The sequence below is a fragment of the Coregonus lavaretus genome, assembly GCF_964263955.1.
Source record: "Coregonus lavaretus genome assembly, chromosome: 1".
NCBI lineage: Eukaryota > Metazoa > Chordata > Actinopteri > Salmoniformes > Salmonidae > Coregonus > Coregonus lavaretus.
Genome location: NC_139988.1, coordinates 32,005,168 through 32,149,346, shown reverse-complemented (window position 1 = coordinate 32,149,346; position 144,179 = coordinate 32,005,168). Strand labels below are relative to the sequence as shown.

Sequence of the window (144,179 nt, the reverse complement as noted above, 5' to 3'; positions counted from 1 at the left end):
CTGGCCTGACCCAGCCCAAAGACAAGAAGAAGAACATTGATCACGTTTACTCCTTTGATTTTTGTCCCTTTTAGTATTGTATACTGTTGTACAGTGCCTTGTAGGCTGTATACTGTACAATGGACAAATTGTATGGCCCTGAACATTGTGCTTTCCATTTGTTAACAGTACTGACTGCACAATAGATTTTGACTGGTTGCAGGTTCATATCAACAAAGAACAAGAATTATAGTATCACAGAGACAAAGGACAAGTTTGTGAGATGCAGGGTACAGTACTGTAAAAATAGGGGTACAAGGAGGAGGAAGAACAAAAAACAAAATTGCAAAGAGCAAAGCAGAGTAGTAATTTCTGATCAATTTTGAGCTACTATGATAGAACATGTTTTCGTTCATCAAAAGACAATGACGGAAAAATATGAAATTTGTTTTGAGATTAAAAATGTACTTCTCCCTGAGAACTGTATGTTTTGATCAATGTGTTTCCTATTTTTCGGTGTATTGTTTACTGACTGCTTGAGAGTGTATATCATTTTGATCACTTTGTTTATGATTTGAGAGCAGTGTTTGATTTTGAACACAGGTAAAACAGTTTTGAGGCGAATGTTTCATTTTGCGAGTGGAGTCAGAGGTTTTGTAAATAGTGCTTGAAGATGAGGTTTTGTGTTTAATGTTTTCAGGAAATGGATCAAGGTTTCAGAAATTGTGTTTTAGCAATTGTGAAAAACTGTAAACCACGGACTAACACTGAGGGAGGCTGGACTGAGAGTACAGCCTAACCTAAGCAGGTACACGGTGGCATCAATAGTTCTGACATTTCGTCAAGAGCACAGGTGAGAAACTTTCTTCTGTCAACAGAATATCCATAGCTTACTGCATGTACTATATCAACAGTTTTGGAATCTATTCCTGTATCATTTTACAGTAAGCTACATGTATTTTGTTTGGCCAACATAGGATTGAACGTCGAGAACACCAAGGAGGGAGGGGCCCCATATTCACACAGGAGCAAGAGAGAGAGATCATAAACCTTGTTTTGGCCAATAATGCAATCAGACTTAGAGAAATTCAAGCCCATATTGTCAATGATCACCGAATTTTCAATAATGAATCACTACTCTTGACGGGTCTGACCTAGAGTATGTGGACAACTACAAATACCTAGGTGTCTGGTTAGACTGTAAACTCTCCTTCCAGACTCACATTAAGAATCTCAAATCAAAAGTTAAATCTAGAATCGGCTTCCTATTTCGCAACAAAGCCTCCTTCACTCATGCTGCCAAACATGCCCTCGTAAAACTGACTATCCTACCGATCTTTGACTTCGGCGATGTCATTTACAAAATAGCCTCCAACACTCTACTCAGCAAATTGGATGTAGTCTATCACAGTGCCATCCGTTTTGTCACCAAAGCCCCATATACTACCCACCACTGTGACCTGTACGCTCTTGTTGGCTGGTCCTCACTACATATTCGTCGCCAAACCCACTGGCTCCAGGCCATCTATAAATCACTGCTAGGCAAATCCCCGCCTTATTTTAGTTCATTGGTCACCATAGCAACACCCACCCGTAGTATGCGCTCCAGCAGGTATATCTCACTGGTCATCCCCAAAGCCAACACCTCCTTTGGCCGCCATTCCTTCCAGTTCTCTGCTGCCAATGACTGGAACGAATTGCAAAAATCTCTGAAGCTGGAGACTCTTATCTCCCTCACTAACTTTAAGCATCAGTTGTCAGAGCACCTTACCGATCACTGCACCTGTACACAGCCCATCTGAAATTAGCCCACCCAACTACCTCATCCCCATATTGTTATTTATTTTGCCCATTTGCACCCCAGTATCTCTATTTGCACATCATCTCTTGCACATCTATCATTCCAGTGTTAATACTAATTGTAATTATTTTGCACTATAGCCTATTTATTGCCTTACCTCCATAACTTGCTACATGTGCACACACTGTATATATATTTTCTGTTGTATTTTTGACTTTATGTTTTGTTTTATGTAACTCTGTGTTGTAATTTTTATCGCACTGCTTTGCTTTATCTTGGCCAGGTCGCAGTTGTAATTGAGAACTTGTTCTCAACTGGCTTACCTGGTTAAATAAAGGTTAAATAAAATAAAAAAATTAAATGTCCAACAGGTCTCTCTGTCACCAATAGCCCATATCCTTAAAAAACATCAAGTTCTGATGAAACAACTGTATAAAGTGCCATTTGAAATAAATTCTGACAGGCTGAAAGGCCTGCGGCGTGAATATGTGGTGGTATGTTTTATTCACTGACTGTGGTATTGTGTACTGCACACATAACCTTTTTACTGTACATGTAATTTTACTGTTTAGCAGACCTACAGTAAATTGATCTACACAATGTGAGAATTCAGAGAGTTTTGCAAATGGATGCGGAGGAAGTCCCGCATGAGTTTATATACATTGATGAGGCTGGATTTAACCTGACAACAGTGAGAAGAAGGGGAAGAAACATCATTGGCCACAGGGCTATTGTCAATGTACCAGGGCAACATGGGGGTAACATTACCCTTTGTGCTGCCATTACACAGAATGGGGTCCTCCACCGCCATGCCAACTTGGGTGCTTACAACACTGACCTCATTCTTAAATGAGGCCCTGGTCTAGAGTAGTGCACTATATAGGGAATAGGCGGCAGGTATCTTAGTTGGTTAAGAGCGTTGTGCCAGTAACCGAAAGGTCGCTGGTTCTAATCCCCGAGCCGACTAGGTGAGAAATCTGTCTGTGCCCTTGAGCAAGGCACTTAACCCTAATTGCTCCTGTAAGTCGCTCTGGATAAGAGCGTCTGCTAAATGACTAAAATGTAAATGTAAAATTACACAATATTATCACAGCAGCAAACCAAAGGGACCAGATGCAATACATTGTTGTCTGGGACAATGTAGCTTTCCATCGTTCTGCTCTGGTCCAAAACTGGTTTCATCAACACCCACAATTTACAGTTCAATACCTTCCACCATACTCCCCCTTCCTAAGCCCCATCGAGGAGTTCTTCTCAGCATGGCAGTGGAAGGTTTATGATCTACGGCCCTATGTCCAGATGGCCCTCATTCAAGCTATGGTGGAAGCATGTGATCAAATTGAAGCAGCATCCATACAAGGGTGGATTCGTCACTCCAAAAGATTCTTCCCACGTTGCCTTGCAAATGAAAATATAGCCTATAATGTTGACGAGGCCCTGTGGCCAGATCCAGCTAGGCGGAGAGATGTTTAGGTTATTTTTCTTTTTTATTCGGTACTGAACTGGATATGTAATTTATGTTACAGTATTACTGTAAGCTTACAGTACAATGGTACGTTCAGTAATACTGTATGAAAACTGAAAAATGTTTTGTTATGAATGTTTTGTTGAAATGTTCAGTATTGACTGACTTTAGTACATGAAAAGAAATACATATTTTCATTAGTCTGCACAATTGGTGTCATGTGGTGTTGGTGAATTTATTTTTACACTTTCTCTGTGTAAATGCTAAAAGTGTTTTAGGTTGAGCTCAGGAGTGTTTAACTGATTCAAACAGAATCAGACCATATAATGGTTGGGTTTATGTTATGACAACAAAATAAGGTTTTTATAAGACATTGTATAGTTTTGACAAAAGTGTTCCATTTTGCAAATGATCTGAGGTGTTGTGCTATTTTGGTGTAGTGTTGTGCTAATTGTGTGAAGGGGTTTGAAAAACCGGGCCCTGTTTTCAAAATTGTGCTTAAGCAATTAAAAAAACACTGTCATACAAATAACTGATAAATGTGGAAGTTCAACAACTCAAATCCCTCATTCATGTCTTTTACTTTGTTTTAACCCATGCAGTCATGATTTTGGACTGCAACCCGAACCTCTCCCCTCTCTTTTGGTTTAACCGTACGCCTCAGTGATTCCATGCCTCATTTTTACAAGAAACAAGCTATTTCATCTGCTGTGTTAACATTCCAGGTTAATGCAGGCTAGGTGTAGGGTCCTCCACTCACTCTCGTCTCATTAAAACATACAAAAGTTCTATGGAAGAAGAACTTAACAAATACCTTGCACTGAGGGAATAGGGATGTGTACTGTCTGTATGTAATTGGGTGTGTGAATCACACACTCAGCCATGCCATCATCAGTACAATTGGTGCTGCGGGGCCCAGATCCTCTGCCTGCCTGTTATCTGTTACAGGCAACCACATGGCAGGGTATCAGTGGCTTGCTCTACGGTCCACCCGACTGCCCTATAGGATCACAGGCCAGAGTCAGAACAAACTACTGCCTCTCTTTAGTCTTGAGCCCATGCCCATGATTCAATTATGTATGTACTGTCAAACAAATACATTTGAATTACAGTATGAGACCAGAGTGTGTGCATTTCAAGAGTGTGTATCTTAATGCAGATGTGTGTACATTATACAGTATATACTTCTGAGTTGCGTAAGTGTGTGTTAATGTGTGTGTGTGTGTGTGTATCTGTGTGGTGCTTTTAATCATCTCTCCACCTCTGTAGCCTGGAGGTACACACTGTTCCATTTCTCTGACTGCCTTCTGTCCTCCACCAAACAGGATTGGTCCGTGAGATAACTCTGCAGGCCTGAATCTGTCTCACTGGAACAGCTTTGACGCATTTACCCCCATCCTCCCCTCCCTTCCCCCTTTCCCTCCATCCTTTTCCACTCACCCTCCCCACCTCCAGGACCAACTTCAGCCAGAGTTTGCAAAAACGCATCTGCAACGGCTCACTAAACATTTCCATAGCTCTGCTTCTGGTACTCAGGGAGGGGTTGGGCTCAAAACGCTGCTGTGAGAAGATAAATGAATGTTTACATGAAGACCTACAAAATATAACAGATACTGCTGTATATAATGCTAATTAAACACGCTCATTAGAGTACTTTACAAATTACAAAATCAATAGTCTTTGAATACAGAAATGACTAGGACGGTCCTGTACATTTAGGAGAAGTGAATGAGATGCTTCATATTCTGATATTGTCCTAATATGAATGGCAGAGATGATGCAGCATCGGAGAGGCAGCAGAAAGGTTATTCATGTGGATGTAAAATCATAAAGAAACAGTGGTAAAATGCTTAAATGCCCTGGCGGCAGAGTTTCGCAGATTTACTGCTGCAAAGTTCGCTAGCTGCCCCTGAGTCATGAGTCGCGTGTGAATTAACACATTAACTGCAGCCTTGTTAGAATGTGGATGAAGACTTTGTCACTCTATACACTTCAGTGATGCTTAAACCTTGTGAACTCAACAACAACAAAATACCACACGCAAAGTGTAGCCTTTGAGAAAAGAGACACTCCTTATTGTTGCGTTTAGAGTAACAGAAATAATCAAGGCATGGCACACAGGATTGCTAGCATCACCTCAATAGAAATATGTTACATTTCTCTGAGGCAAAACTCTCTGAAAACAATTGTAATCTCTTATCGGTTGCCTTTGAAATGTTAACTGGTTGGTGTATTGCTGTGCCGCTATAGTGTTTGTACAGGGATTTTCGGCTGCTTTGTGGCTGAGCCTGGGTAAATGCTGACAGGTGTAGGCTCTAAACTGACAGACAGGCTCAACTCATCTGTGTGGGAAGGGTAACCGTTCTCTGGGGTGCCCCCCCTTACTTGGCATGCTCCAACTCAGAGGTTCCCCCACTTATAAGTGAAATACGGTTGGACAGAGAAAGAAAGCTTTGCTGATGCACAGTGGCTTCTCCAGTTTGTTGAGGATAGAAGATGTAACTCCATCAAATAGTCCAACATTTCGAGACTACAATATACTGTATCCACTCTACATATCTGCTGCCCGTCTGCTGACTCATTGTGTGACTGAGCGTGACTTGTTATGTTCGTTCATCACATACACTTTACCATGGCAGGACATGTGTGCTTTGTCCCTGGCTCTAATGTAGGTCAGGGATTTGTATTGGGAGAGAATCAGTATAACTACATGAACAAACAATGAAAGTGTGTACAGTGACTCTGTTGGCCAATTCAAGTGAATGTAGTTATCGTAGCCTGTCATACCGACCACTTTCTCTTATTAATTGACAATTGACATACTAAACCATCCTTGAAGATCGGACCTAAAGCTGGTCGAGGGTTGGAATACTGCATTAAGTAGGCCCTAAGGGAGGAAGCAATAAACAAACAATGAATGACAGACCATATATTCCAGTCAGATTATGAGGTAGTATCCACTTATCTCTCTTTCGTGTTCTAGTATGTCCTCAAACCTGGATTCCCTGCTTTCCTGAAAGACTGACAGCTATAAATGGGGTTGGGCTCGGCTGCATTGCCCACATTTCCTCTGATCATTGTTGTTTTGACATCAGACAGCTGCGTTGGATCCTGGGGATAATTGACATTTACATTTTTACATTTTAGTCATTTAGCAGACGCTCTTATCCAGAGCGACTTACAGTTAGTGACCATATGTGCAATTACGACGCGTTTCCCAGTCCATTTCTGAATGTCAAACACTGAGGCGCCTCACAGCAGGACAGACACCCTGCTGCGTCCACTTCAAATGAAATGTAAATTTCCTGTTCTACTATGGAGAAACATTATGCAATTCTGCTGATGAGCATTTACTCTAAATGTGTATTTTGTTCATCGACTAGCTACTTGCTTCTCTCTTAACGACATTGGGTGGCAACACCCATGGCAACATGCATGGCGAGATCTCATAATGATGATAATGTGCTCTTCTTTCAGCCATAAAATGATAAATGAGCACTAGAGAAAATATGCACGGAGATTGCCATACATACTTTGTTCAAGACAATCTGATCAATCAGGAAAATGATAAATTTATACCTATACTATAGCTGGTTGATTGCCTGAATGTGTGAGCATGTGTGAGTTTGAGCACGTGTGTGAGTGTGTGAGTGGGTGGAAGTGTGTAAAAATCTGAGAGTGCGACAATTGTATGTGTGTGTGTGCTGTGTATGTGTGTGTGTGTGCACAGGCTTACGCGCATGCATGTAGGCATACTGTATGTGCACATGCATATGCACGTGTGTGTACAGAATGAGTGTGTGTGTGTGTGATTCAATCTGTATGTGAGGTCTCTGAGCAGGCACTCAGTGCTGGCTGGAAGGATTAAGCTTGCTCCTGAGAAACTGCATACAGTAAAGCCCTTAAAGGGAATAATTCTGCTGTGGACAACATGCCCTGCCTGCTAATCAAGGCAAGGGGCTCCACGGAACCTACAGACAGGCTGAGCGCCAAGCCTCCCTGAGATTCCCTCGCCATCTGCTCATGGCCACCATACCTCTACTCACCAGCCCCTCACCTCTCCGCATTGCGGGTGGCCCTCACCACCCTCATCTGTTTGATGGATGGGGAGGGGCGGATGGCTGGAAGGAGGGAGTAGTGAGATGGTATTGCACTTCTCTCTCTTCCTTAGTCCAATCGTCTCCCTAATCAGATTCATCTGCAGGAGGAATGCAATTTGTGTTATTATGGGGTTCTTAATCACTTGGCTGCTATACACACAGAAAGCCAAATACATGCTGAAACACACAGACCAGAGTATACAGTGTATTCGGAAAGTATTTTCCACATTTTGTTACGTTAAAGCCTTATTCTGAAATTGATTGAATTGTTTTTTTCCCTCATCAATCTACACACAATACCCCATAAAGACAAAGTGAAAACAGGTTTTTAGAATATTTAGCTAAGTTTTACATAAGTATTCAGACATTTGCTATGAGACTCGAAATTGAGGTCAGGTGCATCCTGTTTCCATTGATCATCCTTGAGATGTTTCTACAACTTGATTGGAGTCCACCTGTGGTCAATTCAATTGATTGGACATGATTTGGAAACGCACACACCTGTCTACACAAGGTCTCACAGTTGACAGTGCATGTCAGAGCAAAAACCAAGCCATGAGGTCGAAGGAATTGTCCGTAGAGCGCCAAGACAGGATTGTGTCAAGGCACAATCTGGGGAACGGTACCAAAACATTTCTGCAGCATTGAAGGTCCCCAAGAACACAGTGGCCTCCGTCTTCTTAAATGGAAGAAGTTTGGAACCATCAAGACTTTCCTAGAGCTGGCCACCCGGCCAAACTAAGCAATCAGGGGAGAAGGGCCTTGGTCAGGGAGGTGACCAAGAACCCAGTGGTCACTGAGACAGAGCTCCAGAGTTCCTCTGTGGAGATGGGAGAATCTTCCAGAAGGACAACCATCTCTGCATCATTCCACCAATCAGGCCTTTATGGTAGAGAGGCCAGACGGAAGCCACTCCTCAGTGCTAGCTGTGCCACTAGAGATCCTGGTTCGAATCCAGGCTCTGTCGTAGCTAGCCGTGACCGGGAGACCCATGGGGCGGCGCACAATTGGCCCAGGGTAGGGGAGGGAATGGCCGGCAGGGATGTAGCTCAGTTGGTAGAGCATGGCGTTTGCAATGCCAGGGTTGTGGGTTCGATTCCCACGGGGGGCCAGTAAAAAAAAATAAAAAATTATGCACTCACTAACTGTAAGTCGCTCTGGATAAGAGCGTCTGCTAAATAACTAAAATGTAATGAGAAACAAGATTTTTTAGTGTGATGAAACCAAGATTGAAGTCTTTGGCTTGAATGCCAAGTGGCACATCTGGAGGAATCCTGGCACCATTCTTATGGTGAAGCATGGTGGTGGCAGCATCATGCTGTGTGGATGTTTTTCATAAGCAGTTACTGGGAGACTAGTCAGGATCGAGGGAAAGATGAACGGAGCAAAGTACAGAGATCCTTGATGAAAACCTGCTCTAGAGTGCTCAGGATCTCAGACTGGGGGCGACGGTTCACCTTCCAACAGGACAACGACCCTAAGCACACAGCCAAGACAACGCAGGAGTGGCTTCGGGACAAGTCTCTGAATGTCCTTGAGTGGCCCAGCCAGAGCCCAGACTTGAACCCGATCGAACATCTCTGGAGAGAACTGAAAATAGCTGTGCAGCAATGGTCCCCATCCAACCTGACAGAGCTTGAGAGGATCTGCAGAGAAGAATTGGAGAGACTCCCCAAATAAAGGTGTGCCAAGCTTGTAGCGTCAGACCCAAGAATACTTGAGGTTGTAATCGCTGCCAAAGGTGCTCCAACAAAGTATTGAGTATAGGGTCTGAATACTTATGTAAATGTGATATTTCCATTTGCAAAAAATCTAAAAACCAGTTTTTGCTTTGTCATTGTGGGGTATTGTGTGTAGATGAGTAAAAACATGTTTTAAATAAATGTTAGAATAATGCTGTAACATAACAAAATGTGGAAAAAGACTAGGGGTCTTTTGGTATTTGGTATTTTATTAGGATCCCCATTAGCTACTGCAAAAGCAGCAGCTACTCTTCCTGGGATCCACACGAAACATTACATAAACAGACCATTAATAGGCAAGAACAGCTCAAGTACAGAGCTACATCAATAGCCACACGTAGACTACATATCAATACATACACACAAACTATCTAGGTCATATAGACAAGAGGCGTTGTGCTGTGAGGTGTTGCTTTATCTGTTTTTTGAAACCAGGTTTGCTGTTCAGTTGAGCAATATGAGATGGAACGGAGTTCCATGCAATAATGGCTATATAATACTGTATGCTTTCTTGAATTTGTTCTGGATTTGGAGAGTATGAAAAGACCCCTGGTGGCATGTCTGGTGTGGTAAGAGTGTGTGTGAGAGCTGTGTGAAAGTTGACTATGAAAACAATTTGGGATTTTCAACACAATGTTTCTTATAAAAAGAAGTGATGTAGTTAGTCTCTCCTCAACTCTTAGCCAAGAGAGACTGGCATTTATAGTATTTATATCAGCCCTCTGATTACAATGAAGGGCAAGACATGTCGCTCTGTTCTAGGCCAGCTGCAGCTTAACTAGGTCTTTCCTTGCAGCACTCGACCACACGACTGGACAATAATCAAGATAAGACAAAACTAGAGCCTGCAGGACTTGCTTTTTGGAATGTGGTGTCAAAAAAGCAGAGCATCTCTTTATTACGGACAGACCTCTCCCCGTCTTTACAACCATTGAATCTATATGTTTTGACCATGACAGTTTACAATCTAAGGTAACACCAAGTAATTTAGTCTCCTCAACTTGTTCAATAGCCACACCATTCATTACCAGATTCAGCTGAGGTCTAGAATTTAGGGAATGATTTGTCTGAATACTTTCCGAATGCACTGTACATGCGGAGGCAAAAGTACTCACACACAAACACACTCACACACACTCGTGCACGCACCCACACACAGGAACAGTTGATGAACAAGTCAGGCCCAACACGCTGACGATGTGTAAATCTCCTTCCTCCCTGGTGAGTCAGAGGAGATGAGAGTAGAGGGACTGTTGCCAGGATAGTTTACACCCCCCATTCTCCTATTGAAAGAGCAACAGCTGCGTATCAGCCATAACCAAATCGATAGGCGCAAAATGATCATCATTTGCACCGGAGCATGCTGAGTGGTGGTAATCAATGGCAGCTCCCCTGGATTGCAGTGATGAGACCTGGGCTCTCACAGAGCTGCTGTAAAACCACAGGATCCCAATCACAACTCACTGACCAGCTCACAGTAAACCAGACGCAGCCAACATAACCTATACACAGCAAGGCAATAGACTTACTGCTGGTTCACAATGGCTGGCCCAAGAAAAGACACTACACAGGTTTACAGATCTATACTGAACAAAAATATAAACGCAACATGCAACAATTTCAACGATTTTACTGAGTTACAGTTCATGTAAGGAAATCAGTCAATTGAAATAAATTCATTAGGCCCTAATCTAAGGCCTCATGTAGCTCAGTTGGTAGAGCATGGCGCTTGCAACGCCAGGGTTGTGGGTTCGATTCCCATGGGGGGCCAGTATGAAAAATGTATGCACTCACTAACTGTAAGTCGCTCTGGATAAGAGTGTCTGCTAAATGACTAAAATGTAATCTATTGATTTCACATGACTGGGCAGGGGTGCAGCCATGTGTGGGCCTAGAAGAGCATAGGCCCACCTGTTTGGGAGCCAGGCCCAGCCAATCAGAATGAGTTTTTCCCCACAAAATGGCTTTATTACAGACAGAAATACTCCTCAGTTTCATCAGCTGTCTGGGTGGCTGGTCTCAGACGATCCCACAGGTGAAGAAGCCAGATGTGGAGGTCCTGGGCTGGCGTGGTTACACGTGGTCTGCGGTTGTGAGGCCGGTTGGACGTACTGCCACATTTCTGTGATCTTTTATTTCAGCTGAAGAAACATGGGACCAACACTTTACATGTTGCGTTTATATTTTTGTTCAGTATAGAAATAACCTTAAATTCCGAACAGCTGGGCATCAACAGATCCTGATGTACGAAAATAGCAAAGGTTGACCCCCCTGAACAAGCAGACGGTTATTTGCAGATTATTTCCTGAAAGGATTGAATAATCTTGTGTTTTTGTATATGAAAGAGTTATCCTTCTGGTACTGAGGGAGGGGTGGAGCTCTAAACGTTTCTGCAAGAAGATAAATTAATGTTTACATAAAGACTCACAATCTATAACAGATACTGCAATATATAATGCTCATTAAACATTCTCATTACCGTATTTTACAAATAATTACAAAATCAATAGTCTTTGAATACCAGTGGTGGAAATATTGACCAAATTGTCATACTTGAGTAAAAGTAAAGATACCTTAATCTGTCCCTCGACACAATCCTGTCTCGGAGCTCTACGGACAATTCCTTTGACCTGATGGCTTGGTTTTTGCTCTGACATGCACAGTCAACTGTGGAACCTTTAATAGACAGGCGTGTGCCTTTCGAAATCATGTCCAATCAATTGAATTTACCACAGGTGGAGCCCAGTCAAGTTGTAGAAACATCTCAAGGATGATCAATGGAAACAGGATGCATCTGAGCTCAATTTCGAGTCTCATCGCAAAGGGTCTAAATATTTCTATAAATAAGGTATTTCTGTTTTTGCTTTGTCATTATGGGGTGTTTTGTGTAGATTGCTGAGGATTATTATTTTTTTAAATCCATTTTAGAATAAAGCTGTAACATAACAAATTGTGGAAAAAGTCAAGGGGTTCCGAAGGCCCTTTATGTTCTCTTGATAAGTGTGTGAATTGGACCATTTTCTTGTCCTTCTAAGTATTCAAAATGTAAAGAGTACTTTTGGGTGTCAGGGGGAAAAAAAGTACATTATTTTCTTTACGAATGTAGTGAAGTAATGTCCAAAAATCTAATAGTAAAGTAAAGTACAGATACCCCCAAAAACTACTTAAGTAGTACTTTAAAGTATTTTTTCTTAAGTACTTTACACCAATGTTGAATACAGAAATTACTAGGACAGTCCTGTTCATTTAGGAGAAGTGAATGAGATATTTTATATTCTGATATTATCCTAATATGAATGGCAGAGAGTTGATGCAGCATCGGAGAGGCACCAGGAAGGTTATTCATGTGGATGTAAAATCATAAAGAAACAGTGGTGAAATGCTTAAATGCCCTGGCAGGAGAGTGTTGCAGATTTTCCACTGCAAAGTTCTCTAGCTGCCCCTGAGAGTCGCGTGTGAATTAGCACATGTTAACTGCAGCCTTGTTTGAATGTGGATGAGGACTGTGTCACTCTACCCTTCAGTGATGCTTAAACCTTGTGAACTCAGAAAAAAAAGACCACACCAACAGCCTATCACTCAAAGTGTAGCCTTTGAGAAAAGAGACACTCCTTCCTCCCAGTCCCTGCCCTAGTAAGGACCAACACGAAGGGTCTCGAAACAGACACTGTCACTCACTCCGTAAACTTTGTCATGAAATCACGTTTAGAGTAACAGAAATGAAATATTCAAAGCATGGCACACAGGATTACTAGCATCACCTCAATAGAAAGATGTTGAATTTCTTCTGAGGCAAAGCTCTCTCAAAACAAGCATAATCTCTTATCATTTGCCTTTGAAATGTTAACTGGCTGGTGAATCTGCAAATAACCTTCTACTTGTTCAGGGGGGTCGACCTTTGCTATTTTCGTACATAAGGATCTGTTGATGCCCAGTTGTTCAGAATATAAGGTTATTTGTGTGTTTTGTGTAGGCTCCCTTGTGGGATTACTGTTGTTGTTTTAATTTTCATTTGGATTTAGTGCCAGATTCAGTTCTGAATTATACCGATCTGTGGAGACGTCTTACCACACATGGGCTCTCTACACACAAAGGGAACTCAAGACTTCTTACTCCAGTGTAACTAAAGCTACGGAAGTAGACTGTAAGTGGCTGTGTTTGAATTATTTACACAGGGGGAAAGTGTGTTTAGTGTGGTTACGTGGGGAAGGCCTGGGAAATGTGATCAATTTGGGGCTTCCTCTGTCTGAAGCGTTGGGCAGGGTAAGTGAGGGCAGGTTGATAAAGGGACCATGGGGGCACAAGGGTACATGTGGGGCATTGAGACACTGTGCATGTGAGGATATTTGGTATATGGAGACACAGACAGGACAGCTGTGCTTGGTTAGTGTTGAGGCAACCCACATGGGAGTTCTTTATTCATGCCCTTAACATTTACATTGGAGGCCATAACATTAACCCTTTCAGAAGTAGAGGAGGACATTTGGCTGGAATACACTGCCATTGTTTTAGGGGTCAATTACGTATGTATAAATGTGGGGGATGGAAAGAGCTGACGGAAGAGTCACATACTGAGGATGAAAAGAGCTGATGGATGATTGTGTGCACCTCCCATGCCTTCATGCAATCATGCAAAAGTGATCTTTGCAGTCAAGGTGTCTGTTCTTCAGTCAAGTGGAAAATGCTTCACATTAAGGTCTTTCCAATAAACACTGAGGAAAGAGAGAGAGTCACCAGCCAGGTAAGAATCTTGATCGTTATCAGGGGAACCCCCATGCTGACAGAGCATGGATCAAACGTCTTCCTGAAACTCTCTCCCTCTAATTTTACACACGAGTAGGTTTTTCCTCAAGAGCATTGAGTCGAGAAAATACGATTAATTGTCAATGGACTAGTAATGGTACACAACAGAGCTGGGTTTTGGCATACAGACCTGACTTGTGACATATCACCCCTTGGGGGCACAGGTCCAATTAAGATTGTTCCACAGCAATGAACCCAGAACAGAATGGATGGTGGAGAACAGTCACGTCTTCCTGGCACGGAACAAAGAACACTCCACATTATAAGAATACACTTCCCTTTTCATGCACAAACCCATTCATTTTCCATATTGTATTCTAGAGCACTTAAAACAAGTTGTTTCATACACAGAAAAACTGAGAACAAAATAACAGTATATTTTCATTGAAGAAGTAAATCGTTTTTTGTGCATTCATTGGATTTATAAAGAAAGTGTTTTTATTTTATAAAGTGTTTATCTGAAAGTTGTGTGGTAGAAGCAATAAACATATGATGAACTTCAAAATGGGTCAAAATAATTGGGGGAGAGAGTATAATAAAGTAAAATGATGCTGTGCATTGAAATGTGAAGGCAACCGCCATTGTGGAGGAGTCTCAATTTGTAGCTCAGAGGCAGGAGCCTCCCGATTGATTAAATGTTTCATTAAAGTCACTCAGGCAAGTCCTGTGTCAATGCAACTGAAATTGACTTGTAAAACTGCTGTGAGAAGTAAAGAGTAAACATGGTAGTACACGGACACCAGCCGCCGCTGGCAGACAGGCAGACTGGTAGACTGAGGTGCACTATGAGGTCACTGAGGGCTCAAGCCTCAAGGCAGCCATTTTACAACATGTTTGCTGGCAAACAGTATGAAATACTGGTTGTGAGATGACATTCAATAAAGGGTATGAGTATCTGTGAGTGATAGGCTACTGCATACTCTGATTTGTGTGACAGTTCTTAGAGAAAGAGTGTGTATTCACTGATTGCAAAAAGAACAACATAAGTGCCTAATGAACATCACATGGACTGTATTAGATAACATTAATTTGTAGTATAAGTTCAGGTTTACTCTGAGCTCTAGATGAGTGTTTTCAGCTAAATGTACCCAAACTGTCTCAAAAACATTCTAACCGCCATATAGACATGTAAATCCATGTGGCTATTAGTTGAGAATGAGGCAGAGAAGATCTAACTTTACCCTATCCTTTAGGGAGCCTGACTTTGACATCAGTCTACCAAACTCTTTAAGGGCTTAGCAGTTTTATTTCCCAGAGCCTCGCCTCACTGTGCTTCTTCCACTCTGAGCAACCCAACTAGGCTGTTTCCTAGTTGACTAGAGCGTGTTTATACACAGGCATTCTGCTTCACTACTTACATTAAGAGTTTCTGAGAGCGCACTAGTGGCATTTGAAATGAACTGCGCTGATTTGATATTTATGACAAGCCAAGGTTGAGCAGAAAATAAGACCGACGAGGGCCCTATTAATGTACGCCCACTGAGACGCTAACCCTGCCAACTAAATAATGCCGCTCACTTTGTGATTTTAAATCTAATCTCATTCTCTTGATTGGCACATAAACACCTTATGCTTTATTTTTTAAAGAGACCTGAGCTAATACACAAGCGGGAGCTGATACGGCGACACGAAGCCTAGCATCCTGCTGCATATTCTAGACACCCGTTGATCATTCTGCCTTAGAAATAACGCTGTCAACGGAGAGAGAAAGACAGAGAGCGAGAGAGAGAGAGGAAAACAATATCACATTTTGGAGTCAAACATACAAGCAGTGCAGATTCTATAAACAAGTTAGGTTTAAAGGAAAAATGTGATTGCACGACTTCTTCATCCTTCTGATCATGCAAATTGGACTGTAATGGATTCAATTCCATTTGATGCTTCTCTCCTGGTAGCACATATGCCTGTCCTCTCAGTAATTGGAAAATTACTTTGTTTTGGGTACGTACACAGTGCAATCACAACAAACAGACAGGCAAAAAATAACGTAATTCTACAGCACTGATTCCCTGATGCTATCCTCAGTTTTTGCATATTTCTCTGGCCGTGCAGACTAAAATGAAAATAACATATTTTCCCAGTTAAACTGGTCGGAATAAGTGCAAGTTCAATAAACTGTGAAATAACCATCCTCTGTTTGATCAAATCAATCAATCACAGTGCTTTTAATGTCTTCATTTCCTATGTTTCACATGCTTCACATGTCATCTGCTCAGCCTACCTATTAGTCTACCTGCACTGGAGACATGAGGAACATACTGAAGTAGTCTTCTGCCCTCTACTGATTTAATCATTTCCACTCCTCCTTAGAAAAACTTTCCAGCAGAGCAGCACCACACACCTACTGAAAGCAAGTGAGGCAAAGACCAGACCAACAGAAAAGCACCTCCTGAACCCAACAGACGAAATAAAATAAAATCAAGAACCCATTACATTATGCAGAAACATTGTAGTCAATATTTAAACTTTCAAATGGATACTTTTTTTCTCTGTGCAATCAGTCAAGTGTATACTCAGTCTTAGCAGTAGATAAATGACAAAAGGAAAATAGAGGACTCTCCTTGTGGGTGATTACCTCAACAATGGAGGTTAGTGTGAAAGCATTGCTGTAGTGTTCTCACTGTGAGCTTTAACAGAAATGGGAGACATCTGGAATCTGGGACTTCATTAACATGCTAGCTGCATATTTCATAGTTGGCATGTTGAAAACGTCATATTGTAAGTTAAATATGCAATTTTAGTTTTGGGGAGAGTGGTTGCACTTGAGCAGTAACATTTGCAGTAGAGGTTGTAGTAGGCAATTGAAACATATTTCAATATGTTGCTTGTTAGGTGACTTTAGAATGCAAACCATATTGGATTTAATTGGTTCCTGTGTAAATCATAAGGTGACAGAAAACAAATAGATGAAGGTAGACAACATAGACAGATACTGTAGACAGAAAGTATTCTCAAAAGGGTTATTTTTAGAACATTTAAAGTTGACAACTCATAGACATAACCACAGACAGTTAGCAGCCTACAGAATATCACTTTCAATAGAGAAATGGTTCTCTGCAAGTTCCCTCATTCTTGGCACTTCTATTATCATCATCATCAGTTGGTGTGTCATTACCCTCTGATGGCCTAATTACTGTGGAAGAGGACTGTTGATGGAGCCTCTAACCCACCTTTGGTGAAGCTGTCAATGCTGCGGAAAAATATGATTGCAAGTGGCGGAATAAAACAGTGTTTACCCCACCATGCATTGGCAAACAGGTTTTTGATGGATGACACTGTTTACCATCTGAGGTTAGAGTTCCAGAGAGAGATAGAGATAGCGAGAGGCAGAGAGAGAGGCAGAGAGAGAGAGAGAGAGGTAGAGAGAGAGAGAGAGAGAGAGAGAGAGAGAGAGAGAGAGAGAGAGGGGCGAGGCTATTGCAGATGATTATTCTTTACTTCACGGAAACTTTTTAAACAAAAATTAAAAGACAAAGTCATCCATCCTCTCTGGCTGTGCGGTGGAGCAGCTTACCTCCCTTTTCAATCTTCGGCTGGACGTTTTCCAAATACACACAAACACAAACGTGCATGCGTACATACGCATGCACGTACACACGCATGCACACAAACTGAAACCCAAAGGAGGACGAGTAGTAGTGAAACTGAACCTATCAATTGGAAGCAAGGTTATTATAATAAACTAAAACTGAAACTAAAACGGAAACTTGGTAAACTGAAATAAAATAATTAACAAACCCATTTGAAAAACTGAAACTATACTGAAACTATTATCTTTGACTCCAAAACGAACTAAAATAAAATAAAAACCATCATGAGTTATGTTCAGGTTTAGTTTTTTTCTCACAACTTTGGGCAAAAATGTAACTGGGTTTTCAATCTGTCGGGTAAATGCTGCCAGGAGATGGCAATGTTTCAAGTAGTTTCTGGCAATGTATCAATGCTCCAGCTTTAACACCAAAGATACTACAAACTAAAATATCCAGAAACTGCCTCTCCAATAGAAATCCTTGATCAAGCTTGTAGACTATGTCATGGCGACGTTAACTAGCTAAGCTCATGCGCAGAAACCTGTCATTGGGTCTAACGGTCGTCTTGCGCCGAACTGCGTATGTGCAGGCCATCAAATCAAAGGCACTCATTTGATATAAAGTTGTTTTTGACGAAAATGTAAACGTGTCAGTTTGTCACTTTCACAAGGTTGGAGGTGAATAAGTATACCAGAGCCAGCTTTTGGAAAAAATTGTCAAGGTTCCTGTCTGTGTAAGTGGCCATTCCCTCTCTCCCTTGGCCATCTTATGCGACAAAGGAAACGCCCACTTACACAGAGAGGAACCTTGACCATTTTTTTCAATGTTAAATGGCTTTTATGCAACATCTTCATTATCCAAACTTTTTGGCCGACATCCTCCCCAGACCTTGTGTCGTTGCTGCCTAGCTTACGATGCTCCAAGGTCTGGGATATCCGAGACAACATCACTATCACTAGCTATCACTAGCTAACAGAGAAAAAATCAGATAGGTCGCTAACTTGATTCTTCTTATTTGTACTACTAAAGTTAAAAAGCATTGTATTGGTGTGAACATTGGCGAGAGAGAGAGTTTCCTTCCACCATATTTTCTGCGCTATTCCTTTTTAATCCAAGTCACATTGAGATTGACTTTATAATTTAAACCTAACCTATGATCTGACACATCACTTTATGCGTTTCTGATCTCCCAGTGGCAAGATGTGACATCCGCCCTCAAAAACTATACAACACAAATGCCTCCTAGCCTCCCACGCATGCTTTCTGTCCCTAACAATAAAACAAAAATTGAAACTAAATAATATAAAAACGAAACAGAAATATTTTTTTATAGAAATCAAGCAAATCAGGTCTGAAAACGAACTGAAACTAAACTGAAATTCAAATAAAAATCGAAAAACTAATAGAAATAAAAACTAATATAAAAACACAAAACTATAATAACCTTGATTGGAAGTTATTGAGAAGGTGATTTACATTGACGTCATCATAGCTCTCTTAAAACAAGGGCTCACTTCTGGATTCTTCTTGCACAGGAGCTTCTTCATGACTGAAAAGAGACGAAGCATAGCGTGGAGACACACTGCAATAATGCACAACCTGACATACACACACACACATACACACACACACGCACACACAAACACACATTCATCTCCCTGCCTTGGAGCCATATCCAAGAATATTATAGTTTATACATTTATTATTTTAGCTTTGTCACCTGCCTTTATCCCTCTGTATCTGTGTCTCAGGGGGCCTGGGGGGTTGGGGTGGTAATCAGGGGTCATGCTGTATGTGTGAACCCAGCCTCCACTAATAAGATCCTCGCAGTGAGCCTGGGATTTATTCTGGCTTTGTAATGCATTGGTCTATATGCTCGCAGTAATGTGCAATCTAAACTACTGTCCAGTTTCATTGACTTGATGTTGCCATGTTCCTCAGCTACGACAATGTACACAGAGGGTAAGGACCATTAAAGAACAGAGACATTTTGAAATGCTGTAATCTTTGTGTATTACACAACTGAAGAACCAAGGAGCAGTTTTCTGTGGCTATGTGACATCTTGCCATTATCATGCTATAGTGAACATGCAACTGCAGCACTGCTCCAAGGTGAAATTATTCCATTCGAGCAATTTTAGGAAAAATCTGGTCAAATGGAGGATAGAAAAAGTTAACAATGGGAGCATGTCGTCTTTAGAATGTGTGTCTTGAAAGCGGCGTAAGGAAAATTGATGTGAAAGTAGGCTAGCCACTGTCACAGCCCTATAGGTTTCAGCATAACAGCATTAAGACAGAAATTATATTTTTAACACGTAGCTCTAATGATGAGTAAGTGCAGTGCATGTGCTAGCTGTAATGAGTTGGGGATCAGGCCTGGGTAATGGATGTTTTGGGTAATTACCAATTAATCTGAATGAGCAATTGTGTTTCAATGACTGACGTTTTATAAATATGTAGGAAGGCAAATTAACAATGGTGTATGAATAATAGATGTCTTACGTAACTGTAAAGTGCTCAGTAGGCAGAAATATTTACTAATCTATCCAATTAACACAGGGTAAAGTGGACAGTAAGGCTGCGTGTTCACATCAGATCTTTTCACATCAGATCTTTTTCACAGCTGTTCTGACTGGTCAAAAGACCAATTAGTGAAAAAAAATATATCAGATTCTAAGATTCTATCTCCCTACAAATCTGTGTCACAGGTCTGGCAGTGGTAATGAAGGCTTTTTCTCTTCCTCCTGTATCTGACACTGCTCACTGCTCAGAGCCTGCAGCCGACTCCTTTCTTGTGAGCGGGTAGCTTTTATCAAAATGATGACTTTAGGTTTGCAGGACTTGTTTTCGCTCACTTTCTCAGATATTCCCTGAGACCATTTTATATTAGATCATACCTGCACTGCTCTAAGGTGCTAGGGGATATTCTGAGGGCTGCTCTAAATGTTCTTATACTGTAGGTCACTGATAGAAGACACAGCATAGGTATTCGATAATGTGTGTGTGTGTGTGTGTGTGTGTATGTGTGTATGTGTGTGTGTGTGTGTGTGTGTGTGTGTGTGTGTGTGTGTGTGTGTGTGTGTGTGTGTGTGTGTGTGTGTGTGTGTGTGTGTGTGTGTGTGTGTGTGTGTGTGTGTGTGTGTGTGTGTGTGTGTGTGTGTGTGTGTGTGTATGCGTGTGTCCTAATGTCAACAACAACAAATATCACACTAATTGCTCTCATATTGTTTGCGTTAATTATTTACTTTCCCAACAAACGGAATATATTAACATAGAGCAGATTAATGTGCATTTTTTACATAGTCATAAATCACAATTCTGATGGAACAGAACAGAAAGATGAACAAGACATATAGTCTAGGTTATATAAGTTACTAAAGCCGCATGCTAAATGGGTTGTTGTCATTTTGACGTTGCATTACGTTGGCTTTACTTTCTCCCACAATGAAAAAGCCCTTTTTACAGCCAGGCTATACTAACATGAAATCGCCTGTGTCTGAACGAGTGAGCGAGCGATTGACTTTATTCATTGTGATGAGACTAACAGATAGGGAAGATCCATTGCGCTCTGTCTCTGTGCTGGCTTGGTGTGCAAGGTAGCCTAGTGCTCAAGAGCGTTGGGCCTGTAACCGAAAGGTCGCTGGTTCAAAAAGTATGCCATTCTGCCCTTGAGCAAGGCAGTTAACCCCCAACAACAACTGCTCCCCGGGCGCCGATGACGTGGACGTCAATTAAGGCAGCCCCCCGCACCTCTCTGATTCAGAGGAGTTGGGTTAAATGCAGAAGACACATTTCGGTTGAATGCATTCAGTTGTGCAGCTGAAGGTATCCCCCTTCCCTTTCCCAATAGCAGCTATAAAAGGACTAGATATGTGCTTGCCTTATCAATGCATTAGCTGCAGAGGGTGAAAATTGTATAGGAGTGAGTCTCAAAGCCCTTATCTGGTGAAAACAGAGCTTTTAAGTCCATGTAAGTGAGGCCATCATCTCTAATCTAGGTGCCACTAAAACAAAGGTAATGAATGTGCATGTGTGCGTAGGCATGGCCATATCTCCTCATGTACTCCGCAGAGGGAAAGGATAAATGTCAAGTGCCTCTAAAGCACAGGGTAAGGCATCAGAGTAATGACGCTTCAGCTGATGAGTATGTCAGTATGACATGTGGCTGGAAAATAGCGTTGATTTCGAATATGTCTGATGCTTTTCCAGGAACTATTCTATATTCAGCAAGAACAGACAATCCTACTCCTCTAACAATACTGGGCTGCTTAGTATTTGAAATTAATGTTGTTATTATTCACTCATGCTGTTGGCCATCTGAAATTGTCTCCCCTGTTTCTGCAGTGACAGTCAGAGAGAGAGAGAGAGAGAGAGAGAGAGAGAGAGAGAGAGAGAGAGAGACAGACAGAGAGAGAAAGAGAGAGAGATAGAGAGAGAGAGAAAGGGAGAGAGAGAGAGAGAGAGAGAGAGAGAGAGAGAGAGAGAGAGAGAGAGAGAGAGAGGAATAAATGATTTTTCTTTGTTTGTTTTCTGGTGCTCTGATTTAGCCTAGCTAAATCCCAGGGATTTTGGTCCAGAGACAAGAGAGAGTGTCACCCGGTTGTCAGACCGTGGGATGGAGCCAAGGGATGAAAGGAAGGATATGAGGGACAGAGATTTTTAAGGCACAGAAAGAGTCAACACAGATCAAAAATTCAAAGAACCCAATAGATTCGCTTGCTGAATTATGTATAGCTGTGCTGCGATCACTTACTATGTAGAGTCTTACCATACCTCATCACCTCAGTCCTTGTGGTGTATAGCTCAGACCTAACCTTAGCATGCAGGCAGCATAGTACAGATACTGAGGTACAGATAACCACTTTATCATGCATTCTGCTGCTTTTAGCTCAACTTTAGATCAGAGTTAACCTTAGCGTAGACTGCAGTAGCCTAAAGCTGACACTAAACAGCCAACAGTAGCTGTGTCATGAGCCTCTCACTCCACCGGGTTACCACCTTAATTTTCTTCCACTCTGCTCACCACTCTCTCTACTCAGCCTAACTAGCTCCACCTGTCCCTGCTCTGCTCTGCTCTAATTACTCTGCCAGCTGCGCTGCATTACCCACTACCTCTCCCAGTATTTAAGGCCCTGTCTTTCAGCTCTCCGGTGTCAGATCGTCTGCAAAGCTCACACCCGGAACCTGTTTGCTCGCGCTTCTGGCTCACCCTGGTTTTGTGACCCCGGACCTGCCTGATTTTTGGATACTCTTCTGCCCCAGGAGATCCAGACCTGCTTCTGCCATTACGACTCCTGACTACTCTTCAATCCCGGTAACTCTGACCAGCCTTCTGCCTTGCTACTACGTATTTTGGATTTCCCTTGAACTGTACTGCTGCCTTGTTTCATTCCGCCCTGTTGTGTCTGTGTCTCCCCCCCCCAGGACTTCTGGACCACCCACCACCGGCTTCATAGGACGCATCGCTGCCACTGGGGGGGGCACAGACCCAGCACATTGGACGGGATCCCTGTTACCCCTGGAGCCTTCATTCACTCCCTACTTCCCTTTTCCCTTAAGTTTTAATAAACTTTCTGGTGTGACGCAATTGTGGTCCTCTGGTCGTCTGTCTGAACCGTGACAGTACGATCTGACCATTATGGACTCAGCGCACACTTTCCCCGACATGGAAACCGATGAGCATGAGCAGCAGTTCCAGCAGCAGCAACAACAACTCGCCATGATCATTCAACTCCTCACCAACCTTACCCCAGCCAGTCTGCCCACCAGCCCTGCCCCCGAGTTACCTGCCCCGGTCATTGCAGCCGCTGCTCCGGAACCCAAGATTGGAAACCCCGAGCGGTTCAACGGCGATTCAACCCAGGTCCGGCCATTCCTGACTAGCTGCCGACTTCAGTTCTCCTTGCAGCCAAGGACCTTCGCCACGGAGGGGGCTAAAGTTGGGTATGCCATCACTCACCTGACGGGCCGAGCTCGACTCTGGGGAACAGCAGAGTTCGAACGTCAAACCCCCGCATGTGCAACCTTCGACCTGTTTGCTGAGGAGATGCTGAAGGTGTTTGACCTGGATTCACCAACCGCAGAGGCGTCTCGTGAACTGTTCAGTATTCGACAAGGCAGACGTACAGTCGCAGACCATTCCATCGACTTCCGAACCCTGGCTAGACGAAGTTCTTGGAACACACCATCGTTGGTGGACGCGTTCTTCCATAGTTTGGCTGACTATATCAAGGACGAGTTGGTCTCCCATGAACTGCCTTCCACTCTTGATGAAGCCATCGCACTGACTGTCAGGATCGACAGAAGGATACAGACCCGTCGTCGTGAGAGGGGGCGCCAAGGTCCACCTACTACCGGCATTCGGAGAGATCCGACTGGGCTCCTGTCATCTACTGCCACTCACCCAGGTCAGCTTGATCAGTCTGAGCCTATGGAGATTGGGCGAGCCTCTCTCACTCCTGCAGAGCGCCAGCGCCGCTTCACCTCAAACCTCTGCCTCTATTGTGGAGGTGATGGACATCGTGTGGTAACCTGCCCTTTAAAGGGCCGAAGCTCACCGGGCATAGGGGGAGTCCGGTTGAGTTCAATGACCATCCAGTCCTCCGACCGCAAACCCCTGCTGCAAGTTCACCTCCGCCTCTCTGACTCAACTCACACCCTGGCTGCTCTGGTGGATTCTGGCGCCGAAGCCAACATAATGGACATCAAGCTGGCACGCCAACTGGGACTGGAGAACCTCCGTTTGACACCTCCTATTCCTGCCCGGGCACTGGACGGACACTTACTCGGATCGGTCACTCATGTCACGGCCCCGGTCTCGATGGGTCTGTCCGGAAACCATCAAGAAACTATCCAGTTTCACCTGCTCCCCTCTCCAGGCCAACCCCTCATCCTGGGTTACCCATGGCTCCGCCGGCACAACCCTCAGCTCGACTGGGTGACCGGGGTGATCAGGGAGTGGGGAGAGGACTGCCACCGAACCTGCCTGCTTGCTGCCGCACTACCCCCTCGGCCAGTACCTACTAACTCCGCTCCTGACCTCTCCAATGTCCCAGAATGCTACCATGGTCTCAGAGAGGTGTTTAACAAAGCAAGAGCCACATCTCTGCCCCCTCACCGACCGTACGACTGTGCCATCGACCTCCTCCCTGGAACAGCCCCTCCAAAGGGTCGTCTTTATTCGTTGTCTGCTCCTGAAAGAAAGTCCATGGAGGACTACATCAATGGCTCTCTGTCCGCAGGATTAATCCGTTCATCTTCATCTCCTGCTGGTGCTGGCTTCTTCTTTGTGGGGAAGAAGGACGGATCTCTTCGCCCCTGCATCGACTACAGGGGACTCAACGACATCACAGTGAAAAACCGTTACCCTCTGCCTCTGCTCACCTCTGCCTTTGAGTTGCTCCAGGGAGCCACTGTTTTTACCAAGTTGGATCTCAGAAACGCTTACCACCTAGTGCGGATCCGGGAGGGAGATGAATGGAAAACCGCATTCAATACACCAACAGGCCACTACGAGTATCTGGTTATGCCTTTTGGCCTCACCAATGCTCCTGCTGTGTTCCAGGCTCTAGTGAATGATGTACTGCGGGACATGTTAAACAAGTTTGTCTTCGTTTACCTGGATGACATCTTAATCTACTCCAGAAACCTGTCTGAACACACCCGCCATGTCCAGCAAGTCCTTCATCGTCTTCTGGAGAATTCCCTCTACGCCAAGGCAGAGAAATGTGAGTTTCACGTCAAGACAGTGGCCTTCCTGGGGTACATAGTGGCAGAGGGAAGTATCCAAATGGATCCTGCCAAAGTATCAGCAGTCACTTCATGGCCAGTTCCGGAGAACAGAAAGAAGCTGCAACAGTTTCTGGGGTTTGCTAACTTCTATAGAAAGTTTATCCGGAACTACAGTACCGTTGCTGCCCCTCTCACTGCTCTAACCAGCACCAAGCAACCCTTCACCTGGACCCCAGCAGCCGACAAAGCCTTCAGTACCCTCAAGGTGAGGTTCACCTCCGCTCCCATCCTCCAGATGCCTGATGTGGACCGGCAATTCATTGTGGAGGTGGACGCCTCGGATGTGGGAGTTGGTGCTGTGATTTCTCAGTGGGCTGCGGAGGATAGGAAGCTCCATCCCTGTGCCTTTTTCTCACGTCGGTTGTCCCCCTCTGAGTGCAATTACGACATAGGGAACCGTGAGCTGCTGGCTGTGAAGCTTGCCTTGGAGGAGTGGCGTCACTGGCTGGAGGGGTCCACCATTCCATTTCTCGTTTGGACCGATCATAAGAACTTGGAGTACATCCGCACGGCCAAACGGTTGAACTCCAGGCAGTCCCGCTGGGCCCTGTTCTTCACCAGGTTTAATTTCACTCTGTCATACCGGCCTGGATCACGCAACACCAAGCCAGACGCCCTCTCCCGTCAATTCCAGAAGGATGACACCCCCTCCAAGGACCCTGTGTCGATTCTGCCAAGTCCCTGCATCGTTGCAGCTCTGACCTGGGCTGTTGAGGAACAGGTGCTGGAGGCTCTCCGTAACCAGCCAGGTCCCAGCACTTGCCCAGCTGACCGCCTTTTTGTCCCCGAAGACCTGAGGTCCCAGGTCGTTCAGTGGGGACATGACTCCCGCCTAGCTTGTCACCCTGGCTCCACCCGCACTTACAACCTGCTCGCCCAGAGGTTCTGGTGGCCCTCTCTGAGGAAGGATGTACGGGAATTCGTCCAAGCCTGCCCCATCTGCAACCAACACAAGTCGTCCTGCCAGCCCCCAGCCGGATTGCTGCAGCCCCTGCCTGTGCCCAGACGTCCCTGGTCTCACATCGCCCTTGACTTTGTCACGGGGCTGCCCCCTTCAAGTGGCATGACCGTCATTCTCACCATAGTTGACCGTTTCAGCAAGATGGCACACTTCATTCCCCTCCCCAAGCTCCCAACCGCCAAGGAGACCGCCCAGGTGGTCCTGGAACACGTCTTCCGGATCCACGGACTGCCAAGGGATGTAGTTTCTGACCGTGGTCCACAATTCTCCTCCGCTTTTTGGAAGGAGTTCTGTCACCTGCTGGGAGCCACAGTCAGTCTGACTTCCGGATTCCATCCCCAATCCAATGGGCAGTCAGAGCGGGCTAATCAGGAGCTCGAGAAGGCACTGCGATGCATGACTTCACGCAACCCCCACTCCTGGTCGCAGCAATTGACATGGGTGGAGTACGCACACAATTCTCTGACCTGCTCTGCCATCGGTATGTCCCCTTTCCAATGTGTTTATGGATACCAGCCTCCTCTATTTGCCAGCCAGGAAGAGGAGGTTACTTGCCCATCTGCACTTGCTTTTGCCCGTCGATGTCGCCGCACCTGGTCACAAGCCCGAGCCACACTCCTCAGATCCGTTGCCAGCTACACTACCGGGGCCAACCGTCGGAGAATTCCTGCTCCCACCTACCATGTTGGTCAAAGGGTGTGGTTGTCATCGAAGAACCTGCCACTCAGGGTGGAGTCGCAGAAGCTGGCACCTCGGTTCATTGGCCCATTCCCTATCATAAGAGTGATTAGCCCAACTGCTGTCCGGCTCCAACTGCCTAATTCCCTGAGGGTGCACCCCACTTTCCATGTGTCTAAGATTAAGCCCATCCATGAGAGTCCGCTGGTCCCTGCTGCGCCTTGTCCTCCTCCTCCACGGCTCGTCGATGGTGGTCTGGTTTACACCGTCCGCCGCCTGCTTCGGTCCAGACGGAGGGGTAGGGGTCTCCAGTACCTCATTGACTGGGAGGGCTATGGACCTGAGGAAAGGACCTGGGTGCCAGCTAGTCGGATTGTGGATAGGACTCTCATCACCGCTTTCCACCAACGGCATCCTGATCAACCTGCAATCCGTAGGGGCCGCCCCAGAGGGGTCCCTAACCGTCCTGCCCGCTCGGCTTCCTGTCCTGTGCCTGATCCTGTCTCGGGACCTGTCCCATCTCCCGACCACAGCCCTCCGGCTTCCTCCGAGGATGAGGACGTTCACTCGGACCGTTCGGAGGAGTTCTAGCCCTCCTCCGGCTCCCCTCCTCCCGCCCGGCGTGGTGTTGCTCTTGGGACTTCTGGGGCCGTCCCTTGGGGGGGGGGGTTCTGTCATGAGCCTCTCACTCCACCGGGTTACCACCTTAATTTTCTTCCACTCTGCTCACCACTCTCTCTACTCAGCCTAACTAGCTCCACCTGTCCCTGCTCTGCTCTGCTCTAATTACTCTGCCAGCTGCGCTGCATTACCCACTACCTCTCCCAGTATTTAAGGCCCTGTCTTTCAGCTCTCCGGTGTCAGATCGTCTGCAAAGCTCACACCCGGAACCTGTTTGCTCGCGCTTCTGGCTCACCCTGGTTTTGTGACCCCGGACCTGCCTGATTTTTGGATACTCTTCTGCCCCAGGAGATCCAGACCTGCTTCTGCCATTACGACTCCTGACTACTCTTCAATCCCGGTAACTCTGACCAGCCTTCTGCCTTGCTACTACGTATTTTGGATTTCCCTTGAACTGTACTGCTGCCTTGTTTCATTCCGCCCTGTTGTGTCTGTGTCTCCCCCCCCCAGGACTTCTGGACCACCCACCACCGGCTTCATAGGACGCATCGCTGCCACTGGGGGGGGCACAGACCCAGCACATTGGACGGGATCCCTGTTACCCCTGGAGCCTTCATTCACTCCCTACTTCCCTTTTCCCTTAAGTTTTAATAAACTTTCTGGTGTGACGCAATTGTGGTCCTCTGGTCGTCTGTCTGAACCGTGACAGTACGATCTGACCATTATGGACTCAGCGCACACTTTCCCCGACATGGAAACCGATGAGCATGAGCAGCAGTTCCAGCAGCAGCAACAACAACTCGCCATGATCATTCAACTCCTCACCAACCTTACCCCAGCCAGTCTGCCCACCAGCCCTGCCCCCGAGTTACCTGCCCCGGTCATTGCAGCCGCTGCTCCGGAACCCAAGATTGGAAACCCCGAGCGGTTCAACGGCGATTCAACCCAGGTCCGGCCATTCCTGACTAGCTGCCGACTTCAGTTCTCCTTGCAGCCAAGGACCTTCGCCACGGAGGGGGCTAAAGTTGGGTATGCCATCACTCACCTGACGGGCCGAGCTCGACTCTGGGGAACAGCAGAGTTCGAACGTCAAACCCCCGCATGTGCAACCTTCGACCTGTTTGCTGAGGAGATGCTGAAGGTGTTTGACCTGGATTCACCAACCGCAGAGGCGTCTCGTGAACTGTTCAGTATTCGACAAGGCAGACGTACAGTCGCAGACCATTCCATCGACTTCCGAACCCTGGCTAGACGAAGTTCTTGGAACACACCATCGTTGGTGGACGCGTTCTTCCATAGTTTGGCTGACTATATCAAGGACGAGTTGGTCTCCCATGAACTGCCTTCCACTCTTGATGAAGCCATCGCACTGACTGTCAGGATCGACAGAAGGATACAGACCCGTCGTCGTGAGAGGGGGCGCCAAGGTCCACCTACTACCGGCATTCGGAGAGATCCGACTGGGCTCCTGTCATCTACTGCCACTCACCCAGGTCAGCTTGATCAGTCTGAGCCTATGGAGATTGGGCGAGCCTCTCTCACTCCTGCAGAGCGCCAGCGCCGCTTCACCTCAAACCTCTGCCTCTATTGTGGAGGTGATGGACATCGTGTGGTAACCTGCCCTTTAAAGGGCCGAAGCTCACCGGGCATAGGGGGAGTCCGGTTGAGTTCAATGACCATCCAGTCCTCCGACCGCAAACCCCTGCTGCAAGTTCACCTCCGCCTCTCTGACTCAACTCACACCCTGGCTGCTCTGGTGGATTCTGGCGCCGAAGCCAACATAATGGACATCAAGCTGGCACGCCAACTGGGACTGGAGAACCTCCGTTTGACACCTCCTATTCCTGCCCGGGCACTGGACGGACACTTACTCGGATCGGTCACTCATGTCACGGCCCCGGTCTCGATGGGTCTGTCCGGAAACCATCAAGAAACTATCCAGTTTCACCTGCTCCCCTCTCCAGGCCAACCCCTCATCCTGGGTTACCCATGGCTCCGCCGGCACAACCCTCAGCTCGACTGGGTGACCGGGGTGATCAGGGAGTGGGGAGAGGACTGCCACCGAACCTGCCTGCTTGCTGCCGCACTACCCCCTCGGCCAGTACCTACTAACTCCGCTCCTGACCTCTCCAATGTCCCAGAATGCTACCATGGTCTCAGAGAGGTGTTTAACAAAGCAAGAGCCACATCTCTGCCCCCTCACCGACCGTACGACTGTGCCATCGACCTCCTCCCTGGAACAGCCCCTCCAAAGGGTCGTCTTTATTCGTTGTCTGCTCCTGAAAGAAAGTCCATGGAGGACTACATCAATGGCTCTCTGTCCGCAGGATTAATCCGTTCATCTTCATCTCCTGCTGGTGCTGGCTTCTTCTTTGTGGGGAAGAAGGACGGATCTCTTCGCCCCTGCATCGACTACAGGGGACTCAACGACATCACAGTGAAAAACCGTTACCCTCTGCCTCTGCTCACCTCTGCCTTTGAGTTGCTCCAGGGAGCCACTGTTTTTACCAAGTTGGATCTCAGAAACGCTTACCACCTAGTGCGGATCCGGGAGGGAGATGAATGGAAAACCGCATTCAATACACCAACAGGCCACTACGAGTATCTGGTTATGCCTTTTGGCCTCACCAATGCTCCTGCTGTGTTCCAGGCTCTAGTGAATGATGTACTGCGGGACATGTTAAACAAGTTTGTCTTCGTTTACCTGGATGACATCTTAATCTACTCCAGAAACCTGTCTGAACACACCCGCCATGTCCAGCAAGTCCTTCATCGTCTTCTGGAGAATTCCCTCTACGCCAAGGCAGAGAAATGTGAGTTTCACGTCAAGACAGTGGCCTTCCTGGGGTACATAGTGGCAGAGGGAAGTATCCAAATGGATCCTGCCAAAGTATCAGCAGTCACTTCATGGCCAGTTCCGGAGAACAGAAAGAAGCTGCAACAGTTTCTGGGGTTTGCTAACTTCTATAGAAAGTTTATCCGGAACTACAGTACCGTTGCTGCCCCTCTCACTGCTCTAACCAGCACCAAGCAACCCTTCACCTGGACCCCAGCAGCCGACAAAGCCTTCAGTACCCTCAAGGTGAGGTTCACCTCCGCTCCCATCCTCCAGATGCCTGATGTGGACCGGCAATTCATTGTGGAGGTGGACGCCTCGGATGTGGGAGTTGGTGCTGTGATTTCTCAGTGGGCTGCGGAGGATAGGAAGCTCCATCCCTGTGCCTTTTTCTCACGTCGGTTGTCCCCCTCTGAGTGCAATTACGACATAGGGAACCGTGAGCTGCTGGCTGTGAAGCTTGCCTTGGAGGAGTGGCGTCACTGGCTGGAGGGGTCCACCATTCCATTTCTCGTTTGGACCGATCATAAGAACTTGGAGTACATCCGCACGGCCAAACGGTTGAACTCCAGGCAGTCCCGCTGGGCCCTGTTCTTCACCAGGTTTAATTTCACTCTGTCATACCGGCCTGGATCACGCAACACCAAGCCAGACGCCCTCTCCCGTCAATTCCAGAAGGATGACACCCCCTCCAAGGACCCTGTGTCGATTCTGCCAAGTCCCTGCATCGTTGCAGCTCTGACCTGGGCTGTTGAGGAACAGGTGCTGGAGGCTCTCCGTAACCAGCCAGGTCCCAGCACTTGCCCAGCTGACCGCCTTTTTGTCCCCGAAGACCTGAGGTCCCAGGTCGTTCAGTGGGGACATGACTCCCGCCTAGCTTGTCACCCTGGCTCCACCCGCACTTACAACCTGCTCGCCCAGAGGTTCTGGTGGCCCTCTCTGAGGAAGGATGTACGGGAATTCGTCCAAGCCTGCCCCATCTGCAACCAACACAAGTCGTCCTGCCAGCCCCCAGCCGGATTGCTGCAGCCCCTGCCTGTGCCCAGACGTCCCTGGTCTCACATCGCCCTTGACTTTGTCACGGGGCTGCCCCCTTCAAGTGGCATGACCGTCATTCTCACCATAGTTGACCGTTTCAGCAAGATGGCACACTTCATTCCCCTCCCCAAGCTCCCAACCGCCAAGGAGACCGCCCAGGTGGTCCTGGAACACGTCTTCCGGATCCACGGACTGCCAAGGGATGTAGTTTCTGACCGTGGTCCACAATTCTCCTCCGCTTTTTGGAAGGAGTTCTGTCACCTGCTGGGAGCCACAGTCAGTCTGACTTCCGGATTCCATCCCCAATCCAATGGGCAGTCAGAGCGGGCTAATCAGGAGCTCGAGAAGGCACTGCGATGCATGACTTCACGCAACCCCCACTCCTGGTCGCAGCAATTGACATGGGTGGAGTACGCACACAATTCTCTGACCTGCTCTGCCATCGGTATGTCCCCTTTCCAATGTGTTTATGGATACCAGCCTCCTCTATTTGCCAGCCAGGAAGAGGAGGTTACTTGCCCATCTGCACTTGCTTTTGCCCGTCGATGTCGCCGCACCTGGTCACAAGCCCGAGCCACACTCCTCAGATCCGTTGCCAGCTACACTACCGGGGCCAACCGTCGGAGAATTCCTGCTCCCACCTACCATGTTGGTCAAAGGGTGTGGTTGTCATCGAAGAACCTGCCACTCAGGGTGGAGTCGCAGAAGCTGGCACCTCGGTTCATTGGCCCATTCCCTATCATAAGAGTGATTAGCCCAACTGCTGTCCGGCTCCAACTGCCTAATTCCCTGAGGGTGCACCCCACTTTCCATGTGTCTAAGATTAAGCCCATCCATGAGAGTCCGCTGGTCCCTGCTGCGCCTTGTCCTCCTCCTCCACGGCTCGTCGATGGTGGTCTGGTTTACACCGTCCGCCGCCTGCTTCGGTCCAGACGGAGGGGTAGGGGTCTCCAGTACCTCATTGACTGGGAGGGCTATGGACCTGAGGAAAGGACCTGGGTGCCAGCTAGTCGGATTGTGGATAGGACTCTCATCACCGCTTTCCACCAACGGCATCCTGATCAACCTGCAATCCGTAGGGGCCGCCCCAGAGGGGTCCCTAACCGTCCTGCCCGCTCGGCTTCCTGTCCTGTGCCTGATCCTGTCTCGGGACCTGTCCCATCTCCCGACCACAGCCCTCCGGCTTCCTCCGAGGATGAGGACGTTCACTCGGACCGTTCGGAGGAGTTCTAGCCCTCCTCCGGCTCCCCTCCTCCCGCCCGGCGTGGTGTTGCTCTTGGGACTTCTGGGGCCGTCCCTTGGGGGGGGGGTTCTGTCATGAGCCTCTCACTCCACCGGGTTACCACCTTAATTTTCTTCCACTCTGCTCACCACTCTCTCTACTCAGCCTAACTAGCTCCACCTGTCCCTGCTCTGCTCTGCTCTAATTACTCTGCCAGCTGCGCTGCATTACCCACTACCTCTCCCAGTATTTAAGGCCCTGTCTTTCAGCTCTCCGGTGTCAGATCGTCTGCAAAGCTCACACCCGGAACCTGTTTGCTCGCGCTTCTGGCTCACCCTGGTTTTGTGACCCCGGACCTGCCTGATTTTTGGATACTCTTCTGCCCCAGGAGATCCAGACCTGCTTCTGCCATTACGACTCCTGACTACTCTTCAATCCCGGTAACTCTGACCAGCCTTCTGCCTTGCTACTACGTATTTTGGATTTCCCTTGAACTGTACTGCTGCCTTGTTTCATTCCGCCCTGTTGTGTCTGTGTCTCCCCCCCCCAGGACTTCTGGACCACCCACCACCGGCTTCATAGGACGCATCGCTGCCACTGGGGGGGGCACAGACCCAGCACATTGGACGGGATCCCTGTTACCCCTGGAGCCTTCATTCACTCCCTACTTCCCTTTTCCCTTAAGTTTTAATAAACTTTCTGGTGTGACGCAATTGTGGTCCTCTGGTCGTCTGTCTGAACCGTGACAAGCTGAGTGTAATTGTAGTGTACAGCTTTGGCTCAAAGCTAACAGCTATGTCACATGAAGCCATAGTTGAGGGTTAATCTAACTACAGCGTACAGCTTTAGCCTCTAGCTCAGAGAAAACTTTAACTGAAGCATTTAGCTTACTCTTGCAGATGCATCCATTTACTTAGCATTTTAACAGCTAGGACTTTGTTGCACAATAGGACCGTTAAGCATTAGCAAGGGACTAAGGGGAGAAAACAGTCAAGTTGCAGCAAAGAAAGGAGGGTTTTATGTAGCTTGACAACACTAGATAATCCTTACTCTTGAGTTAGGCCTACCGCTGTTGGCTATGATGGAGGCTGAAGGCCCATTCTCAAACATCCCTCTAAACAATCATCATAAGATTGCAGTCTGGAGTTGGATGGCCTCCACAGACAGAGAAAAAGGTTGCAGGGCCTTTAAAATGTTATGAAAGTAAAACTGTACCAAGCAACTGAAAACTCATCCCATGAAAAATAAATACAAGTTATGCTGTATATTAATTTGTCTTCTCAACCCAGAGAATGACACAGGGACCAAAGTATTGGTTGTTGATTTAAAACAAGACAAAGGTCAAAAACATTCTCAACTAGTGTACAGGTAGGGCCTAAATGTCACGGGCACGCACCCATTGTCCCTTGGAAATGCTGCCAATACATTCCCGTATTGTTATCTCGCGTAGTCACGTGTAATTCAAGTTAGGCGTTCTAGACAGTGCGTCCCTTTCTCATGCGCCACTTTGGGATAATCCATTCTGAAATGTTAGTGACATAACATTTTGTGCTATGCATTATACTATTACCATTATATTTGTTTTTCTGTTAAATAAATGTTTATTGTATCTCCTTTTGAAGTATCTTTTTGTTTCATATGAGGATCCACCTGTCATTGGTATTGGTCACACTCCATGAAGACTACATTGCAAACGTTCTATTGCATCAACCAATGGACGAATGCCACGTCATCGACTGTGTACTCCAAAACCAACTAACTAGGCTACCTGAATTGGTCCGTTAATGTTATTCTTAATAAACTAGAAACATAAATCATAGGAATTAAAAATTAATAAAAGTGCAAAATAAAAGTTATCCCCCAGAGAATATCACTCAGGTGCACAGATGCATCAAATTGGTATAGGTATTGGTTGTTGATATTTAAAAAACAAAGATAAAACCTTTTTCAACTACATAGATCATACAGTATGATCGCATTAGCATGAGAAAGCAGCATGGAGCATTGTAATGACTCACTTAAGTGAAAGTGCCCTCGAAGCCGGTGTTTGGAGGATATATTGGCACGGGTGTTGTTAGGCCCGAGACAAAGTCGGTTTATACAAATCTCCGCTGTTGAAAATGAAATGTTAGTCTAAAAGAAATGTGAGATAATGTCTAGATGCTTTTTATAGTGGAGATCAAGTTTATAAATTGCTTGGCTGGGCTGATGAGACAGTGGATTGCGCAGTCAGATGGAACAGAGTAAATAGGCATTTCAACGTCATAGATTTAGGCGGTGGTAACTTGTGGAATAGACACCGGCTGGAATGCGGTCTTAACTAATCAGCATTCAGGATTAGACCCACCATTGTATAATGATGGGTAAGTCATCTCAAGCATACAATCCAGAGCCACATTATTTAGTACTAATACTGATGGGTTAAATTGAAGAGGAACCAGGTGAGACTGATCTCCTCCACAAGTGAAAATTGAATAGATGTATACAAAATGAATATGGAACTCATTTCAAAGACACTTCAAATATCTATAAAAGACCAATACCCCTTCAGTGACATGAAGAATTGATAAGTAACACTGGTCCTGTTCTTCAGAGCCCATTAGAAGCCACCTGTGTAGGAGTAAAGATCAAGCTGAGTGTCTTCAGCCTGGTAGCCTGGGGATCATGAAGTCCTCTTGGTCTAATTTCCAGCAGACTGATTGTGTGGCTGACAGTTGTGTTTGTGGCTGGAGGCAGTAGGGGGTCACTCTTGTGGACTGTACCATCCCAACCCCTGCCCTCAGAAGTGAGGCAGTCCTACCGGCTCCATCAACCACGGAGCAAAAACAAATTATCCTTCCAGCTGACCCCCAGTCCTAACCCCGCCATCTATGAAACAAAAAGTGTGTATGTGTGTGTGTATGTGTGTGAATGTGTGTGTGTGTGTGTGTGTGTCCTTCCCTTATCCCTACAACCTAGACATGAGTATCTCACCTTATTTGTGATAATTACAATGAAATTGGTGTCTATCAAATCATCCATGTATGGTGTTCTATGGTGTTCAATGACAATTAAATAGCCCAGTTAATTGCTCTAGAAGTCACCATTTACACATTTCTTTGTGCCTCATTCATGGATGACAAAACCCATCGTTAACCCTACTGTTTATATGTGTTTTGCTGATAATTTAACATCCTCTTAGAGGGCCTGATAGCACCTTTAGTCAGCCTCTCGTTTATTTCACACCATTGAGCCGCTGTAATCCAGGCTGGACACAGCGACAGTCCTCCATCCTCTCATTACCGTAATGGCAGACACTGCTTTGATCGAGAGAGAGAGAGGCTCCTGCAGAATCCAATGATTTTCCTTTGATTTAAAAGCCTTCCGCTGTCCTCAGATCAGTCAGCCATGCCGAGGCCCATGTCCTTGGTGACGGGTTTGATGGCTATAGTTTTTCTCTCTCTTTCTTTTTTAGCCTGACAGCTTGTTTTTTGTGTAGATGAATGCATTTTATAGAGGAAATAAATAGCTGCCAGGCTTCATAGCTCTCACATTAGCGTATATAGGCCCATTCAGAGAGAGAAGCTCCATCTGTAACTGTCCTCTTCTACTGCTCCCAAACCATTAATGGTTGCAGCTTGATTTATGTCAGCAGCCAAGGATAATTAAAAACGACATGTTAGGCTATATGAATCACTACATGGATAAATGATCACACAGCTTTTTGTACAGTATTGATTACACCATGCCTTGACCACATTCATCTCAACACAATATGATAATCAGTCTTTGTGGATAAGAGGTGACCATTATTCATATTTTAAAGATATGTGGATGTGTAAAATGAGTGTGTGTTTGTGTGTGTGCACTTGAGATAGAAAAGGAGAGGGGGCAATGGTATGAGTCATTAGTGGGCTCTTGTAGTGTCATTTCACATGCTCCAGTGGACCCTGGAAGCCTGATCTGTAACACACACATGCAGTTAGATGTGAGGGGACACTAGTCTGTTAATGAGTAGATGTAATGATGCTGGATATAGCAAGGCTTTTCTGATCTGGTCCTGAGGGTCCCTGGGTTTAGCAGCAGATGGTCTCTCCAAGCCTCAACACTCTCTAGGGATGTGTATGTGATTACTGTGCTGCAGCTTATCACCTAAACCACAGTCAATACCTGCTGTACTATCAATCAATCAGAGAGAACAGACAGACATATCATGCCGTGAACTCTGGCCCTGACCGGTATGTGTGTGCAAGTATGCAGGTATGCTGGTATGCGTGTGTGTGAGTCTGGCAGGGGGGTGGGAGGCAGGTGATATGTGACTCACCCCATTCCCATGACACAAACATTCCCATGACACACACACCATACAATCTCACTCCTCATAACTAATTCAGTGTAACGACTAGACAAGAGCTGTTTTATTTTCAACACACCATCCTTATTTGCTACTCACACACATGCGGACTCTCTCTCTCTCTCTCTCACACACACATAATTGAAATACATAAACAATTGAAAAACATAAACAATGGATAACACTTGCAAGTTGCAGCCAAGAACCCACATGAAGACAAATGACAGAGAAAGACAGATCGCCTGCAGACAGAGTTAGAACATCTTAGTCATACATCTATCAGCATCTCCTTAATGGACAAGTTTGTTATGACTAGATGATATTTAAAAAATAAAAAGCTCACCATGTTTATTACAAGCAACACAATGTCAACAACGTGTTCGAAGTCATAGGCTACATAATATCAGAGCATCATCACAGACATAATAAATGACTACTCACACAGTTCACAAACAGTCAGTCAGCGGCTCTCTAAGGCTGCGTTCACAGTCAGCCCAATTCTGATATTTTTTGCATTAATTGGTCTTTTGACCAATCACATCAGATCATTTTCAGAGCTGATCTGATTGGTAAAAGACCAATTAGTGAAAAAAGATCAGAATTAGGCTGCCTGTATGAACGCAGCCTTACTCTCCAAGGCTAATTGTTAACTGAGTTAACCCAGCCCATTTTTTATCTCATTTTGAATTATTAACCTGCTTGAATTATTCAACAGGAATAATAAGTCCTGAACGCACACTAATTAATAATTGAGTGACAATAATTTAAAAGCACATTTTCTGGGGAACGGTATAGCTTGATGCCTGGCAGTGTATAAATAGGACATTTTAGAGCAGGGTTCCCCACTGGCGGCCCACAGGCCGAATTCGGGCCTTGGGTGGTTTCATTAGACCCCCATATATATTTCTTTATTTTTATTGTTGGACAAGAAAGACTGCAAAAACACCAGGAAATCAGCTCCAAGTGAATCTTAATTTAGGATATCTGTTCCCAAGTATTCCCACGCATAATAGAGAGACACGTGATAGTATACAAATGTAAGCAAGATTTGAAATTATGTTTTAGTCAAATATTATATCTGTTTGGGTGTCACGATCGTTGAGAGACGGGTCAGACCAAGGTGCAGCGTGAAAAGCGTACATGTTTATTAAACTCAATAAACAAAACAAGAAACAACGTAACGAGAAGTCCTCAGGCTATACACATACAAGCCTAACACAGAACAAGATCCCACAACATAGGTAGGCAACATGGCTGCCTAAGTATGATCCCCAATCAGAGACAACGATCGACAGCTGCCTCTGATTGGGAACCACACCCGGCCAACATAGATCTACAATATCTAGATCTACACATAGAAATTCACACCCTGACCAAACCAACTAAAGAAAACCGGGCTCTCAAGGCCAGGGCGTGACACCCAACTTATTGTGGGAAGCTTGTGGAAGGCTACCCGAAACGTTTGACCCAAGTTAAACTATTTAAAGGCAATGCTACCAAATACTAATTGAGTGTATGTAAACTTCTGACCCACTGGGAATGTGATGAAAGAAATAAAAGCTGAAATAAATCATTCTCTCTACTATTATTCTGACATTTCACATTCTCAAAATAAAATGGTGATCCTAACTGACCTAAGACAGGGAATTTTTACTAGGATTAAATGTCAGGAATTGTGAAAAACTGAGTTTAAATATATTTGGCTAAGGTGTATGTAAACTTCCGACTTCAACTGTATGTCCGCGTCCACTGCCCATACTACTGGCGCCACAATGCAGGAGGCCGGGAGTATGGGGGTGTTGTCTATGGGCCTCTCCTCTGTGTCGTACAGTCGTGAAAGTGCATCTGCCTTCACGTTCTTTCTACCCGGTATATAGGACAGTGTAAAATCAAACCGGGTGAAGAACAGGACCCACCTGGCCTGGTGAGGGTTCAGCTGCCCGGATGTACTCCAGGTTACGGTGGTCAGTCCAGACGAGGAAAGGGTGAGGAGCCAGTGCCTCAACACGGTCAGGGCTCTGACAACAGCTAACAGCTCCCGATCACCAACATCGTAGTTCTGCTCCGCCGGGCTGAGCTTCTTGGAGAAGAAGGCACAGGGGTGGAGCTTGGGTGGCATGCTCGAGCGTTGAGACAGGACAGTGCCTATCCCTACCTCGGACGCATCCACCTCCACTACGAATGGTAATGATGGATCAGTATGGACCAGTACCGGGGCTGAGGTGAACAGAGCCCTTAGGTTACTGAAAGTCCTGTCAGGCTCAGCAGACCAGCGGAGCCGGGACGGCCCACCCTTCAACAGAGAGGTAATGGGAGCTGCGACCTTGCCAAAGCCCCGGATAAACATCTGATTGTAGTTGGCAAAGCCAATACCTCCTTTACCGCTGCACCTCCTTTACCGTGGTTGGAGTCGGCCAATTACGCACAGCTGAAATGCGAGCTCCCTCCATCTCCACACCTGAGGTGTTGATGTGGTATCCGAGGAAAGAGGCGGACTGTTGGAAAAACAGATACTTTTCTGCCTTGACATATTGGTCATGTTCCAACAGTCGGCCCAGCACTTTGCGAACCAGGGACACATGCACGGTGCACGTGGCGGAATACACCAGAATGTCATCGATGTAGACCACTATACCGCGACCAAGCATGTCCCAAAACACCTCGTTCACAAAGGACTGGAAGACTGATGGAGCATTCATCAAACCGTACGGCGTTACCAGGTGTTCGTAATGCCCCGTGGTTGTGCTGAATGCTGTCTTCCACTCGTCCCCCTCTTGGTCATGCACCAGGTTGTGCGACAACAATGCTTGAGGAAGATAAACACTTTTTCCTCAGGATTATAATGGAATTAATAATTAATGGACAGTCATGGAGAAATTCCGGAATGCTTTTAGCTTGCAGTTACAGATGCAGCTTTTCAGAAGTAATGCATGGGAGACACGTAGCGGTGCGTGTGTAAAATCGCTGGGGAATAGGCCTAAAAAAGCCATGTTACAATCTATGTGTTGTGATTATTGCGTTGTTTGCTCTGTAACCTGTTAATTCAGGCGCACTGGAAACAACAAGGCACACGGGTGAAATATCCCGGCGATACAAAATACAAAGAGCTCCACCGAGCTAATCTAAACTCCACAATAAACAATCACACACAAAGACAAGGGGGCCGAGGGAACACTTATACAGGTACTGATGAGGGGATCTGAAGCATGTGTGTGTAATAAACAAGACAAAACAAATGGAATGATGAGATGAGGAGCGGCAGTGACTAGAAGGCTCCCGAGTGCCGCAGCGGTCTAAGGCACTGCATCTCAGTGCTTGAGGCGTCACTACAAACCCCCTGGTTCGATTCCAGGCTGTATCACAACCGGCCGTGATTGGGAGTCCCGTAGGGCGGCGCACAATTGACACAGCGTCGTCCGGGTTTGGCCGGTGTAGGCTGTCGTTGTAAATAAGAATTTGTTCTTAACTGACTTGCCTAGTTACTTGCTTAGCAACCTCTGTCCAGTGAAGTCCACAAAGCATATTACTTGTACAGTAACAGACAGTTACATGACCTACAGCATGGTCAAGCAAGTTAATGTTTCCGACATTTTTGGACAACTAAACAAGTATTGATTGAGAACCAGTTGCAAAGAAAACAGGAGCTGCCACCACTATTCCAGCATCATGAAATCACCTCTGCTTAGTCTAATACAGTGACAACGAAAAGATACCAAAAACAATTTAGTCCAATCAACGTAAGCTAAATATGATGTGGCATTCCATGGTTCTGATTTCTGTGTGCATGTGTGTGTGTGTGTGTGTGTATGTGCGCGTTCGTGCAAGTAGAAAAACATGTTGACTCACCCTACTTGTAGAGAAACGCCAATGCCATCCTCCTCTCTTTCATGTTGATGAAACGGTCTGTCACTCATACGGTACATACATACATTACACGCTTTTTATTTTTTGTTGTCATAGGCTACCTGGCTAAAATGCTTGCTCTATAGCCTAACTTCCATTCATGGGCAACATTATCTAGTTAACATTAGCCTTCTACATCTAGCTACATATTAAAAATCCATCCTCTCAGGCCAGGGGCACAACAATGTTTGAATTAATGGTTGGATCAGAATCAGCGTTATAATCATTGACCAGTACAGAGAATTAAGTAAAACCACAAGTCCAAATCCCTATCTCCATCCACAGCTAATTTAGGAAAGGGCCAATTTTAGCTAGCTGGTTAGCTAGCCACCGGAGGACAACAACACAACTAGATGCAACAATTCAAGTCTTTCTGTCAATGACGTATGCTCTCAATGGGATTTGATAGGAGTGAAACCAAATCCAAGCTGGCATCCCTTGACACTTTTTTTTGGTGTGCCAGGACCATTCGAAGTTCCTGAGCTCGCTCAGTTTAGCTCAACGCTGATTGGCACATTTTCTATACTTTTTTTTTGTCAAGGGAGGCCAGATGCTCGCTGGCTTCCCTTGCCTTCAATGCTACGGATGGCAACAAAGTCATACTAGTTTGGACCAGACAGCAGATTCAAAATATAGTATTTGTTTCTCCCCAGAAAGTGATCCAGGCTAGAATATGTTTTGATTTTGATTTTGTTTCCTAAAAAATAAGGTTCAGGCGAGGTTGAGAGTGTCACGCCCTGGCTCTGGGGACACTGTTATGTTGAGCCAGGGTGTGTAGTTCTATGTTTGTATTTCTATGTTGGCCTGAGTGACTCCCAATCAGAGGCAACGAGTGTCAGCTGGTGCTGGTTGTCTCTGATTGGGAGCCATATTTAAACTGTGTCTTTCCCTTTGTGGTTGTGGGTTTTTGTTCGTATTTGGTTTGTGTAAAACCGTAGACATCACGTTATCGTCTGTTGTTTTGATCGTGTGATCATTCGTTAAATAAATATGTTCACCCTCAACGCTGCGCTTTGGTCCTCCTCCTTAGACGACCGTGACAAAAAAAAACACCAGAACTGGACCAAGCAGCCTAGTGAGGAGCAGAAAGGGTGGACTTGGGAGCAATGGAGGAAGAGCTTCGACTGGGTCAAGCCTATTGAGGAGCTGAATAGCGGGAGTTGGAGGCAGAAGAGCGAGAGTTGGGCGAGGACTATAGAGGCCTGGCCCACGGGGAGGAGAGACCCCCAGAAAATTTTTAGGGGGGGCTCACGACGTCGGGGCAGCAGGAGGCCGCGATAGAGCGGTCCAGCGGGTTGGCAGAGGAGGCCGCCAAGTTACGGGAGTCACTGGTCACCAGGGGGAAGGAGGATGTAGAGGCACGGCGAGAGGTACTGGCGTGTGTTGCCAGTCCGGTCCGGCCTGTTCCTGATCCCCACGTAGGGCCAGTGGTGTGTGTTCCCAGTACGGTCCGGCCTGTTCCTGCCACTAGCACCAAGTCAGTGGTGCGTTTCATCAGCCCGGCGCGGCCCGTTCCTGCTCCCCGCACCAAGTCAGGGGTGCGCGTCGTCAGCCCGGTCCGGCCCATTCCTGCTCCCCGCACCAAGTCAGTGGTGCGTTTCGTCAGCCCAGCTCGGCCCGTTCCTGCTCCCCGCACCAAGTCAGTGGTGCGCTTCGTCAGCCCGGTCCGGCCCGCTCCTGCTCCCCGCACCAAGTCAGTGGTGCGTTTCGTCAGCCCAGCTCGGCCCGTTCCTGCTCCCCGCACCAAGTCAGTGGTGCGCTTCGTCAGCCCGGTCCGGCCCGCTCCTGCTCCCCGCACCAAGTCAGTGGTGCGTTTCGTCAGCCCGGCGCGGCCCGTTCCTGCTTCCCGCACCAAGTCAGTGGTGCGCTTCGTCAGCCCGGTCCGGCCCGCTCCAGCTCCCCGCACCAAGTCAGTGGTGCGTTTCGTCAGCCCGGCGCGGCCCGCGCCTGTTCTCCACACCAAGCCAGTGGTGGGCGTCGTCAGTCCGGCACGGCCCGTGCCTGTTCCACTGGTGCCTGGTTCGGCACTGGTCAGATGTTTTACGCCGGAGCTAGAGCAATCTGCTCCATCAGTGTGCAGTCCAGCTCCGGCCAGCGGGGCCAGACCGGACCAGGGGTACTTTGGGGGGTTGGAGAGGGAGTGGGGATCAGGCCCGGAGCCGGATCCGCCGCCAAGGCGGAGTGCCCACCCGGTCCCTCCCCTGTGGTATTTAGTTGGCGCGGTCGGAGTCCGCGCCTTTAGTGGGGGGTACTGTCACGCCCTGGCTCTGGGGACACTGTTATGTTGAGCCAGGGTGTGTAGTTCTATGTTTGTATTTCTATGTTGGCCTGAGTGACTCCCAATCAGAGGCAACGTGTGTCAGCTGGTGCTGGTTGTCTCTGATTGGGAGCCATATTTAAACTGTGTCTTTCCCTTTGTGGTTGTGGGTTTTTGTTCGTATTTGGTTTGTGTAAAACCGTAGACATCACGTTATCGTCTGTTGTTTTGATCGTGTGATCATTCGTTAAATAAATATGTTCACCCTCAACGCTGCGCTTTGGTCCTCCTCCTTAGACGACCGTGACAGAGAGGAGCTGATCCTAGATATTAACTCCCCCTGGAGCAGGTACTACTGTTGAGTTCATCACCATTTAGCCATGTCCAAGAGCTACGACATGCTACTGTTTTGTTAGACTTCAGTGCGGCTTTTGACATTATCGATCATAGTCTGCTGATGGAAAAACGTATGTGTTATTGCTTTACACCCCCTGCTATATTGTGGATAAAGAGTTACCTGTCTAACAGAACACAGAGGGTGTTCTTTAATGGAAGCCTCTCCAACATAATCCAGGTAGAATCAGGAATTCCCCAGGGCAGCTGTCTAGGCCCCTTACTTCTTTAAATCTTTACTAATGATATGCCATTGGTCTTGAGTAAAGCCAGTGTGTCTATGTATGCGGATGACTCAACACTATACACTTCAGCTACTACAGCAAGTGAAATCACTGCAACATTTAACAAAGAGCTACAGTTAGTTTCAGAATGGGTGGCAAGGAATAAGTTAGTCCTAAATATTTCAAAAAGTAAAAGCATTATATTTGGGACAAATCATTCACTAAACCCTAAACCTTAACTAAATCTTGTAATAAATAATGTGGAAATTGAGCAAGTTGAGGTGACTAAACTGCTAAACATGTTGATACAACAGTAGCTAAGATGGGGAGAAGTCTGTCCATAATAAAGCGCTGCTCTGCCTTTTTAACAACACTATCAACAAGGCAGGTCTTACATGCTCTAGTTTTGTCACACCTGGACTACTGTTCAGCCATGTGGTCAGGTGCCACAAAGAGAGACCTCAGAAAATTACCATAGGCTCAGAACAGGGCAGCACGGCTGGCCCTTAAATGTACACGGAGAGCTAACATTAATAATATGCATGTAAATCTCTCATGGCTCAAAGTGGAGGAGAGATTAACTTCATCACTACTTGTTTTTGTAAGAAGTGTTGACATACTGAATGCACCAAGGTATCTGTTTTAACTACTAGCACACAGCTCGTACACCCATGCATACCCCATAAGACATGCCTCCAAAGATCTCTTCACAATCCCCAAATCGAGAACAGACTATGGGAGGCGCACAGTACTATATAGAGCCATGGCTACATGGAACTCTATTCCACATCAGGTAACTGATTCAAGCAGTAGAATCAGATTTAAAAAACAGATAAAAATACACCTTATGGAACAGCGGGGACTGTGAAGAGACACACACATTCACATGATAAGACACGCACTGTACACACACGTACACATGGATGTTGTATTGTAAATATGTGATAGTGGAGTAGTGGCCTGAGGGAACACACTAAAGGTATTGGGTAAAGTGTTATGAAATGTCATGTCATGTCATTTTAAAAATGGTATATAACTGCATTAATGTTGCTGGACCCCAGGAAGAGTAGCTGCTGCCTTGGCAGGAACTAATGGGGATCCCTAATAAAATACTAAAATACAAATAGTGTTCCACCCTTAGGCCCATGTGATATCATCATTCATGGCCCAGGACATGCAGACTGACTGGCCTGTGCCGATGGAAAGATGAGAGAGAGAAGAGAGGAGTGAGAGAGAGAGAGAGAGAGAGAGAGAGAGAGAGAGAGAGAGAGAGAGAGAGAGAGAGAGAGAGAGAGAGAGAGAGAGAGAGGAAGAAGAAGGGAGAGAGAGACTGCAAAATCTATGCAGAGAAGTGTGGAGAAACATGTCATCATTAATTCATTTCTCCTTTAATAACTTGTGAATGTGTAAAGTGAATGCATAAGTTAGCACATCTTACTTCTCCCTCTTAAGGCTGAGTTTTTCAATTTGCATCTGTCTTTTTCATGTGTTCCCATGTGTCATGTTAGCCGTGTTTTCTCTGAAGCCCAATCTTTCAGCTCAGGGAGATGCCAGGGAACGTTTCACTGAAAACCCACACAACAATGCGTAGAAATTAGTACCAAGGCTTTTAAAACAGCTAATGTGTCAGGTCAGGGAAAAGGTCAACGTTAAAGGCTACTTTGCACTTGCTAATGTAACCGCAGACCAAGTAGATCACATGACCTCCATCCTCCTCTTCCTGGCCAGTGATGATGACTTCACGGTACGGTTGCTCTATGTTGCAGTTGTTGCTCGCCAGGAGAGCTGTTCCATTTCATTACACCCGCAGTCCCTTAATTCATCCAGCCCATTAGAGCCATGTCCTTTCAATTCAGCCATTTGAGAAGAGCCATACTTATTCAATAAAACCATGACTGTGGCTTCTGCTTGTCTATGCCAAAGTCAAACCCAGTCTACTCAGGAATTAATATACCTGCATAAACAGATTAAAATTGAGGCACATGTCCTTTAGTTCAGAGGTAAAAGTGAATCATTGCTTGACCTATAATGCCTGTTTGTCCCATCAACGTTGACTGTGCCCAGACATCAATTAATATTTGATGCTGTATATAGGTTTGAATGGATTGTTTGTGTATGTGGATTTTAACTGTATCTGTATCTGCTCTCTCTGGCTCTTCGTGTCTGTTTTCCTCTCTGTATTCATATGTTTTTTCTCCCAAGACTCTATGTACAGTATATCTATGTATGTCTGAGTGTTACTTGTCCCAGGTCTAACAGAGTCGATCTGTATCCATCCTCTCTGTGTGTCTCTATACCAGCCTTTATCTCTGGGCCTCTATGTATCCCTTTTGTCCATGGCTCACTTCAAGTCTGTCTGTGTCTGGTTGTTTGCTCTCTCTGGGTGTCCGTATGTCTGTATCTGCTCTCTCTGGGTGTCCGTATGTCTGTATCTGCTCTCTCTGGGTGTCCGTATGTCTGTATCTGCTCTCTCTGGGTGTCTGTATGTCTGTATCTGCTCTCTCTGAAACTTTCTTTGTATCTGTCTGTTCCTCCTCTACCTCGCTCTGGGTTTTATCTCTGTAGGTCACCTCTGCTCCTGTTCCATTCATCTCCAGTTAGTCTGCTGTCGTTTCTGATCCTCCTCCTGTTGTTCCAACAGCTCCGGTCACCTTCCTCCTAACAACACACTTACGTTCCTTCCTGTCAATCCCTAACCCGCTCATTCCCTCTTTCCCCCTCTCTCAATTTCAACCTTTCATTCCCTCTACTCGTCTCTTTTTCTCATTTCCTCTCCATCACCTTCTCTCATGTCACCTTTCCTCCCAACCTCCTACGTACCTGTTCTGACTGTATGTCTCATTCTGCCCCACAGTGCAGGAATGTTCAATTGAATATATTACTGATATGAAGAATCATTCTGGTCCATTAAGTTTTTTCTCTATCTCAGTCAATCCCTCCGATGATGTGATTCATCAGACACTGTCGCTCTCATCTGATGAAATATTGAAGCCATTTAGAATATGCTTAATACATGCAAAACAATCAACCCCTCTTATTCCCCATCTTCCTTCGTAATGAACACTGTGTTGCTGAACAGCAGGGCTCTCCAACCCTGTTCCTGGAGAGCTGCCCTCCTGTAGGTTTTCGCTTCAACTCTAGTTGTAACAACCCTGATTCATATTATCAACCAGCTAATAATTAGAATCAGGTACGCTAGATTATGGTTGGAGCGGAAACCTACAGGACAGTAGCTCTCCAGGAAAAGGGTTGGAGAGCCCTGCTCTATGGGATCTCACTCTTTTGGAAAGGCCAAAGTCTGCCTCCAACTTTGCTCACTTCAATTAATATTACATCTCTTTTCACAATTAATATTTAATCTGACATAGAGTTGGTTCAATTATTCATCAGCCATGTGTGATTTTCTTTGAACTTTTTAGTGTTAAATTATGAAGAAATGAGACTACAAACTTTTACAAAATCTATGACGAAGGCTAAGAGGCAGACACTTAAGCTTTAATTTAAAAAAGTGATATGAGCAAGAGCAGTGTGTGTGTTTCTCTTTTCTTTGAAGTAATCGCATTGTTCCCAGACCTGCAACTAGATAACTCAGATGTGAGAGTGCTTTTTAGATTTTTTTATTATGAAAAAATCTAAAAGAAGAGCTATTTTAATGCATTCTGTTATGGTTAATATGCCAATGAGGCGTTCACATGCTGTTGGAGTTATCGGAAGTTCGGAGTTCCAACTGGGAAGTTTCACTTGAATGACCCTCCAAGTTATAATTATAAGTGGGAAACTTAGATAAGTAGGTTTTTCCCGAGTTGCACCAATTCACCGCTAACCTTTCACGTTTTCATCCAAAAGATGAAAGGAAATCCTAATTTGACAATTACAAACTTATCAGTGTGGATAATGTGTAGAAATGTTGACCACATTGTCAATATTAAAGTATCTGTCCAGTGAAAATCTCATTTTTAAAAGCTCACATTCTGTTTGCTCATACCCAAATAATGTTGTTGACTCGTCCTTTACTTGTAGTTGCGGCCAAAGCAACAATTAGAGAAAATACTCAGTAAAACCCCATCTCAAACTTGTATTTGAAAAAACCATTTCAAAAAATTCTTGAGATTTGCTTGAAACATGACATCATCCTCTTTGGCCAAGACAGGCACATCTGTAATTTGTTGAATGTCCAGCAGCTTTTTCCTTTTCCCCCCCAAATTCTCTGGTGGGAAGAAGGAGGTATTGCGCACAGCACACAAGCTAGCTAGCTAGCAAGCAATCCACAGCTGGTGTTAGCAAAAAGGACAAAGCCTATACAACTATCTTGCCAGCCATGTCTATTTCAAATTATGTGGTTTGTAGTTAAAAATTGGATGTCAAGTGGAAACCTAGTTACCTAGGTAGCAGCAGTTAGCTAGCTAGCTTAGCTGCTAGTGAACATGACTAGCTAGCTAGTTAGCTAGCTAACAACTAAAATGGAATAGTGACAATAATGTGAAATAATCAGTCTGTATTTCTTGCTGTTATAGTAAAGTGCCCTAGTAGTTCTATCGTGCATTTCCAAATCCTGAATCCATTCATACTATTTGACTTGGTTTGCTGCAGCCTGAGGAAAAGGCAAGCCTGTCGGGCAGTTCGGCAGTGACTCTGCCGAGAGAGGATGTATACGGACTTGCCTGGTGCCCAAATTGATGACATACACTACCAGTCAAAAGTTTGGACACATACTCATTCAAGGGTTTTTCTTTATTTTTACTATTTTTTACATTGTAGAATAATAGTGAAGACATCAAAACTGTAGTAACCAAAAAAGTGTTAAACAAATCAAAATATATTTAATATTTGAGATTCTTCAAATAGCCACCCTTTGCCTTGATGACAGCTTTGCACATTCTTGGCATTCTCTCAACCAGCTTCATGAGGTAGTCACCTGGAATGCATTTCGATTAACAGGTGTGCCTTCTTAAAAGTTAATTAGTGGAATTACTTTCTTTCTTAATGTGTTTGAGCAAATCAGTTGTGTTGTGACAAGGTGGGGGGGGGGGGGGGGGGTATACAGAAGATAGCCCTTGTCACGCCCTGGCTCTGGGGACTCTCGTATGTTGAGCCAGGGTGTTAGTTTCTATGTTTTTGTGTTCTAGGTTGTGTTGCTTCTAGTTTGGTATTTCTATGTTGGCCAGGGTGGTTCCCAATCAGAGACGGCTGTAGCTCGTTGTCTTTGATTGGGAGCCATACTTAGGTAGCCGTTTGGCATTTGTTTAATGTGGTATCTTGTTCCGTATGGTTTGTCTTGTAACCAAGGACTTCACGTTTCGTATCGTTTGTCGTTTTGTTCGTGTGGTGACTCTAAAATAAAGTATGTTCACATTCCACGCTGCGCATTGGTCCTCTCTTCCCGACGATCGTGACAGAAGATACCACCACGACTGGGTCAAGCAGCGTGAAGAGGAGAGAGGTTGGAATTGGGAGCAGTGGAGTGAGAGTTGGGCGAGAACCATGGAGGCCTGGTCCACGGGGGAGAGACAAGCCCAGAACATTTTTAGGGGGGGGCTCACGCCGTGGATGACGGGGCAGCAGGAGTACGGGATAGAGTGGTTCAGAGGGTTGGCAGAGGAGGCCGCCAGGTTACGGGAGTTACTGGACACCAGGGGGAAGGAGAATGTAGAGGCACGGCGAGAGGTACTGGGGTGTGTTGCCAGTCCGGTCCGGCCCGTTCCTGATCCCTGCGTAGGGCCAGTGGCGTGTGTCCCCAGTACGGTCCGGCCTGTTCCTGTCTCTCGCACCGAGCCTGTGGTGCGCGTCGCCAGCCCGGTTCGGCCTGTTCCTGCCCCTCGCACCAAGCCAGTGGTGCGCGTCGCCAGCCCGGTTCGGTCTGTTCCTGCCCCTCGCACCAAGCCAGTGGTGCGCGTCGCCAGCCCGGTCCGGCCCGTTCCTGCTCCCCGCACTAAACCTGTGGTGCGCGTCGTCAGCCCGGTCCGGCCCGTTCCTGCTTCCCGCACCAAGCCAGTGGTGCGCGTCATCAGCCCGGCCCGGTCTGTTCCTGATCCCTGCACCAAGCCAGTGGTGCGCGTCGCCAGCCCGGTCCGGCCTGTTCCTGATCCCCGCACCAAGCCAGTGGTGCGCGTCATCTGTCCGGCACAGCCCGTGCCTGTTCCACCGGTGCCTGGTCCGGCACCGGTCAGCTGCTCCACTCCGGAGCTAGAGCAACCGCTCCACCAGTATTCAGTCCAGCTCCGGCCAGCAGGGCCAGACCGGACCAGGGGCGCTTTGGGGGGTTAGAGAGGGAGTGGGTGTCATGCCCGGAACCGGATCCGCCGCCGAGGCGGAGTGCCCACCCGGTCCCTCCCCTGTTGTGTTTGGTTGGCGCGGTCGGAGTCTGCGCCTTTGGGGGGGGGTACTGTCACGCCCTGGCTCTGGGGACTCTCGTATGTTGAGCCAGGGTGTTAGTTTCTATGTTTTTGTGTTCTAGGTTGTGTTGCTTCTAGTTTGGTATTTCTATGTTGGCCAGGGTGGTTCCCAATCAGAGACGGCTGTAGCTCGTTGTCTCTGATTGGGAGCCATACTTAGGTAGCCGTTTGGCATTTGTTTAATGTGGTATCTTGTTCCGTATGGTTTGTCTTGTAACCAAGGACTTCACGTTTCGTATCGTTTGTCGTTTTGTTCGTGTGGTGACTCTAAAATAAAGTATGTTCACATTCCACGCTGCGCATTGGTCCTCTCTTCCCGACGATCGTGACAGAAGATACCACCACGACTGGGTCAAGCAGCGTGAAGAGGAGAGAGGTTGGAATTGGGAGCAGTGGAGTGAGAGTTGGGCGAGAACCATGGAGGCCTGGTCCACGGGGGAGAGACAAGCCCAGAACATTTTTAGGGGGGGGCTCACGCCGTGGATGACGGGGCAGCATGAGTACGGGATAGAGTGGTTCAGAGAGTTGGCAGAGGAGGCCGCCAGGTTACGGGAGTTACTGGACACCAGGGGGAAGGAGAATGTAGAGGCACGGCGAGAGGTACTGGGGTGTGTTGCCAGTCCGGTCCGGCCCGTTCCTGATCCCTGCGTAGGGCCAGTGGCGTGTGTCCCCAGTACGGTCCGGCCTGTTCCTGTCTCTCGCACCGAGCCTGTGGTGCGCGTCGCCAGCCCGGTTCGGCCTGTTCCTGCCCCTCGCACCAAGCCAGTGGTGCGCGTCGCCAGCCCGGTTCGGTCTGTTCCTGCCCCTCGCACCAAGCCAGTGGTGCGCGTCGCCAGCCCGGTCCGGCCCGTTCCTGCTCCCCGCACTAAACCTGTGGTGCGCGTCGTCAGCCCGGTCCGGCCCGTTCCTGCTTCCCGCACCAAGCCAGTGGTGCGCGTCATCAGCCCGGCCCGGTCTGTTCCTGATCCCTGCACCAAGCCAGTGGTGCGCGTCGCCAGCCCGGTCCGGCCTGTTCCTGATCCCCGCACCAAGCCAGTGGTGCGCGTCATCTGTCCGGCACAGCCCGTGCCTGTTCCACCGGTGCCTGGTCCGGCACCGGTCAGCTGCTCCACTCCGGAGCTAGAGCAACCGCTCCACCAGTATTCAGTCCAGCTCCGGCCAGCAGGGCCAGACCGGACCAGGGGCGCTTTGGGGGGTTAGAGAGGGAGTGGGTGTCATGCCCGGAACCGGATCCGCCGCCGAGGCGGAGTGCCCACCCGGTCCCTCCCCTGTTGTGTTTGGTTGGCGCGGTCGGAGTCTGCGCCTTTGGGGGGGGGTACTGTCACGCCCTGGCTCTGGGGACTCTCGTATGTTGAGCCAGGGTGTTAGTTTCTATGTTTTTGTGTTCTAGGTTGTGTTGCTTCTAGTTTGGTATTTCTATGTTGGCCAGGGTGGTTCCCAATCAGAGACAGCTGTAGCTCGTTGTCTCTGATTGGGAGCCATACTTAGGTAGCCGTTTGGCATTTGTTTAATGTGGTATCTTGTTCCGTATGGTTTGTCTTGTAACCAAGGACTTCACGTTTCGTATCGTTTGTCGTTTTGTTCGTGTGGTGACTCTAAAATAAAGTATGTTCACATTCCACGCTGCGCATTGGTCCACTTCCTCCAGCGAACGTGACAGCCCTATTTGGTAAAAGACCAAGTCCATATGATGGCAAGAACAGCTCAAATAAGCAAAGAGAAACGACAGTCCATCATTACTTTAAGACATGAAGGTCAGTCAATACGTAAAATGTCAAGAACTTTGAATGTTTCTTCAAGTGCATTCGCAAAAACCATGAAGCGCTATGATGAAACTGGCTCTCACGAGGAACACCACAGGAATGGAAGACCCAGAGTTACCTCTGCTGCAGAGGATAAGTTCATTAGAGTTACCAGCCTCAGAAAATGCAGCCCAAATAAATGCTTCACAGAGTTCAAGTCACAGACACATCTCTACATCAACTGTTCAGAGGGGACTGTGTGAATCAGGCCTTCATGGTCGAATTTCTGCAAAGAAACCACTACTAAAGGACACCAATAAGAAGAAGAGACCTGCTTGGGCCAAGAAACACGAGCAATGGACATTAGACCGGTGGAAATGTGTCCTTTGGTCTGGAGTCCAAATTTGAGATTTTTGGTTCCAACTGCCGTATCTTTGTGAGACGGGGTGTGGGTGAACGGATAATCTCCGCATATGTAGTTCCCACTGTAAAGCATGGAGGAGGAGGTGTTATGGTGTGGGGGTGCTTTGCTGGTAACACTGTCTGTGATTTATTTAGAATTCAAGGCAAACTTAACCAGCATGGCTAGCACAGCATTCTGCAGCGATACGCCATCCCATCTGGTTTGGGCTTAGTGGGACTATCATTTGTTTTTCAACAGGACAATGGCCCAACACATCTCCAGGATGTGTAAGAGTGATGGAGTGCTGCATCAGATGACCTGGCCTGCACAATCCCCCGACCTCAACCCAATTGAGATGGTTTGGGATGAGTCGGATGGCAGAGTGAAAGAAAAGCAGCCAACAAGCGCTAAGCATATGTGGGAATCCTTCAAGACTGTTAGAAAAGCATTCCAGGTGAAGCTGATTGAGAGAATGCCAAGAGTGTGCAAAGCTGTCATCAAGACAAAGGGTGGCTATTTGAAAATATATTTTTATTTGTTTAACACTTTTTTGATTACTACATGATTCCATATGTGTTATTTCATAGTTTTGATGTCTTCACTATTATTCTACAATGTAGAAAATAGTAAAAATAAAGAAAAACCCTTGAATGAGTAGGTGTGTCCAAACTTTTGACTGGTACTGTATGTCACGCAGCTGAGAGTCAAGAGGAGACGAAAGGATTCAGTTCAGTCAGTTTTCCTGATAAGCCCTTCCAGCTAACTAGTTTATGCATGTGGCTAGAAACTTTAACGAGAATGTGAAAGTTGTCTGCTGAAGTTAGGACTTCAGAGACTGTTCAGAATCATTCCGTTTTTATCTGAGTAATTGTTCCGTTTTTTTACTGCCATAGGCCTAGTTGTACATTTTATCTGAGTAATTGTTCTGTTTTTTTACTGCCATTGGCTTGGTTGTACATTTCTGGTGAAAATGCTACAATAAATGTGCTTTAACTGTCACCTTGGCCTGATATTGGCTACACTAGCTAGCTACTTCCCTCTGCTTACGATACAGCAGTGCTCAGCAAGCGGGAGCGAAAGACACTGTGCCCTATGTTGTTGTGTTGCCGGCTTGCAGCACATACTCTCCCTGTTGAGCAGTAGACTGTATCATGGTGACATCCAGATGGTTACTATCAATATTACAAGTTATTTCTCATGTAGGCTGCAATCTTACTCAAAATAAAAATCAAGTGGGATGGAACAAATTGGCCAGGTTAGCTACCTCTGGCGACATGTGATACAGCTGCCAGGTGGGAAGCAACTGCTGCCCAGTGGAAACAACTCACGTCAGCAAGCACCTTGATACAACATGGTTGCACTGGTCATTTGCACCGGCTTGTTGTAACATTAGCTAATTGGCATGTCACGGTGACATCCAGATGGTGAACAATAATACACGTTTTTTCTCCCTCTGCCATCCATTCATCTCCTCTCGATTCTCAGCTGCGCATCATACTGTACATCATCAATTTGGGCACCAGGTGTGTCCGTATAGCCTCTCTGCCCCCACGTGGGAACACATTTTAATATCCAAGTGTATGCTCATCTCATTGGCTGAGCAAATCAGCTGTTTTTTTATTCAAACTACTCTGTTGTTACGTAACAGGCCAAGCAGGGGCACAGATAAAAGCTGCTTTTAACATCCTTAATTATAATTTTTTTACATTTGATTCATATTGTAATACATTTTAGGTAATATCTCATAGAAATCTGGAACATCGGACAGATATTTTAAGCAAGCTAACTTTATTGTTCCAACTTCAAAAGCACTTGAACACAATCATGTCGGACTTATGACTTCCTTTTTTATTTATTTTTTTATTTTTACCCCCTTTTTCTCCCCAATTTCATGATTACGATCTTGTCTCATCGCTGCAACTCCCCAACGGGCTCGGGAGAGGCGAAGGTCGAGTCATATGTCATCCGAAACATGACCCGCCAAACCGCGTTTCTCAACACCCGCCCGCTTAACCCGGAAGCCAGCTGCACCAATGTGTCGGAGGAAACACTGCTCAACCGAAGACCGAAGTCAGCCTGAAGGCGCCCGGCACCGAACAAGGAGTCGCTAGAGTGCTGCACCAATGTGTCGGAGGAAACACCGCTCAACCGAAGACCGAAGTCAGCCTGCAGGAGCCCGGCCCACCACAAGGAGTTGCTAGAGTGCGATGAGCCAAGTAAAGCCCCCCCGGCCAAACCCTCCCCTAACCCGGATGACTCTGGGCCAATTGTGCACCGCCCTATGGGACTCCCAGTCACGGCTGGAAATGACACAGCCTGGAATGACACAGCCACAGCCTGATGCTTTCTTCAGCACTAATATTTGTAATGGCTGTTTCAGGCACGTCAAAACAATCAGAGGAAATGGCCAGAGGACATGCCAATACTTTGTTTCATGTTTTGCCAAGCCCTAAAGTGACAGCCTTCAATTTCATTATGGCTGGATATCACTTTAGTTAAATGTACTTTGTGTTTCCAGCTTACAAAGTACACAGACTCATTTTCCTCCAAATGGAACGGGAGACACTGAGTTGGTAAGTCTCTTTGGCCCAGAAAAGTGATTATTTCATATCAATAATCTTAAATAAAATCTCTAGCTAAATGGCTAGGGAGCGATTTCACTGAAGAGATAAACAGCATATGCCTGGGAAGATATCAAGGCCAACAGGAAGTTCAAATCATAAATCATTATTTCAAACATGAGACTCCACCTGGTTGAAATAGATTATCTCTATGCATGAGGAGCAAGTCAATACACCAAAAGCATATACAAGCCCCTATTATAATCTGCTTTCTTACAATGGTCTCGCCATTTTCCCCTAAATAAAAACCCTTTTGGATCGAAAGGTTCCCATAATTGGTAGGTTCTGTTCAGTGAGTCTCCTGAGGGGTAGCAAAAGGTTGGATCCCTGGGGTCTCTCTCTCTTTCTCTCTCTCCCTCTCTACTTCCCTCCACCCCTCTCTCTCTCTCTTTCCCTTCCTCCCCTCCTTCCCACTCTTTCCTCAGTAGCTACCAGAGTCAGTGGCTTGGTCCAGAGCTGAGTGGCGCAGTGGTCTAAGGCACTGCTTTGCAGTGCTAACTGTGCCACTAGAGATCCTGGTTCGAATCCAGGCTCTGTCGCAGCCGGCCGCGACCGGGAGACTCATGGACGGCGCACAATTGGCCCAGCGTCGTCCAGGGTAGGGGAGGGAATGGCCGGCAGGGATGTAGCTCAGTTGATAGAGCATGGCGTTTGCAACGCCAGGGTTGTGGGTTCGATTCCCACGGGGGGCCAGTATAAAAAAAAAAAAAAAAAAATGTATTCACTAACTGTAAGTCGCTCTGGATAAGAGCGTCTGCTAAAATGACTAAAATGTAAATGTAAAAATGTAAAAGGCACATATCGATCCCGGTCAGGTTATGCCCAGAGTGGCCTCACTAAATCAGACTTCTCCAGGTGGCTTTGGAGATTACAGGCTGACAATGTGAGGGCTGGAGGCTTGCTCCCCATCAACACCTTCTTCAGGAATAGCCTGGCCTGGACAGTAGACTCTGGATAGGAGGGATGGTGACTCTGTGTGTATGGATATACTGTACCTGTCTGTCTGTCTGCCTGTCTGTCTGTGTGCATGGATGTGCTAATGTAATATTTCAAAACTGGTTTTACCTCACCTCTTTTAGTCAGTCTTTTTGTGAAGGAGACCTCTGAGTATGTAACTTTTCTTGATATCCGTAGCAGTTACCCCGCTTCCTTTCATTGTCACTCCTTTGATTGCAATGTAGAAAAGCAATATAATGCTGTGACAATTACACTGAATAACATACAATCGCGAATCACACTGTGGATATTTTACCCGCCTCGCCACACGTCAATTACAGCTGAGCCATCCGGCGGGAGTGATGGGTGACCCGCCGCACACAAATCCACTTCCTGTGGCTGAGGCCCCAGCCGGTAGCCTGAGGAAGGGTAATTATACAGAGCAGGGTGAATAGAGAGTGATTATGGAAGTGTCTATCACAGACCAGGAGGAAAGGCCTGGAGAACTGACGAAAAATAGCATGCAGCTCTAAACTGGACTAAAGCATGAAGTGGCCACCACTCTAGTCCCCCAGGCCTGCTGGGCCAGACAGAGAAGGTGAAGTGATAGACTTGTCCCTCTTGTAAGAGAAGAGTCATTACAATGTCAATACAGTGTCATTACAGTCATGTGTCATTGCACAGTGATATTGCCAATGTTTCAGCACATATTTGAATGGATATGGTTAATTATTTTGCTCCAAAAAAATCTAAGTAGCGATATGTCACACTTGATTAACATAAAAAGATCATCTGTGGTGTAAAAATAGCATGCAGCTCTAAACAACAATTATAGTTTCTGAGGTGGAAGTTGGGAGAGTTATATTTGGGAGTTGTGGTGAGGGAGGCCCCGCTCTCTCCTTTCCCAGATGTTTAGTTCATTTCATTCCGATCTCCTCTGCATTATTGTAGCCATCTGCTGCAGCCTGTCAACTATGCCTCTGCCTATCCCTGTTCTCTCCTCTCCGCACAGGCTACACAAACGCCTCACACCGCGTGGCTGCTGCCTCTCTAACCTGGTGGTCCCTGCACGCACCACCCACGTGGAGTTCCAGGTCTCAGGCAGCCTCTGGAACTGCCGTTCTGCTGCCAACAAGGCAGAATTCATCTCAGCCTATGCTACCCTCCAGTCCCTCGACTTCTTGGTGCTGACGGAAACATGGATTACCACTGAAAACACTGCTACTCCTACTGCTCTCTCCTCGTCTGACCATGTGTTCTCGCATACGCAAGAGCATCTGGTCAGCGGGGTGGTGGCACAGGAATCCTCATTTCTCCCAAGTGGACATTCTCAATTTTTCCCCTGACCCATCTGTATATCTCCTCATTTGAATTCCATGCTGTCACAGTCACTAGCCCATTTAAGCTTAATATCCTTGTCATCTATCGCCCTCCAGGTTCCCTTGGAGAGTTCATCAATGAGCTTGACGCCTTGATAAGTTCCTTTCCTGAGGATGGCTCACCCCTCACAGTTCTGGGGGATTTCAACCTCCCTACGTCTACATTTGACTCATTTCTCTCTGCCTCCTTCTTTCCACTCCTCTCCTCTTTTGACCTCACCCTCTCACCGTCCCCCCCTACTCACAAGGCAGGCAATACGCTTGACCTCATCTTTACTAGATGCTGTTGTTCTACTAATCTCACTGCAACTCCCCTCCATGTCTCCGACCACTACTTTGTATCCTTTTCTCTCTCCCTCTCCTCCAACACTACTCACTCTGCCCCTACACAGATGGTAATGCGCCGTCGCAACCTTCGCTCTCTCTCTCCCGCTACTCTCTCCTCTTCCATCCTATCATCTCTTCCCTCTGCTCAATCCTTCTCCCTCCAATCTCCTGATTCTGCCTCCTCAACCCTACTCTCCTCCCTTTCTGCATCCTTTGACTCTCTATGTCCCCTATCCTCCCGGCCGGCTCGGTCCTCCCCTCCAGCTCCGTGGCTTGATGACTCATTGCGAGCTCACAGAACAGAGCTCCGGGCAGCTGAGCGGAAATGGAAGAAAACTAGACTCCCTGCGGACCTGGCATCTTTTCACTCCCTCCTCTCTACATTTTCTTCATCTGTTTCTGCTGCTAAGGCCACTTTCTACCACTCTAAATTCCAAGCATCTGCCTCTAACCCTAGGAAGCTCTTTGCCACATTCTCCTCCCTGCTGAATCCTCCCCCCCCCCCCTCCTCCTCCCTCTCTGTGGATGACTTCGTCAACCATTTTGAAAAGAAGGCTGACGACATCCGATCCTCGTTTGTTAAGTCAAATGACACTGCTGGTCCTGCTCACACTGCCCTACCCTATGCTTTGACTTCTTTCTCCCCTCTCTCTCCAGATAAAATCTTGCGACTTGTGACGGCAGGCCACCCAACAACCTGCCCGCTTGACCCTATCCCCTCCTCTCTTCTCCAGACCATCTCCGGTGACCTTCTCCCTTACCTCACCTCGCTGATCAACTCATCCTTGACCGCTGGCTATGTCCCTTCCGTCTTCAAGAGAGAGAGAGTTGCACCCCTTCTCAAAAAACCAACACTCGATCCCTCTGATGTCAACAACTACAGACCAGTATCCCTTCTTTCTTTTCTCTCCAAAACTATTGAGCGTGCCGTCTTTAGCCAACTCTCTTGCTATCTCTCTCAGAATGACCTTCTTGATCCAAACCAGTCAGGTTTCAAAACTGGTCATTCAACTGAGACTGCTCTTCTCTGTGTCACGGAGGCTCTCCGCACTGCTAAAGCTAACTCTCTCTCCTCTGCTCTTGTCCTTCTAGACCTGCCTGCTGCCTTTGATACTGTGAACCATCAGATCCTCCTCTCCACCCTCTCCGAGCTGGGCATCTCCGGCGCGGCTCACTCTTGGATTGCGTCCTACCTGACCGGTCGCTCCTACCAAGTGGCGTGGCGAGAAGCTGTCTCCGCACCACGTGCTCTCACCACTGGTGTCCCCCAGGGCTCAGTTCTAGGCCCTCTCCTATTCTCGCTATACACCAAGTCACTTGGCTCTGTCATATCCTCACATGGCCTCTCCTATCATTGCTACGCTGACGACACACAACTAATCTTCTCCTTTCCCCCTTCTGATAACCAGGTGGCGAATCGCATCTCTGCATGTCTGGCAGACATATCAGTATGGATGACGGATCACCACCTCAAGCTGAACCTTGGCAAGACGGAGCTGCTCTTCCTCCCGGGGAAGGACTGCCTGTTCCATGATCTCGCCATCACGGTTGACAACTCCGTTGTGTCCTCCTCCCAGAGTGCGAAGAGCCTTGGCGTGACCCTGGACAACACCCTGTCATTCTCCGCTAACATCAAGGCGGTGACCCGATCCTGTAGGTTCATGCTCCACAACGTTCGGAGAGTACGACCCTGCCTTATACAGGAAGCGGCACAGGTCCTAATCCAGGCACTTGTCATCTCCCGTCTGGATTACTGCAACTCGCTGTTGGCTGGGCTCCCTGCCTGTGCCATTAAACCCCTACAACTCATCCAGAATGCCGCAGCCCGTCTGGTGTTCAACCTTCCCAAGTTCTCTCACGTCACCCCGCTCCTCCGCACACTCCACTGGCTCCCAGTTGAAGCTCGCATCTGCTACAAGACCATGGTGCTTGCCTACAGAGCTGTGAGGGGAACGGCACCTCCATATTTTTAAAAAAACGAAACATTAAAAAAGATTTAAATAAAAATATATAAAAAAACATGGTAAAGTTGTTATCCCACTGGCTATAAGGTGAATGCACCTATTTGTAAGTCGCTCTGGATAAGAGCGTCTGCTAAATGACGTAAATGTAAATGAGTAAGTCAGTATAATTGGCAGTGGAAAGTCACCTAAATAAAGCACAGATGGGCGGGAGTTTGAGAAACATAGAACTACAGTATTTGTTCCTTTAGATTCTTAATGCATTATGCTTATGTAACACCTGCATCAATAGGATAAGACATAGCTCTCCTGGCTCCTACACTGCCCCATACGAGTGCTGTAGCTTCACTCAGGTCTGTAATGACTCACATTCACACTTAGAAAGGCTGTAAATTATGCAGAATTGCCTCAGAGTCTTTTGTAATCAAGCTCCCAGTAAGAGCAGATAATGGTGGAACCTGAAGGATTTTCATCACATGTACTACGTAATTGCCTTATTCGAACCCTGTAGATTTTATAATTAATTTTAAGGGGGAAAAGCTTGAACTCTCCTTGTTTCACTGACAGTGGGAGAGGAACCTTCCAGAATCTTAATTTGTTTCCTGTCATATTCCCGTACAATTGCAGAAGCCTGGGTCTGGGGATGCACTGAGGCTTATCCTGTTGAACAGCAGTTTATCATGCTGATAGAGCTGTGTTGAGTTGTATTCGCATCCCCAGGTTCCTTTCCTGAGCTTTCACTCTTTCTCTTTGTCCAACAGCAGGCAAGGTAGGTAGGCAGATAAATTGTAAAAACGCCAACAAGAAAATGCACATACATAAATTCACATTTCCATGCTCAGTGGATCACCGATAAGAGAGACAAGAGCTGTAACAGGATATTCTGGCTTAGAGGACATTTTTATTTTCACATTTCACTTCTTGCCTACTGCAGGTGTTAGAAGTCTCATTAAATGCTGAAACTGTTTGTAATTAGAACACACAGTGGCAAGAAGCATAGCAGGAGCCATGCTCTTTGAGTTGAACCTGTGAATAAGGGCGTAGGAGCCGGGGGGGACATGCCCCCCCCACCCCAATGTTAGAAGCAGGTAAAATGGTCCCTTTACCCCAATAAAATACAAATAAAAAAAACGATTTAAAACCCATGAAGTGAGGAATTTTTGTATAGAGGTCAATGAGAGTGTCGAATTTGTTCAACAAAAAATGTAATTGCTAATTCTCTACGTGAGGCTTATTTGATTGAATAGAAGTTTTGTAATGATTAGGTTGTTACAAATGCACTGATATAAGTGGACACACGTGACATTTTGACAAAATGACTTTATATCGGAGTTGTGCCTGTTATCATAGAGATACAGTAGATAGAGGCTCATCATGGATATAACCCGTTTTAGCAAGGCGATTGCCACTGAGGGCTTCCACCATTTTAAAGTGGTCAACTGGGTGGGGATTCCTATGAGTTGGGAACAATCAGCCAATGGAGAAGAATAACATTTACTACATTAAATGGAGATAGCCTCAATAGCGCTGCCCATGCTGTCACAGATGCTATAATGGGAGAAAAAGCATTGTGCACCTCCACCATCATTACTCACCGCACCAGGTAAAGTAATTGTTGGCAACAATAAAGTACGTTTAAGTAAAAAGCATATGAATATGAATAAACTTTGGTATGTTAGAACGAACATGAGCAACTATTAGCATTCTCCTGGCTATGAGCTAATTAGCTTTACATTTACAGTTTAGTCATTTTTAGCTTTGTCAGGTTTATTCTAACTAGCTAGCGCTGGGTAGTTCTGACTGTGTGGAAAAACTGATAGTGAATGTTTTGAAGCCAAGAATACTTGCTAGCAACATAATTACTTGCACAATCACTGTCTCACTCTTCATCATAGGGTCAGCAAGTTAGCAATGGATGTGCTACCAGTCAAGAAGAGAAGAAAAAGATGACATAAGAGTTTTTTTCAAAAGTGCAAAGGACTGTAAGTAAGGTTCTTGGCAGCTGCCCGCACACCACCCTTGGCAAACTAGTTGGCAAATTTGAGTGCTTTCAGCTTACAGTGTAGATGTCTTTAACTTCATCAGAGTGATTATGGGTCATGAAGGTGTGTTCCATGTGTTAAGACCTTGTCTGGTGCTATCATGATCATGGCAGGAACAGAGACTAGGTGGGAACCGGATTACAGAGATTTCCTGCCCAAACCCACTCCCGTTTCCCAGGAAAAATAACTGTGAGAAACTGGTCAATTCTAAATAAGTATGTATATGAATAGCGTGACGTGAAATGGAACTGTTAAATTATATGCAAGGTCTAAATCTGGCTTCTCTATGGCCTTTTCTGCTCTGCTATCTACATCAACACTCAGTGTGTGTCTATGAGTGTGTGCTCTGTTGTAATAACCTATCTTATTTACTTGTTGTTTATGCATATTGTTTATGCTGAAACTGTACACATGACTTTGAAATGCAGTTAGTAAGCCTAAAATTGGCTCCCACTTTTGAGTTAATGGCAGGGGCGGTTCTATAATTTTTTTGTTGGCGTGGCCAATGGGGGACCAAGAACCAGTTGGTGTGACCATGGGAAATCAGCTAATTGTATCACAAATAGCATTGAAAATTGGCTTGAACTACGATTCATTGTATTGAATAACTGTTTTAATTGTTCATTTGAAGGGTAGGCCTACCTACTGTGTAGCAGAGCTTCACTAAAAGTAATGCCACCGAGGCAGAATGCAAAATCTGCACGTGCAGAATAAAATGTAGCTTATAGGCGGTTCGACAAGTGGACTAATCCGACATGCAGGCCTACACCCCCAACTTGCAAGGCAAGTGCAGACAGGGCGCTTTGGGGGGGGGGGGAGGGATTTAGCAGCAAAACATCCTAGAACGATGCAGTCTTACCTCAAGCCGATGCAAGCACTGGATGAAATTGTAGCAGAAATGGCTGCGAGCGATGGGTTCTCCTACCATGCCATTGCAAACAGCATTGTGCTACACACAATATCTACCTTATCTGCCAGACTGTTCCACAGTGTGCTGCAGTCCAATTTCATCTTGAGCTCTTTCCCAAACTCTTCCTTCACATAGCCTACCCTTGTAGCTTGTCATCACTGACCCCTGACTTGCGAAAGTGACGTGAAATCTTCCTCACTTTCTCCACTGTGCTTTGCAGCTCTCCTCTTAGCTTGGGTGTCAGTTTCTTTATGCTCCCCATCTTCTTCAGCATCAACACCAAGTTTGTGTAGTCAGAAGGCTCACATTTCATTTAATTTATGCTATGGTTATATTTGGATACAATGTAGGCTAGTCTATGTGTTTTGACCAACATTTTATTTAGTGAAAAGCCTGATTTATTTATATTTATTACATTATCATAACATTTCTATGAATAGCATATGCCTATGTTAACAAAGAGCGCCCAGATGTACCCTTAATTTGTTTTATGAAGTGTTTTGTTCATTTGAACCTGTTCTATTTTTGCCTCGGTGATTCAGGCAGTTTCAAACCACAACAACATAAATAAAACATTTAAAACAAGACCTTGAGAGATGACCAATGACTATAGATTTTTAGGCTCACGAATGATAACGAATGCAATAAGAAAATGTTAGATTTTATTCTCGGGATGGACCATTTGTAAAATACCAGGAAAATATTAAACCCAAACAGAGGCCACAATCCAACAGGTAAGATAGTGAGAAGTGCCTCTCCAAGCTCATGGCTTGAATCAACAGACTGATGATCTGTCATATGTGAATCAATCTGAATGATCATATATGATATCTGATGAAATGATAGCAGCTAAAGTCTAGAGGGTGTATTGTATGAGTTAACTTAATGCAGGAGAGAGGCAGTCATAATTATATTTTATTTTTGATAATTGTGTAGAGTGGAGATTGATTCAATTCAATGTGCCTCCTTTAAAAAAAAACATATGTGTAAGCAGAAGTAGTAACAACCTGACAGGGGAAGTGGGAACAATACTAGGACATTAATCAGTAGCAGAGAAAGAGTACAACATGTTTGTTTAATTTAATATATCCACATTTACAGTCACACTGGTATTCAGTACAGTATTTCATGGCCATGGCACTAAGACTGATTTGCGGGCCCCGGTAGCATAATGTAACGTTATCCCTTTTCCCAATTAAACAAACTCAATCATATTATTTCTTAACAGGCACATTTCAGCCTACTTGTTATGCTATTCAGGACCTTTCATAACTTCAAGATGGCGGCGTCCATACGGGTGTGCTGTGCCCTCCGAATTACGCTGGGAGGTGAATATATTTCCTAAATTACAAATTTCTCTGTCACACAGATGTCTTACCACTAGAATATGTAATCGGGTTGCATACTACACGAACTGTGTAGTCTATTGGAATTATTTATATTTTGATGGACAAAGGCTGCACGCTATGCTATGGCTAATACTAGCTAGCTATAGCTTGTCATCCTCAGCTTGTCATTTAGCCAGACAGACAGCTAGCTATATAAACAAACCATTCCATCATAATGGATCCTTATCGATACCTTTGCATCCGTATTTCGTTTGGATCGCTTTCTGATGAATGCCTAGCCCTGTTCCATCGCGTGACGACAACGACTAGTTGCCTAGGCCAGGGGTATTCAACCGGGGGTCATGGCCCCCAATTGGTCCGCGGAGGTACTGCACGGGGGTTCGCCGAAATGTAAATATATAAAAAAGTGGAAAAAATATTTAGTTGATTTCAATGATTTTATGAATATAGCTAGCAACTACAGAATAAACTAATGTTGAATTACATACCTACACTAGAAAATAAAATATATTCTAATGATGTCAACTTTATTTCTCAACTAATATTGAGCAAATTACAGAGTTTCTATTGCCTTTGGTATTACACTCACTGGAATATCTGACTGGCTTTGAAAAAGCACCCACGAATAGGCTACCAGTGTGGCAAGTGCCGCTAGCTACCGTTAAGCTTTCTTGACTTGGACATAAATGTTTGCCAACACATGGCTAACCTTTTTTTAAGCAGCTAAACAGCTGCTCTTAGCGAAAATGTGTTTGGAGTTACCTTTCTAGCTAATAGGTAATGTAAGAGTTTACACTTCTTCTAATTATAATGTGGGCAGGTCAAAATTAATTTTAAAAAGCTGATTGCTTCTCCTTGACATTATAATTTCCCTGATGATAAGACAAGACGTGATTTTATTTTTGTTGCTAACGTATGATGGGGGTCGATGGTTTGCCTGGGAGGGGGTGCTGAGGAGTATTTCTGTCTGTAATAAACTCATTCGGATTGGCGGGGCCTGGCTCCCCAGTGGCTGGGCCTATGCCCACCCATGGCTGCACTCCTGCCCAGTCATATGAAATCCATAGAATAGGCCCTGATGAATTTATTTCAATTGACTGATTTTCTTCTATGAACTGTAACTCAGTAAAGTCTTTGAAATTGTTGCATGTTGCATTTATATTTTTGTTCACTTGTTTATTTGAACCAAATCTTCAGTCTCGTCTGGGATATACACTCACTGGACAGTTTATTAGGTACCCATCTAGTACTGGGTCGTACCCCCCTTTACCTCCAGAAAAGCCTGAATTCTTCGGGGCATTCTACAAGATGTCGGAAACGTTCCACAGGGATATTTGTCCATGCTGACGTGAACTGCCTGTTCCATCTTATCCCAAAGATGCTGTATTGCGTTGAGGTCTGGGGACTGCGCAGGCCACTCAAGTAAACTGAACTCGCTGTCATGTTCCAGGCAATGTTTTTCCACTCCTCAATTGTCCAGTGTTGGTTATCGTGTACCCACTGGAGCCGCTTCTTCTTGTTTTTAGCTGAAAGGAGTGGAACCCGGTCTGGTCGTCTGCTGCAATAGTGACAAGGGTCGATAAGTTGTGCTTTCTGAGATTCCGTTCTGCACACAACTGTTATACTGTTATGTCTGTTTGTGGCCCGCCTGTTAGCTTGCACAAGTCTTGCCATTCTCCTTTTTTGTTCGTTGCACCATTCTCGGTAAACCCTAGACACTGTCGTGCGTGAAAAGCCCAGTGGGGTGGACGTTTCTGAGATACTGGATCTGTCGCACCTGGCACCGACGATCATACCATGCTCAAAGTCACTTATTTTGCCCATTCTAACATTCAATCGAACAGTAACTGAATGCCTATCCGCCTGCTTTATATAGTAAGCCATGGCCACATGTCTCACTGTCTGTAGGAGTGATCCATTTTCCTGAATAGGGTGGTGTGCCTAATAAACTGGCTGGTGAGTGTATTTCATCACACAGACAAACAGCCATAGTGGAGGACGTTTACATAGTGCATAAAATATTACCACCAGAGGAGCTTACTTCTCTGTGCTCTGGAGAGATCGCAGGTAGTTGGTCGAAGGCTCTGGAGGTCCTTGCAATATTCTGTCTGTAGCACCTGTAGTGAGATGGATAGAGGTACTGAATACACTTCAAAGAGAGCGAGCAAGAGAGTTAATGTTTTACGTTGTGGATTATTGAGGACTATAAGGGTGCCTTCCAATCAGACAAATGGATGCCAGTGTTTCACTTATATGCATTTAGCAGCGGCGCACCGCCATTGGAGGGGGGGATCATTTTCAGGATGGTATAAGGTTTTCGGTGTATACTTAAACGTCTAAAAACAGAGAAAGTACAGTGGGGAAAAAAAGTATTTAGTCAGCCACCAATTGTGCAAGTTCTCCCACTTAAAAAGATTAGAGAGGCCTGTAATTTTCATCATAGGTACACGTCAACTATGACAGAAAAATTGAGAAAGAAAAATCCAGAAAATCACATTGTAGGATTTTTTATGAATTTATTTGCAAATTATGGTGAAAAATAAGTATTTGGTCACCTACAAACAAGCAAGATTTCTGGCTCTCACAGACCTGTAACTTATTCTTTAAGAGGCTCCTCTATCCTCCACTCGTTACCTGTATTAATGGCACCTGTTTGAACTTGTTATCAGTATAAAAGACACCTGTCCACAACCTCAAACAGTCACACTCCAAACTCCACTATGGCCAAGACCAAAGAGCTGTCAAAGGACACCAGAAATTGTAGACCTGCACCAGGCTGGGAAGACTGAATCTGCAATAGGTAAGCAGCTTGGTTTGAAGAAATCAACTATGGGAGCAATTATTAGGAAATGGAAGACATACAAGACCACTGATAATCTCCCTCGATCTGGGGCTCCACGCAAGATCTCACCCCGTGGGGTCAAAATGATCACAAGAACGGTGAGCAAAAATCCCAGAACCACACGGGGGGACCTAGTGAATGACCTGCAGAGAGATGGGACCAAAGTAACAAAGCCTACCATCAGTAACACACTACGCCGCCAGGGACTCAAATCCTGCAGTGCCAGACGTGTCCCCCTGCTTAAGCCAGTAGATGTCCAGGCCTGTCTGAAGTTTGCTAAAGTGCATTTGGATGAAGAAGAGGATTGGGAGAATGTCATATGGTCAGATGAAACCAAAATAGAACTTTTTGGTAAAAACTCAACTCGTCGTGTTTGGAGGACAAAGAATGCTGAGTTGCATCCAAAGAACACCATACCTACTGTGAAGCATGGGGGTGGAAACGTCATGCTTTGGGGCTGTTTTTCTGCAAAGGGACCAGGACGACTGATCCGTGTAATGGAAAGAATGAATGGGGCCATGTATCGTGAGATTTTGAGTGAAAACCTCCTTCCATCAGCAAGGGCATTGAAGATGAAACGTGGCTGGGTCTTTCAGCATGACAATGATCCCAAACACACCGCCGGCAACGAAGGAGTGGCTTCGTAAGAAGCATTTCAAGGTCCTGGATTGCCTAGCCAGTCTCCAGATCTCAACCCCATAGAAAATCTTTGGAGGGAGTTGAAAGTCCGTGTTGCCCAGCGACAGCCCCAAAACATCACTGCTCTAGAGGAGATCTGCATGGAGGAATGGGCCAAAATACCAGCAACAGTGTGTGAAAACCTTGTGAAGACTTACAGAAAACGTTTGACCTGTGTCATTGCCAACAAAGGGTATATAACAAAGTATTGAGAAACTTTTGTTATTGACCAAATACTTATTTTCCACCATAATTTGCAAATAAATTCATTAAAAATCCTACAATGTGATTTTCTGGATTTTGTTTTCTCATTTTGTCTGTCATAGTTGACGTGTACCTATGATGAAAATTACAGGCCTCTCTCATGTTTTTAAGTGGGAGAACTTGCACAATTGGTGGCTGACTAAATACTTTTTTGCCCGACTGTATGTCTATATATAATGGAGCAATATATTTTTAAATAAGATCATCTTTGAGAACTATCACCAAAATAAAAACTAGACAGGGAGAATCAAAAATTCCAAAAGTATCATGGCATAGATGTGGTAAAGTGTTCAATAGAATGCAGGCCGTGGGGATAGACGGACGCCGGATTGGCGCACATTCAACAAATCTAATCTAACAAATTGGATATTCGTCAAATCCATCATGATTCATTTATTGTAACAGGCCCATAATGTGGATACTAAAGTTGGATTTTGATATACAGTTTAAGTCAGAAGTTTACATACACCTTAGCCAAATACATTTAAACTCAGTTTTTCACAATTCCTGACATTTAATCCTAGTAAAAATTCCCTGTTTTAGGACAGTTAGGATCACCACTTTATTTTAAGAATGTGAAATGTCAGAATTATAGTAGAGAGAGATTTATTTCAGCTTTTATTTCTTTCATCACATTCCCTGTGAGTCAGAAGTTTACATACACTCAATTAGTATTTGGGAGCATTGCCTTTTAAATTGTTTAACTTGGGTCAAACGTTTCGGGTAGCCTTCCACAAGCTTCCCTCAATAACTTGGGTGAATTTTGGCCCATTCCTCCTGACAGAGCTGGTGTAACTGAGTCAGGTTTGTAGGCCTCCTTGCTCGCATATGCTTTATACCCACAAATGTTCTATAGGATTGAGGGTCAGGGCTTTGTGACAGCCACTCCAATAACTTTACTTTGTTGTCCTTAAGCCGTTTTGCCACAACTTTGGAAGAATGCTTGGGGTCATTGTTCATTTAGAAGACTCATTTGCGACCAAGCTTTAACTTCCTGACTGATGTCTTGAGATGTTGCTTCAATATATCCAGATAATTTTCCTTCCTCATGACGCCATCTATTTTGTGAAGCGCACCAGTCCCTCCTGCAGCAAAGCACCCCCACAGCATGATGCTGCCACCCCCGTTTTTCACGGTTGGGATGGTGTTCTTCGGCTTGCAAGCAACCCCCTTTTTCCTCCAAACATAACGATGATCATTATAGCCAAACAGTTATATTTTTGTTTCATCAGACCAGAGGACAGTTCTCCAAAAAGTACGATCTTTGTCCCCATGTGCAGTTGCAAACTGTATTCTGGCTTTTTTATGGCCGTTTTGGAGCAGTGGCTTCTTCCTTGCTGAGCAGCCTTTCAGGTTATGTCTCGCTGTTGGCTGGGCTCCCTGCCTGTGTCATTAAACCCCTACAACTCATCCAGAATGCCGCAGCCCGTCTGGTGTTCAACCTTCCCAAGTTCTCTCACGTCACCCCGCTCCTCCGCACACTCCACTGGCTTCCAGTTGAAGCTCGCATCTGCTACAAGACCATGGTGCTTGCCTACGGAGCTGTGAGGGGAACGGCACCTCCGTACCTTCAGGCTCTGATCAGTCCCTACACCCAAACGAGGGCACTGCGTTCATCCACCTCTGGCCTGCTGGCTCCCCTACCTCTGCGGAAGCATAGTTCCCGCTCAGCCCAGTCAAAACTGTTCGCTGCTCTGGCACCCCAATGGTGGAACAAGCTCCCTCACGACGCCAGGACAGCGGAGTCACTCACCACCTTCCGGAGACATTTGAAACCCCACCTCTTTAAGGAATACCTGGGATAGGATAAAGTAATCCTTCTACCCCCCCCCCCCCCCCCCCCAAAAAAAAAAAACTAAAAAAAAAACATTGTAAAGTGGTTATCCCACTGGCTATAAGGTGAATGCACCTATTTGTAAGTCGCTCTGGATAAGAGTGTCTGCTAAATGACGTAAATGTAAAATGTAAATGTAATGTCGATATAGGACTTGTTCTACTGTGGTTATAGATACTTTTGTACCTGTTTCCTCCAGCATCTTCACAAGGTCCTTTGCTGTTGTTCTGGGATTTATTTGCTCTTTTCGCACCAAAGTATGTTTATCTCTAGGAGACAGAACGCGTCTCCTTCCTGAGCAGTATGACGGCTGCGTGGTCCCATGGTGTTTATACTTGCGTACTATTGTTTGTACAGATGAACGTGGTACCTTCAGGCGTTTGGAAATTGCTCCCAAGGATGAACCAGACTTGTGGAGGTCTGCAATTTTTTTTCTGAGGTCTTGGCTGATTTCTTTTGGTTTTCCCATGATGTCAAGCAAAGAGGCACTGAGTTTGAAGGTAGGCCTTGAAATACATCCACAGGTACACCTCCAATTGACTCAAATTATGTCAATTAGCCTACCAGCAGCTTCTAAAGCCAAGACATAATTTTCTGGAATTTTACAAGCTGTTTAAAGGCACAATCAACTTAGTGTACATAAACTTCTGACCCACTGGAATTGTGATACGGTGAATTATAAGTGAAATAATCTGTCTGTAAACGATTGTTGGAAAAATTACTTGTGTCATGCACAAAGTAGATGTCCTAACCGACTTGCCAAAACGATAGTTTGTTACCAAGAAATTTGTGGAGTGGTTGAAAAACCTAAGTGTATGTAAACTTCTGACTTCAACTGTATTTGGCTGTATAACATTTAGAAGTTGGCCCTTTTCAGCTTTAGAAGAAGTGACTGATACATTCTAACTTCTGTTCCTATAAGCTGATAGCATAGCTAATAGCAAATCGGTGGTGGTAGTCAGTCGTTTTTACTGTAATGCAGTTTATTGGTGACGATGGCATGAACATATATTGGGGTTGACATCCATACAAGCATTATATTCAGATTTGTGTGAAATACACATACAGTGCATTCGGAAAGTATTCAGACCCCTTCACTTTTCCCACATTTTGTTACGTTACAGCCTTATTCTAAAATGGATTAAATAAACAAATTTCCTCATCAATCTACACACACTACCCCATAATGACAAAAATGAAATACCTTATGTACATAAGTATTCAGACCATTTGCTATGAGACTCGAAATTGAGCTCAGGTGCATCCTGTTTCCATTGATCATCCTTGAGATGTTTCTACAACTTGATTGGAGTCCACCTGTGGTAAATTCAATTGATTGGACATGAAAGGCACACACCTGTCTATATAAGGTCCCACAGTTGACAGTGCATGTCAGTGCAAAAACCAAGCCATGAGGTTGAAGGAATTGTCCGTAGAGCTCCGAGACAGGATTGTTGTTGAGGCAACGATCTGGGGAAGGGTAGAAAAACAATTCTGCAGTATTGAAGTTCCCCAAGAACACAGTGGCCTCCATCATTCTTAAATGAAAGAAGTTTGGAACTTCCTAGAGCTGGCCTCCCGGCCAAACTGAGCAATTGGGGGAGAAGGGCCTTGGTCAGGGAGGTGACCAAGAACCCGATGGTCACTCTGACAGAGCTCCAGAGTACCTCTGTGGAGACGGGAGAACCTTCCAGAAGGACAACCATCTCTGCGGCACTCCACCAATCAGGCCTTTATGGTAGAGTGGCCAGATGGAAGCCACTCCTCAGTAAAAGCCACATGACAGCCCGCTTGGAGTTTGCCAAAAGGCACCTAAAGGACTCTCAGACCATGAGAAACAAGATTATCTGGTCTTATGAAACAAAGATTGAACTCTTTGGCCTGAATGCCAAGCGTCACATCTGGAGGAAACCTGGCACCATCCCTACGGTGAAGCATGGTGGTAGCAGCATCATGCTGTGTGTGTTTTTCAGCAGCAGGGACAGGGAGACTAGTCAGGATCGAGGGAAAGATGAACGGAGCAAAGTACAGAGAGATCCTTGATGAAAACCTGCTCCAGAGCGCTCAGGACCTCAGACTGGGGCGAAGGTTCACCTTCCAACAGGACAACAACCCTAAGCACACAGCCAAGACAACGCAGGAGTGGCTTTGGGACAAGTCTCTGAATGTTCTTGAGTGTCCCAGCCAGAGCCCGGACTTGAACCCGAGCGAACATCTCTGGAGACCTGAAAATAGCTATGCAGTGACGCTCCCCATCCAACCTGACAGCTTGAGAGGATCTGCAGAGAAGAATGGGAGAAACTCCCCAAATACAGGTGTGCCAAGCTTGTAGCGTTATACCCAAGAAGACTCGAGGCTGCCAACTCTAAAAACATGTTTTTGCTTTGTCATTATTGGGTATTGTGTGTAGATTGATGAGGGGAAAAAACGATTTAATACATTTTAGAATAAGGCTGTAACGTGTAACAAAATGTGGAAAAGTGAAGGGGTCTGAATACTTTCCAAATGCACTGTACATGTGACTCTGGATGACAATATAATGATGTTTGTTTCCAATATAAGGGATATTTTCCTAAAGAAGTTAAATCCGCTTCATGTTTTGTTTCCTTGCCATGATACTAACGAGTATCGCGATACTGATATCGTCCCGGATCTATCATTAACACCCAAAATAAATAAGACAGGATAATTTGCGTTAGCTCATTTCTAACTGTTCTAGGTGATTTTACACTATAGTAAATTACATTACCTCTCTGTGCTGTGTTTCAGGGGTAGCACAACTTCGGACTGCACGGGGCGCCCTGCCCCTCTCTCACCTGGCCAGACCCACTGCCTCTCTATGGACCCCTACCCCACTAGCTCCTGCTACCTGGATACAGACCAGACATAGCAGCTTCTTCAACAAACGTAAGTGCTGGTGTTCCCCAACTCTCAAGAGTTGATAGAGCACCTATTTTAAAGCTTACAGTGGGGGAAAAAAGTATTTAGTCAGCCACCAATTGTGCAAGTTCTCCCACTTAAAAAGATGAGAGAGGCCTGTAATTTTCATCATAGGTACACGTCAACTATGACAGACAAAATGATTTTAAAAAAATCAGAAAATCACATTGTAGGATTTTTTTATGAATTTATTTGCAAATTATGGTGGAAAATAAGTATTTGGTCAATAACAAAAGTTTCTCAATACTTTGTTATATACCCTTTGTTGGCAATGACACAGGTCAAACGTTTTCTGTAAGTCTTCACAAGGTTTTCACACACTGTTGCTGGTATTTTGGCCCATTCCTCCATGCAGATCTCCTCTAGAGCAGTGATGTTTTGGGGCTGTCGCTGGGCAACACAGACTTTCAACTCCCTCCAAAGATTTTCTATGGGGTTGAGATCTGGAGACTGGCTAGGCCACTCCAGGACCTTGAAATGCTTCTTACGAAGCCACTCCTTCGTTGCCTGGGCGGTGTGTTTGGGATCATTGTCATGCTGAAAGACCCAGCCACGTTTCATCTTCAATGCCCTTGCTGATGGAAGGAGGTTTTCACTCAAAATCTCACGATACATGGCCCCATTCATTCTTTCCTTTACACGGATCAGTCGTCCTGGTCCCTTTGCAGAAAAACAGCCCCAAAGCATGATGTTTCCACCCCCATGCTTCACAGTAGGTATGGTGTTCTTTGGATGCAACTCAGCATTCTTTGTCCTCCAAACACGACGAGTTGAGTTTTTACCAAAAAGTTATATTTTGGTTTCATCTGACCATATGACATTCTCCCAATCCTTTTCTGGATCATCCAAATGCACTCTAGCAAACTTCAGACGGGCCTGGACATGTACTGGCTTAAGCAGGGGGACACGTCTGGCACTGCAGGATTTGAGTCCCTGGCGGCGTAGTGTGTTACTGATGGTAGGCTTTGTTACTTTGGTCCCAGCTCTCTGCAGGTCATTCACTAGGTCCCCCCGTGTGGTTCTGAGATTTTTGCTCACCGTTCTTGTGATCATTTTGACCCCACGGGGTGAGATCTTGCGTGGAGCCCCAGATCGAGGGAGATTATCAGTGGTCTTGTATGTCTTCCATTTCCTAATAATTGCTCCCACAGTTGATTTCTTCAAACCAAGCTGCGTACCTATTGCAGATTCAGTCTTCCCAGCCTGGTGCAGGTCTACAATTTTGTTTCTGGTGTCCTTTGACAGCTCTTTGGTCTTGGCCATAGTGGAGTTTGGAGTGTGACTGTTTGAGGTTGTGGACAGGTGTCTTTTATACTGATAACAAGTTCAAACAGGTGCCATTAATACAGGTAACGAGTGGAGGACAGAGGAGCCTCTTAAAGAAGAAGTTACAGGTCTGTGAGAGCCAGAAATCTTGCTTGTTTGTAGGTGACCAAATACTTATTTTCCACCATAATTTGCAAATAAATTCATTAAAAATCCTACAATGTGATTTTCTGGATTTTTTTTCCACAATTTGTCTGTCATAGTTGACGTGTACCTATGATGAAAATTACAGGCCTCTCATCTTTTTAAGTGGGAGAACTTGCACAATTGGTGGCTGACTAAATACTTTTTTCCCCACTGTATCTATCCAATCATTATCAGCTAAGCTCTTCAAGTGAACAAATCAAATCATTATTAGCTGACGTCAGCTCTGACATATGCTCAACCTTCACTAAAATTGTGCTGATATTCACAAAGCGAATCATCCCTGACTCCGGTCTGGTCTACGAATGTAATATCTTGATACTGCCCCAGTATTACCAGAAACAGCACTATAATATAGACATAACTACTTGAGAATTTTAATAGAACTCACTTAAAATGGCCTGAGCTCGCTAAGTGAGACTTATTCACAGTGGTGGAACCTGTCAAATGCAGAGCTTCCACAGGGAGGTGTATGTCTGTCAGCTCAGCACAGCAGAGGCAGGCAGCCACACTATTTCCTGCAGCTTCTCCCTGAGATAATTACCCATGCTAAATCTGTCACCACCGGCTCCGTCTCAGCCTATGCATGGAAACCCAAACACACACCCATCATTCCTCTCACTTTATTAACCTGCCGCCTTCAGTTGACGCTCTCTCAGCACAATATTTATATTTACAGTATACATACTCAAGAGACATTGTCACTTTGATTGCTTTGTATCTCCAGACTTTGCTTTGGTGTATCCTATGATGTTTCAGAACACTTTTAAAAGATTTTTCTGGCAAATTATTCTTTATCAATGAGTTTTCACAATTGACTGACATCCGGTTGAACTGTTTTGGCCAGACTGCTTTGGTTATTTTTTGATAGGAAAAGGTAAACTTTTCCAGAAGATGTGGAACGCCAGAATTGTCACTAGATTCTATATTAACTTTAGTTTGTTATCTTTATCACATAAGTTAGGCTAAAACCTAGTCTAATTTGATTTGATGTGATGCTGTGTTTACTAATGTGGGACTCGGACATGATTGTTTCTCTGCCTGATGCCAGGCTTTCTAATAGCTGGACATGGCAGCCTAGCCCAGGATCATTACTACTGCGAATGAAAGCTGCTGGGCTGCCTGACTGGCTGACTGACTGTTGGCAGAGCAGATGCTGCTGATGCATTTTTAAGTTGCAGAATCTAATGATAGTGTCAGACATCTGATATGAGCATCTGAGTGGCCAGCTTCACTGACTGGGCACGGAGAAGGAGTCAAGAGAGAATGAAAAACAGCTTCACTGACTGGGCACGGAGAAGGAGTCAAGAGAGAATGGAAAACAGCTTCACTGACTGGGCACGGAGAAGGAGTCAAGAGAGAATGGAAAACAGCTTCACTGACTGGGCACGGAGAAGGAGTCAAGAGAGAATGGAAAACAGCTTCACTGACTGGGCACGGAGGAGGAGTCAAGAGAGAATGGAAAACAGCTTCACTGACTGGGCACGGAGAAGGAGTCAAGAGAGAATGGAAAACAGCTTCACTGACTGGGCACGGAGGAGGAGTCAAGAGAGAATGGAAAACAGCTTCACTGACTGGGCACGGAGGAGGAGTCAAGAGAGAATGGAAAACAGGGCCCCTATGCTTGTACACAGTGTCAATGTAAGAAATGTTGTGAAAAGGTATCACTGAGTGATGAACTTTTCAACAGACTTCTGCTCAAGGGCTTGGTGCTTTGAAGATAATATTTTCACTAGTTCATAACAAATTGTTGGAGATGAGCTGGAATCTTTTTGTTTTATTCTCACTCAGAACTCTGTTCAGAATTCATGTTTGATTATATTTTGTCTCTAAACAAGCGTTACTGAATTAGATGTGCAGTATGCCTCTTTGCTGCTTTAGTTTGCATCCCATTTTAAGTCTTGTAGCAAAGAAGTCTCCTTGCTATGGGAAAAGTGAGGGAAAACAACTTGCATACTGTAGAAGAGCCTGGCCTGTTGTTCTTTTCATGCCTTTCAACTTTTTTTTGACTATCATCTGTTGTAGCATGGTTGTGCCATCCAAAAGGAGAGATGGATGGAAATAATCAAAGTTGGTGTGCATTGGCCCCCAGGAGTGAGACTATTGAAGTGCTCGATGCTGCTAGCATTGGTTACAGTTTTTTGATTGACCAGTAGAATAGTTAAGTGCATTGATCTAGAATGGATTAAAATTCCACACTATCTATCTAGATCTAGGACTCCCTTTTCAAACATTCCTCATGGCAAGGACACTAGATTTAGCTTCAAGCAAGGTTTGACTCTTTGACAATCATAGCTTTTATTTGCCTAGTGCTTTGTTGCTTTGCTGTAGTACAAAGCTCAAGCACACTGGTTACATCTCCCTTCACATGCTTTAATTAACTCATAATCAAATCTCTGTGTGGCACCGAGCATCTCCTTCTAAATCCTTGAGAAGCAAGCAGACCGGCTGAAAATAGATTTGATTTGGAAAAAACAAACCAGCATTCTCAATCTCTGAGTAATAGAGGGTGTTTGTTTGCTGGAATGCACAGTGCGTTCTAGCAGGTTTGATTAGTGCATGACTGTAGATGCAGATTGTAATTTCGGGGCTCTTGTGTTGGAGGTCGATCCCAGACTTGTTGCATTGAGATGAGTTTACAGAAGCAGCACAAAGTCTAAAAACATTGTTGTACTTGCAAATGTGTTTACAAATAGTAATATTATGCAGACTGTGTTCAGACACTCAGGTACTTCAGGACAAGGGCGGCCTGTAGTGAAGGTAAAACTGCTTTCCTTTTTTACTTTCGCTGTCTACACAAGTAAATCTACATCAAAGAGAAGGTTCAATATATTTCAAACTCTTTAGCGTTGTTCTAATTTTCTATTCCTAGAGTTTTGTAGGTAGGTAAAACATATATAGGCTAAGATCATCCCTGGTCGTGACCCCACTCTCTGACAGTGTCTCAGGGGGTGTGGGATATGCAAAAAAACACATTTTCATTTCACACCACACACTTGTACAGGTGTGTGAAACAGGACAAATATAAGCACCCCCTATTTAAATACCTTTTTATTAATCAGTATCCTACAGGCAACGAGACGATTGTTTTCAATATTCTGGACAAAGAGGGATGCTCCATTGAGGTTGCCAGATTAGTCAGATTTGGCAATTAAATCCCTATTTCTGTGTGTTATCATTGCAGTGACAGCAGAGGAGCTTTGGAGGGGAGTTCTGGCAGAGACGGGTGCCGGTGCTCGGAAGGGTCGTGGGAAGAGGACCAAGAGGAAGATGAAAAAGGATCTGAACCGAGGCCAGAACATCGGAGAGGGTAAGATGGATATATTGTTTAGATCTATTTCATTCATAGTTATTTCTATGTCCCTGTAACTCAAACATTTTACTTTATGTTGGAGAAAGATAGTACACCCACTACGATTGGTTGGTATCATGTATATTTCTGTCTTTAATGCCAAACCTGAATTTGAGTTTGGATATTGATGGCTAAAGTTTGATCTGAATTTCCTTCTGCTAATGGGCAGTAGACAGACACTCTCGACTATTAATCTTTTACTAGTAATATTTTATTAATTACATTAATTTATAATGAACAGATTAGTCCTCTTTCTCTTATCATCTATCTCAGTGCTGTTTAAAAAGTGGAAATTCATTGAGAGTGTTTTATTGCTGAGCTGTCTGCGGCCCAGTCAGTCTCTCTCTTTCTTTTCTGGCCCTTTTCAAATCCATCAAACCCTACAGATGTGACAAGATTGTGTAATCAGTGCCACATTGGTTGAAGCGCTGTCTACTCCCTGTAATCATTGCCCCATCTCTCCCTTCTGTGTGTCTGTCTGTGTCTCTGTGACGCCTATTCTTTATACAGTCTGTAACGTATAATAAAGTTGAAGTTAGTGCTCCGTTTGAGTTGAGTTAGTGCAGTGGAGCGTTTAGGACAAATTAATGCTCCTTTCCGTAACAAACCGCCTAACCTCTCTCTGTGTCTCTGTTAGGGCGCGGGGGGTTCCTGTGGCCGGGGTTGAACGCGCCCATCCTGAAGAGTGGGACCATACAGAACATGTCTCGCCGCGGGGAGTCAGAGCAACAGGAACTGCAGGCAGAGCTTCTGCGACAGCGCGACGAATGGGATCGCAGGAGGAAGATGAGGGTGAAGAGGGAGCGAGGGTGGACTGGCAACTCCTGGGGAGGCATCAGTCTGGGGGCCCCTGACCCTGGACCCAACGGAGGTACTGTGTGTGTGTGTAAAGTGTGCACATTAGGGATGTAACGATTCACCGATGCACATCGGTCCCCGGTTCAAATGTTTTAAATATGAGCAATCCAAATGTAGCATGCATCGGTAAGAAAATAGATTCAAACGTTATGAATCTGCAGTTTTTTGCTCAAATTACTTTTTTCCTACCTTCCGAAAATACCTCTCGTCTTTTGTGACAACTGCGTCCTCTCCTTCAGTGTCAAACTAAGCATGTCATTATGTTGATAGTCATTGATCTACAAGTCATTTTGCATGCCGAACAACCCCAGGCAATATCAGTAGCCTAGTCAAACTGCACGCTGACCGTTGAGAGCTAGGCCTATTCCTGATCTGGCACATATACACATCACCTTCAGCATTCAAATGTTTGTAAAATGGCTTGCGCAATATTAGGCTTTATTAGTTGAGTGACAACCATGTAATTTATACGGTTATTTTTTATTAAATGCACTGTTGAAAATTGTGTTTTACCGGAATAAAATTAGCCTAAGCTACCGCCGGAGACAACTCTCATCTGGCTATAGGCAGTGGTGGAAAAAGTACCCAAATGCCATACTTGAGTAAAAGTATATTTTAATAGAAAATGACTCAAGTGAAAGTCTACTTGAGTAAAAGTCTAAATGTATTTGGTTTTAAATATACTTAAGTATCAAAAGTAAATGTAATTGCCAAAATATACTTAATTATCAAAAGTAAAAGTATAGATCATTTCAAATTCCTTATATTAAGCAAACCAGACGGCACCATTGTCTTGTTTTTTAAATGTACGAATAGCTAGGGGCATACTCCAACACTCAGACATCATTTACAAATGAAGCATTTGTGTTTATTGAATCCGTCAGATCAGAGGCAGTAGAGATGAGATGCCAGGGGTGTTCTCTTGATGTGCGTGAATTGGACCATCTTCCTGTCCTGCTGAGCATTCAAAATGTAACTAGTACTTTTGAGTGTCAGGGAAAATGTATGGAGTAAAAAGTACATTATTTTCTTTAGTAATGTAGTGAAGTAAAAGTTGTCAAAAATATAAATAGTAGAGTACAGATACCCAAAAAAACTACTTAAGTAGTACTTTCAAGTATTTTTACTGAAGTACTTTACACCACTGGCCATAGGTAGGCTATATGCTGATCGGGGCTTACATTAGATTTTATATTGATTGTTCAGTTTTACCATCAGCAATAGTTTTGGTAGTTTTGCTTGAAACGATCAGTATTTATGGTCATTTTTAGATATACAGGGTAAAGGTGATAATTTCGTAACGAGGACCGCAATCACTTTTGTGTGTGTGTGTGGGGAAACTTTTGCAAAAGGAAAACATCGCCCCCTAACTGACAGTGGGGTGATAGATTCCCAGTTTCCCCACACACACACACTTTAGCTCAGACAGATCCAGCTCATGAGCTCCATCAGCAGCAGATTACAATTTAGAATGGAAAATGAATGTGTTTATGCAACAAAAGTTAGTGCATTGAATCATTCCTCTAATCAAACTGAATCACACCAAATCGTTTCAAGCTAAAACATATCGTTCCTGTATTGAATCGAAGCCCATGTATCTAAATACGTATCGAATTGTCTTGAAAGGGAAAGATGCACATCCCTAGTGCACATACTTTGAAGGACTGTTTTTCCAACAAACATCAATCACTATTATTGTGAAGTAGCATTATCTTGGATCAGATTTAATATTGTTGCTATATTATTGAAGCAAAGCGATCTGCATTCCTCACACACACTCTGACATGCTTCCATGCATCACCTCTGGCCTAGCTGTATTATAGTAATGACAGAGCGTATTCCTCCAACTAGGCATATTTACAACACTGGGCCATTCCTCCTAGCATTCTATCAGCATTCTATCTGCTCCGGTAATCAATACCCCTGGTGGTAGTGAAATGGCAGGTTGGGTCACTCTTTTCCTTCTGAAAGCTCCAAATGCCAGCAGCCTCCACGACTCGGTGCCTTTCAAACGCTGCACCACACGGTAAAGGCTCAGTCCACTGGGGAGAGCACAGCCCGTACCTCTGTCTGGAAAGGGCAAATGTCACCTGGAGCTAGCAGGGCGACAAGCAGGAAACTGAGAGCCAACCGAGCCTAGCGAAACACAATGAAAGGCCAGTAGAGACCCTTCCCCTCCCACCAACCCTCTCCAACACTAAGGCTAACCAAAACCTGTGATGTAAATTCATTACATATTACCAATATTTCTATGAAATGATCAATAAACTTTGAGATTATTTTGATCAAGTCTTTGGCATTTAAAATTATATACAGTGGGGATAAAATGTATTTAGTCAGCCACCAATTGTGCAAGTTCTCCCACTTAAAAAGATGAGAGAGGCCTGTAATTTTCATCATAGGTACATGTCAACTATGACAGACAAAATGAGAGAGAAAAAATCCAGAAAATCACATTGTAGGATTTTTTATGAATTTATTTGAAAATTATGGTGGAAAATAAGTATTTGGTCAATAACAAAAGTTTCTCAATACTTTGTTATATACCCTTTGTTGGCAATGACACAGGTCAAATGTTTTCTGTAAGTCTTCACAAGGTTTTCACACACTGTTGCTGGTATTTTGGCCCATTCCTCCATGCAGATCTCCTCTAGAGCAGTGATGTTTTGGGGCTATCGCTGGGCAACACGGACTTTCAACTCCCTCCAAAGATTTTCTATGGGGTTGAGATCTGGAGACTGGCTAGGCCACTCCAGGACCTTGAAATGCTTCTTACGAAGCCACTCCTTCGTTGCCCGGGTGGTGTGTTTGGGATCATTGTCATGCTGAAAGACCCAGCCACGTTTCATCTTCAATGCCCTTGCTGATGGAAGGAGGTTTTCACTCAAAATCTCACGATACATGGCCCCATTCATTCTTTCCTTTACACGGATCAGTCGTCCTGGTCCCTTTGCAGAAAAACAGCCCCAAAGCATGATGTTTCCACCCCCATGCTTCACAGTAGGTATGGTGTTCTTTGGATGCAACTCAGCATTCTTTGTCCTCCAAACACGACGAGTTGAGTTTTTACCAAAAAGTTATATTTTGGTTTCATCTGACAATATGACATTCTCCCAATCCTCTTCTGGATCATCCAAATGCACTCTAGCAAACTTCAGACGGGCCTGGACATGTACTGGCTTAAGCAGGGGGACACGTCTTGCACTGCAGGATTTGAGTCCCTGGCGGCGTAGTGTGTTACTGATGGTAGGCTTTGTTACTTTGGTCCCAGCTCTCTGCAGGTCATTCACTAGGTTCTTGTGATCATTTTGACCCCACGGGGTGAGATCTTGCGTGGAGCCCCAGATCGAGGGAGATTATCAGTGGTTTTGTATGTCTTCCATTTCCTAATAATTGCTCCCACAGTTGATTTCTTCAAACGAAGCTGCTTACCTATTGCAGATTCAGTCTTCCCAGCCTGGTGCAGGTCTACAATTTTGTTTCTGGTGTCCTTTGACAGCTCTTTGGTCTTGGCCATAGTGGAGTTTGGAGTGTGACTGTTTGAGGTTGTGGACAGGTGTCTTTTATACTGATAACAAGTTCAAACAGGTGCCATTAATACAGGTAACGAGTGGAGGACAGAGGAGCCTCTTAAAGAAGAAGTTACAGGTCTGTGAGAGCCAGAAATCTTGCTTGTTTGTAGGTGACCAAATACTTATTTTCCACCATAATTTGCAAATAAATTCATAAAAAATCCTACAATGTGATTTTCTTGATTTTTTTTCCTCAATTTGTTTGTCATAGTTGACGTGTACCTATGATGAAAATTACAGGCCTCTCTCATCTTTTTAAGTGGGAGAACTTGCACAATTGGTGGCTGACTAAATACTTTTTTCCCCCACTGTATCAGGTCTTTGACATTTTTTAATTATGTTTGAGATGTAGGCCTGTTGATACATTCTAGATAAAGTGAAAAGTCTCTCATTTTTGAGGAGGAGGGATGAGCGGGGCCATCTGTAGGACTGAGGGATAGCAGACTGAGGGATAGCACTGTATGCAGGCCCATTAGCACCTCATGACTGATGGAGAGCAAGATTAAACAGAAGGGACAGTGAGGCTTTGTCCACATTTAGAAAGTAATCTCTCTACCACCCACACACCCCTTTCCTCCCTTCCTCTCTCGTTTCTCAGCTCTGTCCATTTGGCCCTTTACCCCTCCGAGGGACATCTTATTTAGGGCTTGGAATATTAAAGTAGTCAAAAAGTTCAAACATTCAGAACTGCAGAACTTGAGAATATAAGTAAGTTGCCTGAGTAACATATTGATGGTGTTCCTCTGTCATAGTTCTCTTTCAGTTATGTCTTTACACTATGTCTCTGCATCCCCTCTCATCTCGCTGTGAGATGAACACTGGTATCATCCCCCATCCTCTCACCACCCCTACCACTGTTTCTATTGTAACACATCACAGACAGAACAATCTGTTTAATTTAAGTCGTCGTCACACAGCACAGCCAGGATTTATTTGTTATACATTTATTTGATATGTTGATTTCCTCCAGTCGTCTGGGCAGCGCTGGGTTGGTTATTACATTTCCTGCCTTCCGGTGGCTCTCTCTCTTGCTAGTCTAACTGCAGCGTCTGCTATGGCTTCTAGTCACCACGGTGATGGATTACCATGCGGTGGCGTGGACAGGAGTCTAAATCACAGCTCTGGGTATGAGTTAGGAACGCTTGACCTTTGACCTTCACCCTCCTCTTTCTCATGCCGGGGTTACCCCACCTCCTCACAGACACCTTCGCCTAGCCCCGCTCTTAAATCCAGGAAATGTCCTGTCGCCTCCCGTCTCTGTTAGAGTGTAGTGAGGGAATTACTGACACGCTTCTCTAGGCAACCCTGAGCTAAATCATTGACAGATTTACCTTACTGGATTTATTTACCTGCCATCAAAAGTGGAAAAATTAATACCGTTATGGTGACATACTGTACAACCATCCAGTTAAACTAGCCCCATGTAGTGAATGTCATGTGTTTGTTAACAATTCGTTTTGGATTTGTGTGGGTTTGCCACAGATATTATTCTCTATTGTTTTAGTGATGGAGTACACTAATAAGCAAGTCCGATTTCTCAATGCCGTAAAATAAAAGTCAATAAACCTTTCACTCTCTCCCTCTGAGAAATCTGCCTCATCACCTTTATTTATCTCACTAAACCCGACTGCAAATTTGCTTTGATTCACTCTGAGAGTCGCTTCTGTGGCTCCTATTACACATTTAATCTAAGGCCCATTTGTTTGGATTGAATTTACCTCATAAACCCAAGCAGAACAGGTGAACCTTGTCATGTTTAGTGTCTGATAGAAGGTGATGTTGCAGTTTATCAGTATACAATCACAGGTATTCACATTGACTTTATCAGTCCTAATAGTTCTTCTCATAGAGGTCATATAAAAATAGTTTTTTTTTATTACATGTATTAGTACCTTATTTTCCTCTCTTTCTTTTTTTAGAGACTTACGATGACTTTGACTCCCGAGTGATCGAGGTGAGTGCTCTTCAAATACTAACCCAAAATGTTGGAATCGGTTATCATGATATTAACCTAGCCCAAAAGGGTATGTCGGAGCATCTAGCAAAGTCTGTAGTTTGAAAAAGCAGGGCAGACACAATGTAGTAACGTAGTGCTATTTGGTGTCTTTGAAGAAAAGTGGATGGGATCCCTTTGATGGTTGATGTTCCCGGTCCCTGGGAGAGCTGTGTTTGATCTGTGGAGGCTGGCTGGGAGGCTGTCTTGAGTGTCCCCTGCTGCTTGCCGTAACTCCTTGCTCGGTGAGGAACAGCACCTAGTTGAGGAGCTGGGTGCCGACGGGCCTCTGAACCTCCCTGATCGAAACATGAACCACGGTTGAACTCACTGGGCTAAGACCAGGAGAGGATACGACCATTGAGTGCGCACACATAAACACAAGCCCTACCACAGTCATGATATAGTCAGTGTATTAAAAAAGGGCAAATTACTCGTATGTTTACACTCACCGATACATCTCACCTCTACATGCATCACTCCTACTCGTGCACGAACTGAAGTTTGGTGGGGGGCTAAAGGGAATGTCAACCCACCTTCCACCCTCCAAACATTGCTAACATAACATGATTCCACTTGCATGCTCTCTGTCTCCCAAATGACGGTTCTATGTCATGACTGCATGAGAGAGACTGTAGGCACAGCCATGTTGTCAGCACTGAGGTCTCACTGCGACTCAACCCCCCCTAACAGAGGAAATGATGTGATGTTTTCTATTTTGGTAAATGGAGGAAAGTACGGTGATGTGAATATGGCGGTGATATGGATATTACTAATACGTTGTTATCAGGGGCACCCCTCTGAGAGGATATTCAAATATAGACGGAGTCGATTACAAAACACTTTGATAAACAGATAAACAAGCCAACCGTCACGCAAAACAAACTCCTCACCGTCCTCATTATGTGGCCGAGAGAGAGCGAGAGTGGAAGAGAGAGAAGAGAGGGGCTACCGAGATTCAGGGGTACATTTAGCCTCCCCATCCAGTATTAAGAGATCTCTCATGGTAATGATGGTCTTTCCATTTAGGCTAATTTAATACAAATTGATGTAGTGGAGGGCCCAAACAAACAGGGACCATCCATAGAGGTTATTTGCGGGGCCCCGTTTTTCAAAAGAATTGAAGAATGGGATTTGGGAATGCAGCCTGACCTTTAATCAGGAATAAATGTCATTTGTGTGTTTTTCAAAGGTGATTAGGATCGTTTTGATGCCGAAAATCGGGATTATCTTGATCCCACTGGAAGGGTGGATTTAGAAAGGTGAAAGGCACTACAACAATAAATTTCAATATTTCAATGTAACTAAGGTGACAAGGTTGAAAAACCTTTCTTACATCTGAAAACCAAGGGTTCATGATGTTAAATTGACCGCAGTATAGGTATTGTAGTAAAGGTCAGTTGTTATATTGAGAAGTGTCAAATAAATGGGTGTACTTACTTTTAAGGGATATATGCAGGCTCTATTATTTTTATTCCATCTACCTTTTACGTAGTTTACTCATTGCTGTTTCCCAATGACAGTGTAGAAGTAGTACCATAACTGTCCAGTAGATGGCAAGGTGTAGGACTGTTCAAAGCACTGAAAAAACAGATTCTGTGATCTTGATATTTTGGTATCTGGATCAGAATCATCCTATCCGATTTCTGAAAAACCGGCTCAAAAACAGCCAGATTTATCTGATCCTGAATTGCAAAAAAGAGGATTACAGAATCCGGATCATTCTGATCCAGATTAAAAATTTTGAAAAACTGGGCCCAGTTGGATTCCCTACTGAAATCCACTCCAAAGCATTAAGCCATTGTAATAAAGTCAATTTATACCTGCAGCAATGTACCTGCACCACTTTTCCTTTTTGCTGTGTAATTCCACAGTGATTCTTAAGGGGTAGACGAATTGGTTGCCATTTAATTTTTCAGCCCGAATTTAAGGTGCATAATGCATCGTGGATCGTTGTTGAAGGTCAAGTTGTGGTTTGAAATGTCTGCGGGTGTCAGGTTTAATGTGGGTCTGAGAAGGCTGCAGCCCTCTCCATTTCAGTTCTGTCCATTGCACTCCCTCTCCCTCCTCTTTTTCCCAAAGTGAGTGCTAGCCCCCTGTTCTCAGCATGGTGGTACAGTCCACGTTAGATGTTCTTCTCCGTGACCCGTGAGCCACTAATAGATGCGGTAAAGAGGTCAATTGGACTCGACCAAAACAATGGAATTTGCCATGGAAACGTGGGAGGAAAAGAGCGGTGGGTGAAAGAGACCGAGTCTCCTCATTGACTTCCAGCAAAATGTGTTTACATTTAGGCTATGTTAGGTTAAAAATGATTGTATAATGCTTGTATGGATGTCAACCCCAACACATGTTCATGTCATTGTTGCCAATCAACTGCATTACAGTTAAAAATAACTTTGACTACTATCATCGATTTCTGTGTGCTAGTTATGCTAACCGGCTTATACGAACGGGAGTTAGCATTTAGCAGTTACTTCTTCTAAACCTGAAAAGGGAGAACTTCTACATGTTATGCAGCAAAAGCCAAATATATCAAAATCGGACTTAAGTAAGCACATTGTGGGCTTGTTATAATAGATAAATCATGACGGATTTGACGAATATACACTTTGTTAGATCAGATTTGTTGAATGTGCGCCAATCTGGTCAACGTCTGCATTCCATTGTCTCCTTTACCACATCTGTGTTTGTTCTGTTCTAATTCTAAAGACACTACTGCCTGACCAGGTTTCACACACCTCCCCTTTCCAATCTGTCAATCAGGTCCTTGAGCTGTGATTGACCAGTGAGTGGCTGAATGGTATAGCAAGCCACTTGGCAGATGCTTAGATGGCAGATGGGTCATTCGGATGAAAGCCAGAGCGGATATGTCCCTATGTCTCTCTGTTTGTCCAACATAGCTCAATGCTGTGATCGTTTTCTTAACATGTTGGTGATATTTCTTTTGAATCTGAACATGAGGCTGAGTACTTGACATTCCCCTCAAAGCCTTGCGGGCTGATTAAAGTACTTGTTCCTTTACATGTGAGCTGTGGTTGCCTGTACAGTATTTACAATCCTCTTGAACATAAAGGAACCGCTATAGATTCCTATTGAAAGAGGGAGAATACCTGTCACTTGGAGACAGAGAGAAAAACAGCGGGAAAAGTGTTGGGAAAATACAAAGAGTTAAGATGAAAGGAGGGGAACGAGGGGATGTAAAGGAACACAATGGATGTTTCTCTTGTGTAAGAGATTTTGCTGGAATGACCTTAGAGGTCCATGTCGGCCTACTGTTCTGTTTTGTTGCTATATGTCGTTCATTCTGTTAAGGCAGCATTATGACAGCATTATGACAGCTGTATTCAGAGGTTGGGCATGTGTTGGGCCCAGTGTCCAACTGTGATATATCGTCATGTGGCCAGCATTGACCCAGGGCTGTAGCAATCAACTAATTAAATATGTCCTGCATGCGTTGCACTGATAATCCTCCCCAGCCTCTGTATGTGCTCCTCTTCATATAAATAATACAGAGCCACAGACACTTGTGTCCCCCGGAAACTGTTGGATCAGTTTATGAGTTCTATCTCCCTATAAATATACATGAATTAAATGAAATGCTTCCTGGAAAGGGGGGATTTCTCCCCCAAGGACAATAGCACCATGTCATTAGTTAGTCAATGGGTTGGGACATGAGAGTGCACTTGCATAGGAAATGGAGATGGCTTGGCTCCAATGGCACGGAGACTCAGGCCTCTCACAACTAATTTCATTAAAAGGGGATGAATACCATTACGGATGTGTTGTATAACTACTAGCTACACAACCTTCAAAGTATCCCCAAAAGTCAAAGATTTGTTTTTCAAAGACACACCACTCTTGCAGTAGAATGAAATGTGTGCTCTGTTTTCTATACCAATGGTAGTTAATCCATTCCATACAGTAGCTCAGTGAGTCTCCAGTATGCACATAGTGAAGTGGTGCATTAGTCTTGTGCCAGCCAACACGGCTCAGTGTTTACAGTACTATATTGTTAATCAACACATAGCAGTACAGTTTATTTCAATCTTCCTCCACAGTCCAGGGGTGTATTCATTCCACCGATTCTGTTGCAAAACGTTTCTTAAACGGAAGCAAATGAAACGGGTAGGGACCTACCTGAATTTTTCCAATAGAAGCTCTCCAATAGTTTGCTTCCATTTGGTTCTTAAATGGTAAACGGTTTGCCTAATGAATACACCCCTGATGAGTCCCACCATGACACCCAGCACCAGCTCCTCTAGGATATCACTTCCCAACACTCCCTCCCTGCCTCGCATTGCACTGGCAATCTTTCATTTTATGACTTCATGCATGTTTAACAGTTGCAATTATGTTTTCTGCGATGGCAATTTGCCAGGGCACCTGCTAACTTGAGTTAAATCAGTATGAGGGTTCAAGACGCAATGTTGGTTCCTAATTGTATTCGGGTTAATAGAAAACAATTCTCTGCGGCTGAGAGAGATACTTGGTAATAAGCAGCAAATGGCAACAAGAATATAATGGCAAAGTGGCTTAACGGCGCTGCCAATTACATTAGCTTGCAACTAGAGCTCTCCTTGTCTGACTCTCTCTTTCTCTCTATTCCCCCCTCTCTCGCTTTCTCTTTCTCTCTCTCTCCCTCCCTCTCTGTGGGTCTCAACACATTGACATTGGAGTCATATTTTATGGTGAAATACCCAGCTGTTATGGTTTCCTCCTCTAAATGGAATCATATGTTGGGTTTAGGTTTTAGCAGGCTTTGAAAGTATTGCTATAATGAGAGTTCTTCTTTCTCGCACATGCATACACCTTCAAACAGACAGGATCTGCAGTGGGGTTGTGTCTCTCTGGCTGGCCACTGGCAGTTCCCTTTCACATAGGGAACAGCTGACCCGCAAAGGCTCATAACCCACCTAGACAGAGAGTTGGACAAAGGGGAACTTCTGAAGTCAGTGTTGTTGAGTTAGGAGCAGAGTTCTGTTGGACCGGTACCAGCTCTACATCTGTTCTGTCCTGGTTCTACTGTCTGTGACTGCTGTGAGCCCTGGGAGGACCTCTGGGGCTGGGGCCTTTTACTGTCCAGCTGTACCAACTCCCATGGGGGGAGGGAAAGAGTGGAGAGATTGGATGGGGTGAGGGTACTGGTAGGATGTGTTAGGGTGTGAGGGGGTCATTGGGGTGTGAGTAGAGGAGTGTGTAACCTAGTAGGTGTGTTCTTGTGTGTCTGTGTTCACTTGTGTATATGTTTGTGTGTGTTACAAGTGTGAATGTGTGTAGAGCAGCCGTTGTCTCTCCTCCAGTGCTGTATGTATGGCTAACCCTCAGCCATGTCATATGCTCACACTGCCCCCTGCTGCCTCCCAGGTTACACTGCAGCTCGTAAATCTGGCCGGAGGGAGGGGAATAGAGTGAATGAACAGGGAAGGGCAGCACTCGTCTGTCTATCCCGATCGATGGGAGACAATTAAATCTTATGAGGGATGAGATGGGCTGTCTCCCCAGGGGCAAACATACACACACACACATCGCCTCTAGACACCGGCAGGAACTTTACTCAGTCGAAACGAGTGGCGCAGTGGTCTAAGGCACTGCATCGCAGTGCTAGCTGTGCCACTAGAGATCCTGGTTCAAAATCCAGGCTCTGTCGTAGCCGGCCGCGACCGGGAGACCCATGGGGCGGCGCACAATTGGCCCAGCGTTGTCCAGGGTAGGGGAGGGAATGGCCGGCAGGGATGTAGCTCAGTTGGTAGAGCATGGCGTTTGCAACGCCAGGGTTGTGGGTTTGATTCCCACGGGGGGCCAGTATAAACAAACAAACAAACAAACAAAAAAATATTGTAAGTCGCTCTGGATAAGAGCGTCTGCTAAATGACTAAAATGTAAATGTAATGTAATGAAACATCGGACACAAAGTGGACATAGTGGTACTGGGGCCTTGAAGGAAAGGTCAGTCCCTCTTAAAAAGCCAAAGGTTTAATAAGGTGCTCCCTGCATTCTGTTTGATAGCGATTGATAATTTGTACGTTTGACTATACACGCTGGTCATTTTTTAAATTTATTTTTTATGACTTTTAGGAAGAAAGCAATAACATCGAGAGAGAGGGAGTGACAGAGAAATAATAAGTTTATCACCAAATCCAATTAACCTGGGGCTTGCCTCCCTTTAGTTCTCCCCCAGGGCCCATCCTCTGCTTTATAATAGGATGTCTATGAATTCAGTGACATTCTGCCTCCCATAAAGAGGAGCTGTTTCACATTGTTCTGGTCTGAGGTAATGGGTCGTTTAGTTCTCCTCCGCTTCAGTTCCACTCCCTGACTCTCAGGAGAGATTGAAATGGTCTTGCTGGGTTCTAAATCCCGATAGAAGTTGTTTATTCTCCAAGATAATGTTTTTGTAATGCTATCCTGACTGTCCTCTTTAGGGGTCAATCTAAGCTATCCCTTGTGGATGCTGCTAAGCTATTTTAACCTTATGGTTGTTGTTTGAGTTTCAAGTTCAAGTTTTATTATTGACAGGTGAAGAGCGTGTTCAACATGACAGCCAAAGAGGGCCGGAAGAGGTCCATCAGCTGCCTGGTCGCCGTTGGCAATGGGAACGGAGCAGCAGGTGAGTCCAAAACCCTGCTGGAGAGTAGCTCTCCAGGAGAAGTGGTGGCCACTTCTGAGCTAGTTAGCTAGCTACACTCTCAGGGTGCAAAGCCTCAATCTACTTTTTCCTCAGTGTGGCGCTTGAAAGCTTTCAGTTCACTGAGACAGATGAGTGTCTTTCTTTGATCGTAACTTTGCTGCCAAAAATGTATGATAGCGCATCATGGATTGGAATGTGATTGGTTTATCTGTAGAAGCTGTCAGCTTAATGAATGATAATTTTTTCTGGCTTGTTCCGCCTAACTGTCAAGTTAGCATGAAAAGTGGAACGATAAAGTAATCTGATATGGAAACTATGACAAGCTGATGTGGATGAAACCAAAAACATATATTTTTTAATTTTTCTATATACATTTACTTATTTCCATCTTTTGTCCTGCAGGTTTTGCCTTGGGTAAAGCGGCAGACCGTCAAACTGCACTGAGAAAGGTAAAATGTTGCCCCCTAACCTGGAAAATACCCATACTGGCACTGTATACAGTATGTGTTCAATTATGGAAGTGGCTTTGTTGAAATGTGGATACACTGACACACTGTCAATGGTCTTCTTCCCACAACAGGCAAAGAACCGAGCAGTGCACTATCTGTACTACATTGAGAGATACAACGACCACACTAGTAAGTCACTATGTGTGTGGGAGGGTCTCTGCGTGCATCAGTTTGAGTATGAGATCAGAATGTTTTGAGTCTTCCTCTCTCATCATTTGTACTCCTCCATCTTCTCTTGGCCCATTCGGACACAGGCCTGTTGAATAGGGGTCTGTTCTGGCTAACGTGGTTTTTGTGCTTAATGTCTGAACAGCAAACCAGGCTTTTTTCTATGCAAACCCTTGGACTGTAAGTGAGCAAGCTCAAATAATATCTTGGCTATTCCCTCAGCATAGACTAATTAAACTACAAAATATGTCAACAGTAATGTTGTTGCTAAATGTTTTCTGCAGAGGGGCTGTTGCTACAAATCGGTAGATCAAAGAGAAGTGTTTCACTCTGTAGGGGGTTGTGCATCTTTCTCTTGCTGTAAGTTTGTCTCTGTGTGAGTCACACACACACACACACACTGAAAGAGGCTGTTCCTAACAGGCCCAGACCTCCTGCAGCAGCTACTGCAAATATTCTGTTCTGTGGGTGATGTGTGTGTGAGACCATGCCGGCCCAGGCTAACACAGGCTGGCTCTTTGACTACCGTCACTAACCCACTCACGGTTACACCCGCTCAAGGCTCTGACTCATCATCCATGGTTCATCAGGAGTAGGGTTGCAAAGGGAGGGTATATTACTGGTAACTTTCTAAGTAACCAATAAACAACTTTCAAGTTTTTTATTTTACCACCTGACATTTAGGGGCCTTTTTGAGTACTTCAGATTGTCATGTGAATGACAAACTGTAAAACATCCTAAATATAAACCAACTTAGTGAATACTATTGGTGTTTAATACAATGTCTTGGTGCCAAACTGGTGGCAGTGTCTCATTGCTGCAACTCCCCAACGGGCTCAGGAGAGGCAAAGGTCAAGTCATGTGTCCTCCGAAACATGACCTGCCAAACCACACTTCTTAACACCCGCCCGCTTAACCCAGAGGAAACACCGTCCAACTGACAACCAATGTCAGCCTGCAGGCGCCCGGCCCGCCACAAGGAGTCGCTAGATGTGCCAAGTAAAGCTAAACCCTCCCCTAACCCAATTGAAGCTGGGCCAATTGTGCGACGTCCTACAGGCGGCCGGTTGTGACACAGCCTGGGATCGAACCCGGGTCTATAGTGACGCCTCAAGCACTGTGATGCCTTAGACCACTGCGCCACTCGGGAGGCCCTGTTGAGTAGATGATTTTTTCATTAATTAGGCTATTTTCTCTTGAACCATATGGTCTATCCACTTGAAACTCATGGACAATATGGACAGATATTTTAAAAAATATATTAATATATGAATAAATGTTTTTAAGTTATTCAAGTATAAATTACCTAAATTGCCATAGATTACTTGTTAATTACCAAAATTAGCAATAGTTACTGGTAGTTTTGCAACCCTAATCGGGAGAAATCCGAAAACGGCCCCCTATTCACTATTTTGTGCAGGACCGGCTGGGATGAGCTGACGACTGACAGCTGGGTTGACTTGGATGTTTTTTTTCTTCTGTTTTTAACAGTTTACCATGATATCAATTCCACTTTCAAGAGAACCACCCTACTCATGAAGAAACAGCATAAAGGTATAGTAGAGCATGAATATGTGTGTGTGTGTTTTTTTCATGGCTGCCACCTAGAAGAGCAACATGTTGATGAGTGTTGAACTGACCCCAGCACTGGAAATTATACCATGACATACTCTACACACACACACACAAACACACACAGTCGCTCTGATACTGTTCGTGTCACAAATCTATTCACTCACATAAAGGAACCCACACCTCTCTCTCTCTCATTTACACCCTGTCATGTAAACCTCCTCAGAGGCAGATGGGATTATGAAACTCCAGTGTAGTTGTGTCGGCGACACCGGGTTCTCCAGCTCAGGAGGAGTATCAACTCAGACCTTTGTCCTCACACACAACACTAGTGTCAGAGTCTGTTCTACAGTCTTAGACTCAAGCGATGTAGGCACAACCTCTCCTAAATATATAACTTATTAGTTGGGTATCAGTTAATACTCCTAACGGTGCAGGTTTTTTATGTGTATGAGTATATGTGCTTATGTGAGTGTCATTTTTTTGCAATGGAAGAGTCATAAACAACACTGTGATAGGCATGGAGGTTGGCTACTAGTATGTGTCTTTCTGTCTGTCTCTAGGTTACGGACTACACTGTCACCGCGCGGTCATCACCATCTGTAAGCTGATTGGTGTAGAGGACATGTACGCCAAGGTAGAGGGCTCCGTCAACCTTCTTAACATCACCAGGGCTCTGTTCACCGGACTGGCCAATCAGGTGAGCCGTTGTCAACATCGTCAGGGAGACCTGCTGGCTCTCGGCCAATCGCAGGAACTCTTCCTGCAAAAACATAGACAAGCTCTGAACTCACACACACACAAACACACACACAGACACTGCTTTAGATTAACCCTCTCCCCTTCTCTTTCTATAGGAGACCCACCAGTCTCTGGCGGAAAAGAAGCAGCTCCACGTGGTAGAGTTTCAGCCGGAGCGCGGGCCCCTGCCCCTCATCGTGGCCACCCCTAAGAAGGGTGTACGTCCCGACCCCGAACCTGAGGAAGAGATCCCCAACACGCGGCTCAACTGGGACGACGTCCGTGCTGCTCAGGGCATGAAACGCTCCGTCTGGGCCGGGGTCAAGAGGACCATCTGGTGACCGCAACACAATCGTAACACAAACAGAACACAAGACCAGCCCTATGGACTGGTTGGGATATGTTGGAGCGATGTTTGGCTGGATTCAGGTTGTTGGGTTGAGAGTGTGACTAGGAAGGAAGCCTGTCTCTCAGGCATCATAAGACTGGAGCCCCATGGAGGTCATCATCAAGAGACTCACCCCATCAAGAGACTCACCCCAGTGTTAATTACATCATCAAACCTAGACATTTACTGTATGCATATGTATAGCATCATGACTTTGTATTTCACCAAAGGTTGTGAAATACGGCCAAAAGAGTTTCACATCCAAACAGTTTAACTCAACCAATGGATTATCTTTTTGGACTGTAAGAATAGTGTTGTTTCAAAATCACTTGTTCATGTGACATTGTTGAAAATGTGAGCTGTCTAATTAAACATTGAAACTCTCCAAAATGGCTTGAGTTGTGATCTATTGCTTTTGAAAGACCTGTCGAGACATTTCCTGCTAAGATGCCAGTTATAGTGATTGTTTGTGTATACCGTTACTCCTCAGCATCTGTCTGTCGCTCGCTCCAGAGGCTCTTGATGTTTTAGCTTTTCAGGGATTTCAGCCTACACTCCAATATGCCACTACTAACATATTCGCAACGTTTTACAAACATCATGAAAACCAAACTCGGTGGTAAGAATGCACCAAGAAAATGGCTTCAAATAACTCAAGTGCTTTTAACAGTGAATGACTTTGTAAACACAAAGTATTATGTTCTGCCATACTTTACCGTACTCTGTGGCTTCCCATGTTATCTCTCCTTGACTATGATCTGACTCTGTTAATGTGTATAATTATTCTCTTATAATGGCCCCTGTAGTAAACCTATGAGTTATGAATAATTCAGTGTGTGTGTGGCAGGAAGTCTCTTTGGTTTGAAGTCTGAAGAAGCATTAATTCACACATGAGAAGTTCTCCAAAAAAGGAATCTTTCCAATAGTACCATCTGTCTTAAGCCAGACAGGCATTTCAATAATGTTCTGTTAATGTGATCTTGAATTTGCCTTGAACTTGGTGGTTGACATTATGGTAGGATTCAAAAAAGTAATAAACTCTTTCAGCTGAAAGAGCACATGACTAGGGTTGCAAAGCTACCAGTAATTTACAGAAACATCTATGGTGACTTTGGTAATTAGGACTTTAAATCATATTATTATTATTCTGCACGCTACTCCTCTTACACCCTTTAAAAATGTAGAACGGTCTGGAATAGTGTGCTTACATTGAACTTTTTGATGTATTTTATACTTTTGTGTCGATCTTCATTCACTAATGGTACTTTTTCAACATTCTAAAGCTCACCATTGTGACATGACTTCTGACATTCAATATAAACAACGTTTGACACAAATCAGCTAATTCTACCACTTTCCCATCAACTTAGACAAAACAAAGAGAGTATGACATCTTGGTCTACTTCTCTGATATTCAAATCTGGAATGGGAACATAAATACACTGCTCAAAAAAAATAAAGGGAACACTTAAACAACACAATGTAACTCCAAGTCAATCACACTTCTGTGAAATCAAGCTGTCCACTTAGGAAGCGACACTGATTGACAATACATTTCACATGCTGTTGTGCAAATGGAATAGACAACAGGTGGAAATTATAGGCAATTAGCAAGACACCCCCAATAAAGGACTGTTTTTGCAGGTGGTGACCACAGACCACTTCTCAGTTCCTATGCTTCCTGGCTGATGTTTTGGTCACTTTTGAATGCTGGCGGTGCTTTCACTCTAGTGGTAGCATGAGACGGAGTCTACAACCCACACAAGTGGCTCAGGTAGTGCAGCTCATCCAGGATGGCACATCAATGCGAGCTGTGGCAAGAAGGTTTGCTGTGTCTGTCAGCGTAGTGTCCAGAGCATGGAGGCGCTACCAGGAGACAGGCCAGTACATCAGGAGATGTGGAGGAGGCCGTAGGAAGGCAACAACCCAGCAGCAGGACTGCTACCTCCACCTTTGTGCAAGGAGGAGCAGGAGGAGCACTGCCAGAGCCCTGCAAAATGACCTCCAGCAGGCCACAAATGTGCATGTGTCTGCTCAAACGGTCAGAAACAGACTCCATGAGGGTGGTATGAGGGCCAGACGTCCACAGGTGGGGGTTGTGCTTACAGCCCAACACCGTGTAGGACGTTTGGCATTTGCCAGAAAACACCAAGATTGGCAAATTCGCCACTGATGCCCTGTGCTCTTCACAGATGAAAGCAGGTTCACACTGAGCACGTGACAGACGTGACAGAGTCTGGAGACGCCGTGGAGAACGTTCTGCTGCCTGCAACATCCTCCAGCATGACCGGTTTGGTGGTGGGTCAGTCATGGTGTGGGGTGGCATTTCTTTGGGGGGCCGCACAGCCCTCCATGTGCTCGCCAGAGGTAGCCTGACTGCCATTAGGTACCGAGATGAGATCCTCAGACCCCTTGTGAGACCATATGCTGGTGCGGTTGGCCCTGGGTTCCTCCTAATGCAAGACAATGCTAGACCTCATGTGGCTGGAGTGTGTCAGCAGTTCCTGCAAGAGGAAGGCATTGATGCTATGTACTGGCCCGCCCGTTCCCCAGACCTAAATCCAATTGAGCACATCTGGGACATCATGTCTCACTCCATCCACCAACGCCACGTTGCACCACAGACTGTCCAGGAGTTGGCGGGTGCTTTAGTCCAGGTCTGGGAGGAGAACCCTCAGGAGACCATCCGCCACCTCATCAGGAGCATGCCCAGGCGTTGTAAGGAGGTCATACAGGCACGTGGAGGCCACACACACTACTGAGCCTCATTTTGACTTGTTTTAAGGACATTACATCAAAGTTGGATCAGCCTGTAGTGTGGTTTTCCACTTTAATTTTGAGGGTGACTCCAAATCCAGACCTCCATGGGTTGATACATTTGATTTCCATTGATAATTTTTGTGTGATTTTGTTGTCAGCACATTCAACTATGTAAAGAAAAAGGTATTTAATAAGATTATTTCATTCATGCAGATCTAGGATGTGTTATTTTAGTGTTCCCTTTATTTTTTTGAGCAGTGTATAATGTACAGATCTAACTATACAGCTGTTTTAGTAACCACATCAACAACTTTTCGCCTCAATTTTTTCAAACTGCCGTCAATCAAATGATCCATAGCTTATAGGCTACGAAGTGCATGCTCGGAGAAGCACAGAGCAAAGTTATATTTCTAAAATAGCTGCTGGGATGGTGTAAATAAAACTAGGCTGCATTACACACTACAATGGATAATCCAACCCTGAGCCCCGGCCTGCTCTGCTCTTGCTGATATTACAAAAAAAAATGGTGTGCTGCCTAACCAATGGCTGTGCTGTGTAGGCCTGCAGTGGCAGTTCAGGACGAGAGTCAAATACTTTTTTTATTAGGCCTAGTCCAAAAAATGTTGAGTGCGGACTAGCCTATAGCCTATGTTCTATTCAGTTTGAGAAGGAGAGCGCAAAGATGAGGAGGACCGGAGGTCAACGTTGATAGCTTTGAAAACAACATTTTTATTTATTTATCAGAGTTATTAACCTCACAATAAGCCAGATTCGAGTAACTTACATTGTGATACTGAAACTTGAAGCAGCAGCCGCGGCACAAATCAATCGGAAATGGACAGCTCATGGTGCTGAAAGTGGTCAAATTTGAGTAATTCATTTCAACCATCTTCATTTTAATTTACTAACAACAAGGGGGCTTCGTGTTTCAGCCTAATTCTTCCTATTTAAGAAATAACAGGTAGGCCTACCTGTTTGACAGACGAAATTAGGCTATAGGCTGCTATATCCATGTCCACCCACCATGCACTCTTTAAATAGCCTACCTCCAAGTCAGTGAAAGGCTGTTAAGTTAAAACCAAGACTCAAATTGAGAGGATATGCCATAGACCTAACTTTTATTAAAGAAAATGGCAACAACAAAAAATAACACAGGCCTATAACTTTGGTCCGTGATGCTTTATGCTAGAAACAAGCTGTAAAATACCCGGGAAAGACGTGACTCCCATGCATATGGGGCAACCTGGTCTCAGAGCATTTGCTATTATTCTGTAAGTAAATTCGAGACACAACATTTAGTATGACATGTTACGTTTGTATTGGTATGTATTCATTTTTGGATGTCCATTGCCCATTTCGTATGATATGTTACAAATTTGAAAAATGTACAATATGTTACGAATTTGCAGAAGGTATGATATGTTACGAATTTAGCTAGCTCGCTAATATTAGCTAGCTCGCTAACATTAGCTAGGCTAGGGGTTAGGGTTAGCGGTTAGGTGAAGTGTTAGCTAACATGCTAAGTAGTTGCAAAGTATCTAAAAAGTAGTAAGTCATTTAAAGTAGCTAATTAGCTAGAATTGTCCATGATGAGATTCGAACTCACAAGCTTTAGGTTGCTAGACGTTCACGTTATACACTCACCCATCCACCCCAACCAACCATCCTACAAACATAACATATAATACTAAATGGTGTGTTGCAGATTTACGTACAGAATAATATGAAATGTTCTGAGACCTGGTTGCAACAGGATATCGCAATTTAATTTATTTGACATTCAGAGGCTGAGCTACAACCTATAGCCAAGGAGACAAAAAGTAGACTTTGCAGCTATCAGGAAATAACACTGATCAAATTGTTCACACTTTTACAGTGTTAGTTTCATCAGCAGTTGTACAGTGCATTGGGAAAGTATTCAGACCCCTTGACTTTTTCCACATTTTGTTACCTTACAGCCTTATTCTAAAATGTATTAAACGAAATGTTTTCCTCATCAATCTACACACAATACCCCATAATGACAAAGCGAAAACAGGTTTAAAGATTTGTTTGCAAATGTATAATAAAAAAAAACAGACATACCTCATTTACATAAGTATTCAGACCCTTTTCTATGAGACTCGAAATTCAACTCAGGTGCATCCCGTTTCCATTGATCATCCTTGAGATGTTTCTACAACTTCATTGGAGGCCACCTGTGGTAAATTCAATTGATTGGACAAGATTTGGAAAGGCACACACCTGTCTACATAAGGTCCCACTGTTGACAGTGCATTTCAAAGCAAAAAGCAAGCCATGAGGTCGAAGGAATTGTCCATAGAGCTCAGAGATAGGATTGTGTTGAGGCACAGATCTGGGGAAGGGTACAAAAAAATGTCTGCAGCATTGAAGGTCCCCAAGAACACAGTGGCCTCCATCATTCTTAAATGGAAGAAGTTTGGAACCACCAAGACTCTTGCTAGAGCTGGCCAAACTGAGCAATCGGGAGAGAAGGAACTTGGTCAGGAACGTGACCAAGAACCCGATGGTCACTCTGACAGAGATACAGAGTTCCGCTGTGGAGATGGGAGAACCTTCTAGAAGGACAACCATCTCTGCAGCACTCCACCAATCAGGCCTTTATGATAGTGGCCAGACGGAAGCCACTACTCAGTAAAAGGCACATGACAGCCCGCTTGGAATTTGCCAAAAGGCACCTAAAGGACTCTCAGACCATGATAAACAAGATTCTCTGGTCTGATGAAACCAAGATTGAACTCTTTGGCCTGAATGACAAGCATTACGTCTGGAGGAAATCTGGCACCATCCCTACGGTGAAGCATGGTGGTGGCAGCATCATGCTGTGGGGATAAGTAGTACAGAGAGATGCTTGATGAAAACCTGCTCCAGAGCGCTCAGGACCTCAGACTGGGGCGAAGGCTCACCTTCAAACAGGACAACAACCCTAAGCACACAGCCAAGACAACGCAGGAGTGGCTTCGGGACAAGTCTCTGAATGTTCTTGAGTGGCCCAGCCAGAGCCCGGACTTGAACCTGATCGAACATCTTTGGAGAGACCTGAAAATAGCTGTGCAGCGACACTCCCCATCCAACCTGACAGAGCTTGAGAGTATCTGCAGAGAAGATTGGGAGAAACTCCCCAAATACAGGTGTGCTAAGCATTTAGCGTCATACCCAAGAAGACTCGAGGCTGTAATCACTGCCAAAGGTGCTTCAACAAAGTACTGAGTAAAGAGTCTGAATCCTTATGTAAATATGATATTTCAGTTTGCAAACATTTCTAAAAACCTGTTTTTGCTTTGTCATTATGGGGTATTGTGTGTAGATTGATGAGGGGAAAAAAAACAATTTAATCCATTCTAGAATAAGGCTGTAATGTAACAAAATGTAGAAAAAGTGAATACTTTCTGAATGCACTGTATAATATGATATAAAACACAGGAAAAACATAATTTTGACTGCACTGGGCCTTTAACATGTCCATGAAAACCACTTCATAAAATGTCTGGTTTTGTGTCTCTGTTTCAAAATCTATGATTTTGGGGTATGGGAACAACTAGGTTGATTGTGACATTAAGTTGATTGCGACTTACTCGTCTTGATTGTTTACACATTCCTTACACATTCAGTGTCTTCAATGGAGACAACTCATCAGAAGGCCTTCCACCGAATGGAGGACAGGATGAAATGGATTAAATATAACAATGTAGCCAAGTAGGAAAACACCTGAGAGAAGTCCAAGAAACATGACATTCAGACATGAATAAAGATAACACACACCCCCAGTCCTGTTTTCTGATCAGCAGATTATACAGAAACACACAGATGCTGGCATTATCTTGCACAGATACTGTAGGTACATCACTAAGACACTGCTGTTATTCTGTTAATAATTCTCTCAACAACGTAGTCGCCTTTATCAGTAAATGGCATTTGCCTGTAATCTCTTCAAAGGGATAATAATTAAGCTCTTTCTAAGTGTAAAGGACAACATGTTGCTTGCTTAGCGAGTACCACTTCTTCCCGATTCGGCCCATACCTGGCGCGAACTAGGGACCTCTGCCTTGCTAGCACACGTGACCACCGTCCAGAAGCGTCTTACCAGTCAGAGACACGCGAAAAGCTAGCTAATTGCTGCCTCAAGTGGGGTCACTTCAGGCTGAGGAGTAAGTTTTACACATCCCCATGTACTAAATAAACATTGTTATCTATGTAGTACTTACCACTGCAGCAATGTCTATCTGGTCGTTTTTTAAGTTGGCTGTATTGTCTTTAAAATCAATGGTGACCTTCGCCAGGGATACTGATGCACTGAGGTAGAAGACGGCTGCCAGTCCGTGGATCGCAAAGTCCTGGAGAGACACAAATGAGACCCTTCGACATACACAATCTCACACAAAATCACATACATTGACACTCAAACAAAATCACATTCATTGACAAACATACTGACAAACATACAAAACACTCACCCACTCACGCACACAGACACACACCCTGTCTCAGAGCTTACCGCTGCCACCCATCCACCCTTGGTTTTGTGTCCCCCGGCAACGAAGATGACGAGCCAGAGGAATGTCGTAATGAAGCAGAACACAGACACAAATATCACCCAGCCCTGTGGGTTCTCTGGCTTTACATGGGTGGATGCCACCAGGATCCACACCAGACCCCCGAATATCTGTACACTTGCACGCATGCACACACACATACACAAACCCACACACACACAACAACAACAGCCTGCTCAATCACAACTAATCACAACAATTCAGTCCATATATACTACTCATCTATACTCTACAAAGGTCTCCTGAAGCTTTCATTGACTTGGAATGACATCAAGTGCAAGGCTGTATTCTAATAGTCTTCAATTACTCTTGTTGGGGATCACTGATTTGTTATGGCTGGTGAGGTGAAAGCAATATGGTGTGAATTCCACTCTTTCCCCCTTCAGTCTTCTTAGTTCCAATTGAAAACCACGTAATAATAATAATTGATTGGATTTATATATAAACTCTGCTGTACTCATTTCAAAGAAGTGAGAACTCATCTAAAGCAACTTGTACTGCAGAGCATATTGATTTGAACCATTGTGTGATACCAAGGGAATGACAATCGTCCGTAAAGTACAGAAAAGAGACAGACATTATATCTTTCATTATCACCCATCTTTAGATAAAATTATGATTGCACTCTTTCTGTGATGTAGCACTTAGATAAGTGACATCTACATCTTATGCAATGATGAGGCTATTACCTGGCACTAAAATGACCATACATCACATTTGTAAAATGAACTGATTACAAAGTTAAAGCTGCAATCCTTAATTGAAACAATAACAAAGTGGAGACCCTGCCTGTGTTTTGGTAAAAAGCTGAGGGATGGGCTTGGAGAAATGTAACCACTCTCAAATTGCAATGACTGCAAAATTCCAGTTTTAACCATGTTTTGAGTCTATACAGTGTTTATATTTACTTTGTTTACGAACATTCAAGTATAATAAGCTTATATTTTGGGTTCTGATGAGGTACAACAATTGAACTAAGCTCATTAGGCATTTGTAAGTTATATTGTTCAAGAATCAATGCTGTTTATTCAATGGGTAGGTTATATCCAAAAATTGATGTAGCAACTAAGGATTCTATCTTTAACTTTTTCGGCAATTGACAGGAAAAATGTGAACGAGATCATGCCTATTGAGTGGAATAAAAGTTTTATTGTGAAATTAGGTACGGCGTACGTTCAAGCAGCTGCACTCTATAATATTATAAGCTCTAGTCAGAGCGCCCAGTTCAATTCTGTTTGAGACCATTTTTAAATTCTCTAACTGGTTAAATGAGTGAGAAATAGATGTAATTGTTGCAAAAGTTTGTGAGTGGGCAAAATACAGTGCATTGGGAAAGTATTCAGACCACTTTTATGTTATGTTACAGCCTTATTCTAAAATGGATTAAATTGTTTTTTTTCCCTCATCAACCTACACACAATAACCCATAATGACAAAGCAAAAACAGGTTTTTAGAAATGTTTGAAGTTAAAAAGATAACCCCGGAAATATCACATTTGCATAAATATACAGGCCCTTTACTCAGTACTTTGTTGAAGCACCTTTGGCAGCGATTACAGCCTCGAGTCTTCTTGGGTATGACGCTACAAGCTTGGCACACCTGTATTTAGGGAGTTTCTCCAATTCTTCTCTGCAGATCCTCTCAAGCTCTGTCAGGTTGGATGGGGAGCGTCGCTGCACAGCTATTTTCAGGTTTCTCCAGAGATTATGAGGAGGAATTTTCAGTGAACTATTGGATAAACTAAGTTAAATCATAGACATGACGAACATATAGTCAGAATTCTCTGTTAGTAGGCAAGAATTTAATTTCACTGGGTGTGTGTGTGTGTGTGTGTGTGTGTGAAATGGGGATCTGACCTCGGGTCGAATTCCTCGCTCTTACCTAATCCATGGCTGTCCTACCTTATCAGAGACTGAAACCAGACTGTTGCCTAATGCATCTCTCCTCAAACATAGGTTCTGAGAGCGGAGCCAGAGTTGAACAGAGTTCAGACTAGTCATGAGTAATTACAGCATGATGGGAGGGAAGAAAGGAGTAGGTTTGGGTATGTTTGAAAGATTAAGTGTGAACCTGTCATGTCCAACAGTAAATCTTTAGGTCAAGCCAGGGAGAGCCGGGGTTGAACAGAGTTTAAACTGAACATGAGTGTTTTTGCATGATAAGGGATTGATTGATTGTATTACTATTGGTTCTGAACTGAATAAAAGTCAAATTTTGCTGCTATCATACACTAAGGGAGTGGATAGAGCGGTAGAGAGAGAATGGAACTGAAGAGAAGGGTGGGGGAACCTAAGAGGGAGGGGCTTTAAACTACGATGTGTGTGAATATGACTATATAAATGGAGAGTGGGGAGAGAGAGGGGAGCTACTCTGCAGACCAGCTCGGCTTTGTTGAATTGTAATAAAGTCTATCTTGATTCTACAAAAACTCTGGAAGAACTTTGATTTCTAATAAAGTATAGTGATAATTTTCCACATCAATGTTCAATCTGGTTCAAGTCCGGGCTCTGGCTTGGCCACTAAAGGACATTCAGAGACTTGTCCCAAAGCCACTCCTGCGTTGTCTTGGTTGTGTGCTTAGGGTCGTTGTCCTGTTGGAAGGTGAACATTCGCCCCAGTCTGAGGTCCTGAGCGCTCTGGAGCAGGTTTTCATCAAGGATCTTTCTCTACTTTGCTCCGCTCATCTTTCCCTTGATCCTGACTAGTCTCCCAGTCCCTGCCGCTGAAACATCCCCACAGCATGATGCTGCCACCACCATGCTTCACCGTAGGGATGATGTTGTTTCTCATGGTCTGAGAGTCCTTTAGGTGCCTTTTGGCAAACTCCAAGCGGGCTGTCATATGTCTTTTACTAAGGTGTGGCTTCCGTCTGGCCACTCTACCATAAAGGCCTGATTGGTGGAGTGCTGCAGGGATGGTTGTCCTTCTGGAAGGTTCTCCCATCTCCACAGAGGAACTCTGGAGCTCTGTCAGAGTGACCATTGGGTTCTTGGTCACCTCCCTGACCAAGGCCCTTCTCCTCTGATTGCTCAGTATAGACAGTTGTGTGACTTTCCAAATCATGTCCAATCAATTGAATTTACCACAGGTGGACTCCAATCAAGTTGTAGAAACATCTCAAGGATGATCAATGGAAACAGGATGCACCTGAGCTCAATGTCAAGTCTTCATAGCAAAGGTTCTGAATACATACACTACCAGTCAAAAGTTTGGATACCTACTCATTCAAGGATGTTTCTTTATTTTTACTATTTTTTACATTGTAAAATAATAGTGAAGACATCAAAACTATGAAATAACACATATGGAATCATGTAGTAAACAAAAAAGAGTTAAACAAATCAAAATATATTTTATATTTGAGATTCTTCAAATAGCCACCCTTTGCCTTGATGACAGCTTTGCACAATCTTGGCATTCTCTCAACCAGCTTCACCTGGAATGCTTTTCCAACAGTCTTGAAGGAGTTCCCACATATGCTGAGCACTTATTGGCTGCTTTTCCTTCACTCTGCGGTCTGACTCATCCCAAACCATCTCAATTGGGTTGAGGTCAGGGGATTGTGGAGGCCAGGTCATCTAATGCAGCAGTCCATCACTCTCCTTCTTGGTAAAATAGCCCTTACACAGCCTGGAGGTCCTGTTGAAAAACAAATGATAGTCCCACTAAGCCCAAACCAGATGGGATGGCGTATCGCTGCAGAATGCTGTGGTAGCCATGCTGGTTAAGCGTGCCTAGAATTCTAAATAAATCACAGACACTGTCACCAGCAAAGCACCCCCACACCATAACTCCTCCTCCTCCATGCTTTACGGTGGGAACTACACATGCGGAGATCATCCGTTCACCCACACCACTTCTCACAAAGACACGGCGGTTGGAACCAAAAATCTCCAATTTGGACTCCAGACCAAAGAACAAATGTCCACCGGTCTAATGTCCATTGCTCGTGTTTCTTGGCTCAAGCATGTCTCTTCTTATTATTGGTGTCCTTCAGTAGTGGTTTCTTTGCACAATTTGACCATAAAGGCCTGATTCACACAGTCTCCTCTGAACAGTTGATGTAGAGATGTGTCTGTGACTTGAACTCCGTGAAATTTTTATTTGGGCTACAATTTCTGAGGCTGTTACTCTAATAAACTTATCCTCTGCAGCAGAGGTAACTCTTGGTCTTCCATTCCTCCGGCGGTCCTCATGAGAGCCAGTTTCATCATAGCGCTTGATGGTTTTTGCGACTGTACTTGAAGAAACTTTCAAAGTTCTTTAAATTTTCCATGTTGACTGACCTTCATGTCTTAAAGTAATGATGGACTGTCGTTTCTCTTTGCTTATTTGAGCTGTTATTGACATAATATGGACTTGGTCTTTTACCCCCAACCTTGTCACAACACAACTGATTGGCTCAAACGCATTAAGAAGGAAATAAATTCCACAAATTAACTTTTAAGAAGGCACACCTGTTAATTGAAATGCAATCCAGGTGACTACCTTATGAAGCTGGTTCAGAGAATGCCACGAGTGTGCAAAGCTGTCATCAAGGCAAAGGGTGGCTATTTGAAGAATCTCAAATATAAAATATGTTTTGATTTGTTTAACACTTTTTTGGTTACTACATGATTCCATATGTGTTATTTCATAGTTTTGATTTCTTCACTGTTATTCTACAATGTAGAAAATAGTAAAAATAAAGAAAAACCCTTGAATGAGTCGGTGTTCTAAAACCTTTGACCAGTAGTGTATATACAGTGAGGGAAAAAAGTATTTGATCCCCTGCTGATTTTGTACGTTTGCCCACTGACAAAGAAATTATCAGTCTATAATTTTAATGGTAGGTTTATTTGAACAGTGAGAGACAGAATATTCAGAAAAAAATCCAGAAAAACGCATGTTAAAAATGTTATAAATTGATTTGCATTTTAATGAGGGAAATAAGTATTTGACCCCCTCTCAATCAGAAAGATTTCTGGCTCCCAGGTGTCTTTTATACAGGTAACGAGCTGAGATTAGGAGCACACTCTTAAAGGGAGTGCTCCTAATCGCAGCTTGTTACCTGTATAAAAGACACCTGTCCACAGAAGCAATCAATCAATCAGATTCCAAACTCTCCACCATTGTCAAGACCAAAGAGCTCTCCAAGGATGTCAGGGACAAGATTGTAGACCTACACAAGGCTGGAATGGGCTACAATACCATCGCCAAGCAGCTTGGTGAGAAGGTGACAACAGTTGGTGCGATTATTCGCAAATGGAAGAAACACAAAATAATTGTCAATGTCCCTCGGCCTGGGGCTCCATGCAAGATCTCACCTCGTGGAGTTGCAATGATCATGAGAACGGTGAGGAATCAGCCCAGAACTACACGGGAGGATCTTGTCAATGATCTCAAGGCAGCTGGGACCATAGTCACCAAGAAAACAATTGGTAACACACTACGTCGTGAAGGACTGAAATCCTGCAGCGCCCGCAAGGTCCCCCTGCTCAAGAAAGCACATATACAGGCCCGTCTGAAGTTTACCAATGAACATCTGAATGATTCAGATGAGAACTGGGTGAAAGTGTTGTGGTCAGATGAGACCAAAATCGAGCTCTTTGGCATCAACTCAACTCGCCGTGTTTGGAGGAGGAGGAATGCTGCCTATGACCCCAAGAACACCATCCCACCATCGAACATGGAGGTGGAAACATTATGCTTTGTGGGTGTTTTTCTGCTAAGGGGATAGGACAACTTCACCGCATCAAAGGGACGATGGACGGGGCCTTCAAATCTTGGGTGAGAACCTCCTTCCCTCAGCCAGGGCATTGAAAATGGGTCGTGGATGGGTATTCCAGCATGACAATAACCCAAAACACACGGCCAAGGCAACAAAGGAGTGGCTCAAGAAGAAGCACATTAAGGTCCTGGAGTGGCCTAGCCTGTCTCCAGACCTTAATCCCATAGAAAATCTGTGGAGGGAGCTGAAGGTTCGAGTTGCCAAACGTCAGCCTCGAAACCTTAATGACTTGGAGAAGATCTGCAAAGAGGAGTGGGACAAAATCCCTCCTGAGATGTGTGCAAACCTGGTGGCCAACTACAAGAAATGTCTGACCTCTGTGATTGCCAACAAGGGTTTTGCCACCAAGTACTAAGTCATGTTTTGCAGAGGGGTCAAATACTTATTTCCCTCATTAAAATGCAAATCAATTTATAACATTTTTGACATTTTCTGGATTTTTGTTGTTGTTATTCTGTCTCTCACTGTTCAAATAAACCTACCATTAAAATTATAGACTGATCATTTCTTTGTCAGTGGGCAAACGTACAAAATCAGCAGGGGATCAAATAGTTTTTTCCCTCACTGTATATTACATTTGGAAAGAAATGGCACCCCTTGTGTGTACTTCCGGTAATACCATATACCCCAGTATGGTACAGAAACGGTATAAAGGTATGAAAATCTGGATATGGCCCAACCCTACATTGCCCCATTGTCTGTTGTCTTGTGGATGCTGGTCTTCATGAGGAATTTTTCCATCTTATTGCAGAGAAAATGGCATTAAGAGCATAGAGCAGAGTCATCCCATAAGACATCACCTACAGGCAAAATAAAAGATACAGAAAGGTGAGGAGTGGGATGGACCACTAGTTCTCTCTGCTTGGTAATGTGAGGTTTAACCCTACAGTGTAGCCTGTTTAGGTTACTATTTAGGCTACTACAATATTCAACTTGGGTCTTCTTGGGGAAAATTCAGTAGGCTTCAGTTGAGGTACACTTTTTTTTATCACAGGTGTTAATGGAACATACCACTGCAGCAATGTCCATTGTCCAATTGGTATTCTTTGAAGAATACATTGGTAGAAGAACACCTTCCTAATATTGAATTGCACCCCCTTTTGCCCTAAGAACAGCCTCAATTCGTCAGGGAATGGACTCTACAAGGTGTCAAAAGTGTTCCACAGGGATGCTGGCCCATGTTGACTCCAATGCCAAATTGGAGTCAACATAAAATCACCCGCGGGCCAAATTCCAGTTGGGGAACCCTGCAATAGAGACTACCTGCTAAAACACTATAGCCTTTCAATAGACAAAATGTACATTATACTTTCATTGTCATCATTCTTTTTGATTATACATTAGGATGGGAAGAAAATCAGTATCATTGTCATTTTCATACTTTTTTTTGTAAATCACTGTTATCAAAGATGGCTGAATGAGTGGCTTTGAGTCTCACCAGTGTGGGCCAGATGCTGCTCTTATTGGCTCCACTGGTGAAGATGAATAACCACAGGGTAATGAAGATGAAGCAGCACACAGACACAAACATCACCCAGCCTTGAGGGTTCGCAATCAGCATCTTAGTGGAGGCCACCAGGGTCCACATCAGACCCCCAAACACCTGCCACACAAGCAAGCCCGCATGCACACACACACACACACACAGATTCACACACACAGACACACATATACACACACACACACACACACAGAAGAGATAGGGAGAGAACACCGTGTTCACACAACATACAGTCATAAATTAAACATCAATGTTGATAAATTGTTAGTCAAAGGATTTAATGGTTCAATCAGTCATACACTTCTTTGTGTCACCTCAATAATAATATAATAATATGCCATTTAGCAGACGCTTTTATCCAAAGCGACTTACAGTCATGCGTGCATAAATATTTTTTTTGTGTATGGGTGGTCCCGGGGATCGAACCCACTACCTTGGCGTTACAAGCGCCGTGCTCTACCAGCTGAGCTACAGAGGACCACAATAGTGCCACTCCATGTGATGTAATAAGACCACAGAGAGCAGGCGACAGTAACATGGAAAGTAAACATGCACCTTCAGCCATGAATCTGCTGGTAGCTAACCAAGCAGGTTCAATGTTAGCTAGCTAACATTAGGCTCTAACTAGCCAAGCAAACGGCTCTGAGATACGAATAATAACATCATACACAGAACGTTAGCTAGCGAGCCAGCTAGCTAACGTTAGCTAGCTAGCTAACAGTACACTTTAACTTGAAATGAAACCACTTTCTGTCAAAATTAGAAACGTGTAATATCTGAAAATGTAGCTAGCTAGACTATTTTACTCGTACACATCATGCATGATGGATGCGTCTCCTTGTCACAGATGCCATGGTTGCCCTTCATTTGAAGATGTAATCCGGAGACAGGTGTTTTCTCCATCTCTTTAGCTATCATACTCTAATTCCACTGATTTCAAAACTCGATCCTCCAGAAAGTGGAGCGCAACACTTATGCAGTTCCACTACACAATACATTTAAAATAAAGCCGCGTTAGACAAGATTACACATACTGACCAGCTCAAATAGACAGAAGCCTTCTATATGGCAGACCAATCCGAACTCCTCTCTCGGCATGTCCAGCCCACTCATTATCTCAGCCAATCATGGCTAGTGGGAAGGTTGCTGTCTTTTTCCGTGGCCAACTAGGCTCGTAATTTAACAATTGTATTACTATTTACAGATGGCATACAAGTTTGTTATTAAGGCACATGAAAGTTCGCGTGTTCCAGAAGTCATTTAGATTTTTTAAAAAGTTAACGTTCAAATGGCTCTCCTGTGAAATAGTGACCTGCGACATACGCCTAGTTTCCTGAAACGAGTCACATATAGTAAGACAGGGGGGCACTGTTTTGCTCGCTCGGATTCTTTCTCTGGTGAGATACACAATATATACAAAAGTATGTGGACACCCCTTCAAATGAGTGGATTCGGCTATTTCAGCCACAACCCGTTGCTGACAGGTGTATAAAATTGAGCACACAGCCACGCAATCTCCATAGACAAACATTGGCAGTAGAATGGCCTTACTGAAGAGCTCAGTGGCTTTCAACGTGACACAGACATACAGTTGAAGTCAGAAGTTTACATAAACTTAGGTTGGAGTCATTAAAACTCGTTTTTCAACCACTCCACAAATTTCTTTTGAACAAACTATAGTTTTAGCAAGTCCGTTAGGACATCTACTTTGTGCATGAAACAAATACTTTTTCCAACAATTGTTTACAGACAGATTATTTCACTTATAATTCACTGTGGGTCAGAAGTTTACATACACTAAGTTGACTGTGCCTTTAAACAGCTTGGAAAATTCCAGAAAATGATGTCATGGCTTTAGAAGCTTCTGATAGGCTAATTGACAAACTCAGTGCCTCTTTGCTTGACATCATGGGAAAATCTAAATAAATCAGCCAAGACCTTTGAAAAAAAATTTGTAGACCTCCGTAAGTTTGGTTCATCCTTGGGAGCAATTTCCAAACGCCTGAAGGTACCACGTTCATCTGTACAAACAATAGTATGCAAGTATAAACACCACTGGACCACGCAGCCGTCATACCGCTCAGGAAGGAGACGCGTTCTGTCTCCTAGAGATACATACTTTGGTGCGAAAAGTGCAAATCAATCCCAGAACAACAGCAAAGGACTTTGTGAAGATGCTGGAGGAAACAGGTACAAAAGTATCTATATCCACAGTAAAACAAGTCCTATATCGACATAACCTGAAAGGCCGCTTAGCAAGGAAGAAGCCACTGCTCCAAAACCGCCATAAAAAAAGCCAGACTACGGTTTGCAGCTGCACATGGGGACAAAGATTGTACTTTTTGGAGAAATGTCCTCTGGTCTGATGAAACAAAAATAGAACTGTTTGGGCATAATGAACATCGTTATGTTTGGAGGAAAAATGGGGTGGCTTGCAAGACGAAGAACACCATCCCAACCTTGAAGCACGGGGGTGGCAGCATCATGCTGTGGGGGTGCTTTGCTGCAGGAGGGACTGGTGCACTTCACAAAATAGATGGCATCATGAGGAAGGAAAATGATGTGGATATATTGAAGCAACATCTCAAGACATCAGTCAGGAAGTTAAAGCTTGGTCGCAAATGGGTCTTCCAAATGGACAATGATCCCAAGCATACTTCCAAAGTTGTGGCAAAATGGCTTAAGGACAACAAAGTCAAGGTATTGGAGTGGCCATCCCAAAGCCCTGACCTCAATCCTATAGAAAATGTGTGGGCAGAACTGAAAAAGCGTGTGCGAGCAAGGAGGCCTACAAACCTGACTCAGTTACACCAGCTCTGTCAGGAGGAATGGGCCAAAATTCACCCAACTTATTGTGGGAAGCTTGTGGAAGGCTACCCGAAATGTTTGACCCAAGTTAAACAATTTAAAGGCAATGCTACCAAATACTAATTGAGATGACAATGAAACTTCTGACCCACTGGGAATGTGATGAAAGAAATAAAAGCTGAAATAAATCATTCTCTCTACTATTATTCTGACATTTCAGATTCTTAAAATAAAGTGGTGATCCTAACTGACCTAAGACAGGGAATGTTTACTAGGATTAAATGTCAGGAATTGTGAAAAACTGAGTTTAAATGTATTTGGCTAAGGTGTATGTAAACTTCCGACTTCAACTGTATGTATATATTTGCATAAAAAAAAAACATATGGGGGATTCGAAGTGATGCAGACAATTACATTGTTGGAAGTTACAATCTATCTGCAATATTAAAGCTGATCTACGCCCTAAAAAAAAAGACACAAAAAAAAAGATAAATGTGTACATAATGTTGTATTAGGCTGGGTTTACACGAAGCAACTTTCACGCAATTTTAGTTGCAGTTGCAAGTGACATCATCTCAAGCAACTTTTCTGTTACATGAAGTAACTCAAAGGCAATTAAAATGGCATGCAACAGCCAATCAAATTGAAGCTGCTTGTTTGAGAATTCTAAACTCACCCCATGTCATCTGCTGCATTACATTGTGGATTCACAAATTATTTGTTTATCGAACCGTTTGGTTATTGTAATAGCAAGGATATAGAAGAAATGCAGCCTGTACAATTCAGCTAGCTAGCCAAAATAACATTGCAAACACCAACACAGTTAGCTAGTTAGCTAGCAACGAGCTAACCAAGCTAGCAACAAACTAAGCTAGCTAGAACAGTTCATGGTGGACAATCTCAGTTGAAACTGGTCAGGGAGAGGTTTGGATTAATTTTGAAATTACATTTATGGACTGCTGAAACATATACAATCATTTATATACATATCCTATTGTGTTAGTCTCTGTTCTGTCAACCCTGATCGCAGGTTGTGCTACGCAGCACTGACAGCTGTGTTGACATGACAACTGGGTTGGAATTCCGAACCTTCGAATGGATCATGTGACAAAAGTGTTTGTTTTGATTGATTGTTGCTTGTAACTAGTTGCACAAAGTTGAAAAGTTTCAACTGGATGCAACCAAGTTGCAAATGAGCTGCTTATTAGTTTCACGAAGCATTCAAGAAGCAACTCAGTTGCAAGCAACTAAAATTGCGTGCAAGTTGTGTCTTGTAATGGCAGCCTTAGGTATGACTAGGGATGCAAAGCTACTGGTAATTTACAAAATAATTGTCAGTAATGTTGATAATTAACAGGTAATCTATGGTAACTTTGGTCATTTATACTCGAATAACATATATATTTTTTAATTCATGTATAGTATTCATTTTGTATATATGTGTCCATATTATCCATGAGTTTCTAGTGGATAAACCATATGGTTCAAGAGAAAATTGCCTAATTAATGAAAAAAGCATCTAGTCAACAATGGTATTATTTTCAATTAACTCTGCAACTCTTCAAACTATTGAGTTTTTTCACAACTGCCACCAGTTTGTCGCCAAAACATTTACAACAAAGACATATTGACATAAAATAAAATAAAAATGTACATTAAAAAGTGTGTAAAAAAATAAAAAGGATATTTAATGCTGAAACCCTCATATTAAACACAAGTTGATGGTTTATTAATTCAGCTACTTACTTTTAGAGAACTAGCAAGTTAAACCAAATACACAGCTGGACTCGCCAGCTCCCGCTTTCTCAACTGTTCTGGGGAATTACAGTAATGTGAAATGATGTCTGTTTTATCTCCTAACGTATTGCACAAGTTGACTGCAGGTATTTACTTCAAGTAAATTGTATTGAAAATTTTCAAAGAAATCGTTTCAACGTTATTGACGGTATTGAAAAACCATCCGGTGGCTATTTATTAATAAAATAGAAAAAGACAAAACAATATAGTGAAATACAATTAAGCAATAAGGCCCGAGGGGGTGTGGTATATGGCCAATATACTACGGCTAAGGGCTGTTCTTAGGCAAGACGCAACGCAGAGTGCCTGGATACAGCCCTTAGCTGTGGTATACAGTGCATTCGGAAAGTATTGAGACCTCTTGACCTTTTCCACATTTTGTTACGTTACAGCCTTATTCTTAAAAACTGATTTAATTGTTTTTTCCCTCATCAATCTACACACAATACCCCATAATGACAAAGCAAAAACAGGTTTTTAGATTTCTTTGCAAATTTATAAAAAATAAAAAACTGAAACATCACATTTACATAAGTATTCAGACCCTTTACTCAGTCCTTTTTTGAAGCACCTTTGGCAGCGATTACAGCATCAAGTCTTCTTTGGTATGACGCTACAAGCTTGGCACACCTGTATTTGGGGAGTTTCTCCCATTCTTCTCTGCAGATCCTCTCAAGCTCTGTCAGGTTGGATGGGGAGCGTCGTTGCACAGCTATTTTCAGGTCTCTCAAGAGATGTTAGATCGGGTTTGAATCCGGGCTCTGGCTGGGCCACTCAAGGACATTCAGAGACTTGTCCCGAAGCCACTCCTGCTTTGTCTTGGCTGTGTGCTTAGAGTCGATGTCCTTTTGGAAGGTGAACCTTCGCCCCAGTCTGAGGTCCTGAGCGCTCTGGAGCAGGTTTTCATGTGTCTTTTACTGAGGAGTGGCTTCCGTCTGGCCTACCATAAAGGCCTGATTGGTGGAGTGCTGCAGAGATGGTTGTCCTTCTGGAAGGTTCTCCCATCTCCACAGCGGAACTCTGTATCTCTGTCAGAGTGACCATCGGGTTCTTGGTCACGTTCCTGACCAAGTTCCTTCTCTCCCGATTGCTCAGTTTGGCCAGCTCTAGCAAGAGTCTTGGTGGTTCCAAACTTCTTCCATTTAAGAATGATGGAGGCCACTGTGTTCTTGGGGACCTTCAATGCTGAAGAAATTTTTTGGTACCCTTCCAGATCTGTGCCTCGACACAATCCTGTCTCGGAGCTCTACGGACAATTCCTTTGACCTCATGGCTTGGTTTTTGCTCTGACATGCAGTGTCAACTGTGGGACCTTATATAGAAAGGTGTGTGCCTTTTCAAATCATGTCCAATCTATTGAATTTACCACAGGTGGACTCCAATCAATCAAGTTGTAGAAACTTCTCAAGGATGATCAATGAAAACAGGATGCACTTGAGCTGAAATTCGAGTCTCATGGCAAAGGGTCTGAATACTTATGTAAATAAAGTATTTCTGTTTTTATTTTAAATACATTTAAAAAAAAAAACATTTCTAAAAATGTTGTTTTCGCTTTTTTCATTATGGGGTATTGTGTGTAGATTGAAGAGGAATTGTTTTATTTTAATCCATTAGTACTATACTATTATAGGAAAAGCAGTTTGGTGTTCTATGTATCTAATCATCAACACAGGTGAAACAGGGACAACACCAATCTGACTAGATGACCTTCCTCTTCAACGTGGAAGACACATCATGTACACTACAGTACGTGACCTGATCAATGGTGGTGATGCCGTATCCAACATATCATATGTAGTCAACCCATTATCCTGTCCATGAGTGTGTGGGAGTGTGTGTGCGTGCATGTATGTTACCTGCATTCTGTATGGTAGCCCTGTCCATAAGCAGAGCATCTGCCAGTAGTTGTCTGTGTAGAACCAGCAGAACACTGACAAAGCAGGGAGAGGAGTTAGCTACAGAAACATCAAAACCACTATGAGATCTCCAATATGACAAGAGGTGCTGTCGCTTCGATTCCAAAATTCACACTCACCTTAGCTGTGACCACGTGCGAGCGTTTGGCGAGTTCAGTTTGAGGAAGTGTTTAGGGATTTTCCTGGAAAACATAATCTGCTGGAACATACCTGTTCCTGTGGCTGAGACCAGAGAGATATCACAAAGATGATGAGAAGCTCAAAAACTCCCATTCAAGTTTTATTAGTCATATGTACGGGACACGCATGGCATACATCATCCAACTGTGACACTCTGGCTCCGGGACTTTTGTATTTGAGCCAGGGTGTATTTGTTTTGTTGGGTTTTGTTGTGGGGTTTGTTGTATAGGGTGTATTCGGTTGGTTGTGTTTTGGGTGAGTTTATTGTGGTGTCGTGTGACTCCCAATCGGAGGTAACGAGTGTCAGCTGTCGGCTCGTTATCTCTGATTGGGAGCCATATTTAAACTATTTGTGTTCTCATGAGGGGTGTGGGTTTTTGTTCCGTTTCGGTCAGTGTACCGTGGACTTCATTGAGTCGTCTTTTGTTTTGTAGTTCGATAACGTTTGTTTAATAAAGTCATGTTTCTTGGACACGCTGCGCCTTGGTCATACTTAGACGACATAGACGACCGTGACAGAAAAACCCACCATAGAAGGACCAAGCAGCGTGTCCAGGAGCAAGACAGCTGGACATGGGAGGAAGCGCCTGGTAAGGAGATCGAGAGGCTGGCGATGGCCCAGGTGGGCAAATCGTGGTCCTGGGAGGACATGCTCGGGGGCAAGGGACCTTGGGGGAAGATCAAGGCCCTGGCGAGAGAGGAGCAACGGCGTCAGCAGGGCCATCATCGTTGGAAGGACGAGAGGCAACCCCAAAAAGTTTTTTGGGGGGGGCACATGGCTTGGACGACGGGGCTAACGGAGGCAGAGAAGGGGCGAATTCAAGAGGCAACCAGGTTACGGGGGTCACTGGCCAAAGTAGGGAAAGGAGATGTAGAGGCAAGGCGTGAGAGACTGAGGTGTGTATCCAGTCCGGTCCGGCCCGTTCCAGTTCCCGGGGTAGAGCCAGTGGTGTGTGCCTCCAGTACGGTCCGGCCTGTTACGACCCCTCGCACCAAGGATACGGTGCGCTTCGCCAGCCCGGCCCGGCCTGTTCCGGCCACTCGCACCAGGGATACGGTGCGCTTCGCCAGCCCCGCCCGGCCTGTTCCGGCCACTCGCACCAGGGATACGGTGCGCTTCGCCAGCCCAGCCCGGCCTGTTCCGGCCACTCGCACCAGGGATACGGTGCGCTTCGCCAGCCCAGCCCGGCCTGTTCCGGCCACTCGCACCAGGGATACGGTGCGCTTCGCCAGCCCGGCCCGGCCTGTTCCGGCCACTCGCACCAGGGATACGGTGCGCGTCGCCAGCCCTTTCCCACCAGTGCCTACACCACGCCCCAAGCCTCCTGTGTGTCTCCCGAGTCCTGTGCGTCCTGTTGCTGCTCTCCGCACTAGGCTTAATGTGAGTCCCCAGGGTCCAGCATGCCCTGTTCCGGCTCTCCGCACTAGCCCTTATGTGCGTTCCCAGGGTCCAGCATACCCTGTTGCTTCTCCCCGCACTAGCCCTGAGATGCGTGTCCTCAGCCCGGTACCTCCAGTTCCGGCACCACGCATCAGGCCTACGGTGCGTCCCCAGGGCCAAGCATGCCCTGTTGCTGCTTCCCGCACTAGCCCTGAGATGCGTGTCCTCAGCCCGGTACCTCCAGTTCCGGCACCACGCATCAGGCCTACGGTGCGTCCCCAGGGTCCAGCATGCCCTGTTGCTTCTCCCCGCACTAGCCCTGAGATGCGTGTCCTCAGCCCGGTACCTCCTGTTCCGGCACCACGCACCAGGCCTACGATGCGCCTCAGACGGCCAGAGTCTGCCGTCTGCCCAACGGGGTCTGAACTGTCCGTCTGCCCAACGCCGTCTGAACTGCCCGTCTGCCCAACGCCGTCTGAATTGTCCGTCTGCCAAGCGCCGCAGGAACTGCCCGTCTGTACTGAGCCTGCTAAGCCGCCCGTCTGCCATGAGCCTTCAGAGCCGTCCGCCAGACCGGAGCCGCTAGAGCTCTCCGCCAGACAGGAGCAGCCAGAGCCTTCCGCCAGACAGGATCAGCCAGAGCCTTCCGCCAGACAGGAGCAGCCAGAGCCTTCCGCCAGACAGGAGCAGCCAGAGCCTTCCGCCAGACAGGATCAGCCAGAGCCTTCCGCCAGACAGGATCAGCCAGAGCCTTCCGCCAGACAGGATCAGCCAGAGCCTTCCGCCAGACAGGATCAGCCAGAGCCGTCCAGCCAGGATCCGCCAGAGCCGTCCAGCCAGGATCCGCCAGAGCCAGCCAGCCAGGATCCGCCATTCAGTCCGGTGCTGCCCCTTAGTCAGGTACTGTCCCTTAGTCCGGTGCTGCCCCTTAGTCCGGTGCTGCCCCTTAGTCCGGTGCCGCCCCTTAATCCAGTGGGGTTTAATTGGGGGGTGGTCAGGTGGAGGGGGCTACGGAAGCGGATAGTGACTAAGGTGGGGTGGGGACCACGACCTGGGCCAGAGCCGCCACCATGGACAGACGCCCACCCAGACCCTCCCCTAGACTGTATGCTGGTGCGCCCGGAGTGCGCACCTTTAGGGGGGGGTACTGTGATACTCTGGCTCCATGGACTTTGATTATTTGAGCCAGGGTTGTTCATTTTCATTGTTTGGGTGTATTTCTATGTTGGGTATTTCTAGTTGTTCATTTCTATGTTTGGTGATTGGTCTTGATTAGTCATATGACTCCCAATCGGAGGTAACGAGTGTCAGCTGTCGGCTCGTTATCTCTGATTGGGAGCCATATTTAAACTGTGTGGTTTCTCCTTGGTTTGTGGGTTTTTGTTCCATGTTTCTGTCAGTGTTACAGAGGACTTCACTATCGTCATTTGTTGTTTTTCGTGGTTGCTTTATTAAATAAAGTCATCATGTTCACTCCACGCGCTGCGTATTGGTCCGCTTCTTCAGACGATCGTGACACCAACGAAATGCTTACTTGCAGGTTCCTTCTCGACAATGCAACAACAATGAGAAATATATTTTTTTTATATAGTTAAATTGTAGTAGAATATAATCAACATTTTAGCATAAGTAGAATATAGGAAGGCACAATTTATAGTACAATATTTACACGTGTATTGGGGAAGAGAGGATGGGGGCAAGTGTATAAATTGAGCAGTATAATAAGAGTCTGATAGCAGCAATTGTGATGTGTGCTAAGGTGCAGAGAATCATTCTCAACATAGCATTCTCAACTTCATTTATTAACATGCAATTAACATGCACTTTTTGGAATTATTTTATTATGATTTATTTATTTTTGGGGGGGGGGGGGGGACTGTGGGGTGCGTTGGGTTGAGGGGCAGCTTTCGGGGGAACTGTGGTGGGGATCTTGGAGGGCTGGTGGCCTGGTGGTTGGGAGCTTAGGCCGGTGGCTGATAGGTCGCTGGTTCGGGTTCCCGTTTTTGACCTTGTGGGAGATCTGTCGACGTGCCCTTGAGCAGGGCGTTGACCCTGGTTGCTTCTGTGGGTCGCTCTGGATGGGGGTCTGTTAGATGACTGAATGTAATGTAAATGTTGAGCGGCTGCACTGCAAGTAGATTGTATGTTTTAATATTGGGGAAAAAACACACAAAAACATGCACTTTTTGTGTGTTTATACCTCCTCTTGTTATAGGCTGATCCATCTCTATGTCCTTCTCATATGGTTTGCCTCCATGCACAAGAAATTAATAGGTCCTGTAGACAAAGACACAGACAGACACAGGCATGAGATTCACTTCCCTCTTAGGGAATCTGTATTGATGACAAAACTGCGCAGTGAGTCATTTTGGCTCCGGGTCAGATCTGTTGGGGAGAAATGCGACAGAATAACATCGGCATGAGAGCGTTCCTCATTAGTGACAAACAGTTACTGCAACACATACTGTACTATACTATTCTAGGAAAAGCAGTTTGGTGTTCTCTGTATCCGATCATCAACAGGGATAATACCAATCGGACTAGATGACCTTCCTGTTCTATGTTCTATGACATCATCATGTACATAATACGTCACCTGATCAATGAAATCAGATTATGAATCAGATTATGAAATCTCTTACGACACCGCACAGAGTCATTTTGGCTCTGGGCCAGCAATGGAGTAGTACAGTACCTTTGTGGGACAAGTGCTCCCTTGGCATCAAAGAACTTCAGGAAGGCCCAGCCACAGCTCAGGTCCCCTCTCTCACCTGTAGACTGGAGAGCAAGAGCTCAATATTAATCAACATGCAAACTAAGATTCACTTGAAAATCATGTTATAGATACTGCTTATAATAAACTGCCTTCATAGTAAATTGCTGGAGAAATAACTAACCCCAAGGACATGGCTAGAGGGGTTAGTCTTCAAACATGGCAGTGCACTGAAAGTGACAACTTTGCTGTAGACTTGAGTAGTCTTTCTCCGGAACGGTATAAGAAACGCTTACATTTCGGATGTATGTTACGGCAAGTTCAAACAATATTCCCAGCTCAGGAGCGTCCGAGTTGCATCTCAGGAAACAGTCCCTGTAAAAAAAGGCTGGGTGGATTCCCAGTCATCTGCGGATCCAAACCAAACAAGCATTTAAACTTAAAGGCCCAGTGCAGTCAAAAACTTGATTTTTCTGTGTTTCATATATATTTCCACACTGTGAGGTTGGAATAAAACTGAAAATTATTATAATACCCTTTTAGTGTAAGAGCTGTTTGAAAAGACTGCCTGAAATTTCAGTCTGTTGTGGTGGAAAGGAATTTTGGCCTGCCTGATGACATCACCAGGCGGTAAATGAGTTAATAGACCAATAAGAATGAGAGTTCCAAACCTCTCTGCTGCCAATAACAGCTAGTTTTCAGTTTTCTCCTCCCCACTCAGACCACTCCCAGACAGTCCTAGTAAAATGCTTGCTTGAGAAATTGGTCTTTGTTAAGAAGCAATTTTGGTTTCTTTTTGACCATTTTAATTGAAAACAATCACAGTAAGGTACTTAATTGTTACCCAGAAATTATTTGATATTGAGAAAAATTGCTGCATTGGACCTTTAATTTTTAGACTATAAAGCATGGTACAGTCTGCTCCATTTCAATAGCTTTAGTGTTCAGTGATGTCTAAATTAATGTAGCACCCGTGGAGGAAAAGGACCAGATCTTGACGTTGTTTGCACTGCAAGTGGCTCGGACCTCGCGGATGCTACTCAGATCCTGAAAAGAGAAGACGGTCAACCTATTGACCCTCACTCACAACATTCCCAACAGCCTCACTGACTGATGCATTCTGACAATAGGACTTGCTACTGCCCTCTAGTGGGTAGAAGTAGCATTATAAAAAGAGGTAGGTATGTTGAAAGGAGCAAGTTGTTGGGAAAGAGTGTAGAAAGACACAATTCAATCAAAAAGGAATCATGTGTAAGCACGACAGGGTAGCGGTGTCCCACCTGAGTGCCGTCGAAGGCGCAGAGGCGGATGTGCCGAGTGAGGACTTGAACACCAACTACCTTCTTTACATTAGTGTTCAGACCCTTTGCAATGAGACTCGAAATTGAGCTCAGGTGCATCCTGTTTCCAATTATCATCCTTGAGATGTTTCTACAACTTGATTGGAGTCCACCTGTGGTCAATTCAATTGATTGGACATTATTTGGAAAGGCACACAACTGTCTATACTGAGCAATCAGAGGAGAAGGGCCTTGGTCAGGGAGGTGACCAAGAACCCAATGGTCACTCTGACAGAGCTCCAGAGTTCCTCTGTGGAGATGGGAGAACCTTCCAGAAGGACAACCATCCCTGCAGCACTCCACCAATCAGGCCTTTATGGTAGAGTGGCCAGACGGAAGCCACACCTTAGTAAAAGACATATGACAGCCCGCTTGGAGTTTGCCAAAAGGCACCTAAAGGACTCTCAGACCATGAGAAACAAGATTCTCTGGTCTGATGAAACGAAGATTGAACTCTTTGGCCTGAATGCCAAGCGTCATATCTGGAGGAAACCTGGCACCATCCCTACGATGAAGCATGGTGGTGGCTGCATCATGCTGTGGGGATGTTTTTCAGTGGCATGGACTGGGAGACTAGTCAGGATCGAGGGAAAGATGAACGGAGCAAAGTACAGAGAGATCCTTGATGAAAACCTGCTCCAGAGCGCTCAGGACCTCAGACTGGGGCGAAGGTTCACCTTCCAACACGGCCAAGACAATGCAGGAGTGGCTTTGGGACAAGTCTCTGAATGTCCTTGAGTGGCCAAGCCAGAGTCCGGACTTGAACCCGATCGAACATCTCTGGAGAGACTTGAAAATAGCTGTGCAGCGACGCTCCCCTTCCAACCTGACAGAGCTTGAGAGGATCTGCAGAGAAGAATGGGAGAATCTCCCCAAATACATGTGCCAAGCTTGTAGCGTCATACCCAAGAAGACTCAAGGCTGTAATCGCTGTCAAAGGTGCTTCAACAAAGTACTGAGTAAAGGGTCTGAATACTTATGTAAATGTGATATTTCAGTTTTTAATTTTTTATAAATTTGCAAACATTTCTAAAAACCTGTTTTTGCTTTGTCATTATAGGGTATTGTGTGTAGATTGATTAGGGTGGAAAAAACAATTTAATCCATTTTAGAATAAGGCTGTAACGTAACGAAATTGTGGAAAAAGTGAATGGGTCTGAATACCTTCCAAATGCACTGTAAGTAGGAGATGATGTTCTAGAATCTAGTTGAACTGGTTCAGCACTAGTTCCTCTTACATCTGTGATGGCCCTCCTCACACTGTCCCAGTGTGAGCTGTTAATCGTAGAAGATATTCACTATGACAGTCATTGGGAGCATTGTAAATATATGTGTTATCAATTATAGGGCTCCCGAGTGGCGCAGCGGTCTAAGGCACTGCATCTCAGTGCTTGAGGCATCACTACAGACCCCCGGTTTGATCCCAGGCTGTATCACAACTGGCCGTGATTGGTAGTCCCATTGGGCGGCGCACAATTGGCCCAGCGTCGTCTGGGTTTGGCCGGTGTAGGCCGTCATTGTAAATAAGAATTTGTTCTTAACTGAGTTAAATAAAGGTAAAATAAAATAAAATAAAAATAGAAAGCAACAACAAACTTGATTGCCTAGTAGTCAGAAAGATTCATAATCACTTATTTGAGGGAGTGATAGTCTTCGAGCGACAGCTTTGTGAACCTTGCCATCTAGTGGTTATGAAGAGAACCTCACCTTGGCTTCCTTTTGGACTCATCAAGCTCCTCATTCTCTGATACTTTCTCATCATCATCATCATCATCATCATCCTGGTCTGACTATCTCTGCAACATACAAAAGTGAAATTTGACCCTCGCTATTCAAATAAACATCTGAATCCAACTTTTGTCCGAACTGCACCATATTCCTGCTGTATAAGTAGTGGTAGATTTCGTGGTAGGAAGTCTCGCATGAAGCGCATGGTCTAATGGCAGCCTGCTGTCTAACTCAACAGGAATATGGTGCTGTTCGGACAAAAGTTGGATTCAGACATTTATTTGATAGCGAGGGACACATTTCACTTTACATCTGGTAAGTAGAGTTCATAGAGATTATACATGTCTTTGTTGACTGGAAACGTTTTTTTGGTGTAGCCGGCTATAGCTCACTTGTCTTTTGATATCATCTGTCTTTCTTTGCACTGTTTGCAAAGGACATTTTATTTTTGGTGGCAGTTCACTAAATGTTTTGTTGTTGTTTCTAATGGAAAGATGATCCCAAAAAAAATGTAAGCAAGTTAGCACTTAGCAGACGCTTTCAGTGGTCGCTAAGCACCAACTTCTGGTATTCTTCTTCTTTAAATTTGTATTGCGGATCACAACCAACTGAAATGTGCATACACCGGCACCTACTCAACACACCCTGTAACTCTTCTGAAGTCAAATCTCATACCCCAAAATACTTCTCTGGCGCTGCCACCACAACATCTATTTTCTGTGACTTACGTTCCATTTATGCTGTACAGTTGAAAACTATAGCTATGAACGCTAAGAATCCAACCTTACTGAAGCGTATATCACTCGTTGACCTATCCCTCTGTGCTGGCACAGATCTACTACTCATGGTGATCCTCTCAGGATCCCTCACCCTTGACCCATCTTCCCCTACTTTTTTCACTGCCTCAGCATACAACGCCCTCTGCACTAATCTAACCCTTGTAACCTCAACCTGCCTCTCTCGCACCGGACAATTCTGATCTCCAGCACCATGGGTACCCCTACAGTTAACACACACAGCTTTTTCTACAGATACTACACATTCCTTTGTCTCATGCCCTTCTGCACACTTCTCACATCTAGGAATTTCCCTCCTACACACTGCTGCAACATGACCAAAAGCTTTGCACATAAAACACTGTAATGGGTTCGGGACAAAAGCTCTCACGGGATAACTGACACATCCTAACTTGACTTTGTCGGGTAAAGAATCAAAACTCAGCAGGACAGACAGTGGCCATGTCCGAATACCCATACTTGCAACCATAACATCCGTTTGAGTATGCAAAAAATTGTTTAATAGTATGTGACATTTCGAAAATTGAGTATACAGTGGGGAAAAAAAGTATTTAGTCAGCCACCAATTGTGCAAGTTCTCCCACTTAAAAAGATGAGAGAGGCCTGTAATTTTCATCATAGGTACACGTCAACTATGACAGACAAATTGAGGAAAAAAAATCCAGAAAATCACATTGTAGGATTTTTAATGAATTTATTTGCAAATGATGGTGGAAAATAAGTATTTGGTCACCTACAAACAAGCAAGAGTTCTGGCTCTCACAGACCTGTAACTTCTTCTTTAAGAGGCTCCTCTGTCCTCCACTCGTTACCTGTATTAATGGCACCTGTTTGAAGTTGTTATCAGTATAAAAGACACCTGTCCACAACCTCAAACAGTCAGACTCCAAACTCCACTATGGCCAAGACCAAAGAGCTGTCAAAGGACACCAGAAACAAAATTGTAGACCTGCACCAGGCTGGGAAGACTGAATCTGCAATAGGTAAGCAGCTTGGTTTGAAGAAATCAACTGTGGGAGCAATTATTAGGAAATGGAAGACATACAAGACCACTGATAATGTCCCTCGATCTGGGGCTCCACGCAAGATCTCACCCCATGGGGTCAAAATGATCACAAGAACGGTGAGCAAAAATCCCAGAACCACACGGGGGACCTAGTGAATGACCTGCAGAGAGCTGGGACCAAAGTAACAAAGCCTACCATCAGTAACACACTACGCCGCCAGGGACTCAAATCCTGCAGTGCCAGACGTGTCCCCCTGCTTAAGCCAGTACATGTCCAGGCCCGTCTGAAGTTTGCTAGAGTGCATTTGGATGATCCAGAAGAGGATTGGGAGAATGTCATATGGTCAGATGAAACCAAAATAGAACTTTTTGGTAAAAACTCAACTCGTCGTGTTTGGAGGACAAAGAATGCTGAGTTGCATCCAAAGAACACCATACCTACTGTGAAGCATGGGGTGGAAACATCATGCTTTGGGTCTGTTTTTCTGCAAAGGGACCAGGACGACTGATCCGTGTAAAGGAAAGAATGAATGGGGCCATGTATCGTGAGATTTTGAGTGAAAACCTCCTTCCATCAGCAAGGGCATTGAAGATGAAACGTGGCTGGGTCTTTCAGCATGACAATGATCCCAAACACACCGCCCTGGCAACGAAGGAGTGGCTTCGTAAGAAGCATTTCAAGGTCCTGGAGTGGCCTAGCCAGTCTCCAGATCTCAACCCCATAGAAAATATGTCACGGTTCAGACAGACGACCAGAGGACCACAATTGCGTCACACCAGAAAGTTTATTAAACTTAAGGGAAAAGGGAAGTAGGGAGTGAATGAAGGCTCCAGGGGTAACAGGGATCCCGTCCAATGCGCTGGGTCTGTGCCCCCCCCAGTGGCAGCGATGCGTCCTATGAAGCCGGTGGTGGGTGGTCCAGAAGTCCTGGGGGGGGGAGACACAGACACAACAGGGCGGAATGAAACCAGGCAGCAGTACAGTTCAAGGGAAATCCAAAATACGTAGTAGCAAGGCAGAAGGCTGGTCAGAGTTACCGGGATTGAAGAGTAGTCAGGAGTCGTAATGGCAGAAGCAGGTCTGGATCTCCTGAGGCAGAAGAGTATCCAAAAAACAGGCAGGTCCGGGGTCACAAAACCAGGGTGAGCCAGAAGCGCGAGCAAACAGGTTCCGGGTGTGAGCTTTGCAGACGATCTGACACCGGAGAGCTGAAAGACAGGGCCTTAAATACTGGGAGAGGTAGTGGGTAATGCAGCGCAGCTGGCAGAGTAATTAGAGCAGAGCAGAGCAGGGACAGGTGGAGCTAGTTAGGCTGAGTAGAGAGAGTGGTGAGCAGAGTGGAAGAAAATTAAGGTGGTAACCCGGTGGAGTGAGAGGCCCATGACAGAACCCCCCCCCCAAGGGACGGCCCCAGAAGTCCCAAGAGCAACACCACGCCGGGCGGGAGGAGGGGAGCCGGAGGAGGGCTAGAACTCCTCCGAACGGTCCGAGTGAACGTCCTCATCCTCGGAGGAAGCCGGAGGGCCGTGGTCGGGAGATGGGACAGGTCCCGAGACAGGATCAGGCACAGGACAGGAAGCCGAGCGGGCCGGACGGTTAGGGACCCCTCTGGGGCGGCCCCTACGGATTGCAGGTTGATCAGGATGCCGTTGGTGGAAAGCGGTGATGAGAGTCCTATCCACAATCCGACTAGCTGGCACCCAGGTCCTCTCCTCAGGTCCATAGCCCTCCCAGTCAATGAGGTACTGGAGACCCCTACCCCTCCGTCTGGACCGAAGCAGGCGGCGGACGGTGTAAACCAGACCACCATCGACGAGCCGTGGAGGAGGAGGACCAGGCGCAGCAGGGACCAGCGGACTCTCATGGATGGGCTTAATCTTAGACACATGGAAAGTGGGGTGCACCCTCAGGGAATTAGGCAGTTGGAGCCGGACAGCAGTTGGGCTAATCACTCTTATGATAGGGAATGGGCCAATGAACCGAGGTGCCAGCTTCTGCGACTCCACCCTGAGTGGCAGGTTCTTCGATGACAACCACACCCTTTGACCAACATGGTAGGTGGGAGCAGGAATTCTCCGACGGTTGGCCCCGGTAGTGTAGCTGGCAACGGATCTGAGGAGTGTGGCTCGGGCTTGTGACCAGGTGCGGCGACATCGACGGGCAAAAGCAAGTGCAGATGGGCAAGTAACCTCCTCCTCCTGGCTGGCAAATAGAGGAGGCTGGTATCCATAAACACATTGGAAAGGGGACATACCGATGGCAGAGCAGGTCAGAGAATTGTGTGCGTACTCCACCCATGTCAATTGCTGCGACCAGGAGTGGGGGTTGCGTGAAGTCATGCATCGCAGTGCCTTCTCGAGCTCCTGATTAGCCCGCTCTGACTGCCCATTGGATTGGGGATGGAATCCGGAAGTCAGACTGACTGTGGCTCCCAGCAGGTGACAGAACTCCTTCCAAAAAGCGGAGGAGAATTGTGGACCACGGTCAGAAACTACATCCTTTGGCAGTCCGTGGATCCGGAAGACGTGTTCCAGGACCACCTGGGCGGTCTCCTTGGCGGTTGGGAGCTTGGGGAGGGGAATGAAGTGTGCCATCTTGCTGAAACGGTCAACGATGGTGAGAATGACGGTCATGCCACTTGAAGGGGGCAGCCCCGTGACAAAGTCAAGGGCGATGTGAGACCAGGGACGTCTGGGCACAGGCAGGGGCTGCAGCAATCCGGCTGGGGGCTGGCAGGACGACTTGTGTTGGTTGCAGATGGGGCAGGCTTGGACGAATTCCCGTACATCCTTCCTCAGAGAGGGCCACCAGAACCTCTGGGCGAGCAGGTTGTAAGTGCGGGTGGAGCCAGGGTGACAAGCTAGGCGGGAGTCATGTCCCCACTGAACGACCTGGGACCTCAGGTCTTCGGGGACAAAAAGGCGGTCAGCTGGGCAAGTGCTGGGACCTGGCTGGTTACGGAGAGCCTCCAGCACCTGTTCCTCAACAGCCCAGGTCAGAGCTGCAACGATGCAGGGACTTGGCAGAATCGACACAGGGTCCTTGGAGGGGGTGTCATCCTTCTGGAACTGACGGGAGAGGGCGTCTGGCTTGGTGTTGCGTGATCCAGGCCGGTATGACAGAGTGAAATTAAACCTGGTGAAGAACAGGGCCCAGCGGGACTGCCTGGAGTTCAACCGTTTGGCCGTGCGGATGTACTCCAAGTTCTTATGATCGGTCCAAACGAGAAATGGAATGGTGGACCCCTCCAGCCAGTGACGCCACTCCTCCAAGGCAAGCTTCACAGCCAGCAGCTCACGGTTCCCTATGTCGTAATTGCACTCAGAGGGGGACAACCGACGTGAGAAAAAGGCACAGGGATGGAGCTTCCTATCCTCCGCAGCCCACTGAGAAATCACAGCACCAACTCCCACATCCGAGGCGTCCACCTCCACAATGAATTGCCGGTCCACATCAGGCATCTGGAGGATGGGAGCGGAGGTGAACCTCACCTTGAGGGTACTGAAGGCTTTGTCGGCTGCTGGGGTCCAGGTGAAGGGTTGCTTGGTGCTGGTTAGAGCAGTGAGAGGGGCAGCAACGGTACTGTAGTTCCGGATAAACTTCCTATAGAAGTTAGCAAACCCCAGAAACTGTTGCAGCTTCTTTCTGTTCTCCGGAACAGGCCATGAAGTGACTGCTGATACTTTGGCAGGATCCATTTGGATACTTCCCTCTGCCACTATGTACCCCAGGAAGGCCACTGTCTTGACGTGAAACTCACATTTCTCTGCCTTGGCGTAGAGGGAATTCTCCAGAAGACGATGAAGGACTTGCTGGACATGGCGGGTGTGTTCAGACAGGTTTCTGGAGTAGATTAAGATGTCATCCAGGTAAACGAAGACAAACTTGTTTAACATGTCCCGCAGTACATCATTCACTAGAGCCTGGAACACAGCAGGAGCATTGGTGAGGCCAAAAGGCATAACCAGATACTCGTAGTGGCCTGTTGGTGTATTGAATGCGGTTTTCCATTCATCTCCCTCCCGGATCCGCACTAGGTGGTAAGCGTTTCTGAGATCCAACTTGGTAAAAACAGTGGCTCCCTGGAGCAACTCAAAAGCAGAGGTGAGCAGAGGCAGAGGGTAACGGTTTTTCACTGTGATGTCGTTGAGTCCCCTGTAGTCGATGCAGGGGCGAAGAGATCCGTCCTTCTTCCCCACAAAGAAGAAGCCAGCACCAGCAGGAGATGAAGATGAACGGATTAATCCTGCGGACAGAGAGCCATTGATGTAGTCCTCCATGGACTTTCTTTCAGGAGCAGACAACGAATAAAGACGACCCTTTGGAGGAGCTGTTCCAGGGAGGAGGTCGATGGCACAGTCGTACGGACGGTGAGGGGGCAGAGATGTGGCTCTTGCCTTGTTAAACACCTCTCTGAGACCATGGTAGCATTCTGGGACATTGGAGAGGTCAGGAGCGGAGTTAGTAGGTACTGGCCGAGGGGGTAGTGCGGCAGCAAGCAGGCAGGTTCGGTGGCAGTCCTCTCCCCACTCCCTGATCACCCCGGTCACCCAGTCGAGCTGAGGGTTGTGCCGGCGGAGCCATGGGTAACCCAGGATGAGGGGTTGGCCTGGAGAGGGGAGCAGGTGAAACTGGATAGTTTCTTGATGGTTTCCGGACAGACCCATCGAGACCGGGGCCGTGACATGAGTGACCGATCCGAGTAAGTGTCCGTCCAGTGCCCGGGCAGGAATAGGAGGTGTCAAACGGAGGTTCTCCAGTCCCAGTTGGCGTGCCAGCTTGATGTCCATTATGTTGGCTTCGGCGCCAGAATCCACCAGAGCAGCCAGGGTGTGAGTTGAGTCAGAGAGGCGGAGGTGAACTTGCAGCAGGGGTTTGCGGTCGGAGGACTGGATGGTCATTGAACTCAACCGGACTCCCCCTATGCCCGGTGAGCTTCGGCCCTTTAAAGGGCAGGTTACCACACGATGTCCCTCACCTCCACAATAGAGGCAGAGGTTTGAGGTGAAGCGGCGCTGGCGCTCTGCAGGAGTGAGGGAGGCTCGCCCAATCTCCATAGGCTCAGACTGATCAAGCTGACCTGGGTGAGTGGCAGTAGATGACAGGAGCCCAGTCGGATCTCTCCGAATGCCGGTAGTAGGTGGACCTTGGCGCCCCCTCTCACGACGACGGGTCTGTATCCTTCTGTCGATCCTGACAGTCAGTGCGATGGCTTCATCAAGAGTGGAAGGCAGTTCATGGGAGACCAACTCGTCCTTGATATAGTCAGCCAAACTATGGAAGAACGCGTCCACCAACGATGGTGTGTTCCAAGAACTTCGTCTAGCCAGGGTTCGGAAGTCGATGGAATGGTCTGCGACTGTACGTCTGCCTTGTCGAATACTGAACAGTTCACGAGACGCCTCTGCGGTGGGTGAATCCAGGTCAAACACCTTCAGCATCTCCTCAGCAAACAGGTCGAAGGTTGCACATGCGGGGGTTTGACGTTCGAACTCTGCTGTTCCCCAGAGTCGAGCTCGGCCCGTCAGGTGAGTGATGGCATACCCAACTTTAGCCCCCTCCGTGGCGAATGTCCTTGGCTGCAAGGAGAACTGAAGTCGGCAGCTAGTCAGGAATGGCCGGACCTGGGTTGAATCGCCGTTGAACCGCTCGGGGTTTCCAATCTTGGGTTCCGGAGCAGCGGCTGCAATGACCGGGGCAGGTAACTCGGGGGCTGGGCTGGTGGGCAGACTGGCTGGGGTAAGGTTGGTGAGGAGTTGAATGATCATGGCGAGTTGTTGTTGCTGCTGCTGGAACTGCTGCTCATGCTCATCGGTTTCCATGTCGGGGAAAGTGTGCGCTGAGTCCATAATGGTCAGATCGTACTGTCACGGTTCAGACAGACGACCAGAGGACCACAATTGCGTCACACCAGAAAGTTTATTAAACTTAAGGGAAAAGGGAAGTAGGGAGTGAATGAAGGCTCCAGGGGTAACAGGGATCCCGTCCAATGCGCTGGGTCTGTGCCCCCCCCAGTGGCAGCGATGCGTCCTATGAAGCCGGTGGTGGGTGGTCCAGAAGTCCTGGGGGGGGGAGACACAGACACAACAGGGCGGAATGAAACCAGGCAGCAGTACAGTTCAAGGGAAATCCAAAATACGTAGTAGCAAGGCAGAAGGCTGGTCAGAGTTACCGGGATTGAAGAGTAGTCAGGAGTCGTAATGGCAGAAGCAGGTCTGGATCTCCTGAGGCAGAAGAGTATCCAAAAAACAGGCAGGTCCGGGGTCACAAAACCAGGGTGAGCCAGAAGCGCGAGCAAACAGGTTCCGGGTGTGAGCTTTGCAGACGATCTGACACCGGAGAGCTGAAAGACAGGGCCTTAAATACTGGGAGAGGTAGTGGGTAATGCAGCGCAGCTGGCAGAGTAATTAGAGCAGAGCAGAGCAGGGACAGGTGGAGCTAGTTAGGCTGAGTAGAGAGAGTGGTGAGCAGAGTGGAAGAAAATTAAGGTGGTAACCCGGTGGAGTGAGAGGCCCATGACAAAATATTTGGAGGGAGTTGAAAGTCTGTGTTGCCCAGCGACAGCCCCAAAACATCACTGCTCTAGAGGAGATCTGCATGGAGGAATGGGCCAAAATACCAGCAACAGTGTGTGAAAACCTTGTGAAGACTTACAGAAAACGTTTGACCTGTGTCATTGCCAACAAAGGGTATATAACAAAGTATTGAGAAACTTTTGTTATTGACCAAATACTTATTTTCCACCATAATTTGCAAATAAATTCATTAAAAATCCTACAATGTGATTTTCTGGATTTTTTTTCCTCATTTTGTCTGTCATAGTTGACGTGTACCTATGATGAAAATTACAGGCCTCTCTCATCTTTTTAAGTGGGAGAATTGCACAATTGGTGGCTCACTAAATACTTTTTTCCCCCACTGTACTTGAAATGCCCAGATGTCATACTTATTTTGGCTTTGACAAGAGCGGATCAATTAGATATTGGGATGCACAACCGAAATCAACAAACAGCGGGAAACAACGCAATCGCGCATGACGCATTCTCAGTATGCGAAAATAGAAAATGTTATAGTATGTGCATTTTTTTTAATCGAGTATGCTTTAAATTCCAGGATGTTATACTAATTTCAGCTTTTCATCTAGTAGATGAACAATGGGAATTTCACAGCCACAATGGATTGGAAGAGGGGGTCTGCGAGCTTTGATAGCTAGATCTCTTCAAGTAAACAACAAAACACCTTGGAAGATGGCGAAAACCGAAGCTTCTGCAGTGGTGTTAAAATGTAAGTACACTGAACAAAAATATAAATGCATGAGCTGAAATAAAAGATCCCAGAAATGTTCCATATGCACAAAAAGCTTATTAATCTCAAATGTTGTGCACAAATTTGTTTACATCCCTGTTAGTGAGCATTTCTCCTTTGCCAAGATAATCCATCCACCTGACTGGTGTGGCATATCAAGAAGCTGATTAAACAGCATGATCATTACACAGGTGTACCTTGTGCTGGGGACAATAAAAAGCCACTTTAAAATGTGCAGTTTTGTCACACAACACAATGCCACAGATGTCTTAAGTTTTGAGGGAGCATGCAATTGGCATGCTGACTGCAGGAATGTCCACCAGAGCTGTTGCCAGAGAATTGAATGTTAATTTCTCTACCATAAGCCGCCTCCAACGTTATTTTAGAGAATATGGCAGTACACCCATCCGGCATCACAACCACAGACCACATGTAACCACGCCAGCCCAGGACCTCCACATCTAGCGATCACCTGCGGGATCGTCTGAGAACAGCCACCCTGACAGCTGATGAAACTGAGGAGTATTTCTGTCTGTAATAAAGCCCTTTTGTGAGGAAAAACTCATTCTAATTGGCTGGGCCTGGCTCCCCAGTGGGTGGGCCTGGCTCCCAAGTAGGTGGGCCTATTCACTCCCAGGCCCACCCATGGCTGCGCCCCTGCCCAGTTATGTGAAATCCATAGATTAGGGCCTAATTAATTTATTTCAATTGATTGAGTTCCTTATATGAACTGTAACTCAGTAAAATTGTTGAAATTGTTGCATGCTGCGTTTATATTTTTGTTCAGTATAGTTTTTATTCTCCTTAAAATAATCACAACTATTTAATCGTAACATTACATCTTTGAAAACATATCTGCAGCCTGCTGCCTGCCATGCCTTTAGCTAACTACGTGCTTTAGTAGGACTAGAAGTTATAACTGTTTGAACAGTAACGTTAGCTACTTGCATACTGTTGAGTGACAACTTCATTTTTAACATTAGCCTAGTTAGCTAGCTAGCTACTTGTTGTAAATACCAGTGCTTGTGTTCAAACTGTTACAGGGTCTGATGACAATACCAGGCATTTAACTCAGTGGAGAACACGGCAGGAGAAATGACGCAAAAGTAAGTGAGTAATTCATGTGGCCATAGTTGGCTCTCTTGCCACTGCACTATGCACTGCCACTAGCTTTAGCTAACGTCAGTAACCCGGTAGCCTAGCTACATTCCTATTTTCCACAGCGGTGCTGGTCCCAACACTTCTCTTTTCTTCTAGTTCTTCTGATTTGTCATGTCGGTTTATTTGCGTTGACCTGATTGTAATGTTCATGCTATGTAATAGTACTTTCTACCTGAACGGTTACAGCCTGAATGGGTCTAGCTAGTTTCATTGCACATAACCTGTTACGGTAAAAGTAATGCTAAGCTGCACTTGTTACTGTTTCACCTTGGCACTCCAATTTGATAAAGTATGTGGCAGTTTAGCCTTCTACAGAAAGTACACACAACGATAACTTTGCTAATGTTTTGGTTAATGTTGTACTTCATCTTATGTGTTTTCAGGACCTACGTGAAGGAGTGTGAGCTGGAGGGGCAGCTATCACATGCATGGGTGAAATAGTGTGAGAACCATAAGCAAAAATACACGGTACACTACTGTATGTTATCTTTACATTTATTGCTGTGCTGTACTTGGCTAATAAAGTTCCCCTTTTCTCTGAGAGCAACAACACTTTCCCATCTATTTCCTATGCTTCACCGGCACATTCATGTAAGTGTGAAGATATACACTGTACATTTTAGAAAAGTGCAAGTGCAGGCCTTTACATCTACACAGTATGTTTGATGCTGAAAGCTATCCTTTTCCATATTTTTCAGGAGTTGAATGCTCCCCCCACTGGAGTGAGGGGAGGCCACAGTCGCATACTGGAAGTGGTATGCGGTGATGGATGAGGTGCTGCAGGGGATGCCACTCCATCACCCCACCGGTCATTATCTCCTCCTCTCCCTCTCAGAAGGGTTCATAAGTGGAGTCGGGAGAAGGAGGTGACTGCTAGGGAGGCACGCCTTATTGCCATTTTAGAGGCCATGGTTAAGAAGTAGTTTGATGTATTTTGTATGTATTTTAGGTTACACTTTAGAATAGAGAACACATATTGAAGTACTATGCCCTTAACAGTCCTACATTAAGACAGCTTACTCTTTATTCTTTAACTATTAATACGCCTTTATTATATCTAATAATAAGGTTATTAAGGATTGGCCAGTAATACATTAATTATAATGTTTGAATGAGGCCTTTCTGAAGGCCTAATATATGGCTTATAAAACATAATAAAGCCCTTATAAGCTACTTACAGTGCCTTCAGAAAGTATTAATATCCCTTGACAATTTCCATATTTTGTTGTGTTACAGCCTGAATTCAAAATTGATTAAATATATATTTTTCTCACCCATCTACCCCATAATGACAAAGTGAAAACATGTTTTTAGAAATGTTAGCAAATTTATTTAAAATTAAATACAGAAATATCTCATTTATATTGAACCTATTTCAGCCATTACCGGGGTGTGTTTGACAGGTCATTACAAACATTTCTGTGGTCCGTAACGTTAACGGGAAAAATTTGACAGCCCCCCACTTGTGCTATGTCATGACATACAGTGAGGGAAAAAAGTATTTGATCCCCTGCTGATTTTGTACGTTTGCCCACTGACAAAGAAATTATCAGTCTATAATTTTAATGGTAGGTTTATTTGAACAGTGAGAGACAGAATATCCAGAAAAGAATCCAGAAAACGCATGCCAAAAATTTTATAAATTGATTTGCATTTTAATGAGGGAAACAAGTATTTGACCTCCTCTCAATCAGAAAGATTTCTGGCTCCCAGGTGTCTTTTATACAGGTAACGAGCTGAGATTAGGAGCACACTCTTAAAGGGAGTGCTCCTAATCTCAGCTTGTTACCTGTATAAAAGACACCTGTCCACAGAAGCAATCAATTAATCAGATTCCAAACTCTCCACCATGGCCAAGACCAAAGAGCTCTCCAAGGATGTCAGGGACAAGATTGTAGACCTACACAAGGTTGGAATGGGCTACAAGACCATTGCCAAGCAGCTTGGTGAGAAGGTGACAACAATTGCTGCGATTATTCGCAAATGGAAGAAACACAAAAGAACTGTCAATCTCCCTCGGCCTGGGGCTCCATGCAAGATCTCACCTCGTGGAGTTGCAATGATCATGAGAACGGTGAGGAATCAGCCCAGAACTACACGGGAGGATCTTGTCAATGATCTCAAGGCAGCTGGGACCATAGTCACCAAGAAAACAATTGGTAACACACTACGCCGTGAAGGACTGAAATCCTGCAGCGCCCGCAATGTCCCCCTGCTCAAGAAAGCACATATACAGGCCCGTCTGAAGTTTGCCAATGAACATCTGAAAGATTCAGAGGAGAACTGGGTGAAAGTATTGTGGTCAGATGAGACCAAAATGGAGCTCTTTGGCATCAACTCAACTCACCGTGTTTGGAGGAGGAGGAATGCTGCCTATGACCCCAAGAACACCATCCCCACCGTCAAACATGGAGGTGGAAACATTATGCTTTGGGGGTGTTTTTCTGCTAAGGGGACAGGACAACTTCACCGCATCAAAGGGACGATGGACGGGCCATGTACCGTCAAATCTTGGGTGAGAACCTCCTTCCCTCAGCCAGGGCATTGAAAATGGGTCGTGGATGGGTATTCCAGCATGACAATGACCCAAAACACACAGCCAAGGCAACAAAGGAGTGGCTCAAGAAGAAGCACATTAAGGTCCTGGAGTGGCCTAGCCAGTCTCCAGACCTTAATCCCATAAAAAAATCTGCGGAGGGAGCTGAAGGTTCGAGTTGCCAAACGTCAGCCTTGAAACCTTAATGACTTGGAGAAGATCTGCAAAAGAGGAGTGGGACAAAATCCCTCCTGAGATGTGGGCAAACCTGGTGGCCAACTACAAGAAACGTCTGACCTCTGTGATTGCCAACAAGGGTTTTGCCACCAAGTACTAAGTCATGTTTTGCAGAGGGGTCAAATACTTATTTCCCTCATTAAAATGCAAATCTATTTATAACATTTTTGACATGAGTTTTTCTGGATTTTTTTGTTGTTATTCTGTCTCTCACTGTTCAAATAAACATAGCATTAAAATTATAGACTGATCATTTCTTTGTCAGTGGGCAAACGTACAAAATCAGCAGGGGATCAAATACTTTTTTCCCTCACTGTACCTGGACCACATATTGCCTTTTGTTAAGTAAATCAGGTGTTAAATGAGGTGAAAAGGAGACTGGAGTGTTATTTTAAGGTCTTTGTTCAGAGGGATCCATCAGATAATAATTCAGCACCATCCCTCTGGAATTGGGCACCCTTTTCACCTAGGGCTATGTACCTCAGACCCAGTCTCTTTTAAGAGAAGGGACGTACAGACAATTCATAGACTACTGGACAAAGGAGGCTGGATTTCATACCTATGAAAAGCATCCAACTAATTTCTTAAAAATTCTAAAAGTATTATTGGAAATGTTATTAGGCCTACTTTTGGAACACATTGGAACAAAAGTAAACTCAGAACATTTTGCCATAGAAACCCTTCAAATAAACACAAACACACTACATGTCCCATTTATTTTCTGTTTAGTGAACATTGACAGTAGCTAGGATTCCATTCAATTGGCGACAGCTTTTCATGTGAATATTCTAAAATCTGCATTAAACAATATGAGCTATGAACAAATTTCCCACCAGAGATGTGTTTCCATCAAACTGACTTATTGTGGATAAAAGGCTGTGCGTGATGACGTAGTGCACATAAAAATAACTTTTGCGGTTAAATTCCCATGTACCGAATAAAAAATAAAAGTTTCCATCACATTTTCAACTCTACTGATTTTGTTGTCACAAAAACTGTTGAGTTATATAGCAAATGTGCCCACTCTGGTCTTAGCATGTGCACTCTAGCCAACAGCTTGCAGATACAGTGCGGGTAGGCTACCTACAGTGCCTTCAGAAAGTTTTGATACCCCTTGACTAATTCCACATTTTGTTGTGTTACAGCCTGAATTCAATTTGTTATTCAAAATGGATTAAATAGATATTTGGTAATAATCTACTTGACACCAAGCATCATAACACGTTATGACACCATCATAACCATGTCATAATATGTCATAACAGCTGACATAACTTGTCGTAACCTGTTATAAATGGTCATAACACTGTCATGACACATATATTTAGACCTGTTGTGATATATATTGCGTTATTTTATGGCTGGTTATGACACCTACATAAGAGTGTCAAAACCCACAAAATCTACCACACAAGGCAAAACATTCCATTACACCATAGCCTACATGTTTTTTAATTGAACATATTCAATTATCATTGTAATTGCGCAAACATTGATGTCAGACATGCTCCTACCCCAATGCTCTGCTGATGATGACTGTAGCTCAATTGGTAGAGCATGGCGCTTGTAACGCCAGGGTAGTGTGTTCAATCCCCGGGACCACCCATACGTAAAAAATTTATGCACACATGACTGTAAGTCGCTTTGGTTAAAAGCGTCTGCTAAATGGCATATTATTATTATTATGAATGCAGGAGCAGATTTCAGGAGCAGTACAAGCCATGATGAGCTGTTCAGGATTCTTATAGCTTGGGGGTAGAAGCTGTTAAGAAGCCTTTTGGACCTAGACTTGGCGCTCCGGTACCGCTTGCTGTGCGGTAGCAGAGAGAACAGTCTATGACTAGGGTGGCAGGAGTTTTTGACAATTTTTAGGGCCTTCCTCTTACACGGCCTGGTATAGAGGTCCTGGATGGCAGGAAGCTTGGCCCCAGTGATGTACTGGGCCGTACGCACTACCCTCTGTAGTGCCTTGCGGTCGGAGGCCAAGCAGTTGCCATACCAGGCGGTGAGGCAACCAGTCAGGATGCTCTTGATGGTGCAGCTGTAGAACATTTTGAGGATCTGAAGACCCATGCCAAATCTTTTCAATCTCCTGAGGGGGAATAGGCTTTGTCGTGCCCTCTTCACGACTGTCTTGGTGTGTTTGGACCATGATAGTTTGTTGGTGATGTGGACACCAAGGAACATGAAGCTCTCAACCTGTTCCACTACAGCCCCATGAATGAGAATGGGGGCGTACTCAGTCCTCTTTTTTTCTCTGTATACCACAATCATCTCCTTTGTCTTGATCACGTTGAGGGAGAGGTTGTTGTCCTGGCACCACACGGCCAGGTCTCTGACCTCCTTCCTATAGGCTGTCTCATCGTTGTCGGTGATCAGGCCTTCCACTGTTGTGTCGTCTGCAAACTTAATGATGGTGTTGGAGTCGTGCCTGGCCATGCAGTCATGGGTGAACAGGGAGTACAGGAGGGGACTGAGCACGCACCCCTGAGGGGCCCCCGTGTTGAGGATCAGCATGGCAGATGTGTTGTTGCCTACCCTTACCACCTGGGGGCGGCCCGTCAGGAAGTCCAGGATCCAGTTGCAGAGGGAGGTGTTTAGTCCCAGGGTCCTTAGCTTAGTGATGAGCTTTGAGGGCACTATGGTGTTGAATGCTGAGCTGTAGTCAATGAATAGCATTCTCATGTAGGTGTTCCTCTAGTCCAGGTAGGAAAGGGCAGTGTGGAGTGCAATAGAGATTGCATCATCTGTGGATCTGTTGGGGCGGTATGCAAATTGGAGTGGGTCTAGGGTTTCTGGGATAATGTTGTTGATGTGAGCCATGACCAGCCTTTCAAAGCACTTCATGGCTACAGACATGAGTGCTACGGGTCGGTAGTCATTTAGGCAGGTTATCTTAGTGTTCTTGGGCATAGGGACTATGGTGGTCTGCTTGAAACATATTGGTATTACAGACTCAGTCAGGGACATGTTGAAAATGTCAGTGAAGACACTTGCCAGTTGGTCAGCGCATGCTCGGAGTACACGTCCTGGTAATCTGTCTGGCCCTGCGGACTTGTGAATGTTGACCTGCTTAAAAGTCTTACTCACATCGGCTACAGAGAGCGTGATCACATAGTCATCCAGAACAGCTGATGCTCTCATGCATGCTTCAGTGTTGCTTGCCTCGAAGCGAGCATAGAAGTGATTTAGCTTGTCTGGTAGGCTCGTGTCACTGGGCAGCTCACGGCTGTGCTTCCCTTTCTAGTCTGTAATAGTTTGCAAGCCCAGCCGGTGTAGTACGATTCAATCTTAGTCCTGTATTGACTCTTTGCCTGTTTGATGGTTCGTCAGAGGGCATAGCAGGATTTCTTATAAGCGGCACCTCTACCCTTTAGCTCAGTGCGGATGTTGCCTGTAATCCATGGCTACTGGTTGGGGTATGTACGTACGGTCACTGTGGGGACGATGTCATCGATGCACTTATTGATGAAGCCAGTGACTGATGTGGTGTACTCCTCAATGCCATCGGAAGAATCCCGGAACATATTCCAGTCTGTGCTAGCAAAACAGTCCTGTAGCTTAGCATCTGCGTCATCTGACCACTTCCTTATTAACCGAGTCACTGGTGCATCCTGCTTTAGTTTTTGCTTATTAGAAGGAATCAGGAGGATAGAATTATGGTCAGATTTGCCAAATGGAGGGCGAGGGAGAGCTTTGTACGCGTCTCTGTGTGTGGAGTAAAGGTGGTCTAGAGTTTTTTTCCCCTCTGGTTGCACATTTAACATGCTGGTAGAAATTAGGTAGAATGGATTTAAGTTTCTCTGCATTAAAGTCCCCGGCCACTAGGAGCGCTGCCTCTGGATGAGCGTTTTCCTGTTTGCTTATGGCCTTATACAGCTCATTGAGCGCAGTTTTAGTGTCAGCATCGGTTTGTGGTGGTAAATAGACAGCTACGAAAAATATAGAAGAAAGCTCTCTTGGTAAATAGTGTGGTCTACAGCTTATCATGAGATACTCTACCTCAGGCGAGCAAAACCTCGAGACTTCCTTAATATTAGATTTCGTGCACCAGCTGTTGTTTACAAATATACAGAGACTGCCACCCCTTGTCTTACCGGAGTCAGCCATTCTATCCTGCCGATGTAGCATATGTTATCCATGTCGTCGTTCAGCCACGACTCGGTGAAACATAAGATATTACAGTTTTTAATGTCCCATTGGTAGGATATCCTTGATCTTAGGTCATCCATTTTGTTTTCCAATGATTGTAAGTTGGCTAATAGGACTGATGGAAGAGGCAGATTACTCGCTCGCCGTCGGATCCTTACAAGGCACCCCGACCTACGTCTACGATATCTCCGTCTCTCTCTCTCATGCGAATGACGGGGATTTGGGCCTTGTCGGGTGTCTGTTGAATATCCTTCGCGTACGACTCGTTGAAGAAAAAATCAGAGTCTGCAACACCACTAAGCAAGGGGCACCACCAAGCAAGCGACACCATGAAGACCAATGAGCTCTCCAAACAGGTCAAGGACAAAGTTGTGGAGAAGTACAGATCAGGGTTGGGTTATAAAAAAATATCCCAAACTTTGAACATCCCACGGAGCACCATTAAATCCATTATAAAAAAATGGAATGAATATGGCACCACAACAAACCTGCCAAGAGAGAGCCGCCCACCAAAACTCACGGACCAGGCAAGGAGGGCATTAATCAGAGAGGTAACAAAGAGACCAAAGATAACCCTGAAGGAGCTGCAAAGCTCCACAGCGGAGATTGGAGTATCTGTCCATAGGACCACTTTAAGCCGTACACGCCACAGAGCTGGGCTTTACGGAAGAGTGGCCAGAAAAAAGCCATTGCTTAAAGAAAAAAATAAGCAAACATGTTTGGTGTTCGCCAAAAGGCATGTGGGAGTCTCCCCAAACATATGGAAGAAGGTACTCTGGTCAGATTAGACTAAAATTGAGCTTTTTGGCCATCAAGGAAAACGCTATGTCTGGCACAAACCCAACACCTCTCATCACCCGAGAACACCATCCCCACAGTGAAGCATGGGAAACTGGTCAGAATTGAAGGAATGATGGTTGCGCTAAATACAGGGAAATTCTTGAGGGAAACCTGTTTCAGTCTTCCAGAGATTTGAGACTGGGACGGAGGTTCACCTTCCAGCAGGACAATGACCCTAAGCATACTGCTAAAGCAACACTCGAGTGGTTTAAGGGGAAACATTTAAATGTCTTGGAATGGCCTAGTCTAAGCCCAGACCTCAATCCAATTGAGAATCTGTGGTATGACTTAAAGATTGCTGTACACCAGCAGAACCCATCCAACTTGAAAGAGCTGGAGCAGTTTTGCCTTAAATAATGGGCAAAATTCCAAGTGGCTAGATGTGCCAAGCTTATAGAGACATACCCCAAGAGACTTGCATATGTAATTGCTGCAAAAGGTGGCTCTCGAAGTATTGTCTTTGGGGGGGTGAATAGTTATGAACGCTCAAGTTTTCAGTTTTTCTGTCTTATTTCTTGCTTCACAAGAAAAAATATTTTGCATCTTCAAAGTGGTAGGCATGTTGTGTAAATCAAATGATACAAACCCCCCCAAAAATCAATTTTAACTCCAGGTTGTAAGGCAACAAAGTAGGAAAAATGCCAAGGAGGGTGAATACTTTCGCAAGCCACTGTATATGGATCATGACAGTATTATGACCATATTATGACAGGTTATGACAAGTTATGTCAGCTGTTATGACATATTATGGCATGGTTATGACATTAGGTGTCAAGTAAAATGTTATCGATACCCCATAATGACAAAGTGAAAACATGTTTTTAGAAATGTTTGCAAATGTATTGAAAATTAAATACAGAAATATATCTATTAAATAAGTATTCACACCCCTGAGTCAATACTTTGTGGAAGCACCTTTGGCAGAGATTACATCTGTGAGTCTTTCTGGGCAACATTTGCCCATTATTCTTTTCAAAATTCTTCAAGCGCTGTCAAATTGGTTGTTGGTCATTGCTAAACAACTACTTTCAGGTCTTGCCATAGATTTTCCAGCAGATTTATGTCAAAACTGTAACTCGGCCACTCAGGAACTTTCACTGTAACTCCCCAGTCCTTAATGATTACAAGCATACCCGTAACATGAAGCAGCCACCCCTATGCTTGAAAATATAGATTGGATTTGCCCCAAACATAACACTTTGTATTCAGGACAAAAAGTGAATTGCCTTGCCATATTTTTTGCAGTATTACTTTAGTGCCTTGTTGCAAACAGGATGCATGTTTTGGAATATTTTTATTATTCTTTTCACTCTGTCAATTAGCTCCTATCACAGCCAATAAACTCTGTAACTGTTTTAAAGTCACCATTGGTGAAAATCATGGTGAAATCCCTGAGCGGTTTCCTTCCTCATTAGAAACCTGAGCTAGGAAGGATCCCTGTTTCTTTGTAGTGACTGGGTGCATTGATACACCATCCAAAGTGTAATTAATAACTTCAGCATGCTCAAAGGGATATTGAATATCTGCTTTAATAGGTGCCCTTCTTTGCGAGGCATTGGAAAACCTCCCTGGTCTTTGTAGTTGAATCCGTGTTTGAAATTCACTGCTCGACTGAGGGACCTTACAGTATGTGTGGGGTACAGAGATGAGGTACTCATTCAAAAACCATGTTAAACATTATTATTGCACACACAGTGAGGCCATATGAAATGTATTATGTGACTTGTTAAGCAAATGTTTACTCCTGAACTTATTTAGGCTTGCCATAACAAAGGCGTTGAATACTTATTGACTCAAGACATTTCAGCTTTTCATTTTTTATTAATTTCAAAAAAATTCTAAAAACATAATGCCACTTTTGACATTATGGGGTATTGTGTGTAGGCCAGTGACAAAAAATATATATTTAATACATTTTAAATTCAGGCTGTAACACGACAAAATGTGGAAAAAGTCAAGGGGTGTGTATACTTTCTGAAGGTCCTGTACATGTTTGCAAGTGTTGTTGTATTTATTCGCACATCAAGTTACTTGCTTGCGAGTGTTGTTGCATTTATTCTCAAAAGAAGTTACATGTTTGCAGATATTTTGTGAAACTACAAATCAGATTATATAGGTGCAACTTACAGTGCCTTCGGAAATTATTCTGACCCCTTGACATTTTCCACATGTTGTTATGTTACAGCCTTATTCTAAAATGGATAAAATAAATAAAAATCCTCAGCAATCAACACACAATACCCCAGAATGACAAAGTGAAAACAGGTTTTTAGAAATGTTTGCAAATTTATAAAAAAACTAAAACAGAAATACCTTATTTACATAAATATTCAGACTCTTTGCAATGAGACTCGAAATTTAGCTCAGGTGCATCCTGTTTCCATTGATCATCCTTGAGATGTTTCTACAACTTGATTGGAGTCCACCTGCGGTAAATTCAATTGATTGGACATGATTTGGAAAGTCACACACCTGTCTATATAAGGTCCCACAGTTGACAGTGCATGCCAGAGCAAAAACCAAGCCATGAGGTCGAAGGAATTGTCCGTAGAGCTCCGAGACAGGATTGTGTCGAGGCACAGATCTGGGGAAGGGTACCAAAAAAGATCTGCAGCATTGAAGGTCCCCAAGAACACAATGGCCTCCATCATTCTTAAATGGAAGAAGTTTGGAACCACCAAGACTCTTCCTAGAGCTGGCCGCTGAGCAATCGGGGGAGAAGGGCCTTGGTCAGGGAGGTGACCAAGAACCTGATGGTCACTCTGACAGGACTCTAGAGTTCCTCTGTGGAGATGGGAGAACCTTCCAGAAGGACAACCATCTCTGCAGCACTTTATGGTAGAGTGGCCAGACAGAAGCCACTCCTCAGTAAAAGGCAAATGACAGCCCGCTTGGAGTTTGCCAAAAGGTACCTAAAGACTCTCAGACCATGAGAAACAAGATTCTCTGGTCTGATGACACCAAGATTTAACTCTTTGGCCTCAATGCCAAGCGTCACGTCTGGAGGAAACCTGGCACCATCCCTACGGTAAAGCATGGTGGTGGCAGCATCATGCTGTGGGGATGTTTTTCAGCGGCAGGGACTGGGAGACTAGTCAGGATCGAGGCAAAGATGAACGGAGAAAAGTACATAGAGATCCTTGATGAAAACCTGCTCCAGAGCACTCATGACCTCAGACTGGGGCGAAGGTTCACCTTCCAACAGGACAATGACCCTAATCACACAACCAAGACAACGCAGGAGTGGCTTTGGGACAAGTCTCTGAATGTCCTTGAGTGGCCCAGCCAGAGCCTGGACTTGAACCCGAACTAACATCTCTGGAGAGACCTGAAAATATCTGCGCAACTCCCCAAATACAGGTGTGCCAAACTCATACCCAAGAAGACTTGAGGCTGTAATCGCTGCCAAAGGTGCTAAAACAAAGTACTGAGTCAAGTGTCTGAATACTTATGTAAATGTAATTTTTAGGTTTATTTTTTTTATACATTTGCAAAAATTTCTAAAAACCTGTTTTTGCTTTGTCATTATGGGGTATTGTGTGTAGATTGATGTGGGGTAAAAAAAACAACAACAATTTAATCAATTTTAGAATAAGGCTGTAACATAACAAAATGTGGAAAAAGTCAAGGGGTCTGAATACTTTCCGAATGCACTGTATATTTTACATGTGCAGATCATACATGCTTGTACACTAATGTCTCTATTTTGCCGTCATGACTGTTATTAAGGAAAGCTTAATGCAGGCTCTGCCTCCTCTCCAATTTGAGCTGCTATTCCTAGCGCACGTAGAACCAAACGCTTTAATTGAACTTTTAGCATGTATTACCTTTTATGTGGCAAAACACAACCCCTCACAATGTTTTAATTTGACTAGGTTACTTCAAAAGTCTCCTGTAGGCATGCGCATGTTCATCCAAAACATAATTCCAGTATCCCTAAAAATGGCTTGACATTAACCAAAATACAAAATAAGCTAGACAAAGTGTGATCTTTTTGTGTCGTGAAAATTAATGATGCGAGAAATGGCGGTGGAAACGCTTTTATGCGCAAATATTGACATAATAACCATCATATCGAAGTAAACTTGGAGTCACTTATAATATATAATATGCCATTTAGCAGA

The 144,179-nt window shown here is 45.0% G+C and overlaps 3 protein-coding genes across 3 annotated transcripts; 1 reads left to right on the top strand and 2 right to left on the bottom strand.

Moving 5' to 3' along the window:
- Positions 1–63,639: 63,639 nt before the first annotated feature.
- On the top strand, positions 63,640–93,943 carry LOC311130234 (small ribosomal subunit protein uS5m-like; the record flags this gene model as incomplete). The annotated part of the gene is made up of 11 exons (XM_084162932.1): positions 63,640–63,718; positions 72,127–72,264; positions 76,952–77,077; positions 77,757–77,990; positions 83,469–83,503; positions 90,062–90,152; positions 90,576–90,622; positions 90,754–90,811; positions 92,342–92,404; positions 92,986–93,122; positions 93,280–93,943. The coding sequence occupies 11 exons, from the start codon at positions 63,640–63,642 to the stop codon at positions 93,502–93,504; spliced, it is 1,233 nt and encodes a 410-aa protein (XP_084019058.1). The 3' UTR covers positions 93,505–93,943.
- Positions 93,944–99,965: 6,022 nt separating this feature from the next.
- LOC311133064 (myelin and lymphocyte protein-like) lies at positions 99,966–108,244 on the bottom strand (the record flags this gene model as incomplete). The annotated part of the gene is made up of 4 exons (XM_084166497.1): positions 99,966–100,040; positions 100,538–100,666; positions 100,828–100,995; positions 108,095–108,244. 4 exons carry the CDS (start codon positions 108,242–108,244, stop codon positions 99,966–99,968), a joined length of 522 nt encoding a protein of 173 aa, XP_084022623.1.
- Positions 108,245–109,482: 1,238 nt separating this feature from the next.
- On the bottom strand, positions 109,483–122,901 carry LOC311133055 (nephrocystin-1-like; the record flags this gene model as incomplete). The annotated part of the gene is made up of 6 exons (XM_084166484.1): positions 109,483–109,490; positions 114,619–114,692; positions 114,798–114,900; positions 118,882–119,017; positions 119,249–119,327; positions 122,891–122,901. The coding sequence occupies 6 exons, from the start codon at positions 122,899–122,901 to the stop codon at positions 109,483–109,485; spliced, it is 411 nt and encodes a 136-aa protein (XP_084022610.1).
- Positions 122,902–144,179: the final 21,278 nt, after the last annotated feature.